At 35.4% G+C, this 144179-nt stretch overlaps 3 protein-coding genes and 1 pseudogene across 18 annotated transcripts; 3 read left to right on the top strand and 1 right to left on the bottom strand.

The window, feature by feature from the left end:
• The first annotated feature begins 10019 nt into the window (after positions 1–10019).
• PLK4 (polo like kinase 4) lies at positions 10020–26975 on the top strand. Its single transcript, XM_077764866.1, has 16 exons — positions 10020–10275; positions 10944–11039; positions 11834–11929; positions 12011–12125; positions 14665–15685; positions 16673–16773; positions 18605–18972; positions 19797–19901; positions 20328–20430; positions 21421–21570; positions 22311–22444; positions 22539–22630; positions 22780–22927; positions 23968–24108; positions 25852–25958; positions 26380–26975. The coding sequence occupies exons 1-16, from the start codon at positions 10246–10248 to the stop codon at positions 26480–26482; spliced, it is 2910 nt and encodes a 969-aa protein (XP_077620992.1). The 5' UTR covers positions 10020–10245; the 3' UTR covers positions 26483–26975.
• A 12346-nt stretch (positions 26976–39321) lies between these two features.
• MFSD8 (major facilitator superfamily domain containing 8) lies at positions 39322–83044 on the bottom strand. Of its 4 annotated transcripts, none has more exons than XM_077765059.1 (12): positions 82926–83044; positions 76477–76568; positions 69970–70013; positions 64862–65102; positions 63880–63993; positions 60066–60210; positions 59319–59374; positions 55680–55785; positions 52978–53112; positions 49775–49878; positions 49438–49685; positions 39322–43284 (listed from the first exon to the last, which is right to left on the bottom strand). In XM_077765059.1, the coding sequence occupies exons 1-12, from the start codon at positions 82988–82990 to the stop codon at positions 43078–43080; spliced, it is 1557 nt and encodes a 518-aa protein (XP_077621185.1). In that variant the 5' UTR covers positions 82991–83044; the 3' UTR covers positions 39322–43077. The 4 variants fall into 4 exon arrangements, with proteins under 4 accessions (XP_077621185.1, XP_077621115.1, XP_077621256.1 ...); XM_077764989.1 differs by having other exon boundaries at positions 55680–55788; positions 82926–83043; XM_077765130.1 differs by lacking the exon at positions 76477–76568 and having other exon boundaries at positions 55680–55788; positions 82926–83003.
• A 205-nt stretch (positions 83045–83249) lies between these two features.
• ABHD18 (abhydrolase domain containing 18) lies at positions 83250–119922 on the top strand. Of its 13 annotated transcripts, XM_077766039.1 has the most exons (13): positions 83251–83479; positions 91045–91153; positions 91814–91898; positions 96123–96223; positions 101168–101246; positions 101352–101436; positions 103222–103249; positions 108315–108453; positions 110488–110577; positions 111241–111342; positions 114759–115137; positions 115775–115937; positions 117445–119922. In XM_077766039.1, exons 2-13 carry the CDS (start codon positions 91062–91064, stop codon positions 117494–117496), a joined length of 1395 nt encoding a protein of 464 aa, XP_077622165.1. In that variant the 5' UTR covers positions 83251–83479; positions 91045–91061; the 3' UTR covers positions 117497–119922. The 13 variants fall into 13 exon arrangements, with proteins under 13 accessions (XP_077621665.1, XP_077622165.1, XP_077621484.1 ...); XM_077765358.1 differs by lacking the exons at positions 101352–101436; positions 108315–108453 and having other exon boundaries at positions 83252–83633; positions 103232–103249; XM_077765300.1 differs by lacking the exons at positions 101352–101436; positions 108315–108453 and having other exon boundaries at positions 83252–83479; positions 103232–103249.
• Positions 119923–129492: 9570 nt separating this feature from the next.
• Positions 129493–132972, top strand: LOC144231804 (uncharacterized; annotated as a pseudogene).
• Positions 132973–144179: the final 11207 nt, after the last annotated feature.

A 144179-nucleotide genomic window follows, 5' to 3' on the forward strand; every position in this document is an offset into this window, starting at 1 on the left:
ATTTCACTTGCTGCTTTTTCATTATTCGTGTATAGAAACAATAGATTTATGTACATTGGTTTTGTATCCTGACATCTTATAGAATTCAACAATCAGTTCTAGCAGTTTTTTGGTGTCATCTTTTGGGTTTTCCATATATAGTATCATGTCATCTGCAAATAGTTAAAGCTTTATTTCTTCCTTGCCAATCTAGATGCCTTTTATTTTATTTTTGTTGTTGTTGTTGTTGTTGTTTTCTGGTTGTTGTTGTTAGGACTTCCATTACTTCTTTTGAATAAAAGTGGTGACAGTGAACATCCTTGTCTTGTGTCTGCCCTTAAGGTAAAGGCTCTCAGTTTTCCCCCATAGAGGATTCTGTTAGCTGTGGGTTTTTCATATATGGCCTTTATTATGTTGAGGTATGTTCCCTCAAAAACTACTTTGTTGAAGGTCTTTATCATGAATGGTTGTTGTACTTTGTTACTATGTTAAAGTGTTTTTCTGCATCTATTGAAATGATTATATGATTCTTCTCTTTTCTCTTACTGATGCACTGTATCATGTTGATTGATTTGGAATACTGAACCACACTTACAACCCAGGATATCCTTCTGAATCATGCTGAATGATTTTTTTTTAATGCTTTGTTGGTTTGCTAGTATTTTTTTGAGAATTTTGCATCTATGTTAATCAGAGATATTGGTCTGTAGTTCTGACTTTTTTTTTTTTTTTTGGTAGGGTCTTTATCTGGTTTTGGTATCAAAGTGATGCAAGCCTCACAGAATGAATTTTGAAGTTTTCCATACTTTTTCTGGCAGTAGTTTGAGAAAAATAGATATTAATTCTTCTTTAAATGTTTGGAAGAATTCACCTGTGAATCCATCTGGTCCTAGACTTCTGTTTGTTAGGAGTGTTTTGATTACTGATGCAGGTTCTTTGCTGGTCTGTCCAAATGTTCTATCTCTTCTGGTCTCAATTTTGGTAATTTATGTTTCTAGGAATTTATTCATTTCTTCTCAGGTGTCCAATTTTTTGGCACATAGTTTTTCATAACGTTCTCTTATAACTGTTTGTGTGCTATTGGTTGTTATTTCTCTTCTCTCATTTGTGATTTATTTGGGTCTTTTCTCTTTCCTGAAAATAAATTTTAAAAATGGCAAGTACATACCTATCAAGAGTTACTCTATATAATTAAGAAAAATTTTTTTAACATTTATTTATTTTTTGAGAGACAGAGGGAGATAGAGTGTGAGTAGGGGAGGGGCAAAGAGGGAGGGAGACACAGAATCCAACACAGGCTCCAGGCTCTGAGCTGTCAGCACAGAGCCCAACACGGGGTTTGAACTCACGAACTGTAAGTTGTGATCTGAGCCAAAGTTGGATGCTTTGCCACCAGATGCCCCAACTGTAAGTGAACTAAGTGCTCCAATCAAGACAAAGAGAGGCAGAATGGATAAAAAAGGAAGACCCATCTATATTCTGCCTACAAGAAACTCACCTCTTTTATTTTTTTTTATTTATGAAAACACAGGAAAGTACAGTTTATTTGTTAACAACTCAGTGTCTGTCCATGATGTAGACACAGGGAAAGGGATAGTCTTGAGACAGGGGAGTGACTCTTTGTGTAGCTTCTCATAGGAAATTCTGAGTTTTTTCCAATACAGTTATTGATAATAGAGTCAAATGAGTGCATGCACAATTACTAAAGATTCACTACACAATTTACTTATTGTAAAATTTAATTTTATAATTAGGTTGTATGCCAGTGTGAAAAATCTTGTGGAAACTGAATATTACAATGTATAATGTGTCTGCATTTCAGACTTTTCAACTTTCTGATTAAACTGTCTACAAGTATTTTTGCACTTGTCTATTCTTGGGAAGAAAGTGTCAAAATGAATGTAATTAGGTTTATCAGCTTCTACAAAGAATTATTTCCACTATACCACATAAAGGAGTCTTTCTATACACTATATATATAGATTATAAATGTGTAAGCAAACATGTAGAACTTTTGTCACTGAAGAATACTTTATGTAATTAACACTGTATTTGAAAATAAAAAGTAACACCTTTAATACTGAAAATTTCTTAGCCATTATTTCTTTGAATATTCCCCCCTCCCATTTTCTGTTCTGTAACTACTATTTATTTAGTTAGTTACATCCAAGTAAATTAGCATATAGCACAATAATGATTTCAGCAGTATATTCCAGTGATTCATCCCCTGTGTATAACACCCAGTGCTCATTCCAACAAGTGTTTTACTTAATGCCCCTCACTCATTTAGCCCATCCCCTCACCCACAACCTCTCCAGCAACCCACAGTTTGTTCTCTGTATTTAAGAGTCTCTTATGTTTGTTGTGTCCCCTCCTTGTTTTTATATTACTTTTGCTTCCCTTCATGTTCATTTGTTTTGTATCTTAAATTTCACATATGAGTGCATCATGTAATATTTGTCTTTTTCTGGCTGACTTATTTCGATTAGCATAATACCCTCTAGTTCCACCCACATAGTTGTAAATCGGAAGATTTCATTCATTTTGATTCTGAGTAATATTCCGTTGTATATATATATACCACATCTTCTTTATCCACTCATCTGTTGATGGACATTTGGGCTCTTTCCATACTTTGGCGATTGTCAATAATGCTGCTATAAACATTGGGACACATGTGACCCTTTGAAACAGCACACTTGTATCCCTTGGATAAATACCTAGTAGTACAATTGCCAGGTCATAGGGTAGTTCTATTTTTAATTTTTTGAGGAACCTCCACAGTGTTTTCCGGAGTAGCTGCACCAGTATGCATTTCTACAAGCAGTGCAAAACAGATCCTCTTTTTCTGCATCCTTGCCACATCTGTTGTTTCCTCAGTTTTTCATTTTAGCCATTCTGACAGGTTTGAGGTGGTATCTCATTGTTGTTTTGATTTGTATTTCCCTGATGATGAGTGATATTGAGCATTTTTTCATGTGTCTGATAGCCATCTGGGTGTCTTCTTTGGAGATGTTTCTATTCATGTCTTTTGCCTATTTCTTCACTGGATTACTTGTTTTTTAGGTGTTGAGTTTGATAAGTTCTTTATAGATTTTGAACACTAACCCTTTATCTGATATGTCTTTTGCAAATATCTTCTTCCATTCCATCAGTTATCTTTTAGTTTTGCTGATTGTTTCCTTTACTGTGTAGAAGGTTTTTATTTTGATGAGGTCCCAACAGTTCATTTTTGCTTTTGCTTCCATTGCCTCCAGAGATGTGCTAAGAAGTTGCTGCAGCCAAGGTCAAAGAGGTTTTTGCCTACTTTCTCTCTAGGATTTTGATGTCTTCATGTCTTACATTTAGATCTTTCATCTATTTTGAGTTTAATTTTGTGTATGATGTAAGAAAGTGGCCAAGGTTCATTTTTCTGCATGTCACTGTCCAGTTTTCCCAGCACCACTTGCTAAGGAGACTGTCTCTATTCCACTGGATATTCTTTTCTGCTCTGTCAAAGATTAGTTGGCCATACGTTTGTGAGTCCATTTCTGGGTTCTCTATTCTGTTCCATTATCTGAGTTCCATTTTTGTGAGACTCACCTCAAACCTAAAGATGCATACACACTGAAAGTGAAGGGATGAAAAAACATTCACTATTCAAATGGAAGGCAAAAAATAAGCCATGGTGGCAATACTTATACCAGACAAAACAGACCTTGAAAAATGAGGTAACAAGGCACAAAAGGGCATTATATAATGATAAAATGATCAATCCAATGAGAAGATATAGCAAATGTAAAAATCTATGCACCCAACACTGGGGCATCTAAATACATAAAGCAAATATTAATGGCATAAAGGGAGAAATTGATGGTAATACTGTAATAGTATGGGAGTTTAACAATCCACTTACCATTGGATAGATCATCCAGGCAGAAAGTCAATCTGGAAACAATGTCTTTGAATTACACATCAGACCAGATGGACATAACAGACATATAACATTCCATACAAAAAGAATACAATACACATTCTTTCCAAGTGCACATGGAACATTCTCCAGGACAGATCACATATTAGGCCAGAAGACAATCTCAATAAACTTATGAAAAGTGAAATCATATCATGCATCTTTTCCAACTACAACAGTATGAAACTGAAAATGAATCATAGAAAAAAATGGAAAAAACACAAACACACACAGACTAATCAGCATGATACTACAGTGAATGGACCAATGAAGAAATCAAAGAAGTACTAAAAAATGCATAAACATAAAAATGAAAACATGATGATTCAAAATCTCTGGGAACATAGCTAAAGCAGTTCTAAGAGGGAATTCCATAGCAATACAAACCTAATTCAAGAAAACAAGATAAAATTCTAAAAAACAATTTAACCGTACACCTTATAGTAATAGAGAAAGAAGAACAATTCCCAAGATCTGTTGAAAAAAAGGACATAATAAAGACCAGAGTAAACATAAATTACATAGACAATAAATAAATAAATTTAAAAAAAGAAAGAGAAAAAAATCAATGAAACCAAGAGCTATGTCATTGAAAAGATAAACAAAATCGACAACTGACTGCCAGACTTATCATGAAAAAAAAGGAGAGAAAGAATAAAAATAAATAAAATCAGAAATGGAGCTGCACCTGTGTCGCTAGTCAGTTAGGGATCCAACGCTTGGTTTTGGCCAGGTCACGATCTCATGGTTTCATGAGTTTAATCCTTGCATTGGGCTCTATGCTGAAGTGCAGAGCTTGCCTCAGATTCTTTGTCTCCCTCTCTCTCTGCCCCTCCCCTACTCATGCTCTCTCTCTCTCTCAAAATAAATAAATAAACTTTAAAAAATAAGAAATGGAGGCAAGACGTAAACACTGATACCATGGGAATACAAAGGATTAAGAGATACCATGAAAAATAATGTGCCAACAAACTGAAAAACCTAGAAGAAATGGATAAATTACTAGAAACACACACTCTTCCAAAACTGAACAAGGTAGAAATAGAAAATTTGAATAGACCAATTACAAGTAATGAAATTGAGGCAGTAATAAAAAAACTATCAAAACATATAAGTCCAGGACCAGAAGGATTCACAAGTGAATTCTTGCAAACATTTAAGAATATTCAATTGTTGCGAACGAAATGACACAAAGACAGGACACACACAAAGGACAGACACAACTCCAGCCGGAGGAACAATTCTACGCAAGCCCCTCTTGCGGTTTATTTTATACCCCGGTAACTGGATACAAACTGAAATCTACAAGATGCATTCCTTTACCAATTAAGGGCAAGTAGCCAAACACATTTCAAGGACAGGGGGGAGCAAAGGGAGGAAGCGACCACAACATGTTTACTAAGAGGCCTGCCCACAATTCCAGCCTTCTCCTTACTTCTAAGGAGGGCATGTTCCCTCGTTTGCGAGCGGACCATTAAACTTGGATATTGTGTGCAGGCCTCCTGGCAGAGCATCCTGTTTGCAGGCATGCTTTGCCCAGGCAGGGAGCGCCGTGTGCAGGCACATCCCCACGTCCCTAACCACGCTTTCTTGTGGTCACTGTCGGGCTCCCACATTCAATACCTATTCTCTTCAAACCATTCCAAAATATAAGAGAGGAAGAAAAGCTTCCAAATACATTCTATGAGGCTAACACTACCCTGATACCAAAACCATACAAAACACAACAAAAAAAGAAAACCACAGGCCTTATCCCTGGTAAACATAGATGTAAAAATCCTCTACAAAATATTACCAAACTGTATTCAACAATACATTAAAAGGATCATTCACAATGTTCATGTGGGATTTATTCCTGTGCTGCAAAGATGGTTCAATTTTCAAAAATCAATGTGATACACATTAATAAAATGAAGGATTAAACAATCATGTTATCTCAATAGATGCACAAAAAGCATCTGAAAAAAATCAACATCTATTCCTTATAAAAATTCTCAGTAAAGTGGGTTTTGAGGGAATATACCTCAACATAATAAAGACCATATATGAAAAATCCACAGCTAACATCATACTCAGTAGTAAAAAAAAACTGAAAGATTTTCCTCTAAGATTAGGCACAAGACAAGGATGTCCATTCTCTTCATTTTCATTCTCCATAGTACTGAAAGTCCTAGCCATAGCAATTGGACAAGGAAAAGAGGAAGCATCCATATCAGCAAAGAAGAATTTAAACTGCTACTATTGCAGATGACAGAATATTTATGTAGAAAAACCTAAAGACTCTACTAAAAAAAAAAACTATTAGAATAAGTGAATCCAGTAAACTTGCAGGATACAAAATTAATACCCATAAATCAGCTGCATTTCTAAATACTAAATAACAAAGTAGCAGAGAGAGAAATTAATAAAACAGTTCCACTTACAACTGCATGAAAAGAATAAAGTACCTAGGAATAAACTTAACCAAGAAGGTGAAAGACTTATAGTCTGAAAATTATAAAACACTGATGAAACAAATTGAAGACACCAAAAATTAATGGAAAGATAGTTCTTGCTCATGGATTGGAAAAACTAATGTTCTTAAATGTCCATATGCCCAAAGCAATCTACAGAATCAATGCAATCTTTATTGAAATACCAATAGCATTTTTCACAGAATTAGAACAAATAATACTAAAATTTGTATGGAACCACCAATGACCCCAAATAGCCAAAGCAATCTTGAGAAAAAAGAAAAAAGCTAGAGGCATCACAATTCTAAATCTCAAGAGATATTACAAAGATGTCATAATCAAAACAATATGATATTGGAAAACAAATAGACACATACATCAATGAAATACAACAGAGAATCCAGAAATAAACCTACACTTATATGGCCAGCTGATCTATGACAAAGGACACAATAATGTACAATGGAGAGAAGACAGAGTCTTCAATAAATAGTACTGGGAAAACTGGACAGCCACATGCAAAAGAATGAAATTGGACTGCATTCTTATGCCATGCACAGAAATAACCTCAAAATAGACTAAAGACCTAAATATGAGGCCTGAAACCATAAAATTTCTAGAAGAAAACATAGGCAGTAATTTCTTTGACATCAGCCATAGAAACATTTTTCTGCATATATCTCCTGAGCCAAAGGACACAAAAGCAAAAATAAACTGTTGGGACTATACCAAACTAAAAAGGTTTTGCACACTAAAGGAAACCGTAAACAAAACAAAAAGGCAATCTACTGAATGGGATATGATATTTGTAAATGATATATCTGATAAGGGGTTAATATCCAAAATATATGAAGAACTTATACAATACACACACACAAATAATCCTATTAAAAATGGGCAGAGAGCCTGCAGAGACATTTTTCTAAAAAAGACATCCAGGGACACCTGGGTGGCTCAGTCAGTTGAGCGTCCAACTTTGGGTCAGGTCATGATCTCACGGCTCATGAGTTCAAGCCTCATGTTGCGCTCTGTGCTGACAGTTCAGAGCCTGGAGGCTGCTTCAGATTCTGTGTCTCCCTCTCTCTGCCCCTCTTCTTCATACACTCTATCTCTCTCTCTCAAAAATAAACACTAAAAAAAAATTTTTTTAAGACATCCAGATGGATGAGGTTCAACATCACTAATCATTAGAGAAATGTAAATCAAAATCATAATGAGATACCACCTGTACCTGTCAGAACAGCTGGAACCAAAAAGAACAGAAATAACATGTTGAGGAGGATGTGGAGAAAAGGGAGCCCTGGCATACTGTTGTGTGTGTTGGTGGGAATGTAAATTGGTATAGTCACTGTAGAAAACAGTATGGAGGTTCAAAAAATTAAAAAGAGAAATAGTATATGATCCAGTAATTCCACTATTGGGTATTCAATACCCGCCCCCATTGTCGCTCCCTGGTGGTCCAGTGGTTAGGCTTCGGCGTGCTCAATACCCACACACAAATGGAATATTATGTAGCAACGAAAAAGGATGAGATCTTACCATTTGCAATAAAATGGATAGACATATGAAGTATTATGCTAAGTGAAATCAGAAACGACAAATATAATGATTTCACTTATATGTGTAATCTTAAAAGCAAAATGAATAAATGAGCCAAAAGCAGAATCAAACATATAGAGAACTGATGGTTGCTAGAAGGGAGGAGTGTGGGGGATGTATAAAAGGGTAAAGGGGAATGGAAGATAGAGGCTTCCAATCATGGGCTGAATAAGTAACAGAATAAAAGGCACAGCACAGGGAATATGTCAATATTATAGCATTGTATGGTGACAGAAAGTAGCAACACTTCTGGTGAACACAGCATAATGTATAGAGCTAGTCACTATGTTGTACACCTGATACTAAAGTAATATTGTGTGAATTATACTCAAATAAAAGATAAAAAAAATTAAAACCAAAAACTCTAAAGTTTATGCAAAGAGGCAAAAAACCCAGAATAGCCAACATTGTGTGTGTATGTATGTACACATATATACATATAAATGTATATATGTACACATACAAATATAAACATTTATATACACACATTTATATATATGTACATATACATATACATAATGGAATATTATTCGGCTATAAAAAGAATGAAATCTTGCCATTTGCAATGACATGAATGGAGCTAGATAGTATAAGGTTAGGCCAAATAAATCAGTCAGAGAAAGACATACCAGATGATTTCACTCGTGTGTGTAGTTTTTCTTTAAGTTTATTTATTTTGAAAGAGAACGACAGACAGAAAATCCCAACCAGGTTCTGCACTGCAAACATGGAGCCTGATGAGATCATGACCTGAGCCACTTGCTTAAGAGTCCGGTGCTTAAGAGTCAGATGCTTAACCAACTAAGCCACCCAGGTGTCCCTCCTGTGTGGAATTTAAGAAAAAAAACATGATCAAAGTAAAAAAAGAGAAACACACAAACCAAGAAACTGACTATAAAGAACAGACTAATGGTTATCATAGGGGAATTGGGGGAGATGGGTTAAATTGGTGATGGGGATTAAGGGGTGCACTTGTCATGACGAGCACTGAGTGATGTATGTAACTGCTGAATCACTATATTATACATCTGAAACTAATATGACACTGTATGTTAACTATACTGGCATTAAAATAAACAACAAAATCAGAAAAAATGCCTTTTTAAAAAAGTCAATATAACACCTGATATTAACGGAATAAAGGCTAAACATCCTGCTCCCCCAAATCCCATTATTGATAGTTATATGAATTTCTAAAAATTCAACAGCAAAGCAAGTCTACTTGGAAGACAGAACTCTGGAACCAACTGTTCAAGCATTAGAACATATTAATCTTTAAGGAAAGATTTCCAGAAATAAAGATAAAAATTTGACTTTAGTATTTTACAGTTTGCAAGTAGACAAACTTAAGTAAATTTAACATATCCGTTAATGTAATAGAAAAAAGTTTTCCATTTATAAACAGAAGATCTATGTTTGCGGAGTTCATTATAAATCCTTAATGAATATCACAATCTTCTCATCTCCAATAAGTGAATCATTCCAATCTTATAAAGTTCTCTTTTGATCAATACATTGCATAAAGTGTTTGAGATCTCTTAAATGTTAAGTTGCTATACAAATGGCATTATAATTAACAGCAATTTACCAAAAGTAAAGAAAGTTCAATTTCTTAAAGCACCGTACACATTCAGTACAGTTATGAAAATCGCTGGAGTACACACGGAGGTGTAAAGAGTGTTTAAGCTAGTAGTGATTTTTTTCCCTGTGCTGTTGTGTCAAGTTTAAACGTTTAAACTTTTTAAATCGTTTTAAACCCTTTATAGAAATGGAAATAGTTTTCCAGACGGTGAACTGAGTAGCTTACCAGTTGTAAGTCTCATCTTTCAGTCTAGCTCTTTTACCCACAGTGAACCCGGTTTTCTGAAAGCGTGACGGCCAACATTTCCTCGCATTGCTGCAGGACGCCAGAGCATTTCCGGTCCCGGGCCCTCGTGAAACTCCAGCGAGTGGTGAAGAAGAGCCTGTCACGCATGCGCGCCGAACGCAGCCTCTCCACAGAGGCCCGTCTCTTTACGTCACCACCAGCCTTGCAGGGACGGCAACCGGCGGGAGTTTTTCAAAATGGGAGCGCGGAAGCGCCGCCCAGGTCTCGGAAGGTGCCCGGGAGGCCTTTCGGTGGCCATGCAGCCGTCGCCAGGAGCGGCGGCCTAGAGAGCCAAGCCTGATGGGCGCCAAGACCGGCTGGCTGCTTGGAGCGCTGCCTACAAGGAACTGCGTGAGGGAAGCTCATCTGGGGAGCCCAGGCCTGAGCCTGGAAATATGGCGACCTGCATCGGGGAGAAGATCGAGGTAAAAAACTTGGCAAACCACTGCGGGGCGGGCGGTGGGGGAGTTGGAGTCGCGGGACTCGAGACTACTGCAGAAGGGGCACCGGACGAATCGAACAGCTGCGGGGTGGGCACTGAGGTTCTTTGGAAGAGTCCTAACCGCCAGGCCTGGCTGTCTAGGGGCGGGGCGCCCCGCCCCTCCGGCTGGAGTGGTGGGGTACAGGTGAGTCGCTCGCGGCCCCGCCCTTCCGTCTCCAAACACCAAGGTTTCAACTTGGCTATCCCGCCGGGGCTGCCGCGCTAGAAGGGGGCAAAGCTGCCTCCCCCTTCTCCAGGGGGATGGCGGTTACCTCCGGCGGGAGCTGCGGCGGGATTCCACCCGCGCTCTCTGCTCTCAGGGTTTGGCTGGAGGTGAGAGCAAGGTGCTGAAGCTGCACAGAGGTTGAGGAAGCAGTTCATTAGGGTGCTGTATCTTGAAGCCAAACCTGGACTTTCAGGGATTCCCCGCAGGGCGTCAACATGCTTTCCACTCCAGACATCTGCGGTATCGAGGTGTAATACCTGCTTGCATTTAAATTCATATTCCCCTCGTCTCGATCCATTTTATTGTCTTTTCCCAGTCTCTTCTCCTCTTATTTCTTCTTTATTCCTGTGAGTTATCACACATGTTCTTTAATTTTATCTTTCAAGGATTTTAAAGTTGGCAATCTGCTTGGTAAAGGATCATTTGCTGGTGTTTACAGAGCTGAGTCCATTCACACTGGTTTGGAAGTTGCAATCAAAATGGTAAGAATATATCAATCAACTTTTCATCTCTACTTTGCAAGTAATTAGAGAGGTGACTTGAGATGCCAGTAACTCCTTAACCTATGAGTCTTTGTTGTTGTTTGTTTTGATCATGGGTGGATAGGTGGAGAGAACCCATTGCTTAGGCAGAAGACAATAATGCAAGCCCAGCAATTGACTTTATAGATATGTTAACTTAGGAGATCCTTGACTATGTTTAAATGTTTTATTTTCATTAATGTTCAGGAGACCTAGTATATATTATGCAAACTTGGAGTTACTGATAGACATCAAAGAACAAATAATTTGTTTATAATAATGAGTACTACTTGTGTATAGTTCTGTATTACTCTGCAACAATCTAAAATACTATTCTTGATTCTTAGGGGGTCAGTCTTATAGTACCATAAGCAAATTAAGAATCACTTAAACAGTAGGGAAAGGAAAGGGAAGTTTTGTTTTAAAGCTTGTCTAGAAAAAGAGGAACGGGAGTGGGGGAATAAAGTTTCGCTAGATTTTTGTTGTTGTTATAGATATGATAGTTGTGCTATTAAATTCTTTCAGTTTGGAGAAGATATTAGAATGCATTGGGTAAACTTACTAAATGTTCACTCTGCCAAGCTCTGTTAGGTGCATGGAGAAGAGGAAAACAGATAAGAGAGTAAATTGATCTCATAAGTAGATAAAAGGACTTAACAATATCTTAAAGTATACTTTCTCGTCAAAGTTAACTTATGAAAACTCCACATTTAGAAGTTTATTATCAACATTTAAATGTCTCATGTTATTATTAGATAGATAAAAAAGCCATGTACAAAGCTGGAATGGTACAGAGAGTCCAAAATGAGGTGAAAATACATTGCCAATTGAAACATCCTTCTATCTTAGAGGTAAGATACAAATTTTGTAGAAGTAACTAAGAACATTGAATTTTTGTATGTTATCATTTATTGTGCCCTTTTACATTTCAGTTGTATAACTATTTTGAAGATAACAATTACGTGTATCTGGTATTAGAAATGTGCCATAATGGAGAAATGAACAGGTATCTAAAGAACAGAATGAAACCATTCTCAGAAAATGAAGGTAGGTGGCTCCTTTTTTTTTTTTATATGTAAATTTTACTCTTTAAAATTTTTTTTTTTTTACTTTACTCTTCAAAAACTAGTTTTTGAAGAATGTGCTATTTTGTAACACCTAACAAAACTTTCAATTATTACTTTGGGCTAGAAAAGGAGACTTTTCACTCCCTCAGAATAAGAAAAGCTGTAAATTTTTCTTACAGAAATTTCTTACAGAATAAGAAATTCCTGTAAATAATTCAAGCATTACAGAACTAAAAGGAGAAACTCGTTATCCATCTTTCCCCAAAACCACATTTTAAATTAAATCATTGGTAGCAATTTAGTATCCTTTCAAATCTAGAAATACACTCTTTAGAATGCTATTGATGCCTATAAAATAGTTTCTAAGTGAAACACAAATAACTTAAAATCATTTATTATGGAAAATATCAAATATATAAGTTGAGAGAGTAGTATGATGAGCCCTCATGAAGTTACTACCTAGCTTCCAAAACTGTCAATTCATGATCACATTGTTTCATCTATACTCTTCTTATTCCCTCAATTTCCCATAGTGTTTTGAAGCTAATTGTAAACATCGATATCTTTGTATGTATAAATATTTTGGTATGTATCTTTAAAAGATAAGAACTTAAAAATATAATAACAATAACCATAGAGTCATTATCACACCCAGTAATTTCTTATTATCAAATGCATAGTTTCAGTTTCCCCAGTTTCTTATAAGTAACTTTTTACTGTTCAGATTAGTATCAAATAAAGTCCCTAAGTCATCACACAAATGCATGTTTTCTAGTTATCTTATCCTGGTAACTGAGATTGCAAGTAAGCTAAAAAATGTGGTTGATATTACACTTTTTGTATATTTAAGTCTGTATAACCCATTTGAAAACAGTTTGGTCATATGTATTCAGTATGCAAATGTTCATATTCTTTGACTCAAAGTAAGGTAATAATAAAGTTAAAAATTATCTGTACACACATTAATGATGAGTATTGCATTTTTTTTAATACTGAATAATAGTAAGGCCTTCTTAAATAAGACAGAAACTATAAAACCTATAAAGGAAAAGAATTATCAGTTTGACTTAATTAAAATTAAGAACATGTTTGATAAAAGGTTAAGTCAAATTCAAAACACGAAATAGGAGTAAATATTTGTAAAATGTATGACTGGCAAATTTATGTTAAAAACCACAAGGAATGTTGTGGTGCCTGGGTGGCTCAGTCGGTTGAGCATCTGGCTCTTGATTTCAGCTCAGGTCAGGATCTCACAGCTTGCTGGTTCGAGCCCTGCATTGGGCTCTGCACATTGACCGCATGGAGGCTGCTTAGGATTATCTCTGTCTCTCTCTTCTCCATCCCCCTCCCCTGCCCTGGGTCTCACAGTCTCTCAAAATAAATAAATAAACTTAAAAAAAATACAAGGGATGCCTAAGAAAAAAGGGTAATCCAATAGAAAAATGGGCAGGGGATATAAGCAGACTTCACAGAAGAGAAAGGAGAAATATATATGTACCAATAAATATATGAAAAGATGTTTAAATCTGTATAGATAAGAATGCCAACTACACTAATGGAATACCATTTTTTTAAATCATTGAATTGAGACTACCAAATGTTAACAAGAATGTACATAGGAAAAAAAAAGCCTTTTGGAGGACAATTTGGCAAGTATTAAAATACTATTTTTTTAGTAGGCTCCACGCCCAATGTGGGGCTTGAGCTCATGACTCTGAGGCCAAGAGTATCATTTTATACCAACAGAGCCAGCCAGGCGCCCTTTAAAATGCTAAATTTTATTCTTCAACCCAGTGACTCTATTTCTGTAATTTAACAGAGAACCACCCCATGCATATGCACAAGAAAACCAGCATTTCCAGAATGTTCATTGCTATGTTTTTTTGTAATCTTGAAGTAACAGAAATTACTAATTAATGTCAATGAAATAAAATGAAGATTTATGTGTACTGATATGGAAATATTTCAAGAAATACTATGAAGTGGGGAAAAAAGTAATGAAACTGTAAATTTCTATACCATTTTACATATAACTTATTACAGTGTATTTCTGTAGATTTATATAAAACAATATATATACACTATAGTGGTTATTTTTTTGAGGGTTTGGGAGGACATGAGACATATTACTTGCTTTTTTTTACAATTAGAATATATTCATGAGTTCATACAATTATAAATATTTTCTCTTATTGCTATGGCCTTCTGGGTACCCTAGTTACTCTAGTCTGTCTCAATTACTAATAATAAACTTTCCTTAACTATATAGAAAATGCATCAGTTAGAAAGGAAAGAGATTAGCAGGGGTGCCCAGTTGTTTTAAAAGGAATTTTAAAATCTTAAATTTATCATAGTTGTATTTTGGTTTATGAGACTAATAAGCTGCAAGCAGGCATTCTAATGTAATACTGTGGTTTACGTACATGTACTTGGATTTCTAAATACTGAATTCTAAGATTCTAAATACTGAACCTTTCAGATTTTCCAAATTGTAAACTTTATTATTTGCATTCTAACAGCTCGACACTTCATGCACCAGATCATCACAGGAATGCTGTATCTCCATTCTCATGGTATATTACACCGGGACCTCACACTTTCCAACCTCTTACTTACGCGTAATATGAACATCAAGATTGCTGATTTTGGGCTGGCAACTCAATTGAAAATGCCGCATGAAAAGCACTATACATTATGTGGAACTCCTAATTACATTTCACCAGAAATTGCAACTCGAAGTGCACATGGACTTGAATCTGATGTTTGGTCCTTAGGCTGTATGTTTTATACATTGCTTATTGGGAGGCCACCTTTTGATACTGACACAGTCAAGAACACATTAAATAAAGTAGTATTGGCAGATTATGAAATGCCAACTTTTTTGACAAGAAAGGCCAAGGACCTTATTCACCAGTTACTTCGTAGAAATCCAGCAGATCGTTTAAGTTTGTCTTCAGTATTAGACCATCCTTTTATGTCCCGAAATTCTTCAACAAAAAGTAAAGATTTAGGAACTGTAGAAGACTCTATTGATAGTGGACATGCCACAATTTCTACTGCAGTTACAGCTTCTTCCAGTACCAGTATAAGTGGTAGTTTATTTGACAGAAGAAGACTTTTGATTGGTCAGCCACTCCCAAATAAAATGACTGTATTTCCAAAGAATAAAAATTCAAGTGATTTTTCTTCTTCAGGAGATGGAAGCAGTTTTTATACTCAGTGGGGAAATCAAGAACAAGAAACCAGCAATAGTGGAAGGGGAAGAGTAATCCAGGATGCAGAAGAAAGGCCACACTCTCGATACCTTCGCAGAGCCCATTCCTCTGATAGATCTGGTACTTTTAATAGTCAGTCTCGAGCAAAAACAGATACAATGGAACGATGTCACTCAGCTGAAATGCTTTCAAAACCCAAAAGATCAGGAGTAGATGAAGAAAGATACTCACCTACAAACAGCAATGTCAATGTTTTTCACTTCTTTAAAGAAAAGACTTCCAAAAGTTCTGGATCTTTTGAAAGACCTGATAATGATCAAGCACTGTAAGAATAATTCTATCAAAAGCATTTTGTTTTTCTTTAAGTGTTATATTAGCACAAATATAAAGCTGCATCTAACTAAGGGGAGTTAATTTTTTCTAACATTATCAGATGTTCCTAGGGTACTTCTAACTATGATTTCTATTATTAGAAAATCAGAATGACCTTTTTAAAATTTTTTTTAATGTTTATTTTTGAGAGAGAGAGACAGAGTGTGAGGAGGGCTAGGGGCAGAGAGAGAGGAAGACACAGAATTTGAGGCAGGCTCCCGCCTCTTGGGTTCTCAGCACAGAGCCCGGCACAGGGCTGGAATTGACGAACTGCAAGATCATGATCTGAGTTGAAGGCGGATGCTTAACCGACTGAGCCGCCCAGGTGCCCCCAGAATGATTATTTTTAATTGTAGTTAAGAGACTTTCAGAATGAATGTATGCGCTCATGAATGTGTTTGTAGTATTTTAAATACTTGAGAATCTTTAGTTTCATTTTATTTATGAAGCAGGTCTGTAGTGTAAAGTATAATAAATGTGTCTGATCCCTAAAGTACTCATAGTAACTATTCTCTTTCTCTTTCTCTCCCCTTTTGCCCTCTCCCCTCCCTTTGTCTCTCTTTCTCCCTCCCTCTCTCTCTCACACACAAACACAAGCTGAGCCAATGATGAATAATCATATTATTGACTGCTTCTCACATGAAGGCTAATTTTTTAGTGACTGTAGTGTTTTGTTTTATACATTTTCTGATCTTTGATTTTTATGCTTAAATTATAAGAGGGCAGTAGCCATATGGAAACACAGTATCATGGGCATTTTGGTCTGGAAGTTTAGCTTCTTAGAGACAATTTAGCTATGCAAATATTGATTTCTACAGATAGCCTAAAATTTTCAGATATTCAAATCAAATGATAGCTACCTTTTAAAATATTTTTATCTTAAAAAGTTATTACCTGTTAATTTTTTATTAGTTTATGAGAATTTTTTTTCTCTGTTTAGCTCCAATCATCTAGGTCCAGGAAAAACTCCTTTTCCATTTCCAGACCAGACATCACAGACTGAAATGGTACAACAGTGGTTTGGGAATCTTCAAATAAAGGGTGCGTTTTCTGTTTGGGTTTTCTTAAGAAAATGATAGATTTTCAAAAAATAATAGTATGTTTTCCATAAACTATATTACAATAACAGTGCTCATTTTAAATATTTGCTCTATCGCCTACTCTCCTTAATGCTTGACCAATACCAGCTTATTAAATTCTCACACACAAAGTAGAAGATATTATCATTAGCCCTATCTTACATATGAGGAAATTGTGTTGCACAAACCTTAATTTGCCAAGCTACACTCCCATAAGCAGAGGAGCCAGGATTCGAACCCAAAGCAGCCTGGCTCAGAGACTTTCCTCCTTATCCCTATGTTCTTGCAGCCTATCTAAAGGAAGCACCTATCAATGCCTATAAAATAATCAAAAGATAGTTGACCTTATTTTTAAATAGAGGCTGATGTGGACATCATGGTTTACTGATGGGACCTCACATAACACTAAAGTACACAACCACTACAACCTAAACTTTTTTGAGTAATCTGTAGGTTGAACATGGGGCTTGAATTTATGAACTTGAGATCAAGAGTTACATGCTCTACTGACTGAGCCAGCCAGGCACCCCAAAACTTAAACATTTTTAAACAGCTGTCATCTAAGTCATTACTTCAGGTATAGAGTTTGAAAGTTCAGCATTTCTTATTAATGAACATGACAGACTCACAGAAGGTGGGTTGGAAAATAATGATGAGAAAAAAGAGAATGAAAAAGAAAACATATGGTGAGGAGGAGATCACTTTTTACTACTAAGTATCATATTACTTCAGACAAAGTGTGTTTAATATGACTGTAATTTAAGCAGAGTTGTTATGTCCCCTCCAGTATCTTTTTTTCTTTTTAACAAATATATATTCTTTTCAGGAATCCAAAAGGAAATTAATCTTTTTATATATACTTGTTGATGAATTTATCTTTTTATCAAGTTTATCTTTTTAAACTATAAAATTGCTATGTACTTAATCTTGCACTTAACCTGTTTTGTTTATAGGTACTTTTATTTGGAGATATGGATATATCTGAAAAATAGAAATAACCTTGTTTATAATCTGGTGCTGCTGCAGTTTTAAAGTATATTATTTGGTACAAAATATTTTCTGTCAATGAGAGTCGCAGGAAGAAAGGCATTAAAAAGTGATTTAAGGAAAAAATTGCGATATAAATATTTAGAGGTTAGCATTAAAAAAATTGCCTTACAGAGTAGTCTAATCATTTTAAGGGCTTTTAAAAAAACAATGTTCCTTTGTAAACTCTAAAACCACATAAAATAGGTATGGGTAAAATTCAACAAGAACTTTAAAGAACATAATGCAAATATACCTGCAATATTAAATATTATTAAAGCTATTTCATGTATTGTTTTTTGCTTTTACTTGCATATTTTGTAAGTAAAGATAGGAATAGATCTCAGTTTAAAGAGAGTATATTTACATATTAAATAGAATGATTGATTACCTCAGAATTCCTCTCAACTCCGTACTTATTGGAGCATTGGCAGTTGCGTGTTTTACAATTAGTAAGCGACCCTACGTGACTAGATTTTGCCTTAATTGAATAAATAATTTCATAGTAATATCTCTTCTTTCTTAGTTTTAGGAATATAAAGGTATTTCTTTGCAACCTGGCTTAAAATGTTCTTCTAAAGTTATTCTTTTATTACGTCATATCATAAAATTGCTTATTTGTTAGAAATATTATGAGCATTTTTTTACTAGATTTCTTTTGTACCTCAAAAAAAATTGATGTTAGAATAATACCAGCATGACATTGTGTTATGTAGACTCAGTTTTTTAGTTATTCACTAAATTGCTTCATTCTGTGTATATTATAGCTCATTTAAGAGAAACTGCTGAGCACAACAGCATTAGCCCAAACAGAGATTTCCAGGGCCATCCAGATTTGCAGGACAGATCAAGAAATGCTTGGACTGATACACGAGCCAAAAAGAGCCCTGATGCTTCTGAAAATGTGCATTCTACAAAGCAGCTGAATACGATGAAATATATGACTGCATTTCAAAGTAAACCTGAGATAATTCAACAAGAATCTGTTTTTGGCTCAGATCCTCTTTCTGAACAAAGCAAGACTAGGGGTGTGGAGCCACCATTGGGTTATCAGAAACGTACATTACGAAGCATTACATCTCCTTTGACTGCTTACAGGTTAAAACCAATTAGACAAAAAACGAAAAAGGCTGTGGTATGTCTATCATTTTTCTAAATTACTATGTGATGCTTTCTTGTATCAAATATATTTCTTTAGTCCCTGTACTTTTGATATTTACATGATAAACTCCCTTAAAAGAAAAGAGATTTGTGAGCTTATGGGAAAATAGCTCTTGTTTTCTTCTGGCTACTTTAAGAATGGTGAATTGATATTTACAGCTTTTGAATTTTAAATTATTGATAATGAAAGATATTTAAAAACAACACTGGCTAAATACTGTGTTAAATATTATTCACAGCTCCAATTACTAAATTAATATTTAACATTATCTTTTGCTTTTGTTTCTGTATTTCGTCTAGTCTTAAGTCAGAAAGATAAAGTAGAAAAAAGAATTTTTTTAAACATCTGAAACTATTTAAAGAAAAGGAATAAGCCCAAAATCAAGTTTAGAGTTTAAATTGATGTATGAATTTAAAATTGTGATTTTTTTTTTTTTTTTTTTAATTCCATCTTTCTCCTGTTTGTACCTTGTTTTCTATTTCACCCACTCTTGGCTTTGTTTGGCTTGCTATTGTCTTTTCAAAGTCTGTATTCTCCACCCCTGCCTTCTGTTTTCATTCTGCTCACTGGTTATCATTTCACACTTAATTATGCCTTCTTACCTTTGCTCTGTGTGTTTCACAGTTGTGTTCAAATACACCTCTGGTTTAGACTGTTGCAGAGAAGCAGCCACTTGATTTTGACTTAAATTTTTGTTTCTGCTATGGTTAAGTACTTTTAAGTATTAATATATGTCAGAACTATTATAGTAAATGAGTGTTATTAATTTTAGTTTATTTCTGTTTTTTTTTCTTAAGGTTAGTATACTTGATTCAGAGGAGGTATGTGTGGAGCTTCTAAAGGAACATACATCTCAAGAATATGTGAAAGAAGTTCTTCAAATATCTAGTGATGGAAATCTGGTAATGTGGCTTTACTTTATTATCTTGCAACTTCAAATTAGCATTTAATATTTAGCATTCCAATTCATTCTACCAGGGATATTGTTAAGTTTTAAAAATTGGTTTTCTTGGAGCAGCAGGGTGGCTCAGTCAGTTAAGAAATATTAAGAAATATTATATGATAGTATCTCTTAAATTCAAAAACTAAAATAGTATACTAGATATATTTAATTATTATGGTTTCAAAAATAATTATAACTTGGAGCAAAATCTGAACTTTAAGCTTAAGTTTGAAAAGCAAAATAATGACTTCTAGAAAATATTTAGCATTTTCAATAAAATAATATTTTAATTTTACACGTGCGTGCTTTTCAACTTTTATTAACAAAATATAGCACTTTAACTTAATGGCATATAATTAGAATTCTTAAACAATTTTTTTGGCAGATCACTATTTATTATCCAAATGATGGAAGAGGTTTTCCTCTTGCTGATAGACCTCCCTCCCCTACTGACAACATCAGTAGGTATAGCTTTGACAGTTTACCAGGTATGTAAATTTACCAGGCAATAAACTTAGGTAATTTATATATACATAAACTCTATATATGTGAATGTCATAGATTGTAAATGTCTTGCTTCAGCCAGGCTGTAATTCATGTTCTCATACTTTATATGTGGTGAGAGGTGGTGTGCCTTACTAATCCAATATTTATTCTCATTCAGTGTTCTCACATATTTAAGTAAAAACTAACTATGGAATATTAGTCATATATCATACAAATACGATTCGTACACTTGTTTAGTTACTAATTTGTCTAGAATCATGTTTAAAATTCAACTTGAAGTATCTCATTTTTGACTTCTGAAGCCATAAATATGCTATATAAATGATCATTTGTAATTATGGTTAACCAAATTTGATTCTTTTTCCAGTTTCTGGATATTCTAGATGGGGGAATTAAATATTGATTAGTAAGACTTCACTGAGGTAACTTTAGAAACAAACAAGAAAATACATCTCATCTAACCCTATTAGAAATCCAAACAGGTAGACAAGGCTATTTAAATACTGTAAGTGACTATAGTTACAGGGAATTGCAGAAACTTACTTTTGTATATTGGGACCACAAAACTCTATGCTTTACTAACATAAAAAGAACTGTATCTTTTCCTGAGTGTCTGATGCTGATATCTCAGGTAGAAATTTTTTCATTTCATTTATTAATACTTTCCTAGAATCTTTACTTATAATAAGGAGTCAATTATTCAAAGACAGATTTTTTTTTTAAATAGTCATGATACTAGTCATCAGATTTTGTTATTCTGAAGAATTATATTATACTGTCTTTAGTTCTCATTAAAATAATAGACATTCATCACTAAAATGCCTTATTTTGGTAATGAGGTTACTAACCTATTAACTTGAATTTTTGAGAAAGAGTAGAAATCAATTATTAAACTTTTAATGAAATTTGTATGTCAAATCAACACTTTATTTCCTAATATCAGATAGTTTGTTTTTCTTTTCTCTCCATAGAGAAGTACTGGCGAAAATATCAGTATGCTTCCAGATTTGTACACCTTGTAAGATCTAAGTCACCCAAAATCACTTATTTTACAAAATACGCTAAATGCATTTTGATGGAGAATTCCCCTGGTGCTGATTTTGAGGTCTGGTTTTATGATGGTAAGTACCATTTAGAAATGGTAATTTTTTTGCCTTTAGTTTATAATTTAGTAGTTGTGGGTTTTTCTTTTTTTAATTCATCACCACGCATTTTTAAGATATATAGTCATACAAATAAATTACACAGCACAGTGTATGTTAATTATGTTAACCAAAATTTATTTATATGTACTTTCATATAAACAACTTATTCTCTAATAAGTATATTGGTCCTCTTTCCCTATTTAGCTCAAATTTAGCAACATTCAGGTTGATAGTACAAAATTACCTGAAATAAACAGTATCCTATTGCTTAGTAGAAACTCAAATGGACATATGCCAAATTATGAGAATTATAAATGTGACAAAAGGATACAGTTGAATCAGAATATTATTTTCTAAATCTATTCTGTAAAGATGACTTACTTTTTAATCAGTAAAGCCCCCTCCTTTAAGGTACACCTAGCACATACACTCACACAGTGCACATATAATTATAACTATCTTTCAATTATGTTTTTGTATGAGATTAGTGATATTTTAAAATGTAATAAAGGTATCAGATGTAATTCAGATATGTGCAGAAAAGAGTAATAGATGACCTATATTAATTGAATACTTTGAGAGCCTAATTTTATTTCTGATCAGTGAGCAAATGATACCTTGACCTAGGAGCCATTATGTACTGGTATGATAATGAATATAAACATAGGAATATTTAAAAAAATGATAAAAGAATGGTTTTCTTTTTATTCTTTAAGGAGCAAAGATACACAAAACTGAAGATTTAATTCAGGTGATTGAAAAGACAGGGAAATCTTATACATTAAAAGGTGAAATTGAAATTAATAGCTTGAAAGGGGAAATAAAAATGTATATGGACCATGCAAATGAGGTATGTACATATTTGTGATAGGTTTTTCATACCAATTAATAGTGATTCCAAATGAGGTGAAGTAATGACAAAAAGGACTATTTTTTTGAAATAGGGCCATCGTATTTGCTTAGCACTGGAATCTGTAATTTCAGAAGAGGAAAATAAAAGTGGAAGTGCTCCCTTTTTCCCAATAATCGTAGGAAGGTAAGTGCTTGAAAAACTTTTAAATGTGCTAAAATGTGTAGGAAATGTAAAAAAAAAAAAAAAAAAGTGGTGTTTATTATGAACATTTTAGTTTTCTATAATTTGAAAGCTTTAAAGGGAATATATTTGGACATTTCTTTCCCCTTCAGAAAACCTGGTATTACTAGTTCACCTAAGACCTTATCACCACCTCCTCCTATGGATCCAAACTACTTGATGAGGGAGAAAGCATCTTTGAATAAAATGGTCATAAATAGTGTTGCTTCTCCAAAACAGGCACCAATGTTTAATCCTTCTGTAAGTAAATACATGTCACTTTTATACTTGAAACTCTTTACTGATTGCCTCATGCCCTTCATATAAAATTTAAATTCCTTATAATGGCTTTTACTATCACCTGCCTACTTTCCCTTGCCTACTTTACACTCTGTATTCTTGAGCCTCAGGAGCCTTCTTTTAGTTCTTCAAGAAAATCAAACTTTCAGGGCTTTTTCATAAGCTATTCACTTGACTTGGAACTTTTCTCCCAATCTCTTAATGGCTAATTCTTTCTCATCCTTCAGGTCTCAGTTTAATTTTTTTTTAATGTTTGTTTATTCTTGGAGAGAGAGTAAGACAGAGAGAATGAGCAGGGGAGGGGCAGAGAGAGAGAGAAACAATCTGAATTAGGCTTCAGGCTCTGAGCTGTCAGCACAGAGCACTACACGTAACTCAAACTCACAAACTGAGAGATCATGATCTGAGCCAAAGTCGGACTCTACCAACTGAGCCACCCAGGTGCCCCCTTCAGGTCTCGGTTTAAATGTTACCTCAGTGAGGCCTAACCTGATCCCTCTAGGAGAAAGCTAAATATATTAATATATGTATCATTTTATTTTTACTGGTAAAGTTTCATTATTTCCTAAATGTCTATGATAGTCTCAAGGTTACATAAACTTATTAAATTTTTATTCAGTGAACTACCATGCCAATAAAGACTATATAGCAATATAGAAAAAAGTGCAGAATTAAAAAATAGATATTCACACACATGTACATATATCCTATAAAGAAGTTATGAAAAATTATACCTTGGGGAAATTACCCGTATGAAAACTGCAACTATGTGATTTTTCTCCTTCATTTTTCTAATTTTCCATAATACGGTTATATATTTATATATTTTTGTTAATATTTTAAATCTGAAGTTTATTGTTTATGTGGTTATATTTCAAGTTTTTAACTTTGTTATTAAAAATTATTTTAAGCTAATGAAAATCCAGTCATTTTCCACTTTTGCTGAACTTGGCTTATAAATTACTGGGGAATAATATCTTCCTATCTTTTATTGTTTATAGCTGGTTACAAATGAAGGACATGGGCTTTCAGCTGCAGCTTCTGGAACAAACAACTCTTCTAGTAATCCAAAAGGTTGCCTTCCTAAATCAGCACAACTTTTGAAGTCTGTTTTTGTGAAAAATGTTGGTTGGGCTACACAGGTGAGAAGTTTTTAGGAAAGTGAATTTTCTCAATATGAATTTCTTTAGTTTTCATAGTGATTGGAAAAATTACCAAAAAATATAAATCATTACTTGCAAATTTCTTTTTGTAAGTTTCTACACCATTTTTTACATTGATTATAGTAAACATTTTGACATTTTTTATTTGTATAAAGTTGGGAAAATCTAGGTACTGTTGCTAACAGATTGTTAAAGTGTAGGTGGTTTGTTTTTGTTTTTAAAGTTTTAAAAGCAAGTGTTTTAAACTTAGTGTCCATTGATAGGTGGATAAAGAAGATGTATGTGTATATATACAATGGAATATTACTCAGCCATAAAAAGAATAAAATCTTGTCATTTGTGACAGCATGGATGGGCCTAGAGGGTATTATGCTAAGTGAAACAAGTCAGGGAAAAACAAATAATCATATGATTTTACTTACATGTGGAAGCTAAAATACAAAACAGAAACAAACTTATAAATACAGAGAACAAACTATAGTTGCCAAAGGGGAAAAGGATTGGCAAACTAGGTGAAGGGGAATAAGAGTTACAAACTTCTAGTTGTAAAACAAGTAAGTCACAGAAATGAAAAATACAATATAGGGAATAGAGTCTTTTCAATAATAATATTACAATTATAAGAATGTTGTATGGTGACAGATGGTGAGCACTGAGTACCATATAGAATTGTTGAATCACTATGTTGTATACCTGAAGCTTACTATAATATTGTATGTAAACTATGCTTCAATTTAAAAACAAAAAAGGCAGAATAAAGGTCTCATGATAATGGCCAATTGTCAGAAATTGAGAATGATGTTCATGACATTTAAGTTTTAGAAACTGTAATCTATCACTATAGTAACTTTGATTTGGCAGAAAAGGATTTTTGCATTTAAAAATTAAGTCCACACTGAGTTTCAAACTTACAGAATTATATGTAGGTGTAAGCCTATATGTGTATATTATCTGAAAGCTTGAAGGTTGGAAACTTGAGCATAGTTCATGTAATTTTTACTTGCCAGTGAAGTTAATATGCAAACTAGATCTTTCTGAGGGTAGAAAATAAATGAAGGGAACTCAGCATTTGAGTACCTGCTATGCAGTGCCATGTTTTTCATATATACTGTCTTGTTATTCCCCAAAATAAGACTTAGTAGCGTTGGTGTTACCTCCTTTTATAAATAGTAAAATTATGGCTTATAATTGTTAACTGATATGCATAGTCCGACTCATTAGTTGGCAGAATCTGGATGTCAGTCCTGGTCTGTTTGATTCCACTGTCCATGTCTCCTGTCTGTTGTTTGGAGCGGCACATTGTATATTAGAATGTTGTAATGTTCTCAGGCAGAAGAGAAAGTCTGTGACTCAAGGACAGAGAATAGAGGGAAATACTAATTTAAGAAAATGTTACTTTGGTTGTTTCCTAAATCTCTTCTTGTTTAGAAATGCTGCTGGGGTTGGGGGAGAAGAGAGGATGCACAAATACTCCAACATATTAGTAGAAATGAATGGGAAACAGGATTCATTTGGAATCATTTTAATATTATAATGTCCTAGCTATTAAAGGAGTAATCTAAAAAATGAGTATTCTTGGTGTTACTCCCATCACAGCCCCAAATTTTTATCTTAGAGGGTTGCTTTTTTTTTAACTATATGAAAAACCTGTTAAACATGAGTACCTTTTAAGAACTTTAAATCTTCTACTGTATAGTAATTTTGTATTTATTATTTTTCTAGTTAACTAGTGGAGCTGTGTGGGTTCAGTTCAATGATGGGTCCCAGTTGGTTGTGCAAGCAGGAGTGTCTTCCATCAGTTATACATCACCAAATGGTCAAACAACTAGGTAAGTTCTTAAAATAATGGTTGACATTTAGCCCTTTGCTATAATTTTTTTTTCTCTATATGTTAAAGTAAATAATTTAATAAGGCTTTGTATGTTCTTTAGGGCCTTCAATTTAATAAAAAATCCAATTTTCAACTTGCTTTAGAAATTATATATATATAGCTGGTTCAAGTTTTTTGACCTGATTTTCTTTTTATTATTTAAATACATTTGGAAAGTGATCTATTTTAAAAGGAAGCAAATTGGATATGCTTAACTTGATTTAGGTGTCTACTTAAATAATTTAAATAATTTTGTATAGTTTTTCTAAGACGCCTCTTCTCATTGAGAATTACTGAAAAATATAATACGCTTTTTGGTACTTTCATACAAACCAAGAAATTAAGTTATGTTTTTGTCTTTTTTTCTTTGCTTCACTTAGGTATGGAGAAAATGAAAAATTACCAGAATATATCAAACAGAAATTGCAGTGTCTTTCTTCCATCCTTTTGATGTTTTCTAATTCAGCTCCTAGTTTTGAATGATTAAAACTCCTTTTTTAGATATTTAAGTCTAATAAATAACTTTTTGTTGGCTTTCAAATAAAGTGACTTTTTTTTATTTAATATAACTTCCTCAGAAAGCCTTTCTATAAAAGACAATTTTAATCTGTACCATAATGGATTTAATCTAGTGAGAGAACAAAGCAGAATAAAGCTTATAAATATGTACTGGTCATAGATTAAAATAGTATGCCTGACTGCTCTTAGAACATATGCCCCTAAACTTTGTGTTCATATATTTGTATTGGACAGTCTTTTAAAAGCAAAAATATAAATGGTGTGTGGTATATTTATGCTTTTTTTATTGTTTTCCCTACTTCTCAGACACTCTGAGAATCATGGAAAAAACATGCTGGAGTTTTTGAGTATTCAAACATGTAAATAATGTGTATTTATGTTATAAGTAACATATGTAAACATGTATATTTGTTTTATATTTATTTTTGTAGTACCAGTTTCTGATGAAACATTTCTGAAAATGCATTTTATAAAAAAAATAATAAATGCAGTGATAATTTGCTTTATCTTTTGATTTATTTAATTACTTATTTTAAAGTAAGTTACTAGTAAATTCATTTTAAAATTTTGTTGCCTGTTTAGGGACCAGTTAAATTTTGAGAATTTTGCAAAAGATAAATACATTGGTTCTCTACCTTTATCTGAAAATATCTGTATATTTTAATGACAAACATTTTAACACTGTAGAACTTAATGCAATAATTAAGATGAAGAAAAAGAATGATAGTGAAATAGCCATTCCTAATGAAAATACTCAAGGTAAAATAGGACTGGAATAAAATTATATAAACATGATAAAGACTGTTTAACTTAATGTTTCCTACTGCTTTTTAGAATCAGAAATATTTGAGCTAATTCCATTAAGTAGATAGAAATAACTAATATCACAATTATTCAACATTGTTTTGGATGTTGTTGCCTAAGGCAATGAGAAGAAAAAATAATTTGCAACATATATCACTGAGTTAATAAAAAGATAACCCAATAGAAATATGGACAAAAGATATGAGCAAATAATCCACAAAGACAGAAATCAATATAGTGAGTCGAAAGTAAATACTGTAAAACCTTGGTTTGCGAGCATAATTCGTTCCAGAAACAGGCTTATAAATCAAAGCACTTGTATATCATGGCAAGTTTCCCCATAAGAAAGAATGAAAACTCAGATGATTCATTCCACAACCCAAAAATATTCATATAGAATATTATAATATTCTATATGAATTATATTCATACATTATAATACTGTAATACAATACAAAATAAAGAAAATATAAAGAAAATTAAATAAACCTGCACTTACCTTTGAAAAACTTTATGGCTAGCGTGAGGGAGATGAGAGAGTGGAGGGTTATTGTGTAAGACAACTTTCAGTATCTCTAACAGAATCACTGCTGTATATTGGCTCAGTGGAATATTAATTCTGCATGGGGGCCATTGTATATGCTTGCACAGATGTTGACTATAGTACAGTATTAATAAACTCGTCATATACTGTATTTAACTAGGAATAAGGCAACAGAGGAAAGGGTCTGTATCTGCAGGCAGCCTGACCTAGAATGAAGCAAAGCATTCCCAAGCTTACTCTTGCATGGAAAAGCAAATGACTATCCATAGGTGCTTTGACGTGACAAAATATACACTAGTGCCATTTGTGGGCTCCTTCTAACATTCTGGAAAGTCACTGATTTCTGCCAAACACCATGGCCTGAGACAGAGCATCTAAGCATGGGAGACGATCACCCACAATCCTGCAGCGAGAGAGAGGAACCATTGGCTCAGTTGTGATCATGTGACATTCAGCATCATGTACTACTTCTACTGCAAGACATCACTCTAGTTAAAATTTATTAGAAATGTTTGCTCTTCTTGTGGGACATTCACAAAACAAGTTACTCACAATCCAAGGTTTCACTCTATGCTCAACACGTAATTCAAGAAATTATTTCCTTTTATCAAAGGGCCTGGTAAAAGATAATAAAATAGTACTTGCTATGAGGAACAGCACATTCTCAGGTGTTGATAATTAGTGTAAAAGTAATTTGGCAATATCTGTTAGAAATAACACATTTTTGGAGTGCCTGGGTGGCTCAGTCAGTTAAGCATCCGACTCAGGTCATGATCTTGAACTTTGTGGGTTCGAGCTCTCCATCAGGTTCTGTGCTGACAATTCAGAGCCTGGAGCCTGCTTTGGATTCTGTGTCTCCCTCTCTGTCCCTCCCCACTTGCGTTCTCTCTCTCTCAAAATGAAACATTTAAAAAAATTTTTTTTAACATTTTAATACACTGATAATCTCACCCTCCTTTGGGTGAGCCCTGGTAATAAATGTGAACAAAGTAGACTACAGAGGAAAATTATGTAAGCCCTCTCTTAGGGAAAAAGTATCAGAAATAAGAGTTTCCCTCTAAAACTGGAAATAATTAAAGGAATTTAATTAAATTCCTAGCTAAATTTTGAAGTCTAAATACATTTTGCTTTGACAGACTTTAGGTGTATTTTTTGTCATCTTTTTCTTTTCTTTTTTCTTTTTTTTGTTTTTTGTTGGTTTTTTTTTTTTTTTTTTTTTTGNTTTTTTTTTTTTTTTTTGAGAGAGAGCACAAGTGAAGAAGGGCAGAGAGAGAAATCCCAGGAGAGAGAGAGAGAGAGAGAAAGGGAGAGAGAAGCAGGGCTCACCCAAAGGAGGGCTCCTGTTTACCGAAAGTGGGGCTGGTGTTCACCTGATGCAGGGCATGAGCTCACCCAATTCGGGGCCCAAGTTCACCTGAAATGGGGCTCATGCTCACCAAAAGCATGGTATAAGCTCATCCAAAGTGGGGCTCAAGCTCACCAATGTGAGCTCACAAACTACAATCATAACCTGAGCCAAAATCAAATGCTTAATAACTGAGCCACCTAGGTGCCCTTGTCATCTCTTTCAGTCTTCATAAATGTGTCTTTGTTTCAGATATTTCTCTTATACCCATCATATAGCTGATTTTTGTTTTTTAATCCAGTCTGATAACCTCTGTAGTCTACTTTGTTCACATTTATTACCATTTCTGATATGTTTACTGTTTGTCATTATAGTTCCACTATATGTCTACAATTTATTCTGTGCTTTGTATTTACATACTTCTTGTTTGCTTTTCTATTTTTCTTTTTTTTTTTTCTTTTCTTCTTCTTCTTTCAGGTTGAGTTTCCCTTTAATATTTCATTCCCTGCACTGGTTTTCTTTGAGAGGGTACAATAATGGTTATTTATATTCACTATGTACATTATTATAATTTTGAAACTATTCATAGCTGAGCTATGTACCACACTGGAATTACATTTCTTGGACAACTTTGTGTTTTTCTGGAGTTATTTTGTTTGCTCAAGAGCATCAGATAATCTGTAGGATTTTTTTGTTGTTTCCTTTTTCCATCCTTTTGAAAACACTTCTTTTGAGCCCTTTGATTTCCTTTTTTCTGTGTGGACTGGTTGCTATGTATATAGCACTTCCAGTGTATAAATATATTGTGATTTGTTTCCAGATTTTAGCTATAAAAACCATACTGCAATGACCATGTTTTGGTGCATATGCACACAAGTTTCTCTACAGTTTTACTCAGAACTGAATTTGCAGGATCTTAGTATTGGTGTATTTCAAATGTTAGGAGATAACACCCAATTTTTTTACACTTCTACCTGCAACATATACGAGTTTACATTGTTCCACACCCTCATCAATACTTGATGTTTCGGTCTATTAAAATTGTTCCAGTTTGAAGAATGCCTGGGTGGCTCAGCTGATTAAGCGACCAAATTCATTCAGCTCAGGTCATGATCTCTCGGTTCATGAGTTCAGGCCCCACATTGGGCTCTACACCGACAGTTGCAGAGCCTGCATGAGATTCTCTTTCTCCTCTCTCTCAAATAAATAAGCATTAAAATTATTGTTTTACAGTTTGACAAGTGTAGAATAAGGTGTTACTGTGATTTTAATTTGCATCTCCCTAATTACTAAAGAATGACTAATTACTGAACTCTTACGTGTTCATTAGATATTCATCTGTCCTCTCGTGAAGTGCCTGTTATATCTTCTGCTTCTGTTTTCTGTTAGCTTGTCTGGTTTTTTTCTTGGTGATTATGACAAGTTCTGGATATGTATCCTTTGTCTAGTGACATATGTAACAAACATCTCCCATTCTAGGCTCTCACTCTCTTAGTAGTGTCTTGAAAAACAGAAATTCTTAACTTTCATGTAGTCCAATTTTACAGACTTCTTTTATGGATTCTGCTTCTTAAATTCTGTTGGGGCAACTGGGTGGCTCAGTCAGTTAATGGTCAGACTTCGGCTCAGGTCATGATCTCTCATGTCCCTGAGTTCAAGCCCTGCGTCTGGCTCTTGCTCAGAGCCTGGAGCCTGCTTCAGATTCTTTGTGTGTGTGTGTGTGTGTGTGTGTGTGTGTGTGTGTGCGTGCATGCATGTGTAGGTCTTTCTCTCTCTGCCCTTTCCCTTTGATTAATATCTACATTGCTACAGATAGTCTGTACCACAGCATCTACTGGGACAAATGAGTATATTTTAAGAGCCCTAGCTCCTTTGGGGNTGTGTGTGTGTCCTGGAGCCTGCTTCAGATTCTGTGTGTGTGTGTGTGTGTGTGTGTGTGTACGTGCGTGTGCGTGCATGCATGTGTAGGTCTTTCTCTCTCTGCCCTTTCCCGTGTGTGTGTCTTTCTCTCTCTCTCTCTCTGCCCTTCCCCCACTCACATTCACACTCTCTCTCAAAAATAAATGTTAAAAAGTTTAAATTCTGTTTACTATTTCTTTACATGAAAGGTTGTAGATAAAGATTGTACACAAGAATGATTACAAGTTTAGTTCACATCAGTCATCTCACATTATGATTTTTTCTTGCGATGAGAACTTTGGGATCTATGTGGGGGGTATTTATTTTTTAAAAAGTTTTTTTGGGGTATAGTTGACACACAATGTTACATTAGTTTCAGGTGTACAATGTAGTGATTCAACTTCTCTCCACACCTCATGCCATGCTCACCACAAGAGTAGCTACTTGTAATGAGAACTTTTAAGATCTACTCTCAAAGCAATTTCGTATACAGTATTGTTAACTTTAGTCACCATGCTGTACATTACATCCTCAGGACTTATTTATCTTATAACTGGAAGTTTTTACCTTTAAAAAATAAAGTTTATTTATTTATTTTGAGAGAAAGAGAGAGAACTAGTGCAAGCAGGGGAGGGGCAGAGAGAGGGAGAGGAAGAATTCCAAGCAGGCTTGCACTGTCAGTGCAGAGCTGGACATTGGGCTCAAACTTGGTGAGATCATGACCTGGGTCAAAGTCAGATGCTTAATCGACTGAGCCACCCAGGCACCCCTGGAAGTTTTGACTTTTTGACCACTTTCACCCATACTTCCTTAGTCTCTACTCACCCTCCCCCCACATCCCCTGTCTCTAGTAACCACCCATCTGTTCTGTTTCTGTGAGTTCAGTTTTTTCAATTCCATATATAAGTGAGATCATAGAGTATTTATCTTTCTTTGACTTATTTCACTTAGCATTTTAATCTTTTAATATACCTCCACCTCTATCATGTTTCTCTGCCATTTATTTGTTGGAGAAACAATCATTCGTTCTATAGCATTTCTCAAGTTCTAGAATCAACTGATTGCATCCCAATGCTGTCATTTACTATGTATCTTCTGAATTTTCCAAAAGATCTAGAAATGTGATTAGATTTAAGTTTGATTGGGTCGGGGGAGAGGGAGGAGAAAAATAGTTCTTAGCTGTTACTGTTCTTACTACTAGGAATGCATAAGTTGTTGACATTTTTGTGATTCTAAGCTTGATTAGTAGATTCAGGAACTGTCATTCTGATCATGCATTATAAAGTTCCTTATGAGGGGCGCCTGGGTGGCTTAGCCGGTTAAGCGTCCGACTTTCGCTTAGGTCATGATCTAGCAGTTCGTGGGTTCGAGCCCCGCGTTGGGCTCTGTGCTGACTGCCAGCTCAGAGCCTGGAGCCTGTTTCAGTCTGTGACTCCCTCTCTCTGACCCTCCCCTGCTCATGCTGTCTCTCTCTCTCCTAGAAATAAATAAAACATTTAAAAAATAATAATAATAAAAAAAATAAAGTTCCTTATAAGTTTTTCACTCTTAATGATGATCATTACCTAGATTCATGATTTCACTGTGGATAACAAAATGGTGGCATTTCTAATTCTATCATCCCTTCTGAATTTTCTGTCATCAATTTTTAGGTTAACCTGAAATAAAGAATATATAGAAAAGGCTAGTTTAATGCTTTATTTTTTTCTCTTATTTACTAGTTTTCATAATAAAAAGAGTTGGTGCTCTAGAAACCACCACCAATAATGAATAAGGTGTTTGTTTTGGGTATATTTGTGAACTCATAGATTTTTTTTTGAATTATTATTATATATTTTTTAGAGAGAGAGAGAGCGCATGAGCATCTTAAGCAGGCTCCACACCCAGTGTGGACACAGGGCTCAATCTCACCACTGTGAGATCATGACCTGAGCCAAAATCAAGAGTTTGAAGGCTTAAATGACTGAACCAGGCAGGCACCCCAACGTTGCTTTCTTTTTTATCTGTATTGGCCTAGTTGATCTCTACTTAGCATTTTATTTTTAACCTTTCTGTATCTGTTTGAGGAATGTCTCATGTACACAGCTTAGTGTTGAATTTGTTAGCAAAAAAGATGAAAATCTTTTTTCTTATAAAAGATTAGTTTATCATATTTGTACTTATTGATATGACTGATTTGTTTGCTGTTCTGTCTTGTTTTATACATATATTTTTATGTTTTCTTTCTTTTTTTTTTACAAATAGTTTATTGTCAAGTTGGTTTCCATATAACACCCAGTGCTCATCCCCACAAGTGCCCTCCTCCCCCTCCTCCATGCCCATCTCCCCACTCCCCCCCCCACACCCATCAGTCCTCAGTTCTCAGCATTCAAGAGTCTCTCATGGTTTGCCTCCCTCCCTCTCCCCCTCCATTTCCCCCCTTCTTCTCCCCCATGGTCCTCCGTTAAGTTCCTCCTAATCCTCCTATACGTGCAAACATATGGTATTTGTCCTTCTCTGCCTGACTTATTTCACTAAGCATAACACCCTCAAGGTCCATCCATGTTGCTACACACGGCCAGATTTCATTCTTTCTCATTGTCATGTAGTATAGACAAACCACATCTTCTTGATCCATTTGTCTGTTGATGGACACTTAGGCTCTTTCCATGTTTTGGCTATTGTGGAGAGTGCTGCTATGAACATTGGGGTACATGTGCTCCTATGCATCAGCATTTCTATGTCCCTTGGGTAAATTCCTAGCAGTGCTATTGCTGTGTCATAGGGGAGTTCTATTGTTAATTTTTTGAGGAACCTCCACACTGTTTTCCAGAGGGGCTGTACGAGCTTACATTCCCACCAACAGTGTAGGAGGGTGCCCGTTTCTCCACATCCTCGCCAGCATCTATATATGTTTTCTATATATGTAATAATTTTTCATTTTGTGGTCTCTTTTAGAAGTTCTTTCATTGTTGTACGTCTTATATTTAGGGAACTTGTGTTCTTGTTCTACTGATTACTCCTATGTTACTACCTTTTTATAATATCCTTAATTTCCTTCATTTTACATTCTGCATATTAGTACTCTAACATGAGCAAATTAAAATTATCTTGTAACTTCTTCCTCCTCCCTCTTTCCCCCTAACATTTAAATAATATCCTTTCATTTCCAATAAATAACCAATGTAGCTAACAGCAAGCATATTCTACTCTCTCCCTTCTCCCCCACTTTTTGGATAATGTTACTATATCTACATCATCAGAACATATAACCATTATGTGTAATTCTGTCATCTTTAAGTTTATTTATTTATTTTGAGAGAGGAAGGGAGCATGTGTACATAAGTTAGAGAGGGGCAGAGAGAGAGGAAGAAAAAGAATCCCAAGGAGGCTTCTTGCTGTCAGTGCAGAGCCCGAAACAGGGCTCAATCCCACAAACCGTGAGATCGTGACCTGAGCTAAAATCGAGAGTAGGCTGCTTAACCGATTGCTCAAGTCACCCAGGTGCCCCGATAATTCTGTCACCCTTATTTCCATCATTTAGTCTTAGTTCTAGAGGTAATATGTAAAATGCTTACATCAATTTTATGCTGCATTGTCTCTTGTCATCTTCGTTTTTTTAAATTTGTTCACAGCTCATAAAAATAATATTCCCTGGGTTCTTCATGATAACAGTTGGTAAACTTTATGCTTGAAAGTCAACTTGACTGGATATAAAATACGTGACTCACACTGTCTTTCTTTAAATAAATATATTAATCCACTGAATTCTGGCATAAAGTATCCTCACAAAGTCTGATTGCAGTATGATTTTCTGTTCTAAGTGACTTAGCCATTTTGACTGGTACCCGCTTTTTTTTAACTCGATATTTTTAATAGAATCTGTGACCATAGACCATTCTGGGTCAGTTATTCAGGTACTTGATATGCCTTTTACATATGTATGTTTGAGCAAAAATTTTTTTTGTATTATAGTTCTTAGAATTTGTTCTGGTTCATTGCTTTGGTTTTCTTCAAAGACTTCTATATATATCATATGAGCTTAGTTTTTATACCATCATTTTTTGTAAAATCATTTTTATCTCTTTATTTCTGTTATTTTAATTTTCCTTTGTCTTTTATTTCCCTTATGAAGTTATTGATGGCACCTTATTTACTTCTGTGTTCCTTCTCATTTGGTCTTCATGTTGAGATTATTTTTATTTTTTACTTTTTAAATAAAAATAAAATTTCCTATAAATTTCTTATTCTTCCCTGAGCTTTGCCAGCAATATTTTCAAATCTTCCTATTCTCTTATTTCTCAATTTCATTGAGGAATTATCTCATTTCCAATTATGATTTATGTCATTTTTTCAAGTTTCCATTATTTCATAATTTCTTTCTGCTCATTTTTGTCTGTTTTATGGGAATATCTATGTGGCATGTCTTTGTTGTCTATTAGAATATCATTTAATTCAACTATACTATTTTGTTGTTCCTCCTCAGTATTTATTCCAGTAAATGGTACTTGTATTTCTAGCTATTCATGTCAGAATCCTGGAAGTCATTCTTAACATCTTCTTTTACCTTAATCTATTTTTTTTTTTTTAATTTATTTCTAGGAGAGAGAGAGACAGCGTGAGCAGGGGAGGGTCAGAGAGAGAGGGAGTCACAGGCTGAAACAGGCTCCAGGCTCTGAGCTGGCAGTCAGCACAGAGCCCGACACGGGGCTCGAATCCACGAACCGCTAGATCATGACCTAAGCAAAAGTCGGACGCTTAACCGACTAAGCCACCCAGGCGCCCCTTCTTTTACCTTAATCTAATCAATCCTGTCAACTCTACTTCTAAAATATATTTTACATGCTCTGCTTTCAACTCCCAGTTCCACTGCCAATTCCCTGGTCCACATCACCAGTATTACTCATCTGAACTACTGCGGTAACCTGCTTGTCTCCAAACATCTACTCTTGCCTTCTATATCAGTCAGCATTTTTGTGGTTTTTTTAAAAATGTTTATTTATTTTTGAGAGAGAGAAAGCATCAGCAGGGGAGGGGCAGAGAGAAAGGGGGAGACACAGAATCAGAAGCAGGCTCCAGGCTCTGAGCTGTCAGCACAGCACAAACTGTGAGATCATGACCTGAGCCGAAGTCCGGCATTTAATCCACTGAGCCACCTGGGCGCCCCTCAATCAGCATTTTTAGTTGCAAACATCAGAATTTAGTTTAAGCAGAGAATATACTTAGTAAAGTGTATTAGTACATAGAACCTCTAGGAGGGACAGAGATTCAGAGATTCCAGCTCTGCAATGAGGACCAATGCCTGAATCACTAAATCCAGGAGCTGCTCCAGAAAACACCTTGCCACCCCTGCTTTACACAGATCCTGCTGCCATGCTGACAAAGCTGGGGATGAGGTTCTAGACAGTCTGCTAGTGCTTTCTCCCAAATATAGCCAATGACCTGGCTCCTTCACCAAAATCAATTTTGCTCATGGTGCCCACTTATCCTTTTTGCTTCATTTCTTATGAAGTCTCACATGAACCAGAAACATGCTCATGAGTTAGCTGCAAGGGTAGATGAGATAGAGTTTGGCTTCTGAGAGGCTCAGTGTGAGGAATTCTCCAAATGTAGAAGAGTTACGAGGAAATGAAGAGTAGCCACAAACACGGTAAGTGTCCTCTATATCCTATTCTAGTGCATATTTCACTCTGCAGCCAGGTCATTCTAAAATACAAAGCTGATTATTACTAACTTTGTGGGGAAAAAGCTTAGGGATCCCCTGGGCTTACACCAAAGGGTTAACAAGGAAGGCATAAGGAAGTACAAAAACATAGAATGCTCACCCCCTGAGATTGGGTAAACAAGATTAGCACCCCAGAACAGGGAGATGCAAAGGCACCCCAAAGTAGAGAGAAGATGCAGAGTCCCCAGAATAGAGAGTGAGAGGCAAAGGCCCCATAATAGAGAGTGATGCAAAGGCACCCAATGCAAAAGGTTTATGAAGTAAGCAAGATTAGGCATTCAGGGCAAAGCAGAAAGCAAATAACAGAAAGCTGTTTTCACAGGAAGGAAGGACCAAATTTGGTAAGCAGGTAAATAGGGCTATAGACCTCTGCACTGCGCTGTCGCTGTCGGAGATGCTGCCCAGAGCAGAGCTGATTTACAAAAGAAAAGGTAGTATTTTGCCATATCTGTCTTATCCCCTAGGCTACCTAAGACAAACAGACACAGCGCCTCCAGTCTGCTGTTAACAACCATTTGCCCATCTGCCTGGCGCCAAGACTTTGTTTTACATTAACCCAAACCCCAAACACTGTATCTTCAAAAATCCCCTTTTCCTCATGCCCATGAGTTGATGTTCACCGATTCATTGTCTTTTTGTGCACACCCATCACATTTGTAAGCCTTCTGATCTTAATAAATACGGGGCGAGGACCCTTATTCAGGGCTCTTGTCTTTTCCCGGACATTAGCCATCTCTCTTACTTTAATCATGTGTCTTGCTGTCTCGCTAAGACAAGAGAGAACTTTAGACTCAGAGTCTACAACGTAACTTTAAATTAAATGTGGACATTTAAAAATGCAAAAGTATACATGTAAAGTGTATAAAGAACCTCCATGTATCTCCCACCCAACTTCAACAAATATTTTGCCAGTCTTGTTTCATCCATCCTGACGCCCATTCCTCACTAAAGTATTCTGAAGCAAATCCCAGACATCATGTAATTTCTAGCAAATTCTTCAGTATCTATATTTAACAGATAATACCTTTTAAAGGCATAACCATAATACTACCACACATCTCAGAATTAGCAATAATTCCTTAATATCATCTAATATTCAGTCTAGTTTCAAATTTCTCCAATTGCCATAAAGCATCCTTTTACATTTGGTTTGTTTGACCGGATCCAAAAAATATCTTGTAAGTTTCTTTTTCATCTCTGACTTCTGATCTCCTTTATTTTTTCTCTCTCTCTCTTTTTCTTTTGTAACTGGACCATTTGTCTATAGAATATATAGCCTTCTGGGTTTAGGTGATTACCTAGAGATGACATTTAACTTGTTTTCCTCAGTATTTCCTGTAAACTAGTAGTTTATTGGCTTAATTAGATTCTGGTTTAATTTTTTGGCAGGAACACTTTTATAAGTGGTGCTATGTACTTCCTGCTGCATGCAGTTATGAGGCACATAATGCTTACCCACTTTCAGTGACGTTAAGATGATCAGGGGGTGCCTGGGTGGCTCAGTCAATTAAGCATTCGACTTCGGCTCAGGTCATGATCTTGCAGTTTATGAGTTTGAGCCCTACCTCCAGCTCTCTGCTGTCAACGCCAAGCCTGCTTTGAATCCTCTGTCCCCCTTACTCTTTGCCTCTCTCTGTCTCTCTCTCAAAAATAAACATTAAAAAAAATAAGATTGATCCGTAGGTTTAGGTGTTGTCAGCCTCATTCATCCTTTAAAAAATTCCTCATTATTCTTTCACCTAGTTGTTTTAGCCTTCATTGATGATTGTTGCCCACCTGGAGCCTTTTCTGATACTTCTGCCCAAATCATTTTTCTCTGGAATTGGAGTTACAAAGATGTTGCAAGCTTGGAGCTGCCAATGGCCATCTTGCCACAAAATGGAGAGAACCTGAAAGCAAAGTCAAGCAGAGACATGTAGAACTAAAAGAAAAAGAATCCTGATGACATTCTTTGAACTCTTAACTCAAACCATGCCTAAAGTTAGAATACCTCTTACATACTACTGGAGGACACCCTACTGTCTGAAGTCTACAAGGTGATGGCATTGTGCCTCTATACCCTCACCTAATATGACTCTTTTTCTCAGTCACTATATTCTAGCCATCTTAGACGTATTTGTAGTTCTGTAAAAGCCCTGATTTTTGACTCTTACCACCTTCAGCCTGAAATGCACTTGTCCCACTCTTCACCAGTCCAAACCATTCTCTCTACCAGGCCTTAGTCATTACATCCTTAGCAAAACAGTCACTGATTTTCCTGTTCAGGTCAGATCCCCTATTAGTCACCCTCACAGCTCCCTATGCCTCTCTCTCATAATCCTTCCCTTAAGCATAATCACTTCACTAATTAATTTCTAATGTTCCTGCCAATATGGAAGTTCCATGAGGGTGAGTTCCATGAGGGTTGTTCACTGCTTTATTCCCAACAATAACATGGTGATTGGTACATAGTAGGTACCCTTTGAATACACATTGAAATTATGAATAAATAATTTTAAGGCTTAAGGTACATACACATAATAATTGTTTATTATAAATGTATATTCACAATGTTAAAATACATTAAATTACAAAAAAGTCTGCAGTAGTCAAAAATGGTACCCAAAATATCCTCTCACAATAAATTAATCTATTCTTGAGCAGATGCAGTTAAGCAGTTTATACTCCCCAAAACAAAAATTACATATGGGTTTATTTCACTTTATGCAAGATAACTGGAGAAGTTTAAGTGGAGGCAAGTTTAGAAAGGTAACATGGAGATGCTTTGTGAAGCTATAAATCCCTTCAAATATATAAACCATTTTCTTCTTAAGTTTAGGTTTTCAAAAACATATCTTTTCTGAAATGCATAGTCTCCTATTATCCTTTGCAGTTTGTACTCCACTTGTTCCACTCATGACTTTAGCTAGTGATTTTTTTCCTCAAACTTTACCTCCCTGCCCTCTCCTCCACCCCATGTCACTTCCTTATCTTCTTTTGAGCCAAGATGTGTGTTGGTATAATCCCCAAGAAAAGAAAGCATTCTTAATAAAAAGAAAGGTGTTAGTTGTTTCTGCAAGGTTATAGTTTATCTGAATTTTATTCAATATCATAAATCCTTGGAAATTGGGAAACTTCTCTGTCATATATTCTGGCATGGAAATAGTCCATTAGGCTAGGATAACGACCCTAGTCTGTGGGCTTCAAATTATGTTTCTCTAATATTTCTGCTAATAGGAGTCATTGGTATACATACCTTAATTTACTCTAAAATAAGCAATTAATTAACTGTTCTTAAAACTTTTTGGGCTATTTCCCATAATATAAAAAATTTGGTAATTAACTGTGTGGACTCTGAAGACAGACTGTTACTTAGACAAGTCTTTTCTCTGCGCTTCAGTTCCTTTATCTGTAAAATGGGGTCATAACAGCACCTTCACTTTATAAGACTGCTATGAAAACATACATTACACATTGCCTGCAATATGAAAAGAACTCTATAAATGTTTGCTATTATTTTCATCATTACCATTGTTGTTATTACTATCTAAACCAAGGGTGGAGTTTACTCTTTAAGATTAGAAGTTACCCAAAAAATGTAAGACTGAGGAAAGAGCTGCAGAACATCAGAGAAGAGAGATCCCAGGACTTGACCAAATAGAAACCTGGCTATGGCTCTCTCTGATAAGTCTAACTTAAGCAGAGTCTCACTATGAGAGGTGGAAAAGAGTAAAAACAATCTCTAAAATTTAATCATGGGATGATTTCTGTCAAATTAAGCTTTCTACTAGGGCTGAAGAAGTTGGATTTAAGAGTACAGCAAATTTCAACAGCAAAAAATGCCAAACAGTGTGATTTAAAAATGGGCAGAGGAGGGGTACCTGGCTGGCTCAGTAAGTAGAGCATGTAATTCTTGATCTCAGGGTCATGAGTTCAAGCCCCACACTGCGTGTAGAGCTTACTTTAAAAAAAAATTTTTTTAATGGGCAGAGGATCTGAATGGACATTTTTCCAAAGGGCATACATATGGTACATGAAGACAAGTACATGAAAGGATGCTCCACATCACTAATCCACAGGGAAATGGAAGTGAAAACCACAATAAGATGTCATCACCTCACACCAGTTAGAATGGCTATTATCAAAAAGACAAGAAATAAGAAGTGAGAATGTGGAGAAAAAGGAACCCTTGTGCCTTGTTGGTGAGAATGTAAATTGGTGCAGCTACTGTGGAAAACAGAATGGAGGTTTCTCAAAAATTAACAACCACCATATAATGTGGCAATCCCCCTTATGGGTATATATCCAAAGGAGACAAAGCCAGGATTTCAAAGAGATATGTGCACTCTCATGTTCACTGCAGCATTATTCACAAACTCCATGATATGGAAACAACCTAGATGTCCATTAATGGATGAATAAAGATGTATATACGTGTTGGAATATTATTCAGCTACTAGAAATATGGAGAAATAAGGAGAAATTAGAAGCAGAGAGTAGGATGGTGGTTGACAGGGGCACTGGGGTAGAGGAAATGAGACACTGGTCAGAGGACAAACTTCCTGTTATAAGATGACTAAGTTCTGGGGATCTGTTATACAGCATGGTGATCACAATTAGTAATACTGTATTATACACTTAAAAGTTGTTAAGAGAGTAGATGTTAAATGTTCTCACCACAAAAAAAAAAAATAATAATTATGTGATAGGATGGAGGTGTTACTTAATGCTATCGTGGTAATCATTTTGCTGTATATAAGTTTATCAAATCACGTTGAACTTACACAATGTTGTATGTTAATTATATCTCAATAAAGCTGTAAAAACAAACAAACAAAAGATCCAGGGAGAAGATATCCATTTGCAAGCCAAGGAGTGACCTCAGAACAAACTAACACTGCTGACAATCTTGGTCTTAGACTTCTAGCCTCCAGAACTGTGAGAAATAAATAAATAAATTTCTGTTGTTCAAGCCAAAAAACAAACAAAACAAAAACCCACAAGAATACAACAAACATAGTATAAAGTGCAGATTACAGTGTTTACTTACTTGTTCACTTTCAGATTTGAAAATAGAACTTAGAGTAGAAAACATTTGGAAAAATATTTAGAAATATTTTTGCATATTTTGGTAATTATTAATTATCCATATACATAATTCTATATTAGTTCTTTTTATCGGCATTCAACTTATGTAGAGGTAGAAATGTACACATAGAGAGTATGATTTAGCCAACTTCAAGTAAAATCAGTAAACTGTTAGATTAAAGCAATTTTACCTCAAATATTTATTAGCCTAACTAGATTAGGGCTGTCATGGCCCATTCAAATTTAAAATTCTGCAGTTTGGAATAGTTACAGAGACATAGCTTGAAAACTGCTATGTCTTCCCTGCCACCACTGAGAGATGGGAAAAGTAAATAAATTAAATAATTTAATTAAATAATTAAAGTGATAGTTTTTCTCCAGAATTTAAGGGAGTTGAAAAATGACAGTATTTTAAAAAACAGTTGGCTACTCAGTATATGTATAAAGTAATATATCTGGCTTATGATTCTGAAGTGAATTATTTATTAGTACTTGAAAGAAAAAAACAATTAGTCCTACTAAAGGTAATGAAATCCATCTTGATATCTTAATCTTTATTGCTCAAATATTAGCATTATTTGTACTTTCCTATTAACTTAGGGAACCAAAATAGGTCAGAAGGTATAGAATTAAAAATAATGACTTCTAGAAGGTAAGGTAGGATGGCAGGCATGGTAAATGGAAAATTTTATGATTTGTGTTGCATAAGGAAATTTGATAATAGAAGCTGCATTTTTTAAATAAATAAAAAGTAGGTATCTTCAAAGATAGGAACCTCTATTTAGGTAAATAATTTCTATAATTTCATTTTTAGTAATTCATACAGAACTCTCCTTACCGTTTCACTACATAAATATTTTCTCATTATTTTAATGACACCTCTGCGGTTTGAATTAAGAGCACAACTTCATATTTATAAACCACTGTCCATTCACTCATGAGTTCATGCAACCGCTAAAGAGCTATTATATGAAGAATATTTTTTGAAATATGGAAATTATGAACCAGAGTGTTTTTATATATTACTGTTCATATTTATACATAGAATTCCCTGTATTATTCAATATATATTCTTGTTATTCAAAATACACAATATTTGTAGCCTGACTTTTGGAAATTGACTTATAGCAATGGTCTTGCAGAGTCCTGGAAGAACAAGCCCCATACAAGTACCTTCCATCACAGTGTTAGTTAGGTTACTCTTGAATCCTTCCATGCCTTACAGAAAAAGCAACAAGTCTTTTGTAAACCACACCCAGTAGCATTATGGTAAGCGCCACTATTCCACAGACAAGGCTGAATGCCCATCGCGGACCCCAGGAAGTATACACTTGGGTGATGAACACAGGTCCAAGAATCCGTGCTGCACTTCCAGAAGCTGTTAACCAGCCCATGTACACACCCTGTGGTGGAGAGAGAGAATAAGACTGAGATTTATAGGTTTAATTACTTTAAAAATAAGGATGAAAGTACTATTACCAAACTATGATAAACTTACAAGAATCACCTTCTCCATCTTTTATTTTAAATTAAGTATAAAATTCCTCTCTATAATTACAGCAAATAATGAACAGTATACTTATTTGATTAGTCAGTTTAAGAAAAATAAAAGTACTCAACACTCAAAAAACAAATAATCCAGTGAATAAATGGGCTAAAGACATGAACAGATACTTCTCCAAAGAAGACATCCAGATGACCAACTGACGTATGAAATAATGGTCAACATCACTTATCATCACGGAAATACAAATCAAAACCACAATGAGATACCACCTCACACCCGTCAGAATAGCTAACATTAACAACTCAGACAACAGATGTTGGCGAGGATACGGAGAAAGTGCAGCCACTCTGGAAAACAGTATGGAGGTTCCTCAAAAAATTAAAACTAGAACTACCCTATGACCTGGCAATTGCACTACTAGGTATTTATCCAAGGGACACAGGTATGTTGTTTCAAAGGGACACATGCACCCCAATGTTTATAGCAGCACTATCAACAATAGCCAAAGTATGGAAAGAGCCCAAATGTCCATCGATGGATAAATGGATAAAGAAGATGTGGTATATATAGATACAATGGAATATTACTCGGCAATCAAAAAGAATGAAACCTTGCCATTTGCAACCACGTGGATGGAACTAGAGGGTATCATGCTAAGCAAAACTCATCAGAGAAAGACAAATATCATATGACTTCACTCATATGAGGACTTTAAGATATAAAACATATGAACATAAGGGAAGCAAAAACAATATAAAAACATGGAGGGGGACAAAAACCTAAGAGTCTCTTAAATATGGAGAACAGACAGAGGGTTGCTGGAGGGGTTATGGGAGGGAGGATGGGCTAAATGGGTAAGGGACATTAAGGAATCTACCCCTGAAATCACTATTGCACTATATGCTAACTAACTTGGATATAAATTTTAAAAATTAAATAAAATTTTTAAAAGAAAAATAAAAGTAGTATAAACAGATAAACAATGTCTAATGTCTATTAAAGCTGTGGGAACAATTTAATTTTTTAATCTACCCTTTATGGCTAACATTTATTTTATACTTACTATATTCCAAACACTGTGCTAGGTGCTTTACATATATTGTTTCCAATATACACAAATTTCTGCAATTGGTATTATCCTCATTTAACAAATGTGAAAGCTGAAGCTTAGAAAATTCAAGTAACTTATCCAACATATTTAAAGGCATGTTTGGCTGAATCCACTATAACACTTTCCACTATACCATAATGTCACTCTTCCGAAACTGTACTCCAAACTATAACCCATACAATCTACCCAAGAACGTACAGCTCAGCAGTACTTTTAATATCCCCAAATTGAAAACACCTTAACCATCCATCAATGGTGGATTAAGTAAATAAATTATGATGTATTTAATGAATGGAATGCTAATCAGTTACTTAAAAGAATAAGGTCCTATATAGAGTAAGATCTTATAACGAGAACATCTATATGCATTGACATGGAAAGAAGATTATGGCTATTAAGTAAAATACTCCAAGATGCGAAAAATATATATATTATGTACATGAGATAGAATGTACTGTTTAATTTTTTTTTAAAGGCATGAGTGCATTGCAAAATTTGTATGGAACTAGAAAAGACCCCAAATAGCCAATGTCATGATGAAAAAGAAAAGCAAAGTGGAGGCATCAGAATTCCAGACTTCAAGTTGTATCTATTACAAAACTGTAATCATCAAGACAATATGGTACTAGCACAAAAACAGACATGTAGATCAATGGAAAAGAATAGAGAACCTAGATATGGACCCACAAATGTATGGCCAACTAAACTTTGACAAAGCGGGAAAGAATATCCAATGGAAAAAAGACAGACTCTTCAATAAATGGTGTTGAGAAAACTGGATAGTGACATGCAGAAAAATGCAAACTAGACCAGATTCTTGCGCCATACACAAAAATAAATTCAAAATGGATGAAAGACCTAAATGTGAGATAGGAAACAACCAAAATCCTAGAGGAGAAAACAGGCAGCAATCTCTTTGACATCGGCCATAGAAACTTCTTACTGACACATCTCCAGAGGCAAGGGAAGCAAAAGCAAAAATGAACTTTTGGGACTTCATCAAGATAAAAAGCTTCTGCACAGTGAAGGAAACAATCAACTAAACTAAAAGACAACCAACAGAATGGGAGAAGATATTTGCAAATGACATACTGGAAAAAGGACTAGAATCCAAAATCTGTAAAGAACTTATTAAACTCAATACCCAAAAAACAAATAATCCAGTGAAAAAATAGGCAAAGACATCAACAAGCATTTCTCCAAAGAAGTTGTACAAATGGCTAAGAGACACATGAAAAGATGCTCAACATCACTCATCCTCAGAGAAACACACATCAAAACCATAATGAGATACCACCTCAGACGTGCCAGAAAGGCTAAAATTAATAACTCAGGTAACAACAGATGTTGGCAAGGATGCGGAGAAAGGGGGATCCCTCTCACACTTACACTGTTGGTGGGAATGCAAACTGGGTTAGCCACTTTGGAGAACAATATGGACGTTCTCATAAAGTTAAAAATAATACTACCCTATGCACAACCAGCAATTGTACTACTAGGTATTTATTGAAAGGATACAAAAATGCTGATTTGAAGGAGCAGATGCACCCCAATGTTTATGTAGCAGTATCAACCATAGGCAAATTATGGAAAGAACCCAAATATCTGTTGACTCATGAATGGATAAAGAAGATGTGGTATATATATATGCATATATATATGTATGTACATATATGTGTATGTATGTATATATGTGTATGTGTATATATATATATAAAAACACACACACACACAAATGGAATATTACTCACCCATCAAAAAAGAATGAAATCTTGCCTTTTGCAACAATGTGGATAGAACTAGAATGTATTATGTGAAATGATTTAAGTTAGTTAGAGAAAGACAAATACCATATGATTTCACTCATATGTGGAATTTAAGAAACAAAACAGATGAGGGGCGCCTGGGTGGCTTAGTATGTTAAGCATCCAACTGTCATGATCTCACAGTTCATTAAGATTGAATTCCACAATGGACTCCATGCTGATAGCACGAAGTCTGCTTGGGATTCTCTCTCTTGCTCTCTCTATGCCCCTCCCCCACCCTCTCCCTAGAATAAATAAACTAAAAAAAAAAAAAGAAACAAAACAGATGAATACTGGGGAAGGGAAAGAAAAATAAAATAAGATAAAAACAGAGAGATAGATAAACCATTAAGAGACTTAACTATAGAGAACAAACTCAGGGTTGCTGGAGGGAGGCAGCTGTGGGGGTGGGGATAGGCTAATAGGAGATGGGCATTAAGGAGGGCACCTGTGATAAGCCTGGGTGTTATATGTAAGTGATGAATCACTAAATTCTACTTCTGAAATCAACACTATACTATATGTTAACTACTTGAATTTAAATAAAAACCTGGAAGAAAAAAATAATAAATACGTGTAATATAAAAAAACATTTTCATAATTTTAGCTCACTAATTGTTATCATTGATATTTAACACTCATTTATAAATAACTAAATACTACACACTAATAAATGTCTTCCAGTTAAAAAAAAGGAACGAGTCTACATATACTTGAATAGGTATAGAAAAATGTCTTGAGGCATACAAATGAAATAAACAGGGGTTGACTTTAGTGTGTTGAAGCTAAGGGGAGTCTTCGTTTTCTAGTATACACATTTCAAACTATTTGAATTTTTTACAACTATCACACATTGCTTTTGTTATGTGCTTTTATTCTTTGTTTTGAAAATACAGTTTTATGGACTGAAAGACTCAGAAAGTAACAAATGTTTTACCTACTATTATAGCTTAAAAACACAGTGTTAAAATTTTTCTTATCTCTTTGCCTTATTTCAATAGAAATATTAATTTCTGCCCTGAAAATGTAATACTATCAGTGAAAATTTTATTTTATTTTTTCGTTTTTGTCTTTCAAAAAAAAAAAATTTAATGTTTGTTTGCTTTTGAAGAAGAGACATAGAGCATAAGCAGGGGAGGGTCAGAGAGAGAGACACAGAATTCGAAGGAGGCTCCATGCTCTAAGCTGTCATTACAGAGCCTGACGTGGGACTCGAACTCACAAGCTTTGAGATTACAACCTAGGGTGCCTGTGTGGCTCAGTTGGTTAAGCATCTGGCTTTGGCTCAGGTCATGATCTCCTGGATCTCAAGTTCGAGCCCCACATCGGGCTCTGTGCTGACAGCTCAGAGCCTGGAGCCTGCTACAGATTGTTTCCCTTTCTCTCTGCCCCTCCCCTGCTTGCCCTCTGTCTCTCTTTCTCTCTCTCTCAAAAATAAACCTTAAAAAAAATTTTTTTAAAAAAGAGAGATTATGAACTGAGCCAAAGTTAGAGACAATTAGACTGAGCCACCCTGGCACCCCTATCAGTGTAATTTTTATTTATTTATTATTTTTAATTTTTTTTAAATGTTTTCTTTATTTCTGAGAGAGAGAGAGACCGTATGAGCAGGGGAGGGTCAGAGAGAGAGGGAGACACAGAATCTGAAGCATGGTCCAGGCTCTGAGCTGTCAGCACAGCCTGATGCGGGGCTCGAACCCACAAACCGTCAAATCATGACCTGAGCTGAAGTCAGTCGCTTAACCGACTGAGCCACCCAGGTGCCCCAACAGCGTAATTTTTAAAGAGGAAAGTAATATTTTCATTTTGTGACCATTTAAATAACTTCTACTAAAAAGAAGCGTTAGAAGTAAACCCTGGAAATAACCTAAATGTACTATAATTGGAAAATGAATAAATGATGGTACACACATAAAATGGAATACGATGTCTGTTAAAGAAAACTAAATGTCATGGGACAATTATTTACAATATATTGCTATATATATTTTTTAAAGAAGATTATAAAATAGTAACGTGGTGCCTGGGTGGCTCAGTCGGTTAAGCGCCCAACTTCAGCTCAGGTCATTTTCTCACAGCTTGTGAGTTCAAGCCCCATGTTGGGTTCTATGCTGACAGCTCATAGCCTGAAGCCTGCCTCCAATTCTGTGTCTCCCCCTCTCTGCCTCTTCCCCGTTCACAGTCTCTCAAAAATAAACAAACATTAAAAAAAATTTTAAATAGTAACAATGATGTAATCCTATTTTGTGTTAAACACCCACACACATAGATAAAAGATTGAAAGTATAATTTCACCAAAATATTGTCTCTGATAGTTTTCTCCATTTGGACTCTATATTTTTTCTCATTTTTATATAATGAATATGAAAATTCTTTTTTTTAATTTAAATTTGTTTTATTGTTTTATTTATTTCTGAGAAAGAGACAGCGTGAGCAGGGGAGGGTCAGAGAGAGAGGGAGACACAGAATCTGAAACAGGCTCCAGGCTCTGAGCTGGCCGTCAGCACAGAGCCCAACACGGGGCTCAAACCCATGAACCGTGAGATCATGACCTGAGCCAAAGTCGGACGTTTAACTGACTGAGCCACCCAGGCGCCCCTGAAAATTCTTATAATAAAAACTAATTTTAGATGAGCACTGAGTTTTATGTGGAAACTAATTTGACAATAAACTATTTGTAAAAAAAAAAATAAAAACTAATTTTAAATTATACATAGCTGCTATACATGTTTAAGACTGCTGTGTTTTCCTCTCTTAGTAATTGTCCCTAGAACCATATGAAATTAAGCCTAGATCCACACTGTCTATCATTTTTGGTTTCCTAACTTTTGCCTAGTTTAACAATGAGTTTCAGAAATTTATGCTTCAGATATATTTTTTCTCTGAAAAGGATTTTGAGCTCACAATCTTGAATTCAAAACACTTTTGAGCTCTGAGTTAGAGTCCTCTTTGTTAAATCTCAGCTCACTAAGTCCTAAAACTACTTTACAAAAGTTGTGTTTTTTTTTTAGTTTAAAGTGCTGAATATGATAAAAATCCACCAAATCACCTTGTGTAAAAATAGAGAATAGTAGCAAAAAATGTACTTACAATTATACTTCATGTGATTACGATATCAGGATAACTTGCTCACCTGAGGTTTTGGTCCCAGAATTTTTGAATACAACGTATAGGACATAACATTGCAGGATGGATAGCCTACTCCGATTAGCACAGCTGCTGTGAGGAACTGGGCCAGATGGATCATGGGGGTGTAGAAGCACCAGGCTTGTTCAATTGGGCAACCAGTGGGTCCTTCATTGTGATCTTCTCTTGAAGACTTCCAAAGAGTAATAATAATTTCCCCAAATGTGATATTAGGGATTGAATTATTATGTAAATCTGTAAAAACAAAATTAGTACAGTACATTACTTGTTAATTTTAGATGGATTAACAGGGGGTAACATTATAGAAATAAGTATGGCTATACCTTCCCACTGTATTTTGGGAAACTGATTTCCCCAAGGTAAGAAGATAAAGAAGCCAACCCATATAACGATGAGTCCTCCCAGTAGAATTGCACGCTCACCAATCCTGTTAAAGAACAGAAACTCTGTAATTAAAAAAGAAAACATTATTACATAGTTTTATTACTTTTATATTTTATAAACTATGATATAATATCTTAATGCTTTTAGTCATATACCAATTAATATGAATGCTAAATATAATTTTTCACTAAAAGGAACCTGTTGATTTCAGATCTGGCACAGAAAATGTGTAAGATGAGTCTGGATATTTTTTCATAGCAAAGAACACAGAAGCTATCAGTGGCTACTAGGTACTTTTAGCCAATAGTAAAGGTACTCTGGCCAATTTGGCGTTTGGCCAAAATGCAACAGTGTGAACAACAGAAATAATAACAATGGATTAAAACACACAAAAATGTTAAAATCTATGAATTAATATTATATGAAAATAAAATACTCTTGGTTAGTTTTGAATGAAAATATCAACATTTTTCAATTATCTATTAATATATTAATGGATCTAGAAATGATCAATGGTCACTAACATTATAAAGAGATAAACAAAATGTAACATTTCTCCCAATATAAGTACATATTACCACTTATAAAGTATATTCTTGTCAAAAAATTTAACTTACATTTCATCAAACTTCTAGATATAAGTGCCAATATTTGAGAAATATAGTAAACATGGAAAAATGTTAACACCACCACCACCACTACCATAGGAATTCAATTAGCAAGACTCAAAATGTGAGAAATTATAAAGCATACACCCTGATTTCTTCAATTTGTAAGGAAAAAAGAGAGAGATGGAAAACCTATAGATAAAGAGACTTAAGAAACTTAAGAGCCTTGTGGCACCTGGGTGGCTCAGTTGGTTAAGCATCTGACTTCAACTCAGGTCATGATCTCATAGTCGTGGGTTTGAGCCCTGCTTTGGGCTCTGTGCTGACAGCTCAGAGCCTGGAGCCTGCTTTGGATTCTGTGTCTCCCTCTCTCTCTGCTCCTACCCCACTCATGCTCTGTCTCTCTCTCTCTCAAAAATAAAAATAAACATTAAAAAATAATTAAGAAAAAAAAAGAAACACAAGAGCCTGAATCAAAGCTGTGAAACAAAATAAAACAAAACAAAATAAATTTTAAAAATATTTAAAATAGGGGAGAAAACTTGAATACTGCCTGGATATTTGAGGATATTTAGAAATCACTGTTAACATTTTTAGATGTGATAATGTTGTCATCATTGGCTTTTAGAAATACATACTATTTATGGAAGATATGAAATGATATATGGGATTGGCTTCAAAATAATTTATGTATGGGGGTAGGGAGTGTGGAGTAGGTAGAAGTATAAATAAATCACAACTATTCAAGGATTCATAATTATTGAAGCTGGGTAATAGATATTAGAAATTTAGTACATGATCCTATCTACATCTTTGTATATGTTAGAAATTTTCCATAGTAAAAAATGAAATAAACAAACACAACCAGGGGCGCCTCGGTGGCTCAGTTGGTTAAGCGTCCGACTTCGACTCAGGTCATGATCTCACGGTTTGTGGGTTCGAGCCTCACGTCTGGCTCTGTGCTGACAGCCAGCTCAGAGCCGTGATCCTGTTTCAGATTCTGTATCTTCCTCGCTCTCTGTCCCTTCCCTGCTCATGCTGTCTCTCTCTCTCTCTCTCAGAAATAAATAAAAATTTTTTAATTAAAAAAAAAAGACCAAAGAGTTCCTAAAACAAAATAAACCCAAACACCTCCCATCACCTTCAGAATACCTACAAGGCTTTTCACATCATTCCGATCTGATCTTCTTCCATTGCCTTTTCTTTCCTGCTCTGGCCAAACTTGCCTTCCTGCTTGCTCCTTAAACACACAAAGCTCAGTCTTCTGGAGAAAGAGAGTTCCAGGCCCCTGCATGACTGTTTTCTGACTTTGTTGAGGTCACTGCTTGTATGTAACTTCCTCAAACACGCCTTCGTAGAGCAGTCAGTCAAAATAACACTGCCACTCTCTCTTCCAACCCTGCCCTTGCTACTCTCTATTCTCATCCTCTGCTCCATTCTTCTTCACAGTACTTACCATTACTTGACTTCATATTTTTGTTTATTGGTTTTCCTTCCCAATAGAACACAAACTCTTTGAAGGTATGGACTGGAAAATCTGTAAGAATGCCTATCAGCAGGACTGCTCTATTTCCATAGCAAGAGGTAATGCATTTACTATTATTTAATTTTGAATATAAATCTATGCCTATGTCTATATCTATGTCTTAACCTTCTACTTGGTTTTATAAGCATAGGAATCTTCATAGTATCCCCCATTGCACCTAACCCGACACAACGAATCAAGATTTGTTAATTGATTTTGGAACATTATAAAATTCTAAAGTATTATTAAAATATTGTAAGAATATTAAATTGTTAGAACTGTCTAAATTTATCAACTAATGTCTCATCTCAGACTACATGAATGAACTTAATTTTATACAAGCACTTCCCCCAAAGTGTGTTCTTTATACTTATAGTTTTACAAAATACTTCTTTAAGACAATGTTCTATGGTCAAAGTTACAAATAACTTTGTACAATAACTATATTATGCTACATAATATATTTGTCATTATAATATTATATATACGTACTGAAGATTTGAAAGTTTTAGAGGAAAGAAGTTTGGTAATTTTAAGCAGAATTTTCCAGACTTAATCATTAAATCCTTTCTGTTGCATAACATATATTACCATCCAGCAGAACAAAGTTTTATAAAATACACTTTTAGAAATACTTTAAATAAAATATAGTATGCAAAAGATACATTAGAAGACAATTCACTTTGCAAAATATCTTGCTTTACCAAAGACTTTACCAAAGGTTTAGTAATATATACTCCCTCAATAAACTTTAAATCTGTTTGCAAACATTCAAGGACTGAAACTTATAGATAATGAGAGAAAACCTTTATTATTTTATTTTACTAATACATTTGTTTACATTGTTAGCTTTCAATGGGAGATCAGGTAAGAAAGGTGTGAAGCCTTGTAGGTATTCTGAAGGTGATGTGAGGTGTTGAGTTAGTTTCATGTTTCACTTTTTAAAAAAGACTTTTTTAAGAGCCTATTTTAAAATTGACTGAAACAAAATCAAAGACACATAACTTACTTCTTAGAAAGTAATTTAATCCCCATGAGAATAATAATTGCCTCAACTCCAAGAGCAGCAAGTATTATTCCACCATATAATACAGCTTGTTCTCGAGTCCAGGCATACATATCCATTGTTAATGGAGTAACGATGCTAAGAAAAACAAATTATTATTATTAATTTAAATCAGAGTCATTATAAAAGTGAAATAGAAGTTTTAATAATGATACTGACATATTCAAGAACTTGCATCTCTTTTAGTAATGATACCAGCTCTCTATATAAATTTTTTTAAACATATTTAACTATTACACGCACAACCTAAGTTCAATTGTATTTTTATTTACTAATATTTAATTATATAGGTAATATATCACATTGCAGAAACTCTAAAAGACAGGAAAAGAAACAAACCAACCATAATTCCTACTATTCTAACTAATCATGGTTAAATCTGGTTTAAAATGGTTTCTTTCTTATTTCATTGAAGTAAGTAATAAAATAATAGTAGTAATGTTAATATTATTATTAGAAGTTTGTTGAATTTTTTTCTTTCTCAGTCTCTTTTATCTCTATCTTTGAATGTATATATCTCTCTTCCTATCTCTGAATGTTTCTCTTCTTTTATATAACTATCTGTCCCCTTCCTTGCCAACTTTCTTTTCCTACTTTTTATCTCCTCTTAACTGGTACAAAATGGAATTGGAATATATTTAAAATACTCATTCTTTAAGAAAAAAGGAACATCACTATTTTAAATTTTAAAATCAGCTGATGTGGAAAATGGTTTGGTGATTTCTAAATAACTTATACAGAATTACCAGATCACCCAGCAAATCCACTTCTGGGTATATAACTAAAAGAACTGAAAGCAGGGACTTAAACAGATAGCTGTACACCAATGTTCATCACAGCAGCATAGCATTATTCACAACAGGCCAAAGAAGGAAATAACCCAAATGTCCATCAATAGATGAATGGATAAATGAAATTGGTATATACATACAATGGAATATTTTTATTAAAATAAAAATAAATAATAATGAAACCATTAAAGGTATGGCATTCAAATACATGCTATAACATGGATGAACATTTTATTTTATTTTATTTTTAAATGTTTTATTTATTTCTAGGAGAGAGAGAGAGACAGCGTGAGCAGGGGAAGGTCAGAGAGAGAGGGAGTCACAGACCAAAACAGGCTCCAGGCTCTGAGCTGGCAGTCAGCACAGAGCCCGACGCGGGGCCCGAACCCACGAACTGCGAGATCATGACCTAAGCGAAAGTCGGACGCTTAACCGACTAAGCCACCCAGGCACCCCGGATGAACATTTTAAAAAGTCATGCTAAGTGAAATAAGCGAGGCACAAAGGACAAGAGGATATGTGTTGTATGATTCCATTTATATGAGGTACCTAGATTGGAGAAAATAGAATAAAGGCTCCCATGAGCTGGGTGAGGGGAATGGGGACTTACTGTTTAATGGGTATAGAGCTTCTGTTTGGAAGGATGAAGAGATTCTGGAAATGGATAGTGGTTATGGCTGTACAACATTTGTGAATATACTCAATGCCACTAAAGTGTAGGATAAAAAATAGTTAAAATGATATATTTTATGTTATGTGTATTTTGCCACAATTTTTTAAAGTGCCCAAAAAAATCAAATGAACTGAAACGTTCACATATTTCAATAATTTAAAAAATAAAAATTAGAAAGTTAAAAATCAAGCCAATCTACATGTACTGTTATAAAAATGTTACAATGTATTGACCAAAGAATAAACCAAATTTTCAAATAATAATGTCACAAAGTCTGTGTTGATTTAATAGACACACATACACATACTAGTACATGCTAGTACTTACACATGTAAGTATAACTAGTACTAACAGTTGTATAGAAAAAATATTTGAAAAATTATACACGAAGTATTAGCAGTGGTTACTTCCAAGGAAAGGAGTGGATGTGGAAATACAGTTGTAGTGTTTATCATATTTACACCAAGAATATATTATTTTTATAACATAATGGAAAGGCATTTTAAAAATAAAAAAGCCACATGATAACTAAAGGTCAACAAAGCCTATACAAGGCAGAAATACATCATACTAGTTTTTTTCAGGATCAGATCTTAAATGGAGTTAACACTGCCCGACTGAGCTCCATAGATATAGAGTTATATAGCTTAAAGTTAATTTACTCATGGCACTAAAGTTTTATAACTATATTTATCATAAAACTCCAAGAAAGGGAGGAAAGACTAGCGAAACAAATTCCTTTATAAGAAAAACAAAGTAATGGGGCACCTGGGTGGCTCAGGGTTAAGCAACCAACTTCGGCTCAGGTCATGATCTCACAGTTTGTGGGTTCGAGCCCCGCATTGGGCTCTGTGCTGACAGCTCAGAGCCTGGAGCCTGCTTCAGATTCTGTGTCTCCCTCTCTCTTTGACCCTCCCTTACTCACACTGTCTCTCTCTCTCTCTCTCTCTCAGAAATAAATAAAACATTTTTTTAAAAAAAGAAAAATAAAGTAAGATTATAGACAGAAAACTAACTATATTCAGGTTAAAAGCATAAAATTTATGTATATTTTTTACATCATGACAATAAGTATGCCTACTATAAAGTTTCTGAGAACATCAATAAGCCTATTAATGTTTCATTAAGAAATATAGGTGATTTACATAATATGATTTAGATGAAGACAGAATAAAACTTACGTTTCAAAAAGGGCAAAGATAAATAGGACCACAAAAAACAGTACATTGCTGGCCACAACAGCAACTTGATCAATATTTCCTTGGGGAAACTGAACTTCATCTGCACCTGCTATAGCAAACAGGAGAAAAATTATATTACTTAAACATCTAATTTTTCTTATGACACTAAAATAATGTTGAAACTATATATAGCAAATTCTGTGACTAAATATTTAAAATCACTTTTAGGCTTCTAAGTGGTTTAAAAGTAACAATTTATACCACAGAAGTAATTTATAAATGGCTTTTAAAAGTAAAGTGAATTTTCTTCCTAGGAGATGTACTTCAATTCTGTCAACTATAAGAAATACTCAGATTTTCTATTTTCTGTCTCTTAACCCCAAATAGGTATATATTTTATAAAATTCTATAAAATGATCTCATACCACATATATTTGCTTTAAATTTCCAAGTTTTTTTCTATTTTACATAAATCTTAAATTTATAAGGATTTTTTAAAGACCTCAAATAATTTATTAAATCAGTTCTGTGATTCTCTTCAGTGGATATGTATTTTGAATTTCAATGTTAGTGAAATTAGTATGAGTAAATATCCTTATATGTTATTACACAGCTTAAAAAATCCTTATATTATCATTTATATTTTTGTAAAGTAATATATTTTGCAAATAACCACCCAGATTTGATGGTGGTTTTATAAATTAGGAGTAAATGAATGCATTAACTTATCTTAAAGTATGTATTAAGCTACATACTCAATATTAGCTATTCCTTATATGACTGAGAAGTATGAAACCAAATACATCTGCTTATATGCATTTGTCCTGCTATTTTATAATTTACCCACTTATTCAGAGTAAACCAAATAAGTAATTCAAGAATGTTTTCATTTTATGCTATCTTTAAGTGTATGTGTAGCACCAGTAGGGGGCAAGGGGCTACTTTCCCAAGATGCAGTAAGTTGCTAAAATTTTTTCATAATAGTGCTTCCCTTTATATCTTAGGATTCCTGACAAGGAATTTCTCCTCCAATAATAAATGAGACTTGGAAATAGTCTGCTATATTTGGGGACAATTAAGCATCCTGAACACTCAACACAGTATGACCTCCCTTTCTTGCACAAAGAAAACTGGTCTCCTTTGTCCAGATCCTTTTCCAAGATAGACTCTGGTCCCTGTGGACCTTATATTATTTTGGACAAACCTCTCTGATTCTCAAGTACCACTTTGAACCCAGTCTTTACTCCTTTGAATTAAAAAGCAACATTGCCCCAAGTTAGACTGGAGTTTGCATCATTAGTTTCCTGCAGCCTCTACCCAGTGTTGGCTTCAGTGGAAAAGCTCAGAAATGTTGCATCCTAGACTCTGAGGATTGACTGGGTATCCAAATTATAAATATTTTAGGAAAAGACAATACTAATATATCAATTCAAAGACTATGTAATTAGCAATTATGATCCTATCCAATGATAACATTTTCACAACAGGGAAAAAGCAGAAACATTTTTATTTAATTTTTTTACTGAAATTTAAAACCTTTTTTATTTCAGAAATAATTTTGAAGTGCTTAGAAATCTTATGAAAGAAAATAGATCTGGTCTTTCTAAACTCTGCTTTGTGCTTTAGGGCAGTGTTTTACAATAGAACTCTGACATGGTGGAAATGTTTTTTCTTTGTGCTGTCCAATACAGTTAGCCACTAGCCACACAGAACCATAATTAAACATTTACAGTGTCGGTTGTGTGACTGAGGAATTTTTTCAATGTAATTTAGTTTAATTTAAATTTAAATAGCCAAATGTGGCTGACAGCTACCATATTAGACAGTGCAGTTCTAGATCTTTGATACTTGGTGTGGTTCTTAGACCAGTAGCAGCATCAGCTCCCATGATAGCTTACTATAAACGTAGATTCTCAGAATCTCACTAGGTTTGCCAGATTTAGCAAATAAAAATACAGGATACTCAGTTAAGTTTGAATTTGTGATATCATAACTAATTATGTTCCATGCAATATTTACAATTTAAATATAAGAATTGTTCCATGAAGTATTTGAGGCATATCTATACTAAAAGATTATTTGTTCTTTATCTGAAATCCAACATTACCCAACTGGGACATATTTATACTAAAAAATTATTCAAATTCTCCTGGGCATCCTGTATTTTATCTGGTGCCTTTGGATAGCACAGGTGCTTTTGAAGCACATTAAATTCAGTGAAGTCCTAATCGATAGTGCTATCCCCTTCCAACTTCTGAAAGATTTTGCTTCTTATGTATCTTCCTTTTCTCAACACCTCAAACCCACCCTCCTTTACTTGCTCATTCCTTTTACCTGATAGGTCCTTTAAGTTAGCACCCTAGTTTTCACCTTAGGGGAAAAAAAGTGGCTTATACCCTACACTGGCACTTGCTCATCATTCTTTCTTTTCTTTCATTTTTTATTTTGAAAAATATCAAATATATATTCAGCCCCTATATTCAACAATATTTTGTCACACTTGATGCGTCTACCCCTTGTTTACTTTTTTCTCTCACTCTCTGTTTGTTGTGGTGGTGTTTTTCAGTGGCTTACTCTAAATTTGTATCTCTAGCTTTGATTTCTAAGGCCAAAATTACAAATGCCTCTGGCATTTTCTAGTTGTGCTAGTGTAGCATTATATTTAGCTTGATTCAAACTGAAATCATTTTCTCTGTTCAGCCAATGTCCTTTCCTAAATTCTTGTTCTCTCCCATTCTTTCACTTAATCTAGACTCAAAACCTGACAGACATTTTCAACAACTCCCTCTATTCCTTAAATATTCCCTATCTAATCTGTCAAGAATCTTAATTTTTTTTTCTTCAAAAACTCACATCTCTGTCTTCTCCATTCTTATTTGCTGCCCTAGTTCAGGTCTTCATACATCTAGTTTAATCTCATATGAAATCTTAGTGTCATACTTTTTTTTTTCCAAAAACTTACTAACACTCTTCACCACTCTGCTCTCCATCCTACTTTCAACTTTATCTTCCACTAGTTTTACTGTAAAGATTAAATAAAATGGCTATAGAAGACACTATGTCTTTTTCACATCTTTACAAACTCCTTAAAGGCAAGAATTGAGTTGCAATCTTTTACACAGAGGGCGACACTCCCCATGGAGGACATAATTAGTACTTAAATATGATTTTACTTAGGAAGATATACCTACTGACCAGATTGGTTACTTACTTCTAAGTCAGAGAAAGATCTAAGGGATGATAATGTATATTTGTAGAGTATACCAAAAGAATAAAAATATAGAAGAGAAATCTATTTCCATGATTATGCGAGCAAAGAAATGCTTGAAACAGAAAGATACATTTGGTAGAAATGTCACAGAAATCATTCCAAAGAACTGGAAGGTTTCAGAATATTGGCTCTTTGCGAAGAATATGAAGTGATTTTCAGCAATGGTTTTAACCTTGCCAGTTATGAACACCAAATAACTGATCTGGGCATGTCTTTTGAAAAAATTATCATTTTAGGTAACTTTTAACTTCAAAGATCCTCCCCCAATCACCCATTGTACTGTCCTCACAAGTAAAATACAAAGCAGACAGAATAATCAGAAATACTTTGATAATGTTATAGTAATTTAATCAAAAGGCTGATAGTACCTTCTTCAAAATTAACACTTTTACACTGTCGTCCTGAGTCATCCACACGATGTTCTCTTAAAAAGAAAAACATAAATATTGTATCCATGAAAAACTTACTATAATAGATAGATGGCTTTAATTTATTAATAGCCTTCTATTTTTTCACATTCTGATATAGTTTCTTTTACAGACTTCTAAGTAATGAATTTATTACCAATAAGGTATAACCATTAAAAGATACAAGTTACAATTCTTATTATACTACCGTATAACATGAAGAATAATATTCAATTCATTCAAAAGCATACATGATCTACCTTAATAAATATTTGAAGTTTTCCAGTGATTTTAAACATTTGTTGTAAACGTTTTTGGGGCCTTGAATAAAGCACTCCAAAGAAATATAAAACTTTTATATAAATAAAAGATAAGGTATAAGTAACTTTTGTATTTAAGGTTGATACCAATCATTAATCTACTTAAAACTGTGCTTCTGTATCACTCCTATATTTAGAAACCTGTAGTTAGTAAATAAAGACAAACCTTGAACCTTCAAAGACTTTATAATCTAGTCTCATTTATCAGATTGTCTATTATTTAAGCTAAAAGTAGTACATGCGTTAGCTGATAAAAAAAAACATGAACACAACTATAGACATCAAAAACCAAATAAAGACTTCATATGAATAATTATCTTCCAATAATGATCATGCTTATTTAATTTCACAATCTACAAAAGTAATTTTATCATTTCTATCTGATTACCTTAATAGAGTAAGGATCAGAATAATATTTAAAACTCCCAGGAATGCTCCAAGTAAAACTGGTGCTGTGTACATATTTATCTGCAGCTTAATGATATCCCATGTCACGCCCTTTTCTCCAATGAGTGCAAAACAAGTCTGAAAAACTTAATAAAATAAAATGTATACAGATAAATTATTAAGTGGGAGGCAAGGGCAAAAAAAAATTTGAGAGACATTTACTACAAAATTGGAAGCAACTTTATGGAATCATCCATCTACATCACACATCTCAATAGAGGTAAGGGGACAAAATATTTACTCTTTTTCCATATAAAACATAAATATTCATACAGTACATAAAAGATATACAATTGATCTGTTGAGATTAGGGAAAAAAAACATCTAAAAAAGCTCTTTGGTGGGACAATAATGAGAAAAAGGTTGAGAAACACTGATATACATACATTCGCAAGGTAGTATATATAAAGTAATTTGTCAGTATCTTCCTTTTTAAAAAACATCTCAACAGAAAATTTAAATTATCCAATTTCTTCCATTAAAAAATTACAATTTCATTATAAGAAATAGAATGTCATATTTTAAGTCAATATTTCAAATTATCACTCTGTATATGGTATTTAAATCATATATATTTTTAAATTTGGATCTATGGCAAAAATCAATCTTTGTGGAAGAGAACTAGTTTGCTTTCCTGATTTAGATTCTATATCTGGCTCTTCCAATAATTTACAAGTAAACTTAAGGTAAGGATGAAGTAAGATATTACACATAAAACACTTAGAACAGCGTCTAGCACATAGTAAACTTTCAATAAATGCTAGTGGTGTTAATGTGCTTATTACAGGAAAGGTCATTTAATCTTTTCAAGGCCTACATTTACTCATCTAAAAATAATACAAAATATTTAAATAATATAAAATCTTTAAAATACTTTTTCTTTTTGACTATTTCTTTTATTCTCAGGTTGAAAATGTGACAAATTAATGAACAAGGTGATATAAATTTTAGTACTGGTTTTTTTTTTTTCTAACTTCCTGTCTGTCTTTGAAATAGCTGATACTGTCTCTAAACCTCTATATTCTTGGCTCTGAAATAAAGTGGGTTGAGCTAAATAATTTCTTAAGCCATCCCTGGTTCTAAAATGCTATGAGATCTATTACATGCCTTTACCTCTTTTATTTTATCATTATTTAATTTTCAAAATACTTCTTATTTACTAAGAACCTAAGTCTATACCAGGTACTGTGCTAGATACTGAGGGTAGAGTGGCAAATGAAAAGACCCATACTATGTCCTCATATATTTTATAATACGGCAATAGATGCAATTATTCTACATTTGTACTTATACTCCAAAATATTAAACTGGAATATTAGATTTTGGTGAAAGATAAATTGGATTCTCTTTTGCAGAGCTTTTTCTTGGTTATCTAAAAGAAAGTAATGGAGTGGTGCCTGGGTGGCTTAGTTGGTTGGGCATCTGATGTCGGCTCAGGCCATGATCCTGTGGTTTGTGGGTTTGAGCCTCACGTCAGGATCTGTGCTGACAGCTCAGAGCCTGGCGCTTGCTTTGGATTCTGTGTCTCCCTCTTCCTCTACCCCTCCCCCATTTGTGCTCTATGTCTCTCTCTCAGGAATAAACATTTAAAAAAATGTTTAAAAAAAATAATGGAGGGACGCCTCGGTGGCTCAGTTGGTTAAGCGTCTGACTTTGGCTCAGGTCATGATCTCATGGTTCGTGGGTTCAAGCCCCGCATCAGGCTCGGTGCTGATGGCTAGCTTAGAGCCTAGAGCCTGTTTCAGATTCTGTACCTCCCTCTCTCTCTGACCCTCCCCTTCTCACGCTCTCTCTCTCTCTCAGAAATAAATTTAAAAAAATAAAAAAATTTAAAAATTTTAAAAAATAACAATGGAAACGGGTGAGGGTAGGATATTAATGATAAAGTAAATGGAAATGGACTCAAAGAGATGGTATTCATAACTGTAATATTCAAAGCACGAACCAATTATATGATTTTTCAATGTTTTTCTTTCTTAATTTTTTTAAAGGCTTATCTATTTATTTTTGAGAGAGATAGAAAGGTGGAGGGAAAGGCAAAGAGAGAGGGATAGAGAATCTCAAGCTGGCTCTGCACTGTCAGCACAGAGCCTGATGTGGGGCTCCAACTCACAAACCATGAGATCATGACCTAAGCTGAAACCATGAGTTGGACGCTTAACCAACTGAGCCATGCAGGTGACCCTTCAATGTTTTTTAGGCATAAAAATTACTAATTTATCTAATCAGGAAAAACTTGTCTTAGGGAAGGATTAAGTTTTATTGTTTTACACTCAGCTAAAGGATGGACACTTTGAATAACAGTCTTTAAGTAGTCTTTCTAAGATTCTTCAAACCTCAGAATAGTCTGAAAAGTATGGGCAAAGAGCAAAAGGGTAAAGAACATTCTATAACTTTCCTCAAATCCTTTAGTCAAAAGAATTTTGTTTCTGGGGTGTCTGGGTGTTTCAGTTGGTTAAGTGTCCAACTCTTCAAAAATTTTTCAAAGTTTATTTATTTTGTGAGAGAAACAGCACAAGCAGGGGAGAGACAGAGACGGAGCAAGAGAGAGAGTATCCCAAGCAGGCTCTGCATTGTCAGCACAGAGCCCACTTTGGGGCTCTAACTCACCAACCATGAGATCATGACCCGAGCCAAAATCAAGAGCTGAAATCAAGAGTCAGACATTTAAGGACTGAGCTATCCAGGCACCCCTAGCGTCAAACTTTTGATTTCAGCTCAGCTCATGATCTCACAGCCATGGGATGGAGCCCCACATTGGGCTCTGCACTGAGCACAGAGACTACCTGATTCTCTTTCCCTCTCTCTCTGCCCCTCTTCCACTTGCACAGATGTACATACAGGTACACTTTCTCTCCAAAAATAAAAATTTAAAAAATTTTAAAAATAATTTGTTTCTAACAAACAAGATAAAAAGCTAAGTATAATGGAGATGTCAAGCTAAATGATTATTTCACAGAACATACACTAAGGAGTCAGACAGAGTTAGGTTTGAATCTCATATTTCCCATTTGTTATCTGGCTGACCTTGAATAACTTACTTAGACTCTCTATGCTTTGGTGTCCTAATTAGTCCTAGTAAAATGGGACTAATATTATTTACTTTAGAGAACATTTGTTAACACATATAAAGAGCCTAGAGGCACCTGGGTGGCTCAGTCGGTTAAGCATCCAACTTTGGCTCAGGTCATGATCTCATGGTTCGTGGGTTCGAGCCCCGCATCAGGGTCTGTGCTGACAGCTCAGAGCCTGGAACTTGCTTCAGATTCTGTGTCACCCTCTCTCTCTGACCCTCCCCTTCTCACATTGTCTCTCTCTCTCTCTCAAAAATAAATAAACATTAGGGGCGCCTGGGTGGCTTAGTCGGTTAAGCATCCGACTTTCGCTTAGGTCATGATCTTGCGGTTCGTGGGTTCGAGCCCCGCGTCGGGCTCTGTGCTGACTGCCAGCTCAGAGCCTGGAGCCTGTTTCAGTCTGTGACTCCCTCTCTCTCTGACCCTCCCCTGCTCACGCTGTCTCTCTCTCTCTCCTAGAAATAAATAAAACATTAAAAAAATTTTTTTTTGAAAAAAATAAATAAACATTAAAAAAATTAAAAAAAAAAAAAAGAGCCTAGCCTCCTGCTGAATCAAAAATATTAGCTTCCTTACCTTTCCTTTTAGCTATAAGGTTTTATACTTGGATTCCATTTAACATTTGAACCTCAAAAGTTCTCCCAATTCAAAATCAAGTAAAGACAAGTGAAAAATACCTACCTGGACCTAGAATAAAACCTAATGCTTGACATGCACTTGTGTTTGCCATGGAACTTATTCTTTCCTGAAGGGAAGTAGCACCAGCGATGTATGATCTAACAACTGCTACATTTCCTAAGACATAATAATCCAAAGGCAAAGAAAATATTCTTCAGTTTATAAAATTCAACTTAATTTGGCTTCATATAGAACAAAAATATTAATCTTTAGTATAGTCACAATTTCTTCTTTCTGATCATACAAAGCATATACATTGAGCAAATGTATCAATTAGTGGAAAATCTTGCTTTAGTAACATGAAAACACAACGAAAGATCTGAATAAATGAAAAAGTGGCATTACAGAAATGTTAAACTTTTTTCCTTATTAAATATGGAGAAAGCACTGAGTAAATTGCAAACTACTGATTGTTACAATTATTTTTAAAACAAAGACATCACAAACTCTGCATGCTTAAATGTAATATAAGAAATAGAAAAAGATCCACTAACAATTTGACTCAAAAAAATTTGTTAAAAAAATGTATTGAGCTCTTATTATGTTCAAGAGACTCTGCAAGAAAGAGGCCACAGAATATTATAGGAAGTCATAAATTATCTCTAATTATAAAAAGTTTACTATCTGGTTTGTGATAAAGGATGAAAACAGAGCAAAACAGTAGTTAAGCAAGTGCCACAGACATGCTGGAGACAGGAAAGATCTGTTAAGGGGTAGGGTAACCTAAGAATGCTTTATGGAAGATGTGGAACTTGAACTGAATCTTGAAGGATGAAGAATGATGGGAACAGAATAGAGAAACCACAGGTAATGGGAATATCATGACAAAGGCCAAAATGATGGGGAAGATATTTGTCTATTTGCAATGAGAGAACTATATGTTGAGTTGTGAGATATGAGATTGAGAGGGGGTGACACCAGGTAAGAGAGGATTCATTCAGGGTGAATGTGAATCTGAACAGCCAAACACATACATACTTATTACCTGCTCCAATTCCCACCAAACCACGAGCAACCAACATGTAGTATTTATTATGAGAAGCTGGAACGTGGACATATGCATAGAGGCAGTTAGCCGCGACCGAAATGAAGATGGAGACAATAAGAGGTTCTTTTCTTGGTCTATAATTAGACCACAAACCAAATACAGGTGAAGCTACCATTTGGCCAAGACTAAATGAAGCAATAACCCAGCCCAAAAAACTTGCATCAGCTGTCTGGTCAATCTGCAGAAAAAAGTACAATGCTTTAAGAAATGTTATCCAAGAAAAGTAGACTTAAGCACATTTTCTGACCATGCAACATTTCCTATTTAAGTAAATAAAAACAATAATTCTAACATATAAGTTTTGTAGCCCTATTACGTACATTAAGGGATTCAAACTTCTGACAGTACAATTAAATGTGCTACCAATTCACTATACACTAAAAACAATACTTGGGAAGCTTCATCTTTTAGAATGATTATAGGAATTTTTGGTTCATAAAAGTCTTGTTAAAAAATAATCACATTATATGTATAAAACAATATCATCACAAAAGTAAAATGCCATTCTTTAATTCTTGTAAAGTAAATACAATTATTTAGACTTATGCTATCCCATAAGGTAAATAGCCATTAGCACTGTAAATTTTTTTTTAAACTGGGCACAATAGTCAAATGCTTAAAGAAGAGAATAAAAGCACAAAAGCTCAAAGACAATTCTCTCAATAAATCTATTATTAATTCTTCTTTTCAACATGAACGACTCAGGGTTCTACCACTGAAAGAGGGTTTATGTATCATGATAAATGTTGAGGAGAGAACCAAATGATTAAATTGGAAAATGAAATTCTTTCAAAAACTAGAAAATTTTAGCTTACAAAGGGGCTATGGAATAAATTAACAGATTAAAAAATATATATATGGTAGGCTATATAATTTGGAAACATAAGAACCATTAAATTTTTGGAAATTAGGGGCGCCTGGGTGGCTCAGTTTGTTTAGCTTCTGATTTCAGCTAGGGTCATGATCTCGCAGTCTCTGAGTTTGAGCCCCGCGTTGGGCTCTGTGCTGAATGCTCAGAGCCTGGAGCCTGCTTCAGATTCTGTGTCTCCCTCTCTCTCTGCCCCTCTCCTCCTTGTGCTCTTGTCTCTCTCTCAAAAATAAACATTTAAAAAAATTTAAATTTTTAGGAAATAAGATTAAACATATAAAGTGGTAGAACAACTTAAGGACAACCACAGCCTTTTCTTTTTTAAAAATACTTTAAATAGTTTAAAATCAGGGCGCCTGGGTGGCTCAGTCGGTTAAGCGTCCATCTCGGCTCAGGTCATGATCTCATAGTTCGTGGGTTTGAGCTCTGTGTCGGGCTCTGTGCTGACAGCTAGCTCAGAGCCTGGAGCGTGTTTCAGATTCTGTGTCTCCCTCTCTCTCTGACCCTCCTCTGCTCATGCTGTCTCTCTCTCTCTCCGAAATAAATAAAAACATTTAAAAAATTTAAATAGTTTAAAATGAAAATATTTAGGTATATTTTCTTGTGGGGAATGAGAAATAAGAGTGAATATGTACAATGATACACAATATTAAAGCTCCAGCTTTTAAAATATCTTATTTTAGGAACTCTGGCTTTTATTTTCTACCTATATTACCTTTAGCTCCTGTGATCACTCTATTAAAAATTTAAAATAACTTCATGTCATAAAATTTTTTCAATTAATTTTAAAAAAAGCAGTGAAAACTCAGTTTTAATGCTAAATGCGTAGTGGCTTGAAAGCAAACAGATGTTATTGTCTTCTCAGGATATCATTGAACATAGCCAAGTATGTGTTTCAGGGACAGAAGCTGACTCTCAGGGATAGCTCTAAGAATATTAAAAATATTTTCCAGAGACCAGTAGAAACTTTTATTTTAATTGGATACAATTCTTCACAGTGATTGGGAAACTGGAATCTGTTAGAAAATTCTGCTAGAATTGTCACAGGAAAGTACAAAGGTTTGGAGGATACAGGCTCTATACTATAACAGAAGGTGTCACTTCAGTAACTAAACTGTTATCTGCACTCGTGTGTTTCTCTCTTATACAGTACTAACAGCATCTTATTTCTGGTACTCTGGCCACCTCTGGTGATCTCTATCATACCACTTTTGGGATAAAATCTAAACTGCTTTTTATGATAACCTAGCTCACAAGTTGGCCACAGTCTCTTCTCTAGACTCATCTTTCTGCATGTACCCTTCCCCCAATTCTAACTTCCAGCTACTAGAACTGTTTGAAGTTTCCAAAATGAGTCAAATTCTTTGCCTCCAGTCCTTTGTACTGAATTCTCTACTGCCCCCTTGTACCAGCAATGCCTTCCCAACCTCCTACTTTTCTTCAGGAAACCAACTTCTACAGACCTTCAAAACTCAGCTCCGCTGTAACTGATTTTTGACAGTATTCCAGAATTTCTTTAGTTTGAATTAGCAACATCCCCCTAAAAGCCCATGTCCATGTCTGTCTGTCTGACCACCTGCTTGCCTCTCTCTCTGTCTCTCTCTGTCCCTCCCTCCCTCTCTCTCTCTCACACATACACAAACACACACATACACACACACACTATATATATTCCTGAGATATATATATATATATCTCCCTGACCCTATAAAATAACTTATCCTTCCAATTCAAAATCTAGTTTTGAATCTTCCTGGAAATTTATCCCACCTCTGGGCAACAGAGCCTCAGGAATCACTTGCCTGATGGCTGTCTATCAGCCAGGGTCAGAAAGAAGCACATTTCAGAGGTTACATTGGTGCCAAATTCTTTTCAGACAAATAATTTACTGTTTTGTTTGTTTTCTGCGTTTTCTTGGGAAGAGGCAGTGGTGTAGCTTTTTATCTTTCTTCACAGATGGCTTTTCAGCTAAATAATATTTTTCAACATGCTATTGAAAAGGAGATGGAAGTCTTAAATTAAGAATTAAACAGTTTAAGACAGTAGGTAACACAGCACTGTTGTTGAGTCAGATTTTGGTTTCAGGTAGGTTTGGCTCTGCCGTCTTCTAGCTGTGTGACCTGAGGAACCTACCCAACTTTCTGACTGTGAGCTTCTTCACTTGTCAAACAGGAGTGATAATAATTTCGTATGTTTGTTATGAATATCAAAAGATGAAAAGTTTAGTACTGTACCTGGCACACAGTGAGCTCTCACTATTGTTATGAAATAACTTGAGAAAAGTTTTTTAGTGAAATTGCTATATTTGCACTGCCAAAGAACTAGTTACAAGTTCATGTACTCACTAAATTTACCTTTGAAGAGCTTTCAAATACATGGAGAAAGTAGTGTACCTTTTCAAAATTCAACATATTGTGCTGAGTAGTCCTAATTATTGTAAATACCTTTCTTTTCATAATTTTGAGGTTAAACAGACTAGATACAAAGACCACAGAAATAAAGAGTTTTGATACATGGAAATATATTTTTGGCAAAGAAAATATTGCTCTAGAATTGTTAAATATTCTGCTTTAATTCTAATAACTGTGCCAGTAAGAAAGGAATTTTTAGCATCATGGCTAATAATTTCATGTAATATAATCTTTTGATTAATTTTCAAAATAGTGATGAAAATGTGGCACCAACTCAGTAAAAAAAATGAAATTTGTATTTTTGTTCTTATTCCTTTTATAATATCAGATATTTTAAAAGTTAGCATTTTCAAAAAGTTAAAATTTTATAAAAACTAAAAAATCTAAAGTGAAGGAATAAGTAATATAAATAAAATAAAATAATAAAATGAAATAAAGCTTCTTGTATCATAGGCATTATGTTTAATAATAGGGATAACAGATGATAGGGATAAAGATAATATGGAAGAAGGGTGGAAGGGAAGGACAAAGGAAAGGAGAGATGAAGGGAGGGATAGCATCCCAGATAAAAATGGAGAAAAATGTGTAAAAGTCCCAGGAACCTAGATTCATTCAAGTACATATGTCTAATAAATTGTTGGCTATAGATCTAATATGGGCCAAGGGTTAGGATTTAATCCACCACACACACACACACACACACACACACACACACACACACACACAAAACAACACANCAAACCAACCCAACCCAGCCCAGCCCAGCCCAGCCTCTGGGAAAAACCAACATATAAGGAACACGTTGATAAAGAAAACTCACAAAAGAACTTAGTAACAAATACTTAAAGAGCAAAGCTAGGACAGAGAAATGTACAGAAGCTAAGAGAGGGTTTTTAGGAAGCAGGGAGAGGTTGACAATGTCAAACGCTACCCAAACGTCATGCAAAGGACTAAAAAGTATCTATTTGGTCAGGAGGCAAATCATTGGAGACCTTAATAGGAGCAGTTTCAGGGTAGCAGAGGAATGAATCAGATCGTAGCAGGTTCAGGAGTGAATAGGAGGTTGGAGAATATAGAGAACTTCATCAAGAACCTTAACTAAAATATTGTTATAGATAAATTACGTCTGCAACTTATATACTGATTTTTAGTAAATTCATTCCTGGAGATTTAAGATAGGATAGACATATGTTATACGCCATTTTTTTTTTTTAATAAATGGCAGGACCTGATGATTAACTGATGCCAGGGTACCTACTAAACTTGCATCTTTTGGTCACCCCTTCTTCCCCATCTAGTAACCACAGCATCAAAATACATATATTGTCTATTCTTTTCACAATGTCACCGGATAACCCAAATTAATTCTATGGGAAAGCACAAAATTATTACATAGGAATGTCATATCTTTCAGAAATTCAGATTATATATAATTTAGTTTCCTTTATATCAGGGAGGGGGCATTGATGGGATATGAAAGTAGCTAATAAGTAGGTGAGCATACATCTACATTTGTCTAGGACTATCCAGGTATAATACTGTTTTCCTGGTATAGTGCTCCCTTCATTTCAAGAGTGTTCTGGTTTGCACAGTGAAGCACTGGATCACCTTACTAAAAGCCTCTTTTGAGGAATTATCATCTCAAGTCACACTAGTAAAGATTAAATCAATAGAGTACCAAAGAGACTGTCAAGAAAACTCTTAACCATGTAAGAGTTACTACTACTATAGCTACTTAAGAAAATAATAGATTGAAGTGTACAAACCTTTTGGAGATATGGCCATATTGACATTATCACAATAGAAAATCCTGTAAAGAAGCAAACCCTGTTATTTATCTTAAAATGATGTCACCACTATTTATAGATATTAATTTTTTGAACTATAATATGGATAAAGTATCATTCTCAATTTACAAATTTATGCCCTAAAATATTTCTTATTAAACTATGGAGTTGTATTTATCAGAAGGAAAATAAATATTAAAGACTTGAAAATCATATGTAATTATAGTCCCTGGTCATAATGAGGATAATAAAAGCAGAGGACCTATTTCTCCTTACTCACATATCTTTACTGTAAGCAGAAATTACTGAAAGTTTTGTTAAGTTTATATAAGCAGAAATGAATGGACAAAAGGCCACTGTATTATAGAAGAAGTGGTAGACTTCTAATCTATGTTGTTTGGCAGAGATAATTGACCGTAGGAAGTCTAGGAAAATGGAAAATGATCATATAAAGGAGGCAGTGGCTATAAAGAACCAGGAGGCTTCAAGATGGCTCTACCTTAAAAGAAAATTCATTACCTCTGCTACCCTTTACTGCTTAAGAGCTGTAGTGATAAACTTCATAAACCTAATCCTATTTGTCAATTTTAATGTTAGGCATGTCCAATCAAAATTCTATAAAGGCTATTAAAAAAAAACACTTTTATTAAGATATACTTCACATACCATACAATCTACCCACTTAAAGTATTCAAGTCAGTGGTTTTAATATAATCAAAGATATGTGCATCCATCACCACATTCAATTTTAGAACATTTTAGTCACATCACAAAGAAACTCTGGACCTTTTAGCTGCTTTCCATCCTATTGCCCACCAAGCCCTAAGCAACTACTAATCTACTTGTCTCTATAGATTTTCATATGAATAGAATCAGGCAACATGTGTCTTTTGTATCTGGCATCTTTCTTAGCATAATGTTTTCAAGCATCATCCAGCAATATCAGTACTTCATTCTTTTTAGAAAGCCTGTATTAAAAATAACTTAATTATTAGTTTCATTTTAGTGTATTTTGAATTAACATATTGATTTTGATGAAAAGACGACTTAAAGAGTAAACTAATATTTGAAATCAAGGCTACAATTTCACAATCAAGAAAATTAAAGAGGTAAAATGTTTAACATGCTAATTAAAATCTAAAGTTAAAATAATTTTTGCCATTAAAATTGAAATTATTACCTATAATTTTAGATAATTGAGTACAAAAAATTAAAAGTATTTAATTTTATTTATTTTAATTCCAGTATAGTTAATATACAGTGCTACATTAGGCTCAGGTATACAATACAGTGATTCAACACTTCTCTATATTACCCAGTGCTCATCATGACAAGTGCACATCTTAATCCCCATCACCTATTTCACACATCCTCCTACCTCCCCAACCCCCTTGATAACCATCAGTTTGTTCTCTATATATAGTTAAGAGTCCGGGGCGCCTCGGTGGCTCAGTCTATTAAGCCTCCAACTTTAGCTCAGGTCATGACCTCATACTTTGTGGGTTCAAGCCCCACATCAGGCTTTGCTAACATCTCAAGCAGAGCCTGGAGCCTGCTTAGGAATCTGTGTCTCCCTCTCTCTCTGCCTCTCCCCCGCTCACACTCTGTCTCTGTCTGTCTCTCTCCCTCATAAAATAAATAAACATTAAAGAGTCTATTTCTTGGTTTGTCTATCTCTTTTTTCTTCCTTTGCTTATTTTATTTGTTCTTAAACTCTACGTATTAGCAAAATCATATAGTATCTGTCTTCCCCTGACTAACTTATTGGGTCTAATATTATAAACTCTAGCTCCATCCATCTTGCAAATGGCAAGATGTCATTCTTTTTTATGGCTGAATAATATTCCATTGTTATTACAAACTAAAAGAACTTTATTTTTTATTTTTTAAGTATTTATTTTTGAGAGGGTATGCCAAAGTAGGGGGAGTGTAGAGAGACAGGGAGACAGAGGATCTGAAGTGCATTCTGTGCTGACAGTAGAGAGCCCGATGAGAGGCTCAAACACAGGAACTATGGGATCATGACCTGAGCCAAAGTCAGACAATTAATCGACTGAACCACCCAAATCCTCCATAAATTAGAAGTATTTTATTTTAACTTTTAATGTTTATTTTTGAGAGAGAGAGAGAGTGCAAGCAGGGGAGCAGCAAGAGAGAGGGGAAGACAGAATCTGAAGCAGGCTCTATTAAGACTGTGTAAGAAACTCTAAGATTGTAACCTGAGCCAGAGTTGGATGGTCAACTGAGTTACCCAGCTGCCCATGGAAGTATTTTAAATGAAGGAAAAAAAAAAGCTATTGCAGAGGTTGCTACCTCCACAATACTCTTTTGCCCCTTTCCTTCTTCCTGATAGAATCCCATTTTTATTCAGGTATCCATCATTCCTCCACAAAGCTACGGGCTTTAGGAGAAACTGTCTCCACCCCAAATTCCAGAGGGTAAATCACATTAAAGAATTCAGTCAGGATAATTTCACTATCTTAGTTGACTGGCTTAGAAATTGACAGGGCCCAGTTCTGACCAGTGAAAAGTGAAGGGAGGTCTACTTTAGGACCTCTAAGAAAGGACTCCTTTTCTCTGCAGAGGTTTAAAAAAAAGTCCCTTTTGATCAATAAAAATTATGGATGTAACACTTTGGGCTACTGCAGCAACCTTGCTATAGCCTACAGAGAGAAGTCAGTGTGTAGAAGAGGACAAAGCTAAAATATGTAGTGGGAAACAGAACCAAAACCCTAGTGAACTTCACCTGGAGTTGTCCTACTATAGGTATCTTACAAGAAAAAATAAATTACTGTTTAAGCCAATTCGAATCAACATTTCCCCCCTAAGATCTGTAGAGGGCATCATAATAATTATACAATCCAAAATGAAGTTGCATTACAAAGAATTGTTGAAAATATCCTTTATTTTGTACATTTCTTTAGTTTTAGCTTTATTTAAAATATTATTTTTACTCAGTGGTGAATGATGAATGAGATTGTTTAATGAAAGAAAACAAGAAAGTGACTGGGATAAATAGAAAAGATAAGGAAAACTAGTTTTAAAAACTTAGTAAATGACCTTCAGTAAATCTGTGTCAGGGAAAGATGCCACTTGTAAAATTTGTGCCTAAAGACTTAAATGGTCTAAGCTTAGGAAAAGAATGGATTCCCTAAAACACTTCTTTAAAAATTGTCACAGTATTGATAACTCCCATTCATTCTTTGTCATTTTAACGTAAGTACAGTTCTAAATATTAAAATTTTCCTCATGAAGTTTTACTTTTTAGTAACTATATTTTCAGAAATAATGTTAATAGATTAAAATACATCAAGCTATACAAATTAAGATTTTGTTTTACTATTTGTGTCAATGTGGTGATGGCTTAGTCAGTTAAGTGTCACACTCTTGATTTCAGCCCAGGTCATGATCTCAAGGTTCGTGGGATCAAGCCCTGATTCGGGCTCTTCACTGACGGTACAGGGCCTACTTGGGATTCTGTCTCTCTCACTCTCTCTGCCCCTCTCCTACTCACTGTATGTCTCTCAAAATAAATAAATAAACTTAAAAAAATTAAATGAGGTTCACAGGCAACAAAAGAAAAAAAAACATATATTTGACTACATCAAAATTAAAACTATTGTGAATCAAAAGACAATCAGTAGAGTGGAAAGAAGAGGCCTAGAACAGTAGAAAATATTTATAAATCATTGGGGTGCCTGGGTGGCTCAGTTGGTTGAACAGCCCAACTTCGGCTCGGGTCATGATCTCGCAGTTTGTGGGTTTGAGCCCCGCATCGGGCTCTGTGCTGAAGCCTGCTTCAGATTCTGTGTCTCCCTCTCTGTTCCTCCCTGCTCACACTCTGTCTCTCTCAAAGATAAATAAATGTTAAAAAATAAAAAATAAAAAATAAATATTTATAAATCATTTATCTGATAAGGGTTTAATATCCAGAATATGTAAAGAACTTCTACAACTCAACAACAACAAAAAACCTGATTAGGNTCACTTCATGCCCATTAGGATGACTACTATTAAATAAATATAAAAGTTAAAAAAAACAAAACAAAAAAATAAATAAATAAATAAATAAATATAAAAGTTGGTGAGGATGTGGAAAAATTTGAACCCTGCTTGTTGGTGTGAATGTATAAATAGTATAGCAGCTATGGAAAACAGTATATCACTTCCTCAAAAATTATCAATAGAATTATCATGTGATTCAGCAATTCTACTTTTTTTTTTCATGTTTTATTTATTTCTAGGAGAGAGAGAGAGAGAGACAGCGTGAGCAAGGGAGGGTCAGAGAGAGAGGGAATCACAGACTGAAACAGGCTCCAGGCTCTGAACTGGCAATCAGCACAGAGCCCGACGTGGGGCTCGAACCCACGAACTGCGAGATCATGACCCAAGCGAAAGTCGGACGCTTAACCGACTAAGCCACCCAGGCGCCCCAATTCTACTTTTTTTTTAAATTAATGTTTATTTATTTATTTTGAGAGAGGGAGAGAGACAGCACAGGGGAGGTGCAGAGAGAATCCCAAGCAGGCTCCGCACTTTCAGTGCAGAGACCAACTCAATTCAGGTCTTTGATGGGGTTTTTGAAAGTTGGGAGTTCAGAGCCTAAAGCCAAGAAAGAATTCTTGAGATGCCTTTGGTGCAAAAAAGGTGATTTTTATTAAAGTACGGGAACAGGACCTATGGGCAGAAAGAGCTGTGTTATAAGGGTGACCTTTTATATATCATGCAGTTGGAGGAGATAAAGTTAAGAGAAGTTCCAAAAGCGATTTTCATATGTTAAAGAAGATTCATAAGATACCAGAGTCCTAGGTACTGTCAAGCTAATGTTGTTTTTCCTCTAGTAGGCATTAACATTAGGACAGCAGGGGTTCCTGGAGAAATGTTTTACTCTATATTTGATACAAGTATTTGTCAATGGGCTGCAGGTTATAAGGAAATTTAATTTTACCTGCCATTTCCTTCTTGCCTTTGTTTCCCACATCACTATGGAGAAGAGGTCCAAGAAACTTAGTTTACAGGTTTTTGGAGATTAGGCTATTACTAAGATTGCATTTTTCTTATAATTTACTAAAACATTTGTAAACTGATGGATACTCATGTCCTATATGACTGTGATATCTATCAGTTAACCATTTGTTTTCCTTTCCTTTGTTCTTGGGCAGCCAGGAGTGCCTAAGGAATATCACACATATCCCACCGGGGGATGGGGGGGGGTGCTAGTTTGTGCTTTGTGCTTAGCTTGCCTTCTGCTCCCTCATCACCTTGGTCTCACAAAACATGGTATCATGACCTGAGACAAAAACAAGAATTGGACACTTAACCAACTGAGCCACCCAGGCACCTCAGTAATTCTACTTCTGACTGTACATACAGAAGAACTAGAAAGCAGGATGTAAAAAAGGTATTTGCACATTAATGTTCACAGTAGCTATTCATAAGAGACAAGAGGTAGAAGCAACCACAGAGTTTGTCAACAGCTGAATGAATAAATAAAATGTGGTATATACATCAGAACATGCCACCCCCAAAATCTACCACTTTGGCATGCTGATTATTTTGAACTAAAGGCAACTAACAGCAGATGCAAGAAGGGCTCTCTGCCCTCCCCCTTTCTGCCTAAAAACAGCATAAATTTCCCTAGGAAGTTGCTCTCCCAGGACTAGGATTCTTATCCTTGGATAGAGAATCCATGTTGAGATAAGTCTGTAGAAATAACCCTAACTAAAATCTTCCATTGGTGTCCCTCATATATTCCCTAGTTACTTTCCTACAATTTACCATCCATTGAAGCCCAAACTCCTTTCCTTAGTCATGTCTTTACAATCACTGCCCTTTGTTAAAATAGTATATAAGCCCTGAATTCTAACCATTTCTTTGGAATTTTCACTTCTCTTCTATGAAGCCCTGTGTAATGTAAAAATATTAACATCAAATAAATTTGTAAGCTTTTTTCCCTGTTGATCTGTCCTCCATTGCTTTAATTTGCAGGTAGCAGCTACAGAACCTAAGCAAGTAGAGGAAAAGATTTTCCTCCCCCACCATATATACAATAGACTATTATTTAGTCTTCAAAAGAAAGGAAATTCTGACTCATACTATAACATGAATAAACCTTGAGAACATTAGGCTAAATCAAATACACTACTCACAAAAAGAAAAATACTGTATGATTTCACTTATATGAAGTATCTAATGTCAAATTTATAGAAACAGAAAGCACGGTGGTTTCCAGGGCCTGGGAGGAAGGGGAAATAAGGAGTTGTTTAATGGGAAACGAGGAGTTTTAGTTTTGCAAGATGAAAACATTCTGGAAACTGGTTACATAATCATATAGATATATGTAACACTTCTGATCTTAGAAATGGGTAAAATGGGAAATTTTATATTATATGATTTTTACTAAAATAAAAGATAATTTTAAAAATTAAGTGACATTAAGATACTATATCTGAATTATTTAAATTACGTACAATTTCTAATACTTACCTATACTGCTTAAAAACATAGTAAGATACAGAACCCTAATAGATATCCATCGACTCTTATAATGCTCTTCAGTTTCTATAATATCCCATTCTCTAGGTATAAAGAAGAAAAAAGTAGTTTAATGTTAGCTCATTATGTGCAAATCTTTCTGTGGCACAATTTAATTTTCTCTCCTAAAGTAATAAAAATGTTATGACAAAGCTATAATTTACTAATATTCATTTTCGCTGTACTAATAACCTATGAATAAGCATTATTTCTTTGAATTTCCATGGATTATACTTGTGCTTCATTACACATAGAAACCTGGGAGACATGAGGTAGCTTAAAAAAGGCATAACATTTTGTCAAGCAATTATTTCACTATCATTGACTTGCTATGAATTAATTGTTGAAATTTGTTTAACTGACAAAATAAAGTCTACCAAAATAAGTCAAATAAACTATCTAAAATTATACCTCACACGGATGGGATATACAACTATAATATACTTTAAAAAATGATAACAATCTGTCATTATTATGACATTTTCTAATTGAGGACAGTAAATTGACTTTGCTGCAGGAAGCTATTTTGGCTAGGTACTTTCAGCAAAATTAATATAGAAGTGACACCAGAAAAGTTTAATGTGACCTAGAACATTTGCCGTTGCTCCTACATGGGTTATCAGACAAGTTCTGTTAGTTGACTAAAGAGAGTCCAAAGTCCCTCTAGACTGGGTTGATCTTTCATATAAGCCTGTGACCTGGAGTAAGGGCAAGTGGGTTGAGCACACATACTACCTCAAGAGGTCAGGTGATACATGTATCATTACATTTTTACATACACATACAGAAAGAGTTAACAAATTTACCTTAATGTAAGCCATTTGTTTTCAAATAATTAAGATAAACACAACAGGCAAAATCCCTTTTTATGTTGAAAAGAAATTTTCTAAAATAGACCTTAGAGTTGTCAACTTAGTCTTCAAAAAAGAAACTTTTTTTTTCAGATGGGCTGTGATTGGGAGTGGTAGAGAATGAATGAAGATAACGTTAATCAGATCTACTACGTGTCAAGTATGTTAGTTATTGACATAATATACATGAAGTGCTTAACACTGTATATGCCATTCCATAAAAATAGACCTTTCACCATAATGTAGCATGCTTGAAAAACAGCAGAGCCCCAGAGGCCCATATATATCTTCCTTGACTTACAGTGGGGTTACCTTCCAAAAAACCTATTGTAAGTTGGAAATATATTAAATCAAAAATGCATTTAATACACCTAACCTACCAAATATCATAGCTTAACCCAGCCTACCTTAAACATGCTCAGAACACTGACATTAGCCTACAGTTGGGCAAAATCATCTAACAGAAAGCCTATTTCATAATAAAGTGTTGAATATCTCATGTCATGTATGAAATGCTGTATTAAAAATGAGAAACACAATGATTGTATGGGTACAATGGTTGGAAGCATATAGGTTGGTTACTTTGATGATCACATGACTGACTGGGAGCTGAGGCTTGCTGCCACTGTTCAGTCTGCAAGAGAATATCCTACCATATATCACTAGCCCAGGAAAAGATCAAGATTCAAAATGTGAACCACGGTTTCTACTGAAAGTGATCATTTTCGCACCACTATATAGCTGAAAAATCTTAAGTCAAACCATTATAAGTTGGGGATCATCTGTATTTGGAAATCAATATGCTGGAATTTGGAATTCATAATACAGATAACTACACAGCAGCAAAAGGTATGCACCATTCAATCCCAGAGCACTGTGTTCTGGTATTACTTTCCAGCCTTGGGGATTACAAATTATACTTTTAATGAACCCATTATTATTTCCTGAAGATCAAAATTAAACTGACCATCACTAATAAGAACTATCATTAAAATAAACTGGAAAATTTCAAATAACTACTTTGCTCAGATCTTATCTAAGTTAGGAAACCAGAGAAGTAAATAATTCGATTCTGAAAAAAAATGTAATAAAATTGTTTGAGTGACTTCAACTTGATCTGGAGCTCAGTCAAAACTTTCTTTTTTTAATGACAGCTATTAAATATTGAAGGGATGACAGAATTAGAAAACCACTATTTAGTTTCCATATAATAATGGATGAAAGCAAGGGTCATTCATGGATCCTAAAAAAATTGGTCGAAAGATTAGTAAGGACACGATAGTCACAGGGCCTCAAAGTATCACCTTACTGTCTACTTTCTAATCACAAAATGGAAAATTAAGCTTTATAGCAGTCACCCTCTTTTTATAAGTTTATTTATTTTTTAGAGAGAAACACACACACACACACACACACACACACACACACACACACATACACACAGAGTGCAAGTAGGGGAGAGGCAGAGAGAGGGAGGCACAGCATTTGAAGCAGGCTCCAAGGTGTCAGCACAGAGCCCAATGCAGGGCTCGAACTCATGAACCACAAGATCATGACTTGAGCCAAAGTGGGACATTTAACTGACTGAGCCACCCAGGTGCCTCAGCAGTCCCCCTCTTAACCAAGTGGTCAAGCTTGGTATCCCCAATAGTGGGACAGCCTAGCATTTGATATCTCCTAACATTGAAATATTGGGATATTCTCAACATAACCCAGCGGATGTTCTTGCCAGGAATGTTTGGCCAGGACCTATTAAAAAAGAAACAAGCCAGGGGCACCTAGCTGGCTTAGTTGGTGGAGCATGGGACTCTTAATCTCAGGGTCAGTGGTTTGAGCCCCAAGTTGGGCATAAAGCCTACTTAAAAATTAAAAAGAAGAAGAAACAGGCCAAAAATCCAGAATGTAAGATGTTGTACAGAAAACTGGCCTAGACTTGTCAAAGGATTGATTCAATGTTGGGAAGAACAGAGAGAAAAGATTAAGGAACAGTTATAAGTTGAGAGAGTATAAAAAAGATAGAACAATGCATGACCATTAGTTGGACCCTATTTAAAAAAAAAATAGCTATAGAGTACAGTTTTGTAACAAATGAATATTCTTAAGTATAGACTGTATATTGCATGATATTTTGCATGAGTATTGTATTTTTAGCTATGATAACAGTGATGTAGTTGTGTAAAAAAATATTTTTGTTTTGAGAAGATGTACGCTGCAGACTGAAATACTTGAGATAAAAGTGTCATGATTTCTGCAACCTACTTTTGGGTAGTTTGGCAAAAGAGGGGTGTGTGTGTATAGAAATTTGAGCAGTGTGAACAAGGCTAATGGTTAGTAACAGGGTATATAGGTGTTCAATGTACTGTTTTTTCAACTTTTCTATGGATTTGAGAATTTTCAAAATAAAGAACTTTTCTTTTTCCTTCTTTTTAATTCAAAAAGTATAATTTTGGAGAAGAAGTGTATCTTTCTACTCAGAGAGAGTAGGAATGCTGCAGAGTATAGCTGTTCTTCAATGAAGTTACCATTTTTATCATATTTTCTTAACTTTGATGATTCAACCAGCCATGTCACATGGCTAAGATTGAGTTTCTAAAGGTTTCTGTCTTGTTTTAAAAGGCACAAGAAGGAATGCTGCACTTCCAAAGCAATGTGTTTAACTTTTTGATTCCTTTCTACTATTACTGCTGTCAAAGTTTTGTCCTGCTCAACATTTTCATTACAAATATAATACCTCAAATGATAATATGTTTATCAAAAACTAGGAAGAATACATGATATACTGGAGTGAATTGATCACCAAAATAAGTTAGATAAAAGTTAACAAGGATAAGTAAAAAGTGCCAAATTTAGGTTCAATAGATCATTATTTAACACAAAGAGGTTTGAGTAAACAGCAGTACTTTATTTTCAAAAAATGACTCTAGATTTACTGAGGGAAAAATAAAATTACACATTTACCAGAGAGAGCATCTGTGAACTACTGAAGAGCAAAAAAGAACCTATATTCAAAGAACATAAGAGAAAGAAGTGTGTGCTCAATGACAGAATAGTGTAATGGTATTACAGCATAGAATTTAGAGGAAAGAAATAAATTGAGAATGTTCTAAGGATATGCTTTACAAGACCAGAAGTCATAGTAATATTTGTATTACAGAAATTAGGCTAAAGTTGCAAAGAAAAAATTTAGGCACTTGTAACATTTTAGGATAGTCTAAGAAAGGGATAAGCAAACTATATTCCTCAATCCAAATCCAGCCTATCACCTATTTCTAGATCACCAGTGAATTGGGGAGCCTGGGTGGCTAGTCGGTTAAGCATCCGACTTTGGCTCAGGTCATGATCTCATGGTTCGTGGGCTTGAGCCCCATGTCGGGCTCTGTGCTGACAGCCAGCTCAGAGCCTGGAGCCTTTTCAGGCTTCCTCTCTCTCTGACCCTCCCCTGCTCATGCTGTCTCTCTCTCTCTCTCTCAGAAATAAAACATTAAAAAAAATTTTTTTTAAATAGATCACCAGTGAACTAAGAATAGTTGTTACAGATGAATATTTGTGATCAACTTAATAGGAAACATTAACTTTTAACTCTAGTTAATGAAAAAGCCACCTCCAAAATTCTATTCCCCTCATAGATTTGTTATTACAAAAAATTTTTTATTCATTTATTTAAATTTAATTACCAAATTTTTTTGGGTGAGAACTTTTCTTTTTTGTTATCTAAGTACCTATATAATATCTTTGATTTCGCCTCTTATCCCGCAAAGCCTAAAATATTTACCATCTGGACCTTTACAGAAAAAATTTGCCAACCTCTTTTGTCTCAAACATTGTACATAGAATCAGTGGAGACCACTGAGGACTCATCAGACTAATAAATTAAAATCAAACCTTCCTAGTGAGGAAAAGTTGGTAGTGAATGAGGCTGAAGTTTCTACAATTTACTCAAAGTGAACACAGCTTGCCAATTAGTTATATATATGTTCACTTTACTAGGGAATCCAACTGTGTTTTCAAAGACAGTATACTTATTGAATTATTCTCAAAATACACCCTTCTTATTTTTAAAATGCTAAATCTAGAACCTCAATCAAGTATTGTTTATGGGCAGAATATCTGAATTTAGATGCACCCTAATGAGCCCCAACAATCACTAGACATAATTGAAGCTAAGAGTAAGGGAAAAAAATCATTTTTTAAAGTAATTTGGACACAGTGACAGAATGTATATCAAGATCACATCTAACCATTAACTCAAAGATCCTGAATCTATCTGGAAAATAGCCCAGAACCAGAAAGAACCAAAAAGAAGTTTGAGCAATCCAAATGTGGCAGTCTATGCACTGAAGCACATGCACTTGACTAATAAGACAGATCCTTAGCCCTAGTCATAGCCTCCATATTCTAACTACACACAGTTTTATTAAACTTAGATATGGTTTTCAAAACCGCAGCAAACTAGTAGTCTCAAAATAAAGTTGGGAGAAGAGAGGTTGCTGACAGCAACAAAAACAGAGGTTGTCAAAAGATAATAAAAACATGATGAGGAAAAATCAGCCAGAAACAAGAGTAGGAAGAAAAGCTAAAAAGCAAACATAAAACATTAATAGTGTAGCAAGTGCAGAATAAATCAGTAAGAAAGCAGTGTAGAATAAACAAACTAGTATAGAAGCAAATGGTCCAAAATGTCTCAAGAAGCCCTGAGGACATCTCTCTATTATGACATATTTCAGCATTGATAATAATTGTTTTGATCTCAATTTAAAACATAGATAAATTGCAGTGCATGTATTCCGTTTAATAAATTGGGGACCAGAAAAATATACCGTCCAGAGTTTCAAACAAAGTGGTTAAAATAAAAGTTCGCTGCTTGAGAGACCAATGAGCAAAAATTAACATGGTCGTTGACAGCTTAACTGGTATTAATTTACTTGATAAATTATGTTTCAAACATAATGATACTTAATTCCATTTTCCTAAAAACAAAAAGATTCTTAATTGCGTATTAAGAGACAAACTAACAATTCTAAATTGCTGTCCATAAACTAGAATTAAAATAGCCAAAAATGATAAGGGGCGACCTAAAGTTCATCCTTTAAACGCTAAGCAGTTAGTCTTTATATATTAGGAGAAAGCTGTGCCCATTTTGTACAGATTTACTTGCTAACAAAGTATCAAGAAGTAATCACCCAACTAGGTCAATATTGAGAGGTATTTTCAAGTATCGATTAAAATCATCATTTCGGAACTTTTGCGAAACGTGTAAAGTGATGAGATCTGCAGAGGAACGCATAATGCAGTGGCTTAATGGCTGCAACACTATTGGAATGAAGGTCCAAGAGGCAGTTTGAGATTCTCTTAACACGGTCACCAGAGCCCGGTGGCTCACCGCGGACTTCTTTTCTCAGGAGCAGGAATACATCACCCGGTCTCGCCCGACCGGCCGCAGCCTCCCGCCTCCCTGAGACCCATCTTTCGGTGCCGTGAGGCTGACGCCAGCAAAGGGGCCAGTCCCAAAGCTCAAGAAGGTGAGGGGGCCTTCCCCTAACACCCGCTCACCTGCTTCCGGGTGTGCGGTCGCCTAAAAGCGGCTCCTGCTCCGTCTGGATTCCAGAGCTCGCCATAGTTACACCGCCCACAAGGAGGCGAGGCTAACTCTCGCGATACCTCCTGCTCCCTCGCATCTCTCTTGGCCAAAGCTGTCAAACAAGCCAGCAAGTGCGCGTGCGCGCCCGGCAACTAGAAGTGGGTGGAGCGTCCCGAGGTCAGGGATGGTGAGTCACGGGGTAGTCTGGACAGGGCAAGGCGGGAAGAGGTTAGGGGCGGGGCCCTGTGTCCTATCTCTCTTCCTTCCATCGGTGCATCGTTGCCTCCCAGGACTTGGTGAGGGACAGCGGGGGAGGGTTAGGGGCGTGTCCAAACGGCTACCCCGCCCCGGACTCGTCCCTCTCTGTAGGCTTCGCTGCGGTTGCCCCATTGCTACTACGTTCCTAGAGAGGTCGCAGTCGCAGCAGCTGGGGCTCCGACCGAAGGCAAGTCCTGGGAGCCCCGGGGACGATAGTGCCAGGAGACTCGGCCAGCTGGACAGCAGGCGCCCTAAAAACGGCTATTGAGTAAGTAGCCGGTCCAGGCCGCACTCCCCCAGCCTCTCTGCACACTGCGTACGTGCCAGGAGGCAGGGACTGGGGGCTCAGGCGTTGGCCGGAGACGCAGAGGTCTAGGGCGCTGGACAAGGCGGGGCTTTAGCGCGCGCTGTGGCCGACCCGGGTGAGTTAGGCTGGCACGCGGTCCCTTTTCCCCTGTGGAGGGTGGAATTGTCTCGGCGCTGTTGTTTTCTTGCTCCGCTAACTACAGAGGCATCTTACCGGTGGTGCCTTGTTAGGGCCTGGATGGGGGTTCTGAAAGTCGGGACCCTCAGATCGGCATCTCACTGCTGCCTGCGCCGACTGAGGGATTCAGTCTTCTAAGATGCCACTCAGCAGCCCCTGCTGCTGTAACCTGTGGGTTAGAAAAGGCACAGCACCCATTTAGCGGTGACCAGCTCCTTTCATTATAAAGATGACATTTTTAGAAAATACGGGTTGTTTTTTCCCCAGTAGATCTTGATTCTCTCTCTTGTGCTGACATATTAGCATCTTACTTCTACAGGTTGGCTTGTAAGCTAATGGTAGCAGTAGTCATTATATGTCATAATTACTGTTTTATAAGTGCTAATACATTTTCATGTGATTTCATTTGACCACAACTGTCCTGTGATATAGGTAAAGAAGACACATTTATATTTCACAGAGAGCTAAGGTTCATTCAGGTTGATAACTTACTCAGAGTCATTTAGTGTGAAAGTGGCAGAATTGGGATTCAGTTCTTTCAACCAATATTTATAAGCAGTTACCCTTTGCCAGACCCTCTATTAGTTATGTGTTGTGTGGTAAATGCCATCATTTATAACCTTTGTCTTGTTTGTGACCTTCTTGTGTTTATCCTGTCAGGCATATTCCACTGATAAACAGCTAAATTTGAACTGTGTTTTCTGTTAGTTCAGATTTATTTTCTGAATCCAGACTTGACTTTTTGTGCTTGGATTCAGTCTTGCAAATTTGTAACAGCTCACAAGAACTTATCAGATTCCTATCACTGGTTTCAAGAAGGTATAGGAAAAAAAAATTAGGTTGGCTTTTTTCCCCCATAATGTTGCTTTAATGTATCATTGACTTCTTTTTGAATTATGAAGTCTAGCAGTCTAGCGCTGTGTGTGTGTGTGTGTGTGTGTGTGTGTGTGTGTGTGTTTGACATGGGACTTTTAACCAGTATTGCACCAAGCAGAATGATTGGTAGATAAATATATGTTGAATGAGTGATTATTGAATTACCTCATTTAATCCCTACAACAATCCTCTGAGTTGGGATTGTGTCTAGCATACAAGGAAATTGAAAGCATGGAGAATAATTAATTTGCATAGGATCATACCGCTAATAGCTAACAGAGCTAGAATCCAAGAAACACAGGACTCCTGACTGTAAAACCTGTGCTTTTTTCATCAGCAGCCTTCCTATGAAAATAATTTTTAAGAAGAATCTTTTCCTGTATTTCTTAAAATATATCAAAACAGGTGATCAATTTTTATATAAATTGAATAATTTGCTCTGTGTGTATAGTAGGCCAGATACTATTCCGCTTTTATAGATTAAGGTGGCTTACTCAAGGTCACATAGCTAGTGAAGGAACCCAGGTCGTCTGACACTGCTATTTTCCATTGCTACCTCCAAGTGATGACTTTAGATCGCAAAAGTTCATGGAATGAGTATGTGTAAAACTAGTGAAATCTAAGTAAACTCTGTGTATTATACCATAGGGGGGGAAAAAAGAAAGAAAGAAATAATTTCTTAGGAACAGTATACCCAAAGTAAACATTTTAAAAATCTTTTAAAAATCGTAATTACTTTCTTTAATGTCAGTGGAAAAGAAGAGCTAAGTTTGAACAGAGATGAGATTATTTGCTGAATGTTTCACATAAGGATATGAGACAGTCCACCAGTTAGATTTCCTTAGATGACTGCTTAGAATAGATAGCCACCCCTCAAAATGAACAGATAAACTTCCTATTTATGGATCAACTTTGTGAGGATAAAAATCCAGAAAAAAATAGGATTGCATTGTGTAAGTGGTTAAGTTTTAGACTGATAGAAGATAAAACTACTGTTTGGTATATAGACACTGAATGCCACTTTAGCAATAGCACTCATTTCTAGGGAAGACTTTTCATTCCTTGGCACTGTAGTAGAACTACTTTTGTAAAAGTTTGTTTTTGTAGAAGTACTTTGATGTTTCCTTTTGCATCGGCTTTATAAAACTATAGATGACAATTGTATCAGTTTGGCTTTATACATACTTAAAAAATGGGTCCTATCTCTGCAGAAGCTCACTCGTGTCAATCTAGCCTGACATAGTGTCTTTAAGTATCTGATGTGCCTCTAGATGATGCTTCCTTTTGGTGAATTGGAGTTATCTCTACCCTGGACTTGGATTATTCTCTGTTCATGGCATTGGATACCAGTTAGCCCTGTTTAGAAGACTTACGTGTTTAGAATGTCCCAGAAATTAATATTGTTCTTGGAACTGAAATGGGATTTAAGAGGTTCTATGTAATCCTAAACTCCATAACCAAGCCTATAGCATGCTTTGTGTGCTCTTGATTTGCTGTCTGTAGCTTATTGGACAGTGGCTTACTGGCAGGTAGATATAGCAAGGAGGCAAGGAGTATGCTGGCTCTAGATTTGGAGTGCTGACTGTCAAGGCCTATATCATATGGAATTAAAGTGATTTGGAAAGCTTTTCTGGTATAGGGTTGAACATTAGAAATGACTAAACAACTTAGACATATAATAAACATTGTACTTTAGAAAATATTTGAAGAGTTCATTGTTCTCAGGTCTTTTCCTGTTCCCTTGAACTTTACTTTTGTATATTTGTCTTTGTTTACCAACTTAGGAGAATACTGTATAGAAAAATGAGATGTCTAATGAGCAATTTAGTCCTTCGTATTGTAAAATATGAGAGTTGGAATTTTGCTTTAAAAAAAATATCTATTTAGTTTGGAGAGAGATAGCATATGGAAGAAGGGGAGAGACAGAGAGAGGAAGACAGAGGATCCAAACAGTCAGCCCTGCGTGGGGTGGGGCTCGAGCTCATTAACCACTAGCTCATGACCTCAGCTGAAGTGAGACGCTCAACCGAGTCACCCAGGTGCCCTGCCCCCCGCCTTTTTTTTTTTTTTAATACTAACGGGGAATCTGCTAATTGCTGTTGATGCCATGAATGCTACAGAGGAAGACATCAACCCCATCCTTTTCCACTACTATAGAGAAAATAAATGGCCTATTAAATGATAAATGATGTTATGTTACATGGCAAAGTTGATGGAATGCCATTCCTATGGTTACATTAAGTTATATTAGATTCCATCTTGCTAGCAGTCTTACTCTTCTGTTGGCCTTCAAGAAGTAAGCTGCCCTTTTGTGAACTCCTATGAAGACAGACATGTGGTAGGGAACCATAGAGAGCCCCTTGGAGCTGAGGTTGGACTCTGGCTAACAAACAGCAAAATATTGAAACTCTCAGGCCTATAGCTGCAAACAAATGAATTCTGCTAATGACCTGAGTGAGCTTGGAAGCAGGTTCTTCTCCATTCAAGCTTCCAGAAGAGAACAGAGCCCAACTGACATTTTGATGGAAGCTAGATGAAACCTGAAAGCAGAAAACCCAGGTAGGCTGGGTTGTCTGCAACTAATCCTCAAGATGAGGAAAGTGTGAAGATGGGAGAAACCAATTAAAGAGACTTGCTCTTCATATTATTCTATTTAAAGTAGCACGTGGGTGGCTCAGGCGGAGGTCATGACCTACTGAGGTCCAGTCCCAGTCCCGCACTGGGCTCTGCATTGACAGTGCAGAGCTTCCTTGGAATTCTCTCTCTGTCCGTACTCTGCTTGTGCTCACTCATTTTCTCTCAAAATAAATAAATTTGAACATTAAAAAAATTATTCTATTTAAAGGCCTTAGTGAGTTCTTCAGATATTTAAATTATGCGATGGCATTTGTTGAAGAGAAAATACATGCTTTGAGTTCTGTTCTTTGATCAATAGGATAATGAACTACTTATCCTCACTGAGAAAGTTATCAAGAGGAAAAGAAAGTATCAATTTACTTCTGAAAAAATTTGTAGAGAGACTATCAAAATATTTATCAAAATAACTCCAAAAAAATCTGAAGCAGAGTCTAGGCTCTGAGCTGTCAGCACAGAGTCCTTTGCGTGGCTCAGACTCACCACATGTGAGACAATGACCTGAGTGAAGTTGGACGCTTAAATGACTGAGCCACCTAGGTGCCCCTCCTAAGTTTGTTTAGAGTTTGTGTAGGTAAGTAAATAATATCAAGGAAAACAGATTACAGACTGTTAGCACTGAGTATCTCTGAAAAGTAGAAGGAAGTAATGGGAACAAGATTATTCTTCCACTGTTTACTGTATCTCATTCTAATAGAGAAGGAATTTGAATTTTAAAACCTTATGGAGAGCGAGTGCCTAGGTGCCTCACTCAGTTACATGTCCAACTCTTGATCTCAGCTCAGTTCTCAATCTTGGGTCATGAGCTCAAGCCCCACATTGGGCTCAATGATGGGCATGAAGCCTACTTAAACAAGTAAGTTAGAGTGAGTATCTTTAAAATAGCAAATAAAGAAGAGAGCAGGTGATTATTTTCTCTTGCCTTTCCTCTTACATAAATTATCTGCGCCTGTGCTTTATCCACCAACTAGATAATTTTTGCACATTTTATTGGAACATTGTCCGTGAGTAGACTTCAGAAAATATATGATTTTAATGCGATCTGCAGTTTAAAATCTTGGGTGCTGTTGCTTCTTATGTAGGTCTAGGCTTAAATGTTACCTCTTTGGTTAAGTGGGACTTTTTTGACACTAAAAAGAGTCTTCTTTATCACACTCTCTTGTTATATTATCATTATAGTGTTGTCATCATCTATTCTTTGGTTTTTTTAAAAAGGAAAAACAATTTCATTGTTTTCTTCCATGAAAATACAAGATCTGTGAGAAGAAGAATGTGCCTTGATCATCTTCTAGCACAGAGCCTAAAATAATGTTCAGCATATAGTAAGCACTTAATACTTGTTGCTTAAATGAAAAAAAAAGTAATATTCTTAAAAGTTCAGAAACTTGAGGGGCGCCTGGGTGGCTCAGTTGGTTAAGCATCCGACTTCAGCTCAGGTCGTGATCTCACGGTTTGTGGGTTCGAGCCCCACGTCGGGCTCTTTGCTGACAGCCAGCTCAGAGCCTGGAGCCTGCTTCAGATTCTGTATCTCCCTCTCTCTCTCTCTGACCCTCCCCTGCTCACTCATTCTCTCTCTCTCAGAAATAAATAAAACATTAAAAAAATTTATTTAAAAAAGTTCAGAAACTTGCATTTCTGTTAGGTCATCCTAGAATGGTTTAGCTTTGGGAAACTAAATGATGATAATTTACTGGAGTCTGGTAACCAGAATGCCAGTTTATTTATTTATAGTGGTAGATACAAGTAATATAATAAACAAAGCTGGATATGGACTATGGTTTCTTTTCCCTAACATTATTATGCTAAAACCAAATTTTATCAAGAACAAAAACTGATTGGGGTGCCTGGGTGGCTCAGTCAGTTAAGCATCAGACTTCAGCTCAGGTTATGATTTCACAGCTCGTGAGATCTGAAATTGTGAGATCTCACAGGACAGTTTGAGCCCCGTGTCAGGTTTTGTGCTGACAGCTCAGAGCCTAAAGCCTGCTTCAGATTCTGTGTCTCTCTCCCTCTCTCTCAGAAGTGGATAGTTTTTTTTTTAATTTTTAATAAAGAATAAAAATTGATTAACACCAGAAAATAGGCAAAAAGAGAGTTGAATGGTATTAAAAAATACTAAATGCCATACTCTGTCTTTAGATTGTATTCTTTAACAAGTACATTATCTAGTAAATGTTTGTTCTTGGTCCTGAGAATTATGAGAGACAATAAGAATGATTTGGTTTCACTGGGCCAATTGTAAAGTAAAGTATCAGCCCAGTAAATGGTAGGTTAGATTGTATACTTATATAAACAAAGAGGAACATTAAGTTAAACTTGTGTTTTGTAACAACAAAGAGCAAAAGCATAAAACATAAGTGGTGGTTCCATTGAAACTTCAAAATAATAGATAAGTACTTACTGAAGCTCAATGATGGAAATGCACATTTCTATTTTCCATTTTTCTAAGTAGAATAAACTCTGAAAATGAATCAGGTTTTGCCCACAAATCAAAACTACACCATTCCATTTGAAAAGACAGAGGCAGATATTTTAAAATAAAAAGCAAAAAACACTTTAGAAATATTTGGGGAATGATAAATAAGTGGTACAAAGTTTGTTACTTTTCATGAACTGTAATGTAGTAGACAGGCAATGTAGAATAGTACTTAGATCTTGCCATGTGCCTGGGATTCAATTGTAGCTCTACCTACCACTAGTTGTGTGATCTTAGATAAATCGCCTATTTTCTCCATGCCTCAGTTGGGATAATAGACCCTTCTTCATAAAGTTGTTGAGAGGTTTAAACAAGAATGTGTGTGTATATGTGTTTGTATTTTTACAGAATGATGCCTGGTAGATTGTACAGTACTACATAAGTAATAGCCACAGCTATTGTTATCCAATAAATATTGAGTGTTAGTTGCTGTGCTCAGGATGGGAAGACCTTGCCCTAAACGAATACACAGATTATCTTCTCTACTTTCATCCCAGTTCCTTTTTTTCTATATTTCATATCTTATATCCAAGAGAATCAATTTAAGGTACATAGTTTAATCTCAATCTTAATTTTTTTCTCCAGTTTTGTTGATATATAATTAATATATAACATTGTATTAATTTAAAACTTACAGCATAATGACTTGATGTGTATATATATTGTGAAATGATTATTGCAATAAGTTTAACATCCATCACCAAACATAGTTATGCATTTTTTTCTCTTGGAATTAGTACTTTTAAGATCTGTAAGATAAATAGTTCTGGAGATGTAATGTACATTATGGTAACTATAGTTAAAAATATATTTGTATCGGCACTTGCTGGCTCAGTTTCTTAGGCATCTGATTCTTGGTTTGGACTAAGGTCATGATCTCACAGGTTCCTGAGTTTGAACCCCACATCAGGCTCTGTGCTGACAGCAGGGAGCCTGCTTGAGATTCTCTCTCTCCCTCCCTCTGCCCTTCCCTTGCTCATNATTTAGCTCAGGTCATGATCCCAGAGTCATGGGATGGAGCACAGAGACAGGCTCTATGCTGAACATGGAGCCTGCTTAAGATTCTCAATCTCTTCCTCTCCCTTTCTCCTTCCCTCCCTCCCTCTCTCTCTCCCTCCCTCCCCCCTCTCTCCCTGTCTCTCTCCCCCCATTCTCCTCCCCCCTCTGCTCTTCCCCCACTCACGTGTACTCTCTCTATATAAAGTAAAATAAATATAGATAGATAGATGGGTAGTATATTTGAAAGTTGCAAAGAGAGTAGATCAATCTGTAAGTTTTATCTGATATTTAAATAGATGGTTAGGAAATTGACCTGATGCCTAAAATAAAATATTTTAAAGTTATTTAAAATTTTGTTTCATAGATGTTTGTTTGCTACTAATGGGTGTGAGCAAGTTAGATATTTTATACCGGAGACTTCTCCTCACAAAACTTTTTATCAGAGGATGGGGGAGGCCAGAGGATCTCAAAAGGTAAGCATTTTTTTTCTGAATGCTTATTCTAAATTTGTTTTAGTAAAAAATTTTTTAATTTTTTTTCAGTGATAAAATCCTTTGCTATGAATATAAGGTGATTGGCAAATTAAGCATTAAAATATATAAAATATTAAATTACTTCCTTTTCTCTTCTGTCTTTTTAATTATTTCTCTTAAGTGTTATCCCATATAATCATAAATTATTTTAAAAGTAATTTTAAAATAAAAAAATAAAGGGCTCTCAAGCACAAAGTTGATTTTTAACTTTAATTATTTTTAAGTTGCTTATAGTTTCCAGGGATGGAGCTTCCTCACATAACTTGAATTTGTAATAACTATACAGCTGGGATATACTGTAGCTCATAGAAATATCTGAACTTAAGAAAATGAATTTTCGGGATTTATGCCTTTAATTTTGACTATTTTGAGTATTGCATATGTTAATTGCTCTCTGAACAATGATATTTCTCAAATGTTTTATGAGATAAAATGTCCAGCTTGAATAAAAACCAGTCGCTTCATCTTTTTCTCTAATGATTCAAGTTAAATTTTAACATAGCTTATGAACTGGACTTGCACATTTTTCAGCATTATATATCACTCTCAATATAATGGACATATTGTATTTTCATCCTTTTTTTCCCCTTATCGTAATAGGCTCTTCGAATTCAGAAAGATGATTGGAAATCGAGAAAGATGTCAGAATCTGGTTTCAAGTGATTACCCAGTACACATTGATAAGGTATTCAAATGAAAGAAATGCAATTACAGAAATTCTGGTTTAGCATAAATATATGTCAAGAATAGGTTGAGGGGTGTCTGGCTGGCTCAGCTGGTTGAGTGAGTTCAAGACCCATGTTGCCTGGGGCGCCTGGGTGGCTTAGTCGGTTAAGCATCCGACTTTCGCCTAGGTCATGCTCTCACAGTTCGTGGGTTCAAGCCCCGTGTCGGGCTCTGTGCTGACTGCCAGCTCAGAGCCTGAAGCCTGTTTCAGTCTGTGACTCCCTCTCTCTCTGACCCTCCCCTGCTCACGCTGTCTCTCTCTCTCCTAGAAATATAAAACATAAAAAAAAAAAAGACCCATGTTGGCTGTACAGATTACTTAAAAATAAAATCTTAAACAAATAATAATAATAAAAACATAAAGCTTTAAAAAAATAGGTTGAATATTGGAGTATAACAACAGTAAAGACTAAAACATCAGTACAGTATAGATTTTTCATTTAATATGATTAAAACAAATACTATAGGGGCACCTGGGTGGCTAGGTCGGTTAAGCGTCCGACTTTCACTTAGGTCATGATCTCGCGGTTCGTGGGTTCGAGCCCCGCGTCGGGCTCTGTGCTGACTGCCAGCTCAGAGCCTGGAGCCTGTTTCAGAGTCTGTGACTCCCTCTCTCTCTGACCCTCCCCTGCTCATGCGCGTGCGCTCGCTCTCTCTCTCTCTCCCCCCCAGAAATAAATAAAAACATTTAAAAAATAATAAAATAAAACAAATATTATATTCTAACAGGATGCTTATAATAATTTTATTCACATATACATTTCATGAGCATATATTTAGTACATGCCTAAATAGAAAATATTTAAGGCTTGATCTTTTTGAGCCTCATTTTGTATCTTTAGGATAAGAAGGGTTAAAATATTTTGGAAGAATTATGAATAATACAGGGAATATTCTAGTTGGAGACTCAGCACATGAGAAGCTGTTACCAAAACACCTATTAAGTAACATCAGGGAAATGTTATGGGATATAGTTAACTGATGAGAGAATAGTAGAAAGAAAATGCAGTAACATTAGAGAAGATTAGAAAATATATTTGAAATAGTGTTGTTTTTTAGCAACCATATGTTTTTCTGTAAAACAGTTCTAGGATTACACAATTGGATAATTAAAGTATTGTTGGAGAAGGGGTACAAATGTAAACATCTCTCATTGCCCTTCAACCAAAGTAACTGTTTTCATCTCTTATTCTGTATTGAGTATCCTTAGAGGATTTTATTTTTCAAAACAGTTCCACTGCTAAAAATAAAATTTTATAAATTGGAAATCCCTCATCCATACTACATTGCTGTTCTTTCTATAGCTTCTGGATTTAGGACATTTCTCCCTCAAATTTTGCTAAATATTACTATTTCCCTGGGGTTTTTTTTTTTTCTATTAAAAAGCATAGGCTGAAAATAAAATAAATTAAAAGCATACCAAGTAAAAAATCAAGAACTTTCTGCCATCAAAAAATCTAACTTTCTGCCACTTTCCACCACTTAACTCTATTTCTCTCCCAAGGAAGAATTACTGTTAAGATTTGGGGATGCATTCTTCCTCTCTCCCGATTGTCCCCATCACTGTCTCTCTTGGTTTTTAAAAATTGAGGTAAAATTCACCTGAAATAAAATTCACCCATTTTAAGGTGTGCAATTCAGTGTTGTTATTTTTTATTATTCTTCCCAAAATGTGCAGTCATCAACACTATCATTATTTAAGTCCAGAACATTTTTATCTCCTCAAAAAGAAACCATGTACTCATACTTCCCACTTCCACAGCCTCCCACCTGCTAGCAGTCACTAATTTGCTATCTCTATGCACCTATTCTAGACATTTCATATAAATGGAATCATATAATATGAGATCTTTGTGTCTGGCTTATTTTACTTAGCACATTTTCAAAGTTCATCTGTGTTATGTAACAGTACCTTTCTATTTTTTATTGCTAAATAATATTCCATTGTATAGATATGTGATATTTTGTTTATCCGTTTATCAGCTAATGGACATATGGCTTGTTCCTGCTTTTGGACTATCATCAATAATAATGCTGTGAACATTCATGTTCAGGTGTTTTTGTGGCTATATTTTTTCTGAATTTTTGAAATATTAACCTAGGAGTGGAATTTATGGGTCGTATGGTAATTCTGTGTTTAACTTTTTGACAAACTAAGAATTGTTTTCCAAAGTGCACTATTTTATTTTTCCCATCAGCAGTGTATAATAGTTCCAATTTGTCCACATTTTCACTCACTAATATTTGTATTAAATAGCCATCCTAGTGGGTGTGAAGCATTTTATTGTGGTTTTTGATATACCTTTCCCTTATGACTATGGTGTTGAGGATCTTTTCATGTCCTTAATGGCCATTTATATATCTTCTTTAGTGAAATATCTATGAAATCATTGCCTATTTTTAACTGGGTTATTCATCTTTTTATTGTTGAGTTGTAGCTTGTTTGATTTTTAAATCTGTATTACTTATGGTACTAAATTGCTGTTTTTTCTTACAAAGTTGCCATTGGTCCCAACACTATTTGTGGAATTATTACTTCCTTTCACAGTAATCTGAGCTGCCTTCTTTATCAAATAATTTATTATTATAAATCATATAAATTCATTTTATACACATTAGGTCTCCTTACCATTTTGAAAAAAATTCAGTGCAATCCTAATTAAAATATTCAATTTAGAACTAAAGTCTATAAAAGGATCCTGAAATTATTTTGGGAAGAATCATGAAAGTAAGATCAGATCAGGAACACCTAAAGAGAGAAGAGTTATAAGTAAAACCTACTTCAGTCATTTATCAATAGGTATTATAAAGCTGCGGCATGATCAAAACAGCATGACATTGGTATAAATAAAAGGCTAATAAACATTATCTACAATAGCCAAATTATGGTCATAGCCTAAGTGTCCATAAACTGATGAATGGATGAAGAAGATGTGGTGTGTGTGTGTGTGTGTGTGTGTGTGTGTGTGTGTGTGTGTGTGTGAGTGATGGAATATAACTCAACCATAAAAAAGAATGACATCTTGCCATTTGCAGTGACATGAATAGAGCAAGAGGTTATTATGCTCAGCCAAATAAGTTAGTCAGAGAAAGAAAAATACCGTATGATTTCACTCATATTTGGAATTTGAGAAACAAACAAACCAGAGGGGGAAAAAAGAGAGAGGGAGGTAAACCAAGAAACAGACTCTTAACTATAGAGAACAAATTGATGGTTACTGGAGGGGAGGCAGATGAAGGGATGGGTTAAACAGGTGATGGGTATTAAGGAGGGCACTTGCTTTGATGTGCACTGGGTGTTGTATGTTAAGTGATGAGCCTCTAAATTATACCCCTTGTTTCTACTGAAACTAATATTACACTGTATGTTAACTAGCTAGAATTTAAATAAAAACTTGAAACGAAAAACCAAAAAAACTTTTAAAAGAGTGGGGAAAAAAGATTAATAAAACCTATTAAAGGATTGAAAATAATTTGTTATTATTTATTAAAACTTCATGATAAAATAGTATTTTAAGTAATATGCAAAAAAATGTGAATTATTTAATAAGATATTCACACTACTGGCTAGAATTTTTGTTTTAAAATAAGGTGGTTATACATAGTGTCCACAGATAAAAGTTTCTTGTTTATTTCCAATTTTAATGAAGATATGTGGTGTTTTACTGCTAATTTGACTATTGATCTGATAAAGATTTTTTATTTAAAAAAATAACTTTGAGGAGGGGAAAATTTAGGTATCAAGCACTAATAAATGCCTTTGCTATATATGTAAATATACATTTCTCCTAATTTAATGTTTACATGACTCATATTGCTTAAACATCAAGTCAACCCTTATTTGATTTCAGTAAATTATTATTACAGTCTCTTTGTAAATTATACTTAGTTTATTTTTATATTTTTGAAATCTTCCAAAAAGCATTTTATTGACTTATTTCATGCTTTTACACAAATGTTTATTTATAGTTCACTTTTCCAACTAGCCTGTAGTGAAGATTGTAAAAGGAAAAGAAATGTGTGTGAGGACTCATGCCTTCAGAAAGCTGACTGGGCAAAATACATAATAGTCAGTGAAAAAATGTTTAATTGAATAGAACATTTTTATATGAAAGTATGCATGATAGACCAAGGTATCTTAGTCTATATGTATGTGTACATTTTGGTTTTGCTTTTCTTTTAGATTGAAGAGCAGTCAGACTGTAAGATCCTAGATGGACACTTTGTTTCCCCCATGGCCCATTATGTGCCTGATATAATGCCAATTGAATCTGTTATTGCAAGGTAAGAATTTTTATTCAGAAAGCTTAAAGTAGTAAGTTATTTTTTACTTACAATTATAATATCAATGACATTATAATTTTTAATTGTTTAGCATTAATTGCAATAATTATTTAGCATTGCTCCCATTAAATGTGGGGTAGGGCAGAATAAAAATACAGAGTTTTAGTGTGCATTCAAACTTATCAACTTAAAAGAGACTGTTGTAAAAAAGATGATTTATATAAGTTTCATGGAAGCACAAAGCTAAAACCTCTTAGGTAAACAAAAGGCAAAGAGAAAGAAATCTAAGCATACCACTACAGAAAATCATGAAATCACAAAGAGACAAAAAAAGGAACAAAAGAATAATAAAATAATAAAAAGATTTACAAAACAGCCAGAAAACAATAAACAAAATGGCAATAGTAAATTTATAACTGTCCATAATCACTTTAAACATAAACCAACTGAATTCTCTAATCAAAAGATTTAGACTGGCTGAATGTATTTTTAAAAAACCAACAGGACTCCACTATATAGAAGACTCACTTCCTGAGCACTTGGCTGGCTCAGTCAGAAGAGCATGCAACTCTTGATCTGGGGGTTGTCAGTTCAATCTCCACATTGAGTGTAAAGATTACTTAAATAAATAATCTTCAAAAGAAAACTGTTTAAGAAAAAGATTTACTTCAGATGAAGTACATACTCAGACTGAAAAGTGAAGGGATGGAAAAAGTATTCCGTGCAAATAAAAGTCAAAAGAAAGAGGAAGTAGCTACAGTGTATCATACAAAAAAGACAAAGATTGGAGGGGCACCTGGGTGACTCAGCATCTGTTTCTGGTTCAAGTCATGATCTCATGGTTCATTAGTTCAAACCCTGCATGGAGCTGTCTACTGTTAGCACAGAGCCTGCTTTAGATCCTCTGTCTCCCCCTCTCTTTGCTCCTCCCTCCCTCTTTCTCAAAAATAGATAAACATTAAAAACAAGTATTGGCGGGGCGCCTAGGTGGCTCAATTGGTTAAGCGTCCGACTTCGGCTCAGGTCATGATCTCATGACTCGAGGGTTCACATCCAGCTCTGTGCTGACAGCTCAGAGCCTAGAGTCTGCTTCAGATTCTCTCTCTCTCCCTCTCTCCCTTTTTCCCTCCCCTATTTATTCTCTCTTTCTCTCTCTCTCTCTCTCAAGAATAAACAAACATTAAACAAAAATTTTTTAAAATATTGGATAAGGGGCAAGGAAGGTCATTATATAATGATAAAGGGATCAGTCTAACAATAGGATGTAACATTTGTATTTGTATATATTTATAAACCCAATATAGGAGCTAAATATATAATTAAAAAATTAACAAATTTGAAGACAGCAATAGAATAATAGTAGGGATCTTTAATGCCTGATTTGCAACAATGGATAGATAATTCAGACAGAAAATCAGTAAGAAAACATTGGACTCGAACTACCCATTAGATCAAGTTGACGTAACCTAGATACTCAGAAAATATTGTATCCAACAGCATCTGAATACACATTCTTTTAAAATACACAGAGAAGGGCACCTGAGTGGCTCAGTCAGTTGAGCATCCGACATTGGCTCAGGTCATAATCTCACAATTCATGAGTTCGAGCCCCACATTGGGCTCTATGCTGACAGCTCAGAGCCTGGAACCTACTTTGGATTCTGTGTCTCCCTCTCTCTCTGCCCCTCCATGGCTTGCACTCTGTCTCTCTCTCAAAGAAACAAATAAACATTAAAAAAAATTAAAAACAGAACTACCATATGATCCAGCAATTCCACTTCTGGGTATATATTTGAAAGAAACAAGAACATTGATTTGAGAAAATATCTGCATGCCTGTGTTCATTGCAGCATTATTTACAATAGCCAAAACATGGAAAACAACCCAAATGTCCATCAGTGGATGAAAGGATAGGGAAGTGGTGCATATAAAGAGAGTGCTCTATTATTCAGACATAAAAAAGAAGGAAATTCTCCAGGGGCACCTGGTTGAGTGGTTGTGTGTCTCAGGTCATGGGCTTGGCTCAGGTCATGGTCTTGTGGTTGGTGGGATTGAGTCCCATGCCGGGCTCTGCACTGACACTGTAGAGCCTGCTTGGGATTCTCTCTCAAAGTAAATTAAATAATCAACAACAAAAAAGGAAATTCTCCCATTTGCAACTACATGGATCTTGAGAACATTATGCTAAGTGAAATAAGTCAAAGGCAGATACCATATGATCTCACTTATATGTGGAATCTAAGACAATGACAACAACAGCTTTGAACTCAGAGATACAAAGAACAGACTAGTAGGTGTCAGAGTTGGGGGTGGGGGCTGGGCGAATTGGGTGAAAGCGGTCAAAAGGTACAAACTTTCTGTTATAAAAGAAGTCTTGAGGATATACTATACAGCATGGTGGCTATAGTTAATACTGTATTGTATATTTGGAAATTGCTAAGAGAGTAAATCTTAAAAGTTCTCATCACAAGAAAAAGAGGATTTTGTAGTTACATGTGGTAATGGATGTTAACTAAACTTACTGTAATGATCATTTCACAATACATACATATATCAAATCATTAAATTATATACCTGAAACTAATAATGTATGTCAATTATCTCAATATTTAAAAAGATTTTGGAAGCTGAAAATGGGAAGCCATTAAGATCTATATAGATACTTCCCCTAACTCCTGCATGCTTCCTGGTCTCTTATCTGTGCTTTATCACCCATGCCATTTCTCTGTGGGTAGTTTATCTTTCTCTGCTTCTCATGCAGCTGACAAAAAATAGCTACCACAGCTCCACAGAGCCTCTGTGCCCAAAGCTCAACATAATCTAGAGTCTGTCCTAATTCCAGACTACTAAAAGAACAAATCTTATTGCCCTAATTTGTCCTACCTGAGGCCCAATCAGCTGTAGCAGAGTGGCTCACATGCACTCTACTCATTCATCACAGGGCACTGGAAAATATTCCATGAGAAGATGCTGTAATATGAGCAGACAGACTAATTAATGGGCCTCTATTAGATGAGTGGTCAGTTAATACTGTAATAAAAGATTCCTATTAAATTATTTAAAACATTTTTTAATGTTTTATTTATTTCTGAGAGAGAGATAGAGACAGCATGAGCAGGGAAGGGTCAGAGAGAGAGGGAGACACAGAATCTGAAAACAGGCTCCAGGCTCTGAGCTGGCTGTCAGCACAGAGCCCGATGTGGGTCTCGAACCCACGAACCGTGAGATCATGACCTGAGTTGAAGTTGGATGCTTAACTGACTGAGCCACCCAGATGCCCAAGATTCCTATTAATTTAATATTCTTCAATAATGAAGTCTCTACATACAATGCTATTGGACAGAAGGAAAAAAATAATAGCAGAGATGTCCAATATTCCACAGAAAACATTTTAAAATGTTATTATTTACCACAAATCATCAAAATATCAATAAGCAGGACAGTTCTGAGAATGCACAATGAAGCATTGAACTGTTAACATTGGCAGTTTTGATTATGAGATTAAAATAAGAGTTAGTTCCCATGAGCACAAAACAGAAATAACCACTGAATCCTCCTAAATGTACTTGCGTATGTTCTCTATTCACCAATTTATTGATAATAGATAACTAGTGATATTGTCCCCTGCCCAAAAAAAATAAGCTCAGAATTGAGATTTATGTTGTCTGAGAATGCAGCTACCTAAAGTCAAACCTTGAGTTGACAAAGTGTAGTATTATACTATGATAATAATTCTAAAATATCAACTGCTAAGGAAATTAAAAAGACAAGTAAACCAGTTTAGGAAGATAAAGTTCTGAAGATGAATGGTGGTGGGACGTCTGGGTAGCTTAGTTGGTTGAGCCTCCGACTTTGGCTTAGGTAATGATCTCACAAACAGTCTGTGAGTTCCAGTCCCACATTGGGCTCTGTGCTGACAGCTCAGAGCCTGGAGCCTCCTTTGGATTCTGTGTCTCCCTCTCTCTCTGTCCCTCCCCCATTCATGCTATGTCTCTCTCTGTCTCAAAAATCAATAAATATTTTTTTAAAAAGTTAAAAAAAAAGAATGAAGATGAATGGTGGTGATTGTTGCACAACACTGTAAATATACTTTTTAAAACATTTTTTTAAGTTTATTAATTTTGAGAGAGTGAGCAGGGTAGGGGCAGAGAAAGAGGGATAGAGAGAATCCCAAGCAGGCTCCATGCTCACAGTGCAGAGCCTGATGCGGGGCTTGAATCCATGAGCCATGAGATCATGACCTCAGCCAAAACCAAAAAGAGGAGGCTTAACTAACTGAGCCATCTAGGCGTCACCCCAACAATATAAATGTACTTAATGCTGTTGAACTGTACAATAAATATAGTTAAAATGTTAAATTTTATGTTACATATATTTTACTACAATTAAAGAAAAAGTCCTACAGGGAAAAGACATTAAGTGAAAAGCAAATTACTGCAATGAGAAGACATCAAATAGGGAAAACTATGTTTTTTTCTGGCATTTGGTGTGGATTGCTTTTTCTCCAAGTTGAAAAACAAAAGAGATAACACAAAGTATTTTACTGATACATCAACAACTTGTACAACCAAGCATTATTCCTGCAAGGAGAAAAAGCAGAGCTATGTAAAGAATTGTTTTTTCTAAGACTTGCTCATATGTATTGATGTCTCTACAAAATAAGAAAATTTCATTATGATATATAAAGTTATGATATTGAATAAGGTAAAAATGATTACAATGAATTCTGTGTTTATAGTACTGAATATTTTAATATCCTAACACAAAGCAAATTTATAATATCTTATTTGCCTTTATGCAAACATGAATTAATCATAATTTGAATGTCAAAATTCGGAATGATCTCTTCTCCCAAATAATTTAATTATGAAACTTTTACAGACTGAAAGTTTGTATTGAAAACCTTCTAAAGAGAATTCTACTTACATGTTTTATTTTAAATAGGTTCCAACTTATTGTTCCTAAGGAGTGGAACAGCAAATATAAACCTGTATGCATTCATCTTGCTGGCACAGGAGATCATGTAAGACTTTTGTTATAATGCCTTACTCCCTAAGTTGTTAACATACTGTTTGTAACACAAATGTGATTATATATTCTTTAAGTATGCCATCTTTTCTGTCCTTAGCATTACTGGAGACGACGAACACTTATGGCTCGTCCTATGATTAAGGAAGCCCGAATGGCTTCGTTGTTGCTAGAAAACCCATATTATATCCTTTTGTAATACCTAGAAATCTTTTCTCTTATTTATAGATTTATTCATCAAAGGAATGATAGATAGTAACCAGCTTTTCTAAACCAGTTAAATTTAGTTGTCAGTTCAGAAAATATTTAAGAAGCAAAAATGAAAAGAAGTAAAAAATTGTTTCATGCCTTTAAACAACCTATGTTAAGGATTGTGCTTCCACTGTATAATGAAGATAAATTGTACTTTTTCTTGTAAAACTTATGCCGGATTTTAATATTATTAAGTCAAATGCTTGCTATTAAGGAAACCTTCATGTTTTAAATGCATTTACATTTAAGTCATCAGTTGAGGTTTAGAACAGTTCTTAACTTGACTTTCAAGATGACGTCAGACTATTCCCAGAAGAAGAAACGAAACTGATGCACAGATATAAAGAAATGTTCGGGGCACCTGGGTGGCTCAGTCAGTTAAGCATCCGACTCTTGGTTTCAGCTCAGGTCATGATCTCACGGTCTGTGAGTTCGAGCCCCACATCAGGCTCTGTGCTGACAGTGCAGAGCCTGCTTGGGATTCTCTCTTCCCTCTCTCTCTGTCCCTGCCCCATTCACACATTCTCTCTCTCTTTCTCTCTCAAAAATAAACTGCTAAAAAAAATTTTTTTTTAAGAAAGTAATGTTCAATGTTGCTGGTAATAAGAGAAATGTAAAGTTAAACATTACCAAAGATTTAAAAAAATAAAACCCAATACTTGTGAGGCTATCGTAAAAAAAATAGGCACTCTTACTCCTAATGGCTGTGAAAACCAGTTTAATCCTTGGAGAAAGCATTTCTACCATATGTATCAGGGGCCTTAATAAATCTTACCATCCCTTGATAGTGATTTTGATTCTTGGAAGTTTATTTTAAGGATAAAATACTAAGAAAAGAGAAAGTTATAGAAAAAAAGAGATTTATATAATTTTATTTATATTATTAAAGCATTAGAAATAGCTTAAATGTCTAACAATAGAAAAATGGTTGGGTAATTTGTGGTTCATAATATTAGAATATTATGCAATTGGTTATGTTTATTGCTCTACCATTTACTCCCTGTATGACCTTGGACCTGTTACTTAATCTTTTATTACCTCAGATTTTTCATTGGTAAATGGGAATAATCTCTTAGGTTATTCAGAGTATTAACTAGTTAATACTGTCTAGAATAGTGCCTAGTAAATGACATCCAGTAAATTTTAATGGTTATTGTTAAAAAGTTTACAATCATGTATGAAAAATATAATGCAAAAATAGGATACAAAACTCTGTGGTAGGACATAGATATGCAGAAAACCTAAAAACAGAAAATCCATTAAAAACTGTGTGTAAGGAAAAATACTGGACCTACTCAAAAATATTAATATGGTTGTCTGTAGATGAAGTAGTTTTTCCTCTAATATGTTTTTCTATATTTTCTAGATTTTCTATAATCAACATATAAATGAAAAAAACCCTTCATTTTAAAATTAAGTTGAAGATTGCACAGCCCTGTGGATATACTGACCACATTAAACTGTACACTTAAAATGGGTGAATTATATGGTATGCAATATCAATAAAGCTGTTTAAAAAAAAAAAAAATCATGTTGGAAAAACCTGAAAGCTCCTTAACTAGAGGAGTTAACTAGAAAATAGTTATTTGAGATAACTAGAAAATAGCTATTTCAGCATTAAATTATGTTCAAATTAACTATTTTCTTAAGTTAATGTGTTTTGGGACACAAACTGTATTTAATTATTTTAAAACTTTCTCTTTGACCCACATTCTTAAATGGCTGCAGGAAACCCAAGGACCAAATGTAAGTATACCCCACCTTCATTTTTGTAGTCTTTATGCCAAATTTTCAGTGTATTAAAATTTTTGTTAGTCTTTGGTTAATCATTTCTAAGTTTAACATGCAAATGTTATTTGGGGAAAAAATTCTGCTATAAAATTGTAGTAGGCATGTTGACTTAAATTTATATTTTAAGCTTTTTGCACTTAAAGTGTTTGATAAAGAGATGAATAAGAAATTTTAGGGACACCTGGGTGGCTCAGTTGGTTAAGCATCCTACTTTTGATTTGACGTTAGGTCATGATCTCATGGTTTGTGGGTTCGAGCCCCCTCTTGGGTTCCATGGTGGTGGTGCAGAGTCTGCTGCGGATTCCCTCTCCCTTTCTCTCTGCCCCTTCCCCACTCATGCTCGCTCTCTCTCTCTCTCTCTGTCTCTCTCTCTCTCTCTCTCAAAATAAATAAAAAAACTTAAAAAAATGTTTTTAATGGGTTGATGGAAGATATATTTTATTTGTAAAACTGTAACTAAAGAAATGTTAAAACATTTTACTTCTTAAAGTACACTTAGTGAAATTAATACCATTCTTTTTATTTTTGCAATGTATAGTATCAGTAATCTGAAAATAATCTTTTTGGTTTTTTAAAATGATGAACTTTGAAGGCAATTTTTTTGCATTTCCATAACCTATATCATGTTTGGTTTTGATTCATTCAGTAAATATTTGATTCAAGACACTGGGAAGATAGCAAAAAAAATAGACAAGATCCTTACTGTCAGCTTATATTCTAGGATGGGAGATAGATAATAATAAATAAGATAATTTTGGATATTTATCAGTGCAACCAATAAAGCAGGGCAACCAAGTAAAGAATAATAAAGGGCACGGGGTGCCTTGGTGGCTTAGTCTGTTAAGCGTCCGACTTTCGCTTAGGTCATGATCTCGCAGTTCGTGGGTTTGAGCCATGCGTCGGGCTCTGTGCTGACTGCCAGCTCAGAGCCTGGAGCCTGTTTCAGTCTGTGACTCCCTCTCTCTCTGACCCTCCCCTGCTTACGCTGTCTTTCTCTCTCTCTCTCTCCTAGAAATAAATAAAACATTTAAAAAAAAAAAAAAGAATAATAAAGGGCAGGTACAAGGTTGTAGCAGTATTAGATATGAAGACATGATATAGTGAGAAGGAGACACCAAGGTGAAAACCTGGAGGAAGATCAGCCTCAGAGAAGGAAAAATGAAAAGCCTCCCATAAGCATGGGAGAGTAGTATAACACAAGGTCAGAAATATAGACAAGGGCCAGATTTATGAACAGCCATGTATTTTAAATTTTACTGTAAGTGTAGTAGGAAACCTTTGGAGGACTTTAAGCAGAGGAATGATCTGGTTTGTGTTTTTAAAGGCTTATTTTGGCTTACTGGAGCTAGAGTAGCAGCAGGAAAATCAAATAGGAAGCTATTACAATAATGCAGGAGAAGAAAAAGGGGACGTTAAGGCAGTGGCAGTGGAGATGGAAAGAAGCTCTCTTGGGTAATTAGAAGTTGAAATGATAAGCCTCATTTATAAAATTGGATATTGTTGGTAAGAAATCAAAAGTTCTGACTTGCACGTGTTGAATTTCTGATGTCTGATAAAACTGCAGGTGGAGAAGTTAAGTAGGGAGTTGGAAAGTCCTAGAGAGTTAGATTTAGAAGTCACAAGTTCTATGTGGTCATGACATGAAAAAAGTATAGATGAAAGCAGGGTGGGTTGGAAGCAAACTTATATCCTATGAAGGATAGTTTAGAATAAATTTGTGAAATGTGAAAAATTAATGTCCAGGCTGAATAGTTCAAGAATTCTTACTCTGGAACCAAGCTCTGAATTCAGAACTAGGTGTGTCCTTTTTGCTCTGTTCTATTCGTGGTTAAAAGCCAAAAGAGCTTATTGAATTATAGTTAGAGGCAGCATGGATTTAACAGAAAGACATTGACTTTGTAGTCATAGAGACGTATGTTACAATTGTAATTTGTCATTTAATAATTGTATGACCTTGGTCTAAGTATCTGTTACCTCATTTATAAGGTGAGAATATAATTTCTTCCACACAGAATTGTTGTGAGAATCATGTCTATAAAATATTCTATCATGTATCTTATACCTAAGAAATATAATAATGCAGAAGTATGTTTGATTTTTCTCAAATGATTCATTGTAAGAGATGGCTTGCAAGTTAAATAGCAAATTTATTTTTCTCTCTCTTTTTAAAAGCCATCTTATGCCTGTTTTCATCAAAAGTGTTTAAACATTTTGAGACTGGGCCCACTGTTAACAAGTAAATAACCATTGTCCCTGAACCCCACACAGTAACTTCTATTAAAAGAGCAAACTGAGGTGAGTTTGATAATTCAAACCTCCATACCAAGCCAAAATAAATAATCAGGTGAATTATGTGACCATAAATAGAAAATGGAATGAGAATAAGAAACAAATATAAGGATACATGGGCTTTTTTATGAGGAAGCACATGTATGATCTATTTTGACAGAGGATAGCATAATTTCCATAAAGAGAAATTCTGCCTTATGGACTTAGAGCTCTGAGAAGGTGTGGTAGGACAGTGGACATAAGCTCTTTGGGGGCCAGAAATCTTATTCACAACTTGGCATTCCTACAGCAGCTAGTTCATTGTGCATAATTACTCCATGTAGACATACAATTAACCATTGATAAAGAGAATTTTGTATACCTTGACAAGGTTTCATCAAGTAGCCAATCATTTATGTCTTTATATGAACTAAATTTTGAAAACAGATTCTAACTTGGACACTTCAATAATAACATAGTATTCTTTTTTATCACTATACAGGCATACCTTGGAAATATTTCACCAGCTGCATTAGCCCCTAACAAGAGAGTCAGCCCCTCCTTTCAAGCTAGCCATTGACATCTCCTCTCTAATTATGAAAGTCCTAGATGGCATCTTCTTCCAACAGAGTGCTGTTTTTCAACATTGAAAATCTGTTGTTTTGTGCAGCTGCCTTTGTTAGTTATCGTCAGTAGATCTTCTGGATAACTTACTGTAGCTTCCATATCAGCAAGTTGCTGCTTTACCTTCCTGCACTTTTATGTTACGGAGATGGCCTCCCTCCTTAAACATCATGAACCAACTTCTTTCAACTTCATACTGTTCTTCTGCAGCTTCTTCACCTCTCTCAGCCTTCATAGAATTAAAAAGAAGTAGGGCCTTTCCCTGGAATAGGCATTGGCTTAAGTCAGTGTTGTGGCTGGTTTGATTTTCTATCCAGATCTGTCTTTTCCATGTTTGCAAGAAAACTATTTTGCTTTCTAAATTGTGTGTTCACTGGAGTAGCACTTTTAATTTCCTTCAAGAACTTTTTCTTTGCATTCACAACTGTTTGCTGCAAGAGGCCTAGCTTTTGTTCTCTCTCTCCTTTTGACATCCTTTCCTCGCTAAGCTTGATCATTTCTAGCTTTTGACTTAAAGTGAGAGATGTGTGACTCCTCTTTTCACTTAAACACTGAGGCCATTGTAGGGTTATCAACTGGCCTACTTTCAAGATTTTTATATCTTAGGGAACAGGAAGGTGGAAGAGAGGGAGAGAACAGCTGGTCAGTGGAGCTGTTAGAACGCACATGGCATTTATCCATTAAGTTTGCCATCTTAGATGCGTGTAGTTCCATGGTGCCCCAAAACAATTACAACAGTAACATCACAGATCATCATAACAAATATAATGAAAAGGTTTCTAAATATTGTGAGCAATACTAAATTGTGACAGAGACATGAAGTTATCAAATGCTTTTGGAAAAATAGCACCGATAGATTTAATTGATATAGAGTTGCCATAAACCTTCAATTTGTTTTTTTTAATGTTTATTTATGTATTTTTGAGAGGGAGTGCATGTACACACATGTGTACAAGCAGGGTAGGAGCAGAGAGAGATGGAGAGAGAATCTCAAGCAGGCTTTGAACTGACAGTGCCAAGCCCTACACAGGGCTCAGTTTCATGAACTATGAGATCATGACCTGAGCCTAAAACAAGAGTCGGATGCTTAACTGACTGAGCTACCCAGGCACCCCATAAACCTTCAATTTGTAAGAAATGCAATATCTCCAAAGTGCAATAAAACGAAGTATGCTTGTATAAGAATAGTTGGGAATCTAAAAAGTTTTAAGTACTTCTTATAAGGAAATGTACTTACATGTAAAATTAATTTCTAAAGACAGAAAATTCTAGTTGAATTGGCTTGTTTTGTTTTTATTTGAGAGGGAAAGAGCGGGGAAGAGAGGGTGAGAGAGAGAGTCCCAAGCAGGCTCCACGCTTAGAGTGGATCCTACCACCCTGGGACCATGACCTGAGCCAAAATCAAGAGTGACACACAACTGACTTAGCCCCCCAGCCACCCTCATTTAAGTTAGTAAAAAATTAGGTATTTTTATGAAAAATTACTTTTTCAACCAACTTTTAATTATAAAATAAATAAGTCATAGAGATGAAAAGTATAGCATAGGGAGTATAGTCAATATTTTAATAATATTTATATAGTGACATATGGTGATTATAGTTACCATGGTGAGCATTGAGTAATGTATAAAATTGTCAAATCACCATGTTATACAGCTGAAGCTGATGTAACATTGTATGTTAATTATACTATTATTTAAAAAATCAAAAAAAGTTTCCAGTTGATTATATTCATAAATTGTGTATTTTGTGAAAATAAGCAACATATTTAAGATTTTAGTAATGCATGAGCCTAATATTAGGTTAAATTCTTTTACATTGCTTTTTAAAAATTTTTATGCTTTTTTTTTTTAAGTGCTATCAAATAAAATATTTCCTGGGCTTCAAAATAGTTAATTGAATTTCAACAAAGATTCAATAAGGAGCAGATATAACTTTAAAAGTAAGTTTTAGCTGATTAATATGTAGAATAATGTTAGCACTCTTAATTCTATCAATTTGTTTCATTGTTTTACTTAGCTATCTGGTCCTTTAAAAGAAAAACATGAAGTCTGGCTGCCTGTTGTAATTTTGCATATGTTAAAATGTAAATACATAAATAATTTTCTCTTTTGTCTTGTGAGGCTAGAAGGTCCAGCCTCAAAAACGTGTCTGACCTTTTTGTGATGGGAGGAGCTCTTGTTTTAGAATCTGCAGCTCTCTTGCACTGGCTAGAGAGAGAGGGTTATGGACCTCTAGGAATGACCGGAATATCCATGGGAGGACATGTAAGCCTTTTAATTTCAACTGATACTTAATTGTGATTATGTTTGTAAGATCTAGAGAATGGAGTGATTTTAAATATTCACTTTAGGTGTAGAATTAATTTTAGTCTTGGCAAAAGCAGAAAAAGGTTTCAAACTTTTCCCATTATAAAGTAATGACTTTATTTGGTATGATTTATGTAGACATTGATTGTACTTCACAGTCATAGCTCAGGTATTGGATTTAATTTAATATTTTATTGAAATGTGATTTTTATAAAACTTAACTTTTCACATCTCAAATATAAGTGACTTACTTTGCTGTTAAATTGGTAAAGATAGCAAATGTAGAAAATACTTTCCATTTATCTCTTATTACTATCCCCAGTGATAAGAGGTACCTATTATACCTTTGTCTTCTAGAATATACTGAAACAGCCTCCTAATTGGTTTCTCTGTCTCTAGTCTTTTCTCTCATTAAGCTTCTTAATAGTTTCTCTCCACACCATAACTAGAGTGATTTTCCTCAATCTCATCTCTGCTCTCCTGCTTACACCTGCCAAAGGCTTGCTGTTGCACTCGGCTCTAGATATGATGGGTGCTAGCATTCTCCTAGTACCTTCTCATGCCTTTTCACCTAACCAAATAATAGTTTGCCCTTCTGGTACCAGTCTAGAGCTTACTTCCTATGATAATGAGAATCTCTTCCTGACTACCAGCCTAACCCCAGACTGTACTTCATCTCTTATTAGTACTTATTTCACTGCACTGGGATACTTGTTTAGCAATTTTTCTCCATGAAGGAGTAGGTTCAGTAAGGGCTATTGATATGCTCTAATTATTTCCTAAACGTATTAGTTACTCCATACATTAAAAAAAAACAACAAAATATATATAGTTTTCTGTAAGTCATTTGAATTATAACATTAAGTTTAAAAACTGACTTAAAACTCAAAAAAATTACCAGTGGAATTGAAAGTGGGAAATTATATCTTTTCCCTACCTAGTAGCTTTTCTATTTTTATGACCTAGATTGGGATCTTGGAACTTTCACCTGAACTACTGCCTATACTGGTTGGTTTCCTACCTCAGATCTCACCCTTTCTAATCAATCCTATAAACTGCTATCATTTTAGCTTTTTTGATAATGTCACTTCTTTGCTCAGGCCTCTTTATTAATTTCCCATTATATACAGAGCAAAAGGGAACTCTAATCTGATGCTCTTCAGTCTTTCCAGCCTACCTATCTCTCTCACCCCATTCACCGCATATGCCCTATTGACCAGCCAAAGTAAGGTATATTGGCAGTTTTCCTAGAAGACTTTGTACTTTTTCACCATCTTGCCTTTGATCAATGTTGTGTTCTTTATATGGAAGACAAGACCCCATCTTTCATTCCCCTAAAAGACAGCCATTTTATGAAGCCTTCTCTGATTCCCCTAGCCGAAAAATAACCTTTCCCTTCTCTAACTATACACATTGCTTTGTATCAGTTATATAATTTGCTTTGTAGTTCAACAGCTTTTTTTTCAGTTAGCCTCAAAGGTCAGAGATTTTATAGTTGTGATTTTGCTGTCACTGAGCAAGTCACTCAGGTAAGGAGTGTGATCAGCCTGCTGCCTAGCATCTACATATCAGCATGTTTGCTCTGTATTTACCCAGTAGAAAATAGTTCTTTGTGGAGGGTCTTGAGATTACTTAAAATTTTCCAATGTACTTTATTACTTTTAAGGGAGAAGTTATGTTGTTGTTGAATTTATGACTTGGGGAGTTTTAGAAGGTTGCTGGACATTCTCATGAGTATTTAGAGACTTTTTAAGATTTTATTTTTACATAATCTCTATCCCCAATGTGGAGCTCAAACTTAACAACCCTGAGATCAAGAGTCGCATGCTCTACTGATTGAGCCAGCCAGGCACCCCAAGTATTCAGAGATTTTGTGTTCATGTTTATCTCACCAATTACTACCCAGACTACTTCTTACTAGTAAATAGTTTTCATTTTAATGAATAGAAATTTAAACAAAAGCTCTCTAACTGACTGTTAAACATATTTCAGATGGCTTCCTTAGCAGTATCCAACTGGCCTAAGCCCATGCCATTGATCCCATGTCTGTCTTGGTCCACAGCATCTGGAGTCTTCACTACGGTAATTTAATTGCAATTAGTACTTAGATTGCTATGTATATAATGAAATGTAGTTGTTTTTGGGTTTCCCAAAAACAATTGTGGGATTGGTTTGGTGATTCTCTCGAAGGAATCACAGGATATATAACACATAGTCTTACTCACGACTAAAACTTATTACATCAAAAGGATACAATACAGAATTAGCACAGGGAAAAGGCACATGGGGCAAAGTCCAGAGGAAATCAGGCACAATCTTCCATTGGAATCTCACAGGATGTGTTTAATTCCTCTAGCAATGCATTACGACAATATGTACGAAATGTCCATTGGTGAAGGTTGTTTGAGCCTGGGAATCCAGGGTTTTTATCAGGGGTCAGTCATTTAGGCAGTTACAGCATCATATGTACCAAAACTCCAGATGGAAAGTGCATATTCAGCAGAAACTACATTGTTTAGGCACAATGACCCACTTTATCATTTATAAAGATATATATTGGGGCAAAGAACTGTTTATTAGTCAAGTTTCCAGACTCTAATCAAGGGCCAACATCTCAAGCGGGGCTTTCTAAAGATAGGAAATCTCAAGCCTTCTCTGTTTACTCTTTCCTGCACATTAATAATAAAATTATTGGACAAAATGCTTGATGGTGTAATTTGATCTTAATTTAGTTTGTTATTTCAGGGTGTGCTAAGTAAATCGATTAATTGGAGGGAGCTGGAAAAGCAGTATTATACACAGACAGTTTATGAAGAAGAAATTATTCACATGCTTGAATATTGTGGAGTAAGTATTTTTAATTTCTGCATAACATTGGAAGGGGGGCAAAAGATAATTGTGTTTCCATGATTTAAATTTTTAAAAAAGAATTGTAAATTTGTTAAAAGTCAATACTATTTTTTAGTTTTTAAGATTCTTCATTTAAAAATATATATGTAAATAAGGGCACCTGGGTGGCTCAGTCAGTTAAGCCTCTGACCCTTGATTTCGGCTCAGGTCATGATCTCACAGTTGTGAGATTGAGCCCCACATCAGCTTGGGACTCTTTCTCTCCCTCCCTCTCTCTCTTCCCCTCCCCCTCTTGCTCTCTCTCCCTCTCAAAATAAATATTTAAAAAATAAGCAAATAAAAGAAAATATAGATATAAAAAATCATGCAAAGCAAATGTATGGCTTACAACATTTGTTCAAAGGCAAACCTATTTGTAATAGGTCAAGAATAGAAATTGACCATCCGATCCAGAACCACTTCCATGTGTCCTAATTAAAAAACTCTTCTCCCAGCACTGCTAATGATTTTTATAGTAATTACTTCCTTCTGTCTTTAAAATAATTTTATTGTCCAGATATGTATCCTTAGACACTACAGTTCTTTTATTTGATGTGCTTTTCAGTGTCTTTTAATCTGTAAGTTCCCTTCCATTCGTTTCCTTTTCCTTATAATTGATCTGTTGAAGAATTTAGGCTATTTACCTTTAGAGTTTCTCACCATCTAGATATGTTTTATTGCATTCTCATGGTATAGTTTAGCATGTTCACTTATACACTATATTGCCTGAAAATTGGCAGCTGGGTCTAGAGGCTTGATTAAACTCAGTTTTTATTTCTTTGGTAGGAGTCAGAAGCGCATATGTCTAGTTGTCTCTGTTTTGTGGTATAAGCCTCCACAGATGTTTAATGCCTATGTCGATTAATTAGTGGAGGACTGCAAAGTGCTGATATTCTAAATCTGTCATTTCTTTTTATTTATTAGTTTGATGCTTCTATAAAAAGGCATTTATCTATTTTTTGGTTACTTATTATTTGGCTCAGTTCATATATGAAAGACAGGATAGATGCTTGATTCTTTCCCTTAATTTACCTGTTTTCAAGATAATGAATTTGTTCCCTCTTAGTCTCCGAAGGTGACCAGTTCCTTTCATGATTTTTTCTTTGTATTAATTTTTAAATTTTATACATTCAGTTTGGAAGTTACTGAGGATCTCAAGAAATCTCAGAAAGAAAAAATATCTCTATTATCAATTAGGACTTTTTATTTATGATTACATCACTATAAATCTCACTCTTGTAATCTATCTTGCATAACCTCAAAGTGTAGTTATTTACTTGTCTAAGAACTTTGTAACAAAATACCTCTACCTGCTAGTTTCTTATGTTTCCCCATAGTATAATTTTAAAATGCCTATATTTGAGAGCTTATGATAAAACTCAATATGCACCTTTCTAAAGGGAGAGTCAAAAATTTTGGTTGTCTGAAATGGCAGTGTAGTCTCACCCAGTACTTTGTCTCTGACTTTTGGTGGTTGTATACAAGTCTTTTTGTCTCAGAACTTGTTCACAGCAGTGAATATTTAGGGAATATCAAGATGGCTTCCTTATTTTTTGTTATAAAAACTGTTTTTCCAATCAAAAGCAGTTAAAGTTGTTGGTGTACCACTCTGAGTAATTGTAGGGTGCTTGATCTTACATCTCTCAAATGTTTCTAAGTCTCTTTCTCTTTTGTATTTCTTTAGTCCAGATGACTTTCATGACTTGTTTATGTTAATAAAATTGTTGAATTTTTTTTTCCTGCCTTTAATCAATTTTTTATTCTTAAATTTTTTAAATAGCATATTTTAAAAATATAGGTCATATAGTTAAAGCATCAAAAAGTATAAAAAGGCATATAATGAAACAATTCCTACCCCAATTTGTCTAGGTCCTATCTCCTTCAACAAATAACTCACTATTTATTAATGTTTCAAGGAATTTTTCAAACAAATAGAAATATGATCTTTTTTGGTACCTTTTTTTATGGACTATACCCAAATGTTTCCTTTTTCTTTTTTACTGCTGCATAAGATTATATGGATGGCCAAAACATGATTTATTAACTAGTGGCCCGTTGATGGGTATTTATGTTGTTTCTCATTTTTCACTAGTAACAAACACTGCTGCCATGAATAAATTTCACAAGTGTAAATTCCTAGAAATATTGTTCCATTTGTAATGTGGTTAGATTCCTAGATATATTGTTCCATTTGTAACATGTCTTCAGTTATACTACCAGCAGGAACATGTGTTTCCATTTTCCCATAATTTCACAAATTCAGTGTGTTAGCAAATTGACGGGTTTCATTTTTTTTTCGTCAACCTGATGGTGAAAGTTTATATTGTTTTTATTTAACTTAATTATAAGTGAAATTGAATATGTTTATAAGTTTATGTTTCATTTTCTGTGACCTTTATGTGCATATCCTTTGCTCACTTTTTCAAAGAGCAATTAGCTCTTTGTCATTGGTGTTGCAAATATATTTTCCCAGGCTGTCATTTTTTCCCCTTTGACTTTACCTTTAGTATTTAACAAAGTTTATTTTTACTTAAATTACATTGTACTTACAAGTCCTTAAACTTAGTACATCCTTTTGAGATTTTAATAGGCTATATTTTTTCCTTGATAATTTTTAATTCTTAGTTAAGCCTAAGAAAGGGATGTGAGGTAGCTGATGTATTACTGCCAGGATACACTCATTAGGCTTTTGGAAGTTCTAAGATTAAGGCAGATCATGAATTTTAAAACTTTGGCAATAAAAACATGATGCAAACTAAATGATACCCTTTACTGTTTAATAGGAAACATTAAGCAATATAGTATGTCATTTATCTTAGTTCTCAGATAAATTCTGACATCTCTTTTTTCTTTGTTACTTTTTAAGTTGTATTCAAATACATGCAATATAAAATTTACTATTTCAACCATTTTTAGGTGTACAGTTCAATGGGATTAATAAATGCGTTCACATTGTTGTGCAGCCATCACCTCTGTCCATCACCACCAACCATCTCCAGAACTTTTTCATTTTACTAAACTGAAACTCTGTACCCATTAAACAGTAACTCTTCATTCCCCTCTCCTTCCTGCCCCTGGCAATCCCCACTCTACTTTCTGTCTCTATAAATTTGACTACTTTATAAAACTTAAAATCATACAGTATTTGTTCTTTGTATCTGGCTTATTCATTTGGTATATAATGTTTTCAGAGTTCATCCATGTTGTAGTATGTATCAGAATTGTGTTCCCTTTTAAGACTAAATGATAATCCATTGTTTGTCTATACTACATTTTGTTCAATTCATTTATTCGTTGATGGACATTCGTTTTTTGTTTTAACAAGGTTGTTAAATGTATTTTATACTAAATGATGTTTTCTTTTGTATATTCAGACAGATTCTTTCAAAATGGGACAAGAGTTTGTGAAACAGTTCCCTATTCGTGCAGACAAGCTAACTAACCTTAATCTGGTGTCTAGAACTTTAAATTTAGATATGACAGACCAGGTTGTATCCCCAAAACCTAATGACTACCATAAATCTAGTAAAACATCTATCAGTGCCACATCAGAAAGACTCTTGTTGCAAGATACCTCTAAGATGGAGTGCTTCAATCAAACACTTACAACCAATAAAAGCAGTTATGCAAGTTGCGGTCCTCAGTCATATCACTTACTCAGTAAAGAACAAAGAAGAAACAATCTTCAGAAAGAATCTTTAATATTCATGAAAGGAGTCATGGATGAATGTACTCATGTGGCAAATTTCTCAGGTACTAATTTTTATATGAAATGGAGAATGTTTGCTGATATGTAAATATTTGTGAAATGTTTTTGAGGATGCTTTACATTTTAAGGATGTTTACAAAATAATTTCATATTTTCAAGAGTATGTTTATTGTTGGCTCCAAAATGTATTTTGCAGGATTAGTTGGTTACTTAAATGTATTGTATTTTATCTGTGAAAACCTAAATCAGTCTTATTAGGGGGGGGGCTCAGTCAGTTAAGTATCCAACTCTTGATTTTGGCTGAAGTCATGATCTCACAGTTTGTGCAAACCCCACATCAGGCTCTGTGCTGACAGCACTGTCAGCTGTCCCTGCCCTGCTAGTGTGTAGGCGTGTGTACTCACTCTCTCCTAAAAAATAAATGAGTAAACTTAAAAAAAAATCAATTTTAATAGTTAATTAAAAATATATTGGATTTCCTACCTTCTTTAGAATGTCCATCTCATTGTATTAGAAATAAATATTATGATATTATGTAATATAGTTGATTTTTAACGTAATCAAAAAGTTTGACCAATTTTTTTTAGGTGCATTTTATTTTCTAATATGGTAGTGTTTATATAAAAATCTTAGAACTTTTTAAAAGTATATATATTGCATCTTTTAAAATTCCATACCTAGTTCCAGTTGACCCAAGCCTCATTATAGTGGTTCAAGCCAAAGAAGATGCCTACATTCCACGAACAGGAGTTCGAAGTTTACAAGAAATTTGGCCTGGTTGTGAAATCCGGTATCTAGAAGGGGGTCATATTAGTGCTTATCTTTTTAAACAAGGACTCTTCAGGTAAGATGATTGGTCTAATATCTATTTATTTGTCCTTCGGAATTTTTTTGCCTCAAGAAACATAGAAGATTGGGTATTTTTATCATATGTTTTAGTCTTTTTTCTTCCCTGCCTCACTCGATTCTCACATTGTGGTATTCTTACCTATCTCATCCTCATCTTTTCTTGTTTCTTCTAAAGAACTAGAAAAGAAATATGATAGGCCTATTTATTGTGTTTTTACCCTCATCAAATATTAATAGCCAAGTATTTTAGGGTATAGGGAGGAACACAGATTGTAAAACTTGCTTTTGGTTCATCGTGAGTTTTTCATTCCACTCTTTTCTTCTCTCACAATGGCATAAGCATCTGTGGAATAATCCAGCAATGTTTTTCCACAGCAAGTGAATATTGAATCTTATATGAGAAGTGAAATATTGGTTTTAATGTTAATAACCTTATATGACTCCAGGATTTATTAGAACTTAAGAAACATTTGGTTCTATATCTCTAGTTTTTTACAGCCTTTATTATTTCTACTTCTATTCAAATTTGATGGCAAAAGGTATCCCTGGGATATATTTACCATTAATGGTTAAGTGAATTAGTTCACATAAAATGCTTAGAACAGAACCCTGTGCATGATATGTTTCAAAACTGCCAGCTGCAGGGGCACCTGGTTGGCTCAGTTGTTAAGCACCCGACTTCGGCTTAGTCATGATCTTGCAGTTCGTGAGTTCGAGCCCATGTCAGTCAGGCTCAGAGCCTGAAGCCTGCTTTGGATTCTGTGTGTCCCTCTCTCTCTGCCCCGCCCCTGCTCACTCTCTCTCTCTTTTTTTCTCTCTCTGTCTCTCTCTCTCAAAAATAAATAAAAACATTAAAAAAACCCTGCTAGCTGCATAGCTATATAATAGAAGAACTGTGTGTACTATATGTTTGACATCTTTTAGTTCTTTTTAATCCAAGAAGTAATTTTGTATGTTGTCACTTATTTAGTGCAACTTTTAGGTGTCATTTTAAATGTCCAATTAAAATACTTTGGGAAGGGACTATAGGAAACTAAGGCTTTTTTTTTTTTTTTAAGTTCAGTTGCTGGGCACATGTGTTTTTCTGGACCAAAAAAATCCTTATCTTAATTTATGAAATAGATTTAATACTACATTATGAAAATTGTGTAGCCAATTAATTTTCAACAAGTGACTTACATATATATATACATTATATTTTTCACATGCATAATATATAAACACGTATATATATAAGTTCTAAGGAACAAAAAAGTGCTTTACAGAAAGGATAGTACTTCTGAATTCATCATCAGTTGAGAGCACATTTGAGGTTTTCTAGTAGTTGTGACGTTACATGGTTCCAAACACCTACCCTCAGGTACCTGCTTCTTTCAGACCTATTTGGAGAGGAAGTCAGGTTGCAAGCCCCAGATAATTTTGGACATTACCAACAATAAAAGTACTATCTGTCCTCCTTTTATGTTCATCACTTACAGTTTTCCTTTCATATTTAATTTTAGACGTGCCATCTATGATGCATTTGAACGCTTCCTACATAAATACGCTAACTAATTGGATATCAGTATATAACCAGTATGGCCATCATGTTTTTTAGAAAAAGAGTTTCATCCATTCATGATGTGAAGAACAAGCAGACAGCACTATATATCTAATTGGTATTAATTTAGTCTGGAATTCATTGATATAAATCAGTCGGTCATCAGCAATCTTTAAATACGTTTGAATAATTTTAAACCAATATTTGGATGAAATAATGTTGAAATATTTTGTTATTGTTTTGTGGGAATCCCATATACTCAATATCTAGTCTGCTGTTACTATTTATGAAAACTTTAAATTTTTAATTGTGAATAACTTATTAATTAAAATAAATTTATTCATTGAAGTCCTGTTGGTTTTTAAAGAACTGCTAAATCAAACTAAGTTTGTAATACATCAGCCTGTACTGTATACCTTTATGTGATAGTTCTACTATTAACTTGATTTGAAAACATGTTTCTTTCTTTTTAGGATTCATAGTGAATTTATAATCTTAATTTCAATTTAATTTCTGCCATGGAAATACTTAATCGTGTGTAAAATCAGTGTTAACTTTGAATTCTAAAAAAATTCTAATGGCCTCATACGTACGTGGTTTTAATAATTAAAACAAATGTGGGAATGCAAATAAGATGCATATGACTTGGCTGTACTTTCAAACTTTGCCAAATACTAGGTTAGAAAACAATGCCAAACCATAAAAAATGTGAATTCACAAAAAATGGAAATAACGAAAGACTTATTGCATTACTTGATACTGTGTCTTAACATTTTCTTATATACCTGCCCTGGGTTTGCTAAACATCTAACTTTAATTAGATATACTTAACAGCCTTGGCTTTATAATTTCAGAAATTAAACGCCACATGTGAAATTGGTTTGTTCCACATGACTTTGTTTTACAGAAAAGTGATAATAATACTAACTTTTTAAGTGGAAGATTATATGGCTAGATTTGGTGCTGTGCTTTTATTTTATGTTAAGCTTCTCAAGCTAAGATCTAAAATGTTTGAGAAAAGCAGAAAATATTTTTGAGTATTGTATCAAGATTTGGAATAAATGTATTTGAGTTTTATTTGTTTGAAATCTGTGTTGTCTATGGATTATTTTAAAATATGTATTCCTAGTCTAGCAAGGATATTTGAATTATAATGTGCCTTCATAGCCTCTTAAAAGATTTTGTCACTCTAATGTCTCCATCACCTTAACTTTTAAAAGCTGTTTAAAAATCACTAATATGAAGTCATTACTGGCATACAAAATTGTAAATTCTGTAAAACTGCTTTGGCATAGCAAACCAAACCAACTAGGTTACAGCCATTTGGCCTATATAGCAATTTTATATCTTCAGACTAGAACCATTACTTTTAACTAAAAATATAAGATCTACTAAAATTCTTAAAATACCCTTTAAAGATAAGGTAAAACTAATTGTTAACTGAATTACAAGTGTATTCATCATATATAGTGAGGCAGTATGATTGAATGCTTTCTGAACTATGGCTTTAGTAAAACCAATATTTATTTTTCACCTAAATATTTCTTACTAAGCAGTAATATGCTGTGGCATATAACTTTCTATTGGTAAAAGAATGAAATTTCATTTCATTTTAATTAACTCCTGGCATAACTAGTTTTTCCCAAATAAATGTGAGAGTAGGTATTTTAAAAATGTCATCTCTTAAGCAGATGTTTTTAAGAATATATCATGCAACTTCCTAAATTCATTAATTCAAGGTGCAAAATACCTTTTCTCAAAAGTTTTTTTTATCCACTCATCCCAAAATAGTAACTGAAGTTTTAAATATATATGTATATATATATATTTGTATTTATACATACATAAGTATATGTATGTATATGTATATATATATATAAAAAGCACACATGCTCTATATATATATACACATACATACATAGTGACAACATATTTATTTTAAAAGTGCAGTGTGCCATTTTGAGAATTAGGTATATAAACTGCTAGAAATTCATTTAGGCCAGAGTTGCAAACTGGCATTCAGTACTGGTATTCAGCCAGCTTGGCCTACAGCTATTTTATTCAGTGTGCATAATATTTCAAAATTGTTTTAATTTGAAGTCTTTCAACTGGGCATGCATTCCCTAGTTTTCCACAGTCTACTAGATTCCTTATATCAGGCCACTTCACTACTTTGTGTTTCCTATTTAGTTAGCCCTGAACACATTTGAGTTGAGACCCCTGATTTAGATCTGTGGTAAGAAATGTTTCTGAATTTCATGTTTTGCTGTTGTAATTACTATTAATTATTTTATCATATGCATTTTAGATTGTTATGAATGTCATTTTTTTAATGTGGTGCTTTCTCTTGGAAAGATTGTTGAATTAATACTGTAATGGAAAAGTTTTTAAATCATTTCTGAATATTTTATACTTCACAATAAAAGTCTCTTAAAATTAATTATTCCATACATTCAAGAGGATTTATTCTAAATACAAAAAACAGGTGTCACATTTGATTAATGTGTCCAAACTTGAATTGAGTGTGTGTTCCTTCTTCTATTATAAACCAAACAAGGGAAGGCAGAAATAAGCAATGGAGGCTGTATCAGAATTGTATTTAGTAACTGCAACAAGAGTCAGATTTACTCCCAAATTGTGTGATCTCAGGGAACTATGATAGGAGAAGATAGGATTCCATAGGCTGAGAGGGAAAGATTACGGCCCGAGGTCCCTGGGTGGGGAAAAACACCTATTTTGGAACAATGCTGGGGGTGTCTGACCCTCAGGCATGAGGTTCCTCTTAAGAATTTAACAGACCCCACTTACTCCACCTCAGGTTTCCCCTCTGGAATTTGACGGAAGACCTGAGTATGGCCTTAGACCACCCCTCATACAATGGAAATGAGCCAACCAGGAATGGACAGCTCAGCACCTAGAACTTTTGAGCCAATAAGGTTAGAACCTGAGAAGAAACAAAGGGGAAGAGAAGGGAGAGGGCTGACCAGAACCTCAAAAAACAAGGACCCTTACCTATAGTCCTCGGACATTCACCTTCCAATGTCTTTTCTTCTTTTCTTCCTTTCTAATCTTACAGTCTAATAAACTTTTGCCTGCTGCTCATTTTGTGTCCACCTCTTAATTCTTTGAAGCAGTGAGACAACGAATCCTGGGTATTGTAAAAAAAAAAAAAAAAAAAAAAAATCCTGCAACAAAACCAGCATTCTGACAAACTGTTGTTGTTGGTTTTTTTGTTTTTTTTTTTTCCTTTTTGAAGCTTGAGAGAGACAGAGAGAGTCTTAAGCAGGTTCCACACCCAGCACCTAGCCAGTTCTGGGCTAGATCTTACAACCAGCCCTGAGATATGACTTAAACCAAAATCAAGATTCAGACACTTAACTGCCTGAACCACCCAACCACCCCTGACAGATCATACAGACCATAGTTATCTGAATGTTGTATGACTCACTCTTGGATATAATTAGATTTATACTAGTAAATATATATATAAGCAATTAAAATCTAGCGATAAGAATTTTAACTATAGGACTCAGCATGGGGGTGCTGGTCAGAGGCTGCTATAGAAATTGGGTTTGGAAATAAAAGGAAAGATTTTGGCAGATAAGACAAAGGGAATAGAGGTACATTTGGACTATTTTGCAGGAGTAGAAAAACTTAATTCTAGGAATATTCTTATATGCAGAATCCTAGGAAACCAATGATTTCATTAAGAACTTTGAAAACAGTTTAGAAAATGTTAGACCAAAACCCAAAAAGATTTTCTTCAGGACCATTATAGCTAATGTGCAGATTCACCAGATTATGTTAATTAAAAGAAAATGTAAACTTACATGAAAAGTCTAATCTGTATAAACTTCTGACTAACTGAGGTATAACTGTTTTCCTATATAATGTACCTGGATCATTCCACAGAAAGAAAGCTGTATCCTAGCACTTTCTCACAATCTCAAGCAGCATTCCAACCTTACTGAGTCAATTAGCAACAAGATAGTTCACATACACATTAAATTTTCATAAACACCCATTTTGAGTCCGTGGTTCTCAAATTTTAGCTTGCATTGAAACCACCTAGAACCTTATTAAAACACAGATTTTTAGACCCCGCTATCCTGAGTTTCTGATTCAGTAAGAGGGGAAGGCCTCCTGAATTTGTATTTCTAACAAGTTTCCTAGGATGTTGACTGCCGTCTGTCTAAGGGTTACACTTTAAGAACCAAAGAGCCATGGCTCTAATTGGATCTCAAGCCTGGAACATATTAAAGTCACCTGGGATGTTTTAAAAGCATAGGTAAGTGGGTGTTCTTGCCCGTGCTGGATCTCTTCATCCAGAGATGCAGATTCAACTGGCTTCGAGTTGACATTTTTAAAGCTCCCTAGGTGATTCTGATGTGCAGCCAGGTTTAAGAACCATGTGCTATAAGGGGCGCCTGGGTGGCTTAGTCGGTTAAGCGTCCGACTTTCACTTAGGTCATGATCTCGCGGTTCGTGGGTTCGAGCCCCGCCGTCGGGCTCTGTGCTGACTGCCAGCTCAGAGCCTGGAGCCTGTTTCAGTCTGTGACTCCCTCTCTCTCTGACCCTCCCCTGCTCACGCTGTCTCTCTCTCTCTCTCCTAGAAATAAAATAAAAAACATTAAAAAAAAACCACCATGTGCTTTAAAGGACACAAGGGAAGAGGAATAACTGCTGAAGAAAAGATATAAAGTCATTAAATCAACATAGCTTTTGGAAAGGAATTCCTGATAGTGTTATCATCACCTCAGAAGTATTAAAATAGCCAAAAGTGCCTGTGTTCCTTTTGCTTCTCCTATTTTGTTATGGGTAGACATGCATTAGAGTAGGATGAGCTGGGGGTGGATTGGGGCACTTATGTGCAGCAGAGCTTTAAATTGTAAACTTCAACTTATCTAGGCAACTTAAAGCAGACAAGTATAGGTAAAGAAGAAATGCTAACCTCTTTGCTTTCTTTACTTCAACCATAGACTGTATCTTCCCTTCTTTATGAAACTGCTTTTAAAAAATGCAGATACTGGGGTGCCTGGGTGGCCTGGTCGGTTGAATATCCAACTTTTGATTTTGGCTCCGGTCATGATCCCAGGGCCGTGGGATCAAACCTCACATCAGGCTCCGCACTGGGTGTGGAGCCTGGTTGGGATTCTCTCTCCCTCTGCCCCTCTCCCCTTCTTGCATGCTTTTACTCTCTCTCTCTCATAAAATTAAAAATAGAATGAAATAAAATAAAAATGGAGATATGATGGCTCTTTGAAAAGTTAAAGCATGTCTTTTGAAACCATTCCTTTCACTTCCAGAGCAGTTAATCCTCACCTTTTCTATCCATCTCAGTTGACAAAACTGTTGCCTTTATTATTATATGTTTTAGAGACACTTGCTACCAACTCAAAAACCTTTGATCCATTTCACTTGCCCTGTAGATGACATCTGATTTTAAGTCCTAACACTTAAGGAAAAGACACTGATTCTGCTGAGTTTTTACTCAAGTTCGGCTGTAAACCTACACCAACGTCACCTGCTAAGCATTCTTTTCTAAAGTCACAACTCAACTAAACAATTAGTCTAATTGATATACAGTGATAATATGGAATATGAAATTTATTTTTTATTTGGAAATATAAATATGCTTTATACATTTATTACTTCACTGGCTTCCTTCTAGATGCCATTTTATACCAACATTGCCTTAGATTATAAAATAGGAGAAAATAAGTTGGTATTCTGAGAGATGCACTGGGAAGCCCTTTTGAGTAATAAAATCTACCTTGAGAGGAGATATGTTTGCTGTCACTTGCAGAACTGTACTATCAGGACTATCTGGGGTTTGCTCTTATTTCTGCTTATTTTTGCTCTTGTTTCTGCTCTTATTTCATGTCTTTAATTCACTCTTTGTATTTCCATAAAGAATGAAGATTCTGGGGGCTAGTCTAGTAATTTTCCTGTGTCCTGACACTAACCAGTTTTTCAAGTTTTCGTATCAGAAGGTCAGTAATCACATCTCTCCTGGGACTGAATTCATGAGAATAGAGGAGGAAAAGATTCACCAAATGCACGTTTTTTTTTAATGTATTTGTAAAACAAAGAACTGAATATGAGAGTTCTGATTATATTTCAGGAGGACAGGGACCTCAAAGATTATCACGTTCCCAAACTCAAACTTGCAACCTCACAGCCAGACAGACAGATTTACATATATTGCATTTAATTCCACTTATTTGTTCATTTGTTTATTCACTCACTTAAAATATATTTACTGAGTACGAGAAACAAAGTGGTCAAACAAGATGCTTAACCAATTTTCAAGGACTAGACAAGTTCCTTTTGACTTTAATTCTATAGCAATTTCTGGCTTATCTCTATACACAGATTATTTTTTTTAACTTTTTAATGTTTATTTATATTTGAGAGAGAGAAAGACAGAGTGCGAGCTTGGGAGGAGAAGAGAGAGTGGGAACACAGAATCTGAGGCAGGCTCCAGGCTCCACAGAGCCTGATGCAGGGCTCAACCTCCTGAAGTGTGAGAGATCATGACCTGAACCCAAGTCGGATGCTTAACTGACTGAGCCACGCAGGCACTCCCACAGATTATTTTTTAAACAATTTTATTAAAATATAATTTATGGGGTGCCTGGGTAGCTCAGTCGGCTGAGCATCTGACTTCAGCTCTGGTCATGATCTCACCATTCCTGGGTTTGAGCCCCAAATCTGGCTCTGTGCTGACAACTCGGAGTATGGAGCCTGCTTTGGATTCTGTATCTCTCTCTCTCTGCTCCTTTCTCCCCTGTTCTCTCTCTCAAAAACAAACATTAAAATATATATATTTTTATATATATATATCATATATATATATATATACACACACACACACCATACAATTCATTGACTTAAAGTATACAATAATTTGGGGTATATATTTTTTTAAAATGCACACACACCACAGTAAGATACCATTTCACATCCCTTAGCATGGCTATTAACAACAAATGGAAAATAACAACTATTGGTGAGGATGTAGAGAAACTGGAACCTTCATGTGTTGATGGTATGAATGTAAAATGGTACAGTATGGAACACATGGAACTATGGAACACAGTATAGCAGTTCCTCGTAAAATTAAACATAGAATTATCATATGATCCAGCAATTCCACTTCTAAGTATCTACTCAAAATAATTGAAAGCAGGAACCCAAACAGATATTTATACACCAATATTCGTAGCAGCATTATTCCCAATAGCCAAAACGTGGAAACAACCCAAATGTTCCTTGATAGATGAATGAAAAAGCAAAATGTGGTACATATATAATGGAATATGATTCAGTCTTAAAAAGCAATGAAATTCTGACAAACCCTACAACATGGGTGAAACTTGGGAAAAAATTAAGCTAAGTGTAATAAGCCAGACACAAAAAGACAAATGATATATTATTCCACTAACATGAGGTATCTAGAGTAGTCAATTCAGAGACAGCAAGTAGAATGTTGGTTGCCAGGGGCTGAGAGGAGAGGGGAAAAGGAAGTTACTGATCAATATTGATTGATAGTACAGAGTTTGGTACAATGGAAATTTTCTGGACAGGGATGGTCGTGATGGTTGCACGATGTAAATGCACATAATGTCACTGAACTGTGCATTTAAAAATGGTTAAAACGGTAAGGTTATCACAATTTTAGAAAAAAGCAATAAATGTAATATTGAAAAATCTCTAAAGAGAAAAAAAAATGAATGGGGAGGGGCCAGGACATAAAGATAGCAACCAGCTATAAGCTTCTCTTTGGGAAACTGCTAGAAAGGCCAGCAGTGACTAGATGGGGAAATGGTTTCAAATTAAAGTTTGTCTATATATTGATGAGAATGAGGCAGAAGAGAAGAAACTATTTGTTCAGGAAAGGGATAACAGAACAAAAGAAAGAAAAATTTCAAAACTTATTGTAAAACCAGATTTCATAACTATCTTTAATTTTTCTGATTGATAACCTTGTGTTGTTTGAACACTGTTAAACAAAGATAGGAGTATTTTTATCATTGAATTCTCAGTCTTGGAATTATATTTTTTAAATTAGGCATTAAGTGTTCTAAGTAGTTCATCTTTTTTTTAAATTTTTATTTATTTCTAGGAGAGAGAGAGAGAGACAGCGTGAGCAGGGGAGGGTCAGAGAGAGAGAGGGAGATACAGAATTGGAAGACAGGCTTCAGGCTCTGAGCTGTCAGTCAGCACAGAGCCCGACGTGGGGCTCGAACCCACGAACCGCGAGATCATGACCTAAGCGAAAGTCGGACGCTTAACCGACTAAGCCACCCAGGCGCCCCTAAGTAGTTCATCTTTTTAAGACATAGATGTCAGCATAATGCATAGCCTTCTATGAAGTATATATTTTTCCAAGTGTCCAGTTAAACTACAGTAATATCCTTTATCTCATAGTAAATACTCATACTTTTACTGAGGCTTTTAAATTAAATACTACTGTCCTTGGACAAAATTCTCAAAGTAACATTATCTAGTGATACACACTTAAAAAAATACTTCCAAATGGTATGATTTTACCCCATAGTTTGTTCCTTGGTTGACTAAGGACTTATCTCAGATCTTCCTGTATTTCTTACTTAGATTTTAACTGACAAATGAAAAACTAAAAATCTTGAAACTTTATTTCTAAATTTTTCAAAATGAAAGGAAATTTTGGGGCACCTGGATGGCTCAGTTGGTTAAATGTCCAAGTTTACCTTAGGTCATGAGCTTGTGGTTTGCCCGTTCAAGCCCCACATTGGGCTCTGTGCTGATGGTGGGCAGTCTGCTTGGGATTCTCTCCCTCTCTCTCTCTGCCCTCCCCCACTTGGACTTTCCCTCTCTTTCACAAATAAATAAATGGAATTTTTTAAAAAATGGATTTCAACTTTGGACTTTCCCTCTCAAAAATAAATAAATAAACAAATAAATAAATAAATAAAATTTGTCCTTAAATAGTTTATTGTCAAGTTGGTTTCCATACAACACCCAGTGCTCATCCCAACAAGTGCCCTCCTCTATGCCCATCACCCCCTTCCCCTCTCCCCCGCCCCCCCTCAGTCCTTAGTTTGATCTCATCATTCAAGAGTCTCTCATGGTTTGCTTCCCTCCCTCTCCTCAACTATTTTTCCCCTTCTTCTACCACTTTGTCTTCCGTTAACTTCCTCCTACTCCACCTATATGTGCAAACATATGGTATTTGTCCTTCTCTGCCTGACTTATTTTGCTCAACATAACACCCTCTAGTTCCATCCATGTTGCTACAAATGGTGAGATTTCATTCTTTCTCATTGCCATGTAGTATCCCATTGTATAAATATACCACATCTTCTTGATGCATTCGTCAGTTGATGGACACTTAGGTTCTTTCCATGTTTTGGCTATTGTTGAGAGTGCTGCTATGAACAGCATTGGGGTACATGTGCCCCTATGCATCAGCACTCCTGTATCCTTTGGGTAAATTCCTAGTCCTGCTGCTGGGTCATAGGGGAGTTTTATTGTTAAGTTTTTGAGGAACCTCCATACTGTTTTCCAGAGGGGCTGTACCAGTTTACATTCCCACCAATAGCATAGGAGAGTGCCCATTTCTCCACATCCTCGCCAGCGTCTAGAGTCTCCTGATTTTTTCATTTTAGCCACTCTGACTGGCGTGAGGTGGTATCTCAGTGTGGTTTTGATCTGTATTTCCCTGATGAGGAGGGATGCTGAGCATCGTTTCATGTGTCTGTTGGCCATCTGGATATCCTCTTTGGAGAAGTGTCTGTTCATGTCTTCTGCCCATTTCTTCACTGGATTATTTGTTTTTCGGGTGTGGAGTTTGATTTCAACTTATCATCCAACAATAATGACTATGAAGAATTTCCCTCAAGATTTCCTAAGGATATACATAATGTCAGGTGAAAAGGTAAGGAGATTACATCAGCAAATAGCCAAGAAACAGTAGATCTTTATCCATTCATCAATCAATGGACACTTGGGCTGCTTCCATAATTTGGCTATTATAGATGATGTTGCTGTAAACATAAGGGTGCATGTATTCCTTTGAATCAGTATTTTTGTATTCTTTGCATAAATATTTACTAGTGCAATTGCTGGATAGTAGGGTAGTTCTTTTTTTTAACCTTTTGAGGAACCTCCATACTGTTTTCCGAGTGGCTGCACCAGTTTGCATTCCCACCAGCAGTGGAAGAGAGTTCCTCTTCTCCACATTCTCATCAGCACCTGTTGTTTCTTGTATTGTTGATTTTAACCATTCTGACAGGTGTGAGGTGATATTTCACTGTAGTTTTGAATTGTTCCCTGATGATGAGTGATGCTGAGCATCTTTTCATCTGTCTGTGGCCATCTGTACGTCTTCTTTGAAAAAATGACTATCCATGTCTTCTGCCCATTTTTAATTGGATTATTCATTTTTGGGGGTGTTGAGTTTTATAAGTTCTTTATATTTTGGATACTAATACTTAATCTGAAATATCATTTGCAAATATCTTCTCCCATCCCATAGGTTGCCTTTGAGTTTTTTTGTTTCCTTGGCTGTGCAGAAGCTTTTTATTTTGATGATGTCCCAATAGTTTATGTGCTTTTGTTTCCCATGCCTTCAGAGATATAACTAGAAAAAAGTTGCTACAACTGATGTCAAAGACGTCACTACTTTTGTTCTTCTGTATGATTTTTTATGGTTTCAGTTCTCACATTTAGGTTTTTAATCCATTTTGAATGTATTTTTGTATATGGTGTTAAAGTGGTCTAGTTTCATTTTTCTCTGTAGTATGTTGCTGTCCAGTTTTTCCCAACACCATTTGTTGAAGAGACAGTCTTTTTCACATTGGATATTCTTTTCTGCTTTGTGGAAGATTAATAGATTATATAGGTGTGGATTCATTTCTGGGTTTTCTATTCTGTTCTATTGGACTGTGCTAGTACCATATGCCAGATTTTTGTGCCAGTACCATACTGTTTTGATTACTAAAGCATTGTAATATAACTTGAAGTTTGGAACTGTGATCCCTCCAGCTTTGCTTTTCTTTTAGAAACCCATATATTTACTATAAATATTATTCATTCCCATGAAACTCCAAGTGCTGCAACACAAAAAATAGGTTGATGTTAATTCCATTATAAAATATAATTTTGTAATTAAAAAGTTTTGTGAATAACTAAAAAGGATATGGTTAATGAAAGAAACTTATATGGTTTTTAATGACTTACCAAGAGTAGCCATTTGCAAGTGTATTTTTAAATAAGGGTCCATGCCCAACATGGGGCTTGAATTCAGGACCATGAGATCAAGAGCCACATGCTCTACCCACTGAGCCAGCCAGGCAACCTGCCATTTGCTAGTTACTAAATAATCCAGCTGCTGCACAAGAACAATAATATTATCTGCATACTCCCCTAACCAGAGATGTTATATTCTATTAGCTATAATAATGAAGAAGAGCAATGGAATCAAGAGAACAAATTATTCTCACTTAGAACATTTTGGTACTTCCATTTGGATGTAGGTACATATGAATTCACCTCACACACAAAAAAAATCCGGGCAGAACTTAGATTATTCAAAACCACTTAGTATGGTCTAGATATCTTTAGCTTTTTATCAGTACTTTTACCTTTACACTTATATAAGGATACCAAAGAGTTATTCATTGAAATCATATACAGTAAGGAAAAATGGATATATAAATATGGAAAGAATATAGAGTATCAGAGGAGTAAGAATAGAAGGGACAGCTCAAACTTATCAATGGCCTTTATTGTTAAAAAAAAAAAACACTTTACCATAGCATGTATTATTTCAAACAGACATAAAAAACATGTTGTCATTTTTGTTTTTTCTTTGAGATTAAAATGGCTTATGACAAATTTCTAGGAGGGGAATGACTAGTCCAAAATACCTAAATATTTCTTTGGTGCCAAACCTTTTGCCAAACTGGAAAAGATACTTTGAATGCTGCAGATTAGCATATCTTCAAGTATTTATTATCTCAGCATGCAGTCTGATAAACATTCTGATAAACATTCCTCCTATAACAAGGTGGGAAAGCCTCTTTCCACAATATAGCTCATCTACGCTGTTTTCAGCCACCTGTCTTCTAAAACAGGTAAAATTCAGATATATTGGAAAGCACATAACAGAGAAATAAACTGATTTGTCAGTTTTTTAAAAAAAACTTCCCTAAAACCAGTACAAACCAATCTATATTTTAGATTTAAAAAAAAAAGCAAGTTGCAGAATTGGTTGCATACTAGTATATAATACTAAGAAAAACGTTAGCAAAAGGATACATATTTACAAAGGAGAATGGGACAATGTTATGACCCTGAGAATATTCTTTGTGCCTCCAAGGAACTGAAAGAATTTTGAGACTGGTAAATGATTTTGATAATAGAGCAATCCTAAACTGTGTGAAGAGTTAAAGAACAAATACAAAATCATCAGTAAATAAATTATTTATCGAAATAAACAACAAAAAAACAAAACCGATGATGGCTGTAATTGCATAGGTAAAAAAAATATATGTATGGAGCTGCTGGGTGGCTCAGTCAGTTGAGTGTCCAACTCTTGGTTTTGACTCAGGTCATGATCTCATGGTTCATGGCTTCGAGCCCCACATTGGGCTCCACGCTGACAGCATGGAGCTGGAGCCTGCTTGGGATTCTCTCTCCTTCCCTCTCTCTCTCAAAATAAATAAGTACACTTAACAAAACATAGAAATCTGAACAGAAGATAAAAACTTGGAAACACTGGTATTTATACGGTAACTACTATGACAGGCATGGTTAAGATTTCGAGGAGTCTAGGGAAGGAAAAGGACCTAGGACAACATTTCTCAAACTTTTTGTTCTCAGAACTCTTTACACTTTTAGAACTTGAAGACCCTAAAGAGCTTTTGTTTATGAGTATTTTATGTATCAGTATTACCACAGTACAAATTAAAATTGAGAAATATTTTTATGTATTTACTAACTTAAAAGTAACAATAATAAACCCAGTACATATTGTATTAGATTCCTAGGGGTGCTGTAGAAAACAGTACCACAAACTGGTGGCTTTAAACAACAGAAATTCTCTCAGTTCTGGAAGTCCAAAATTAAGGTGTCCACAGGGCCATGTTCCTCCTGAAGGCTCTAGAAAAGGATCTATTATTCCCTGTCCCTCTCCTAGCTTCTGGTAGACTGAAGGCACTCCTCTAACTCTGGTAGTACCTTTGCTTCCAGTCTCAGCCTCTGGTATTTGCTTCCTTCGTGTCGCATTCTCATTTCTGTATCTGTATCCAAATTTCCTTCTTCTTAAAAGAATACCAATTATTGGATTTGGGCCCACTCTACTCCAGTATGACCTCATTTTAACTTGATTGCCCACAAACCTAAACATAAGCAACACTTTTTAATGAAAAATAACTTTGTTTTCCAATTAAAAAAAACACATTGTTTTTAGTGAGTAGTGCATTATTGTAGGTTTGGAAATGATTTTAAAATCTATTCTAATAGAAGACAGGTGGACTGTTATATCTACTTCTACATTTACTCTGTTGCAATAGATTGTTTTGGTTAAAGTATAGGAAGAAAATCTGGTTGGAAAATGGAGAAGTATTTTAATAGCTTTTTCATGTTATTGAGGATATTCTTTGATGCTACACCCAAACTCAACAAGTTATAGCTTCTTAAAGGTTAGTTGCAGTGTGGAATCTGTAGCCATATTAATAACTTTTCATTCTCTGATTCATTGAAAACCATTGGAATACAAAAAGACATGAGTGGAAAAAGCGATGATATCTGAATAAAGCTTGTAGTTAAGTGTTGTCCACATGTTAATTTCTTAATTTTGATAAATGCACCACAGTTATGGAAGATTTTAGAGGTAGCTCAGTGAAGGTCACATAGGGAATCTTGGTACTATGTTTGCAACTCTTCTATAAAATTATTTCACATTTAAAAGTTGTTTTTTTTTTTTTTTTTTTTTTTAAATGGGGGCACCTGGATAGCTAAGTCAGTCTAACATCTACTTCTTTGTTTTGGCTCAGGTTATGATCTCAGCATCATGGGATTGGGCCCACATCAGGCTCTGTGCTGAGCATGGAGCCTGCTTGGGGTTCTCTCTTTCTCTCCTTCTGCTCCTCTCCCCTGCTCACTCTCTCTCTCTAAAATAAAATTTTTTAATTAAAAAATTAAAAATAAAAGATTTTTTAAAAAAAATGGATGCATATTTATTCGTGCTTTGCAAATTAAAAACTATTTTCACCTCTTATCTTGCTATAACATAACAAACTTATGGGGTTAGCAAGAATGGCTGGAATTGCTATGTTTATTTTATAAAAGAAAAACAGTGAAAGAAGTGCAGGTACTTGATGAGATCTTCACCGTTTAATGGTAGAACGAGAACTCTTCCCTTTTCTCTCCCTCTGTACCAATCCTCCAGAGAGATTCCCATTAGCCTGGACTAAGCACACTAATTTTGTGTTTCTGTAACATTCAGGGCTTACTTTTATTGCAGCTCTTAGCTCATTATATTTAAATAATTAGTCAATTGTGCCCCAACCTCTCAAAACCCAGTCTGTAAAAGCAGAAGATCTTACTCATTTTCTATGCCCTTAGGGCCTGCCATAGTTCAAGCACTACCAGGTGGTCCGTGAGAGTTTGCAGAATGATTCCAAATGTAGGATTCTGTCCACTGTGCCAGGTTGTAGTCTGAAACTATAAATGACTCAGCAGCTGAGGAGAGCAGGAGGAGGTTGAATAGACAGAAGATCCTGCCCTTCAGTATAAAATGCAATTGGGGATCATTTCCCAGCCCAAATTAGGAGTAAGAAGCCCAAGGATCACTCTAAAAAAAGAAGCCCAAGGTCACCAAGGAGTCAAGTGAGGAGAATAGTGGCAGGATAAAACTCAGAAGATGCACAGGGCTGCCGGAGATAGCAGCGGCATTAGTTCTCGGTCCAGTTCTACCTCCAGCTTTGACCCAGAACCAGTAATGGCTCCAGTTCCTTTTATGTGTCCAGCTGCTTAGAAAGTTCCAGCATATCCTGTGGGTCCAGCTCCAGAGTTAGCTCTTCAGCCTTTCCAGTCCCTCTTGGTGGCATAAATATGACAAAGGACAGTGTTCCTGCTCCCAGTCCAAACAACCCAAAAGAGATGAAAAAGAAAGGAAAAGGTAGAGTATTTCCCCTTAACCCACCAAGGTGCACATTATGGAGATATTCTCCACCTATGGGAAAGTTAAAATGATTGACATGCCTGTAGAAAGGAAGCGTCCCAATCTATCTCAAGGCCACACATATGTGGAATTTGAGCATCCAGTTGAAGCCCAGAAGGTCCTGAAGCAATGGAGATACAAATCTATGGCCAAGAAATCACAGCCACTGCTGTGCTGGCCCCCTGGCCTAGGCCACCCCTGAAGCAATTCAGGCCTCCCAGAATGCTGCCACAGACTTCCATGTGGTGCAGGTCACCCCCCTCCCCCCATGGATGAGGATAAGATTATGCTCCCCCAGGCACAGGTTCTCATGCCCAGCAGATCCCACTTCCATGGTGCAGCTGGCTCCAACTCCTCTTGGTAAGCACATCACTGAACTTATATATCCCATATATATCCCATGCAACTCAATTTTATCACTGTTCTAGCCAAAGGAGGATCAGTAGGAAAGAAATCCCTCTCAGGCACAGGCTTAGAAGGCAGCGATTGAGACATTTCCTCTAAAGGCTGAAGAAGTGTTGACTGCACAAGTGTTGTTGGTTTAAGATTGTGCCTATAAAGATGCCTTCCAGTTTTCCGGTAGACAGCTCATGTTATTAAAAGAAGAGTTGATTCAGTGGCAAAGCCAGCAGGGGCGAGCAAGTCTCCAGGTAGCAATGTGGCCCCAACCTGGGTGCACATTTTTACTTTCACAGATAACCCAGGACCAGACTGGTGTCCTGGTCTTATTCTTGCTTGTTGCCCTGAGAAATCCTTCAAGAAGAGGGAGTAAGATTTTATGCAGTTGCTGTTCCTGTTAGTCTGTCCCTTTGCTCCCTATTTGAGTCCTTTTATCACTTCTAGGCTCAAACACCCTAAGAATAATGTCTGTCACCCATGTCTCCCATTATTCCTCTGAAATGGGTGAGCAAGTTGAAGTCTGCAGGGATATCAAGGACTCCCGTTTTTGCTGATAAACACGGTGGTCTTGCAGGTTACCTTGGCAATGTGTACACTGCTTTTTTGGCTTTTATTACATAGTCAGTAAAATAGGGGAGGGGGGCTGGAAGTTCAGTTAACCACAATGACCAACGGTTTAATCAATCAAGCCTAAGTGATGCAACCTCCAGAAAAACTCCTACATGGTGGGATTCAGGGAGGTTCCACGAACACATTGAGGTGCTGGGAGGGTGACATGCCTAGAGAGGGCATGGAAGCTCTGAATACCTCCTCCCCTATACCTTCCTATACCTTATCCTCTGAAATGTTTTAATCTGGCTGTTCCTGAATTGTATCCTTTATAACAAACTAGTAAGTGTAAATAAAGTGTTTCCCTGAATTCTATGAACCATTATAGCAAAATTATCCAACCTAAGGAGTGGATTGTGGGAACTGATTTGTAGTTGGATGGGCAAAAGTGTGGGTGACCTGGGTGCCCTACTTGTGGCTGATGTCTCAAGTGAAGGCAGACTTGTGGGTATGAGTCCTTGAATTTGTGACATAGACACTAATTCTAGGTAGAGTCAGAATTGAATTGAATTTTTGGATACCCAGTTGGTGTAGGAAACTAGAGAACTAAAGAATTGGTGGCTGGTGTCAGAAAATACTCTAGACCTCTCATCAAAATGTGTTCCAAATACTTCCCTGTTAATGTTGACCTATAATTAGATTTTATATAGTGTATTTCAACTTTGAAAATGTCTTTTCATACAGATAGGTACTGCCAAAAAGATAACCCATTTATAAGGAAATGCTTTTAATTAAACATATTCATCGTCATTTGGAGAGTATTTTACAGAATTCTATTGGATTTCTCTCTTGATATTTGCCTTTTAGCAATAGTACAAAGTGATGACAGCACCACATATGGTTCCTCTCACAACTACTCAACTCTGCCTTTGTGGTGCGAAAGCACCCACAGACAATATGTAAACGAATAAGCATGCTGTATTTCAATAAAATTTATTTATGGAACTGAAATTCAAACTTCATACAGTATTTATGTGTCACAAAAATATTCTTCTTTTCAACCATTAAAAAAAAATGCAAAAACCATTCTTAGCTTGCACTTGTATAAAAACAGGTGGTGGTCAGGATTCAGCCCATAGGCCATAGTTTACCAAGTCTTGATCCTGAAAATCCATATAACCGGGAATCATTTTCTAAGTAATATATTTTCACTAGTGCTTATGAATGCTTCTGAATCAAACAGTTAAATAGTAATAAATATGATTGTTCATATTAAAGGACTATGTAAAAATAGTAAAAACATTTTAAGTCAGAAAAAGAAAGCCAATAGCCTTTCTTACCCTTTGTCTTACCAATGTATGATTTGGTACTGTTTTTAGTCATTTGAAAAAATATTAGCTTAGTAATGCAGCCCTTGCAAATGTTGACACACTTCATTACACAATATCAAAAAATTATATTATTAAAATCACTACTGATCTCATCAGAAAAGAGTCTTCAAGCATTGGGAAGCTATTGAGTTCATGCTGTAGGTACACATTTTCTAAATTCTAATTTTCTCTTGCTAGCTTGAATTTTATCACCAGTATTATCAATTGTTTCCATTGACATGACAGATACACTTTGTTCATTTTTGGGAAAATGTATGCCAAATTATCTAAGCATGAATAAACCTAGTCTGTTGTCAGTTGTTCTTTCAAGTATAAATGGGTTCCATGAAGAAAGGAGTTAGTCCACATACAACTATCTAGTGCTTTTCCTCAAGACAACCATCATACTTTGATATACAGCAGAAGTGAGTTATGTACACTTCCTATTTCATCACACAGAATATAAAAAGACTCACTTAAGGGGCGCCTGTGTGGCTCAGTTGGCTAAGCATCTTACTCCTGCTCTCAGGTCATGATCTCACGGTGCATCGGGCTCTATGCTGATGGCATGGAGCCTGCTTGGGATTCTCATTCTCTCTCTCTCTCTCTCTCTTTCTCCCCCTCTCTCTCGCTCTCTCCTGTGCTCTCTCAAAATAAATAAACTTTTAAAAGAAGCAGTTATATGGTTAAGCTTTAATCACATTAATAATTTTGACTGTTCCATCAAGGACATTCTTAGGTGAAGCTTGAAATTTCTCGTTTTTGGTTTTTGGTTTTTTTGAAACGGTGGGAGTGCAGGGGAGAGGAGCAGAGTGAAAGAATCCCAAGCAGGCCCCATGCTCAGCCTGGAGCCCAGCATGGGATCATGACCTGAGCTGAAATGAAGAGTTAGACACTCAATTGGCTGGGCCACCCAGGTACCCCAACAATTTTTGTTTTTTCGACTATGAATGTGTGGCAGAAGAATACAGTGACTTCTAGTACAGTTTGGTGCCACTGCCTTGATTCGTGCTGAGTCACCGGCAGACTTATCCACCATTGTTTTTGTGCCATCAGTAAAGATATCAATAAGGGGAAAAGGCAAATAATATCTTAATATTATTGTGAAAACAGTTTTGACCTGAACCTTAAAGATTCCCCAAAAGAATGTCCCTAAGGGGCACCCAGGTAGCTCTGTCAGTTAAGCATCCAACTCTTGATTTCAGCTCAGGTCATGATCTCATGATTCATGAGATGGAGCAAGGGTTTAGGAACACAGTTTGAAAATCTGCTAACCTAAGACAAAGTCTTGGGTACCTCCACCAACAATTAAAGTTTAGACAATGAAGAATTAAAGAGGTAGCCTGAGAAGTGGCCAGAAAGGTAGGGTTAAACCATGAGAATGTGAAATCATGGAAGCGGGGAAAAAAGGAACAATTGGGAACTCATGGAAAAACAGGAAGTGTACCAGAAAAATCAGTAGCCATGTACATATGAATTTCTCTGAAACGTTGTGGGAATTTGTTGATTATTTTATACTGATGAAGTATAAAATATGAATACACTTGGTCTTGTTTCTAGGTTATCATAGCACTGAAACCATAAAGAAGGAAATGCAATTCTAGCACAAAACATTGTTCTGCAGTGAGGAATATCTACACACTCATTAAATAAAGCTGTTTACAGATTCTTAAAATTTAGGATCAGTCTATGAACAAAGCATAAAGAAGCACATTACGGTTGTACAGTAGAATATAAATAATCACTCTTGACAATGTAAATGGAAGAGAGAAATGTTGCACCTTGGTGGCTCAGTCGGTTAAGTGTCTGACTTCGGCTGAGGTCATGATCTCACAGTTCATGGGTTTGAGCCCCAAGTGGGCTCTGTGCTGTCACCCAGAGCCTGGAGCCTGCTCTTGATTCTGTGTGTCCCTCTTTTTCTGCCCCTCCCCCACTCATGCTCGTGCCCTCTCTCTCTTTCCCAAAAATAAACATAAAAAAATTTTAAATAAAAAAAGAAAGGAAAAAATGTTGTCCATCATATGGGATACTCTCAAACACTGCCGGTGGGAATGTACATTGGTACAAAAGTTTGGAAATATCTATAACAGATTAAGACATGCATACTCTGTGATTCATAAATTCTATTCCCAAAATGATACAGTACTTATAGTAAGATTTCATTTATGTATAGTTTAAAAAACTAGGCAAATCTATGGGATAAATTATTAAGTGATAAACCATAAAGTAAAGTAAGAAAGTGATTTCCTCCTTAAGGGGAGAAAAGTGTTATGAATAGGAACACATGGGGTTCTAATTCTTAACTGGGGTAGCCATTACATGGTTGTTCACTTTACCCGTTAATTTGCACATGTGTGGGTTTTTAATTTATGTGGGGGCACTTTTCTGTGTATACTATATTTCAAAATAAAGAAGGCTAAGATGTTAATATAAGGAAAAAAACTGGAAGACAAAGCAAAGGGTTAGGTCATATATTCTTACCTTACAGAGTGAGGATACAAGAGGTTCTGTGTAAAATTGCATAGAACATTCGGGACGCCTGGGTGATTTAGTCAGTTAAGCATCCAGCTCTTGATTTCAGCTCACGTCATGATCTTCCAGTTTGTGGGATGACAGCATGGAACCTGGCTTGGGATTCTCTCTCCCTCTTTCTCTGCCCCTGCCTTGTTTGTGCTTTCTCTCTCTCTCTCAAAATAAAAATTAAAAAAATAAAATAAAAAATAAAAAACTGAAAAATAAATAGAAAGGGTAATGGAGGATGGGTTCATGTAAGTGTGCTAAATCCTCTTATTTTACAGTGGCTTCCTATTGCTCTAAAAATAAAATTCAAACTCTGCCATAATCTAGAATCCCCTTAGGTCTGCCTTAGGCTATCGCTTTAACCTCCTCTCTAGCCATGCTTTGTTTATTATGTGCTATATACCAGTCTCTTTCTAAGGCCTTGGTAACCACACCACTGCAGCTTCATCTTCTTCTTCTTCATCTTCTTAACAGGAAGTTCTATTCATCTTAAAAGAATACTTGTCCTATGGTGTGTTCCTTCTCATACTTTCTCACTTTAAATTTTACCTCCTTGATTTGTTTTTTTCATTAATGTTACTAACAATCTCTAATTATCGAGTTTACTTTTTGTTAGTCTCTAATGAAATAAAAATAATAGTAATAATAGTAACAATAATGACTTGTAGTTATTGGCCCTTACTATTTGACAGGTCCCACTCAATGAGTTTTAAATAAATTAACATTTTTTAATTCTCACAATAACCATACAAAGTAGATACAATTATATTTCATGTTTTACAGATGGGGAAAGAAAATCACAGAGAGGTTAAGTAATTTGCTGTTTTACTGTTAGGAAGTGGCAAAGCTGTCATTTGAACCCAGATAATCTAGTTTCAGTTTAATCACTGTGCCACTGTCATTTTTCAAACTGTAAGTTACAATCTGTACCTGTACCAAGAAATTAACTAATTTCATGCTTTTTAAAAAAAGTGAAATGGAACAGAATAGATCACATAAGAGTGTGTTCATCCACTTAGTAAGGATAAGTAGTGATTTGTGAAACTTCTGATTCAATTGTACATATCAATTCGTAAGGCATGAAAGCCACCACACAATGCATTCTGTATCTCTGTGTCAGTTCTGGAACTGACCAGTTCACTAGGATATCCCCAGGGTCTTGACTAGTTACTGAACTACAGTAAGCTTTCAGTAAATATTTATTGAATTGATTAAAATAACCCGTAAGTATTAAAAAGCTGATAAGGACTTTTCCTAATTTCTCTACAAAGCTTATTTTTTCTGATGTCAACCGCTGAACTTGAATTTATAGATCTCATCTTTGTTGCGCTAGTATTTATAAAGCTATACAAATATTAAATATAATTGGATAGTAGGAAGAATTCAGACATATTAACTAACCCTATTGTGTGAAAGTTCTGTTCTATGAAAACTGGAAGAGAAAAAGTTATGTTTCCTTGAGTTTATTTTTAGAGTCTTTAAAAAAGTTATTACTTTTGATTGTTTGTGTTATTACAAGTTATTATAAAAGAAAGAAGACTAAATATTATGATAGGAAAGACAGTTTTGAGTATCAATCTTAGCCATTATTGGTTGAGAATTCTTTTTGTTTTTAATATTTGTTTATTTTTGGGAGAGAGAGAGAGAATGTGTGAGGTGGAGGAGTTGCAGAGAGAGGTAGATGTGAGGCTGGATGTGGGGCTGACAAACCCATGAGATCATGATCTGCACCGAAGTCAGGCACTGAACAGACTGAGCAGCCCTGGCTGAGAGTTCTTAGGCAAGTTTAAAAAAAATTTTTTTAAATATTTTTATTTATTTTTGAGAGTGGGGGAGGGGCAGAGAGAGGGAGACACAGAACCCAAAGCAGCTCCAGGCTCTGAGCGGTCAGCACAGACCCCAATGCAGGGCTTGAACTCATGAAAGCTGATATGACCTGAGCCAAAGTCAGATGCTCAATCAACTGAGCCACCCAGATGCCCCTAGACACTTAAACTTTCTAGAGTTCCTACCTGTGTTAAACTAGTCTATTAAAACATACTTAAAAAGTAGAGAGCACCGACTTCAGAACAGCAATCTGGTTGAAAAGTAGCCTAGATTTGTTTTGAACCTGTTTGCATAGCAAGCACAGTGTTTTTACCTATTTGTCTGACAGAGTAAACATTTCTAAAGGAGCTTTTATTCTCACTGTATCTAGGATTGTTATTTATTTACTGAAAACAGGGTGCAAAGCCTTTCAAACATACATTAGCATTGACCCTGTCTTGAAGGTTAAAGATAATTGGAAGTATCCAGTAGTTATCTGAGCGTTCAGCTCATAAGGAAAGCTATTATTCTGATAAACAGGGCCCAAAGCTCTGTGACTTGAAGGTAAGGATGGCTCAGTACATCTTACTAAAAAATCAGTCTTTTAAAAAGTGGCTATTTTATAAGAAGTTAAAAAAAAATCTCTGGGTTCAATTTTGTGAGAAACAAGTCCACTGACCCAGTCAAAAAAGGCATGCGGACACTGGGAACACAGTGAAATGAAGCTTTAATCAACACTTTTGCAAGAGCATGTTTCTTTTTTTTTTTTTTTAATTTTTATTTATTTCTAGGAGAGAGAGACAGCGTGAGCAGGGGAGGGTCAGAGAGAGAGGGAGTCACAGACTCTGAAACAGGCTCCAGGCTCTGAGCTGGCAGTCAGCACAAAGCCCGATGCGGGGCTTGAACCCACGAACCACGAGATCATGACCTAAGCGAAAGTCGGACGCTTAACCGACTAAGCCACCCAGGCGCCCCTGCAAGAGCATGTTTCTGATGGATAGGTATATTCGGGGCAGTTACAGCAGGCAATTTATCTCCTAGTGTGAAGTATCCCCCCAATTCCTCATTGGCTGAGTACTGCAGACGCTACAGCCTTACTGGGAAGTGGCCTATGCCCATATTAGGCAAAAAGTAGTCTGATTAGAACAAATGTACATTCCTTGAGGTGATGCAGAAACTTCAGTTCTTTGCGCTTACTCATTGAAAAGTCCGCAAAAAATCAGCCCGCGAAATGGAGAGGGGAAGAACCAGGAAATGAAGGGTCTAAAGGTTTGGGACTCCATTGTGGATGGCGGGAGGTTTGTACATATTTCCAATACGTTGTAAACCTATTGTTAACTAGACAGCACAGCTTTTATTTGGTATTTTCAAAAATGAATCATCTCACTTCTCACAAGTTTCTCTTTTCCTTGGACTGCTGGACTCTGAAATAATTTATACCTAACACATTCTTTGAAACTTCTCTAGCATACAGTACAGTTATTTGTACATTGGGTTTTTACCAGCTTGAACCTAAATTGCACTGGTAATAATAATAAAGATCTTGATGTTCTCATGGGACTTTAATTTCCTAAGGCACCAGGGGGAGGGGGAGAAAGAGTAGGTTCAATCATTGACAATATATAAGCAGTCTAAACAGGAAAAACAAGATTCATCTTTTAAAGGCTCATTTGAACAATGGGATCATCAAGTTTGTATAAGGATAATTACTTTAGATGTTTCATAACTTCTGAGGGCCCAGAGAACCATTCTACCTTCTTTGAAAAGAAAACCTTACACCCTGCTCTCAATTCCAATTTCCCACCAGAAAAATAAATAAGTAAGCAAATAAATAAATTAGGCTTCTAACCTCAGAAGTTGGGTAAAATTAAGATCATATGCCCTGGCTAAGTCTTTGGTTTTAATAGCAATAAAAATAAGGTAGTATCATTGAGCCAAGGTTTTTGGTAAGCACTTTACATGTAGTATCTCATGCAACCTTTACAACAATTTTATCAAATAGGTCTAAGTGAAAGCCAGAGAGGCCAATTAAGAGGGTGTGACAGTTGTGACAGTATCATATAAGCATGGTGACATCTTGGAGTAGGATGGTGACAAGTGGAGAAAGCAGGACTTGACATTTAGGAGGTACAGATCTTGGTGAGTGCCTAGAACACTGCCTTCAGAAGCCTGAGAAATATTGTAAACTAATGAATTATGGAGAATGAGGGAAAGGAGAGGTGAAAGGATAACTCCTAGGTTATATGGACTGGAAGGTGGTGCCATTCATTAAGATAGGGAAAAGATACTTTAACTTGGTTAAAGTATTTACCTCTTTCACATTCTTATTAACTGGCTCTCCCACCTTAATTGCCTTGCTGGCAATGTTTTGAACCAAACAGCCTTGTTCCTCCAGGCTAGATGGGGACTCTGCTAGAGAGCAAATAATCCACAGAATGGATTATAATTTGCCTACAAAAAATAAATTGAGCCAATCTGTCTTTCTTCCTTGATTTTGAACTAAGAAGCAGAAGAAGAATCTGGTAATTAGCAGCAGAGGCCAAATGACTTAACATAATGGAGTTTCAACAAAGACAAATTAGGTCAGGCAATTCCCATCAAAAATCAGATGGGGGTTGCCTGAGTGGCTCAGTCAGTTGTGTCTGACTCTTGATTTCGGCTCAGATCTTGATTTCATGGTTCATGGGATCAAACTCCATGTCGGGCTCCGTGCCAACAGTGTGGAGCCTGCTTGGAATTCTCTGTCTTCCTCTCTCTCTGCCCCCAGCCCCAACCCCCAGCTTGCATGCACGCTCTCTCTCTCTCTCACACAAAATAAATATAAAAAAAATAAAAAATCAAATGGAGGTACCTTGCTGGTTTGGTGGATGGAGTATGCGACTCTTGATCTTGAGGTTGTAAGTTTGAGTCCCATGTTGGGTGCAGAGATTACTTAAAAACAAAATCTTAAAAAATATATATCAGATGTAAAACTTAAACTGCATAATTTGAATAGAGTTATTGAAAAGGTGATTTACAGAGATGTAGCACAAGAGTCAGGGAAACCAATGAGAGGTAATGCAGTGCCCCAAGGACTAGCAGTTATTAGTAGGCCTGAAGGGACAAAGGAAAGAACTGGAAAGATAACTGAAGAGAGAGGGTTCTGCAGTTAACCCTTGGTGAACATGGAATTCACAAGCGTGGGGAATATGGACTGTGACCTCACTATCTTCTGGCCTCCAATCTCTTGCATATACTTCCTGCTGCCTGAACCCATCGAGATACCAAGGACTGTGAAGGAATTCATTAGTGCAATCTGGCCAGGTCAGCTCCGCCTGGCACAAAAGGAGGCAAAGGGTGGAGAGGCAAATAGAAGACAGGTAAAGTTGTTTCCAAGAGGCAGCTATGTGGAAATAGGGGTTATTAATATGTGTTTAAAAGAGGGACAACAAATTGACATCTCCCTTCACTGACATTAGTGGCACTGCATTTCAGTGAAGATCTCAAACACCAACCATTGAATTCTTTAGAGACCTTTTGAGTACACAATTACCCTCCAGCTCTTCTCTTCCTGGAAGTACAACCTAGTTCCAAGAAAGTCCCCCTGCTTTTCTTCAATAAAACACCTTTACAATTCACTTAAAAACAAAACAAAAACAAGACGAACAAATAAAACCACCAACCATGATTAAGTAGTTCATATGAATCTAACTTCAGAAAACCATTCCATATCACCTTTTCCTCAACAGAATAAGTCTTTAATACACCTGCATTTAAATAGATGGTAAAATAGAATGTAGTCTCTCAGTCACTTCCAGTGTGATCTTGTTGCTGAGCTTTTGTAAACAGAGCCAAGCATTACCTGGCAGGACTCCAAAAGGCTGATTCCAACAGGAAGAGCAGATAGTTGATAGTTAACAAAACAAGGCTTTACCAATAAGGGAGCCAGTGAAGAGGGGGCCTCCTTGGGAACATAGGTAAGTACAATCCTTATTCAACTGGTAATGGGTTCAGAGGGTTGCTCAGGGTCAGATAAATTGGAAATCAATGACATGGAAAACAAGGCCTTATTTTTTTATAGCTGTTGTAATGTATACGTAGTTTACCAACCATAGGGAATTAAAAAAATATGCCTAGCACAAGTTTCGAGTAAATAAAAACATTAATCTCGAGTTTAACGTGATTTAAGGGAGACCCCTGGGTGAAGAGTCCTGCACAAGCTTTCTGCCTTGTTTGGCAGCTCTCAAAGAAGCTAGGTGGGACCCATTGGCAAAGTGCATACAAATAGCCCGGTACAGGTTTTTTGGGGAGGGGGTGTCCCTTAGTGAAAAAATTTTCACTGGGTCCAACCCATTTCATCGACCTGGCACAGGAACATAAACATTAACTTATAAATACATGCCTATGAAACCAATATCACTCAGTGAACTTGAGTGCCAAGTAGAAAGCTCTTACTGGATTTAATCAATACATATTTGTGCCTTTTAAACAGATGTCCATTCCAGGAAAAAAATTAGGAAACATGGTTAATTTGTAAACAAGTGTTAACTCTACAAAAAGGAACTTGTAACAACAACAAAAAGCCGGCGAAATATTAACCATTTGTTTTACTCAAGAGCACTTTAAACATATTTCAGTTCGAGGGTTGGAAATAAGGGCGGGGAAGTAGACTAAACCAACTGCCCGGGCAAAGGTTTCATAAACAATTACCTACAAATTACACAATTTCTATTCTGAACGTGGCCCGGGATTACAAGTGACCGCAGTGCCCCAAAACCTCCGGGAGCAATTTTCACGGGGCGAAGCGTCTGATGCAGAGGACAAATCTGCACAGCCCGGGACAAGGAAACCACCCGAGGG

This window comes from Crocuta crocuta, unplaced genomic scaffold (genome assembly GCF_008692635.1).
Source record: "Crocuta crocuta isolate KB4526 unplaced genomic scaffold, BGI_CrCroc_1.0 scaffold120, whole genome shotgun sequence".
Lineage (NCBI taxonomy): Eukaryota > Metazoa > Chordata > Mammalia > Carnivora > Hyaenidae > Crocuta > Crocuta crocuta.

Coding starts and splice junctions, on each gene's coding strand:
- PLK4 (XM_077764866.1), top strand. CDS start 10,246: ATGGCGACCTGCATCGGGGAGAAGATCGAG. Junction 21,571..22,310: donor TGAGGTCTGGTTTTATGATG/GTAAGTACCATT, acceptor TTATTCTTTAAG/GAGCAAAGATACACAAAACT. Junction 22,928..23,967: donor CACCAATGTTTAATCCTTCT/GTAAGTAAATAC, acceptor TATTGTTTATAG/CTGGTTACAAATGAAGGACA.
- MFSD8 (XM_077764989.1), bottom strand. CDS start 82,990: ATGGCGAGCTCTGGAATCCAGACGGAGCAGGAGCCGCTTTTAGGCGAC. Junction 59,375..60,065: donor CTGATCCTTACTCTATTAAG/GTAATCAGATAG, acceptor TTTCTTTTTAAG/AGAACATCGTGTGGATGACT. Junction 49,686..49,774: donor TCCCAAAATACAGTGGGAAG/GTATAGCCATAC, acceptor TTGTTTTTACAG/ATTTACATAATAATTCAATC.
- ABHD18 (XM_077766039.1), top strand. CDS start 91,062: ATGGGTGTGAGCAAGTTAGATATTTTATACCGGAGACTTCTCCTCACA. Junction 91,154..91,813: donor AGGCCAGAGGATCTCAAAAG/GTAAGCATTTTT, acceptor TTATCGTAATAG/GCTCTTCGAATTCAGAAAGA. Junction 111,343..114,758: donor ACATGCTTGAATATTGTGGA/GTAAGTATTTTT, acceptor TTGTATATTCAG/ACAGATTCTTTCAAAATGGG.